Source organism: Melanerpes formicivorus, unplaced genomic scaffold, assembly GCF_026170545.1.
Source record: "Melanerpes formicivorus ecotype bairdi unplaced genomic scaffold, bMelFor1.0.p_v2 SCAF_182, whole genome shotgun sequence".
Taxonomy (NCBI): Eukaryota; Metazoa; Chordata; class Aves; order Piciformes; family Picidae; genus Melanerpes; species Melanerpes formicivorus.
This window is the reverse complement of record NW_027142534.1, coordinates 443,091-569,877: the sequence shown is the minus strand read 5'-3', so window position 1 is coordinate 569,877 and position 126,787 is coordinate 443,091. Positions and strand designations below refer to the sequence as shown.

General features: G+C 53.9%; 2 protein-coding genes and 2 gene segments (V, D, J or C); all 4 read left to right on the top strand.

Moving 5' to 3' along the window:
* The first annotated feature begins 5,437 nt into the window (after window positions 1-5,437).
* LOC137457527 (M1-specific T cell receptor alpha chain-like) lies at window positions 5,438-104,775 on the top strand. 2 transcript variants are annotated; one of them, XM_068169396.1, is made up of 8 exons: window positions 5,438-5,486; window positions 5,973-6,257; window positions 83,958-83,976; window positions 84,669-84,715; window positions 101,594-101,857; window positions 102,322-102,369; window positions 103,491-103,596; window positions 104,023-104,775. In XM_068169396.1, exons 1-8 carry the CDS (start codon window positions 5,438-5,440, stop codon window positions 104,051-104,053), a joined length of 849 nt encoding a protein of 282 aa, XP_068025497.1. In that variant the 3' UTR covers window positions 104,054-104,775. The 2 variants fall into 2 exon arrangements, with proteins under 2 accessions (XP_068025497.1, XP_068025496.1); XM_068169395.1 differs by lacking the exons at window positions 5,438-5,486; window positions 5,973-6,257; window positions 83,958-83,976; window positions 84,669-84,715 and adding an exon at window positions 41,291-41,796.
* LOC137457530 (Ig heavy chain V region 914-like) lies at window positions 20,669-21,485 on the top strand. The segment is given in 2 exon segments: window positions 20,669-20,815; window positions 21,090-21,485. Coding segments are annotated over 2 exon segments (389 nt in total).
* Window positions 27,377-63,658, top strand: LOC137457528 (T cell receptor delta constant-like). The segment is given in 6 exon segments: window positions 27,377-27,516; window positions 29,195-29,359; window positions 60,395-60,673; window positions 61,345-61,434; window positions 61,755-61,874; window positions 63,033-63,658. Coding segments are annotated over 5 exon segments (711 nt in total).
* Window positions 104,776-121,176: 16,401 nt separating the features above from the next.
* On the top strand, window positions 121,177-122,234 carry LOC137457551 (olfactory receptor 6E1-like). Its single transcript, XM_068169406.1, is given in 4 exon segments — window positions 121,177-121,343; window positions 121,465-121,838; window positions 121,841-122,095; window positions 122,098-122,234. Coding segments are annotated over 4 exon segments (933 nt in total).
* Window positions 122,235-126,787: the final 4,553 nt, after the last annotated feature.

Here is a 126,787-nt window from a genome sequence, read left to right as displayed (position 1 = left end):
TCAAGTCTCCTCCTGAACACCTCCAATGATGGTGACTCCACCAGCTCCCCAGGCAGCCCATTCCAGTGGGCAATCACTCTCTCTGTGTAGAATTTCATTCTAACCTCCAGCCTAAACCTCCCCTGGACAGCTTGAGACTGTGTCCTCTTGTTCTGGTGCTGGGTGCCTGGGAGAAGAGACCAACCCACACCTGGCCACAACCTCCCTTCAGGTAGTTGTAGAGATCAAGAAGGTCTCCCCTGAGCCTCCTCCAGGTGGTGCAACCCCAGCTCACTCAGTCTCTCCTCACAGGGCTGTGCTCCAGACCCCTCCCCAGCTTTGTTGCCCTTCTCTAACATCTTCAAATGTCTCAATGTCCTTTTTAAACTGAGGAGCCCAGAACTGGACACAGTACTCAAGGTGTGGCCTAACCAGTGCTGAGCACAGGGCACAATGACTTCCTTGCTCCCACTGGCCACACTGTTCCTGGTGCAGGCCAGGATGCCATTGGCCTTCTTGGCCACCTGGGCATGCTGCTGGCTCATGTTCAGATGCTGTCAACCAGTGCCCCCAGGTCCCTTTCTGCCTGGCTGCTCTCAGCCACTCTGAACCCAGCCTGTAGCACTGCCTGGGGTTGTTGTGGCCAAAGTGCAGCACCTGGCACTTGGACTTGTTGAATGCCATCCTGTTGGCCTCTGCCCATCTGTCCAGCCTGGCAATGTCCCACTGCAGAACTCTCCAACCCTCTAACAGATCAATTCCTGCCCCCAGCTTGCTGTCATCTGCTAATTTATTGATGATGGACTCAATGCCCTCCTCCAGATCATCTTTAAAGATATTGAACAGGATGGGGCCCAGCACTGATCCCTGGGGGACACCACTAGTGCCTGGCTGCCAGCTGGATGTAGCACCATTCACCACCACTCTCTGGGCTCAGCCTCCAGCCAGTTCCTAACCCAGCTCAGAGTGCTGCTGTCCAAGCAAGAGGCTGACAGCTTGGCCAGGAGTTTGCTGTGGGGGATGGTGTCAAAGGCCTTGCTGAAGTCCAGGCAGACTCCATCCACAGCCTGCCCCACATCCACCAGGCAGTCACCTGGGCATAGAAGGAGGTCATGTTGGTCAGGCAGGACCTGCCCTTCCTAAATCCATGCTGTCTGGGCCTGGTCCCTTGGCCATCCTGTAAGTGCTGTGTGATTGCCCTCAGGATGATCTGCTCCATAATTTTCCCTGGCACTGAGGTCAGGCTGACAGGCCTGGAGTTTGCAGGTTCCTCCATCCAGCCCTTCTCATGGATGGGCATCATGTTGGCAGCTTCCAGTCATCTGGGACCTGTACAGTGTGGCAGGACTGGTGGAAATTGATGGAGAAAGGCTTGACAGCTCTTCTGCCACAGCGTCACAGTGCCAATGTTGAAGTGCCACAGTGCCACAGCATCAAAGTTGCAGAGTGTCACAGTGCCAGAGAGTCACAGTGCCAGAGCATCACAGTGCCAGAATGTCACAATGCCAGAGAGCTACAGTGCCAAAACATCACAGTGCCAGAATGTCACAATGCCAGAGCATCCCAGTGCCAGAGAGTCACAGTGCCTGAGACTTATAGTACCAGAGACTCACAGGGCTAGAGAGCCACAGTGCCAGAGAATCAGTGCCAGAGAATCACCGTGCCACACCGTCACAGTGCCACACAGTGCCAGAGATTCACAGTGCCACAGAGTCCCAGTGCCACAGTGTCACAGTGCCAGAGCTTCACAGTGCCAGAGACCCACAGTGCCAGAGAGTCACAGTGCCAGAATGTCACGGTCCCAAAGTGTCAGAGTGCCATAGAGTTGACAGTGTCAGAGTGTCAGAGTGCCAGAGTTTTAGAGTGCCAGAGAATCACAGTGCCAATGTCACAATGCCACAGAGCCCCAGTGCCAGAGCAGCACAGTGCCAGATTTTCTCAGTGCCAGAGCATCACACAGTACCAGAATGTCACAGTGCCAATGTGAGTGTCACAGTGCCAGAGAGTCACAGTGCCAGCGTGTAATAGTGCCACAGAGTCTCAGCACGAGAGCATAGCAGACACAGAGTACAACAGTGCCAGAGCTTCACAGAGCCAGGGAGTCACAGTGGCAATGTCAGAGTGCTGGAGTGTCACAGTTTCAGAGTGTCACAGTGCCAATGTCACAGTGCCAGAGTGTCACAGTGCCAGTATGTCACAGTGCCAGAGCAGGTGGAGTATAATTTTCCTCTGAGCCTTTGTAGCCACAATTCCAGCAACTAAGTGGATGTCTGCGTGTCTCACCTGGTGCTCTCTGCCATAAGTACCAACTTGAACCATATATAGCCAGAAGCCGCCCTGTCCCCATCTAGTGGCCCAGCCGCGGAACTGCTCCCGTTGTTATGTAACTATAGTTCTAAATCTGTAGCTAGTTCAATCGAGTTCTAATTACCATACTAAGCCACTTATGGAATGTATTTCACCAACATGCACTAGAACATGTATATAAATTAGTGATTCATCGGTAATTCATAATTTTGATAAGAAAAATCATGTTTTAATAAATCCTATTTCATATTCCTAAATTTAATAGCCTCTTCTTCACAGTGCTGTCCCACAGCTGCAGATTCAGCTGAGAGGTCAGGTCTAGTTGACAGCTTTGATTTGCCTCTATCCATTTCTACAGTTGCTATTCCAGAAGCCCATTTGTATCCCTCAGGATCTTTGACCTGCCCTTCTCTCAGAAAGCCAGTTCCCAGAATGCAAGGTGCATCTGGACCCCTTGCAATGCTTTGTTTCTTCCACTCATTCCCAGTTACTCTTATTTCAGCTTGCAACAGAGGCAGCTCTTGAGGCCCACCAGTGATTTCTGAAAGGGTTCTGGGCTCTGCACCTTTACAATTTGATGGTATTAGGCTACACTGAGCACCTGGGTCAAACTAGGCCCCATACTTCTGGACCCCTCATGAACACTTTCCAATAGACTCTGTTATCTCCACTCCTCCTCCTGGCAGGAGGTAGGGTGCCTCTAATTCTGAGCATTGCATCTACAGTTGGCACAGGCTTTAGTGTTATTGTCAGAACCATGGCTGAGCAACCTGAACCATTGTGGGAAAGTGAGGCAGATTCCTTTGTGGTAGTGTTACCTCTGGGTTTGCCACTCTGCAGTTCCTGCACTCTCCTCAAAAGCTCAGAGGTGGGTTGCCCATCCCACTTGTTCATGATCTCACCAGATTGCTCACACAGGGTTATCCAGGGAGACCCACGTGATTGTTGAGGTCTGTTTTGAATTGGCCTAGTTCCAGCTGGCCTCCCAGGAGGATGTCATTTCCCATTGCCCAGACATGGACCCATTCAGAAGAGGAAGGGGTGGTCTCATCCCCCATCACCAATTTGGACATGGAGGTCTTAAGTTCTTCCTTCAGTTCTTTTATGCCATCCCTTATCTCCCCATCGAGAGACCAATGAATTGTGTGTTAAACTGTCCTCCAATTGCCTCATTTGATCAGTAAAAGAAGCAACAGCAGGAGGCCTTCCTCCATTCTTGATTGCCACAATTCTGCTTGCCAAACTACCAGCACAGGCAGGAGGAGCAAGCCCAAGGAGCTTCTGTGAAAGAGCTGTTCCCACATCAATATCATCAGGGTTGTGTGTGCCATAATTTCCATAAATCATTTATCTGACAGCAAACTCCTGCAAAGACTTGATGCCCTCTTCAGTAGTGGAGCATTTCTGAGGGCTCCATGGTAACTCATGCCTAGATGGATACTGCAGTAGCACAGCCAACAAAAGGCATGACCACAGGGCTGCCTTACCAATGGAATTCCATATGTACTTATCGATTCCACTGTCCCTAGCAAGATATCTCAACTGTTTGTGAGATTTCTTGCTGCCTTCTAAAGCAGCTGCACCTGTGTGACACCACCCTCCAAAGCAACTCATTACTGTTTCACTTTCTCCTCTGAGATCATCCTTTCTTATATGCCTAATGTCTTTCCTGGGCAGGTCAGCCATCTGCATATCATCATCAGCTGAATCATCATCACCGTTTAGCTGGCATTGTTTAATCAGAAATACTGCCTTATACAAATTCAGCTCTTCCCACCCCATGGGCAGCTGCATGGAGCTTGCCTGCTTCTCCCTCCCACCCCCTGCCATGCCTCCCATGACTTGTCCTTCTACCTCACTCACACAGTCAAAATAGGTCACAGGGAGAGAGGAAATGGAGGAGGCAGAAGCAATACATCAAGTTGATGAGAGTAACCTGTATATTGTTATAATTCTGTGTAGAATCTCATGGAAGAGGAGAGGAGAGGAGAGGAGAGGTTCGGAGAGGAGAGGTTCGGAGAGGAGAGGTTCGGAGAGGTTCGGAGAGGTTCGGAGGGGAGAGGAGAGGAGGGGAGGGGAGGGGAGGAGAGGAGAGGAGAGGAGAGGTTCGGAGAGGAGAGGTTCGGAGAGGAGAGGAGAGGAGAGGAGAGGAGAGGAGAGGAGAGGAGAGAGGAGAGGGGAGAGGAGAGGAGAGGAGAGGAGAGGAGAGGAGAGGAGAGGTTCGGAGAGGAGAGGAGAGGTTCGGAGAGGAGAGGTTCGGAGAGGAGAGGTTCGGAGAGGAGAGGTTCGGAGAGGAGAGGTTCGGAGAGGAGAGGAGAGGAGAGGAGAGGAGAGGAGAGGAGAGGAGAGGTTCGGAGAGGAGAGGAGAGGAAAGGAGAGGGGAGGGGAGGGGAGGGGAGGGGAGGGGAGAGGGGAGAGGAGAGGAGAGGAGAGGAGAGGAGAGGAGAGGAGAGGTTCGGAGAGGAGAGGAGAGGTTCGGAGAGGAGAGGTTCGGAGAGGAGAGGAGAGGAGAGGGGAGGGGAGGGGAGGGGAGGGGAGGGGAGGGGAGGGGAGGGGAGGGGAGAGGAGAGGAGAGGAGAGGAGAGGAGAGGAGAGGAGAGGAGAGGAGAGGAGAGGAGAGGAGAGGAGAGGAGAGGAGAGGAGAGGAGAGGAGAGGAGAGGAGAGGAGAGGAGAGGAGAGCTGTGACAGACCTTGACTGAGATCAATTCTTCTGGATAGAGGGGGAAACCCTGCAGCGCCTGAGGGGACTGAGTGGCAAAGTGGGTGAGGAGTGCTGAGAGGAGCATAGGATTAGACACTCTGCAGGAGCTAGGAAAGGACAAACCAGACAAAGGCTTCTGACTACTGAGAGAGGAGGCAAAAGGCAGCCATGCAAGGACAATATGTCAGAGAGGTTGGTCACCTCTCTCCTCTTTATCCCTCCTCTGGGAGCAGCAGAAGCTGTTGGCTGCAGGAGCCACATGTGTCACTGCTGGAGGAGACCACAGCACAGGCAGTGCAGGTGTGCTGAGCAGCAGCTTTTTCTCCTGCCCATGGCAGTGGCTGTGCCCCTGGCAGAGTCATTTCCGGCAGCTCTGCTCTCGTGGGGCTCTGCCTGGGACCTGTGGCCTTTGGAGTCTCTCTCACACACGCAGCAGGATGGGTCTCAGCATGCGCCTCGCCTCTCTCCTCCTGGCTGCCTTCCTGAGGCAACCACAGGGTAAGCACTGCCTTGCACTGCAAGCATGGTTCCTCTCCTGCCCAGGGCAGCCTCATCCCCTCAGCAGAGCTCTGCAGGAGCTGCTCTGCACTTCTGGGCCAGGCTTGGGAAGCCTCAGCTCACACAGGTGGTTTTGCAGCTGCTTTCTCCAGGTGCTGCTCCTGATGGAACAGGAGAGCTCAGCTGCAGAAGCAGCAGCTCCTCTGCTGACCATCTCAGCCCTCTTGCCTTCCTGTCCTCTTGCCAAGTGTCCACCTCTCTCAGTCCCTCTCTGCTGCTCTGTCTGGGCCCAGTGTTTCACTCTGGGCAGAGAAGTGACAGGAGGGAAGAGCTGGGTGAAAGCTCAGCTCTCTCTGGGGTATCTCTGTGGGAGGGAATCGGCATTCTTGTGCTGTGGGAGCCTTCTCCTCTGTCACTTTCCATCTCCACTTGTTCTGCATATCAGAATCTTTCCCTCCACAGTTCCTGACCTTTGCTTTCTTCCAGGCACCATGGGGCAGGTCACTGTCACCCAGCAAGAAGGACAAGTCACAGTGAAGGAAAGAGAAACCTTCCACACCATCTGCACATACCAGTCACCTACCATTGATGCATTGCTCTGGTACCAGCAGAAGAAAGGCCAAGCTCCCCAGCTGCTCTCATACCACGCAGCAGCTGGCCCCAAGGCCAGCGGCCGTCTGACCACGCTGCTGAACACCACGGGGAAATACAGCCTGCTGCAGCTGGAGGAAGTGGAGGTCTCTGACAGTGCCTTGTACCTCTGTGCTGTGAGTGACACCGTGGTGCAGGAGCTTGCTTGGCTGTGCAAGAAGCTGTATGAGGGGCAGGAGAGCCCTGGTGTGTGGCCTGGCTAACTCCTCTCAACATCAACCTGTGAGAGACCTCACTGAGGGAGAGCAGTGGTTGGGCTCTTCATCCGCAGGATCTGCTTGGAGGCCAAGGGGCTGTATCTGAGCTGAGCTTTCAGAAGCAGGGCCTGATCCCCACTGCCTGTGCAGAAGCCAGGGATGTCTTCCTCAGCTGCAAGGGACAGTGCCTGAAAGGGCCTCACTGCTGTGTTCCCTACTCTCTCCTTCCTCTGGCAATGATGAATTGGCCACTTGTGTCCCCACCTCATCCCACAGCCCCCAAGCCAATGCCTTTCTTACACAGCAACCTGAGGCAATGACACCAAAAGAGGAGCCAGGTGGAGGCAGAGGCTGGGCTGTGAAAAACTTGCATGGCTCTGGAGTGGCCATTTGTGAAGGTGCTGCTGATGAAGAGGAAAGATCCCAGCTCAGGGCATGGGCTGGGTGCTTGTTACCCCAGTGCTGCCTTTTCATTTCCTGCCTCATGCCCAACCCATTCCTTCATGGAGGCTTCTTCTGAGTGCTGGGACTGAGACACCCCAGGATGGCCATGGCAGGAATGTGTCAGTGCCAGCAGAGGCCTCAGCTCAAGTACCAAGTGAATCCAATGCAGGAAAGCAGTTTTGTCCTGGTGGGGTTTCCTGTGGCCCTGTTGAAAGGAAGAGGCCCTGCAATCCTTGTCTGGTCCCCCAGGGGCTTCCCTGGCAGCACGTGTGCCAAGTCTTTCCCTTGCTTTTCCTTCTTCCCAACTTGCTCCTGTGCTCACTTGTGGTCAGCTTCCCAAGCAGGTGGCTCTGCTGCCTTTTGAATAACTTCAGTCCCCAGTCTCTCTGGGCAACTTGTGCCAGGGCTCCCTGCACTCCTCTCCACCCATCAGCCTTTCATTATCTTTTCTCTCCTCACTCCAGCTGAGGAGGGTTCTGACCTCCAGCTTGGTGGGCACCTGGCATGCAGCCAGGTTCAATCTACCACACACTTCCTTCAGATGTTTATTCTGCTAATAAGATCCACCCCAGCCCTCCCTTCTCTGTGCTGAACAGTCCCAGCTCTCCCAGCCTTTCCTCATAGGAGAGATGCTCCAGCTCATCCATCCTCTTTCTGGCCCTTTGGTGGATTCTCTCCAACCCAGAGCAGTTCTGTGTTGAAAGCAGATGGCATCAAGGGGTGTAAGGGACTGAAAAATATTTGTACATTTGTATCAACATTGCTGGGAGAACAATTTGAGCCACAGAGGTCTCGTGCCTCTGGCTGCCATGCAGGAAGAGGTACATCTGAAGCTGGCCCCATCTAGGGAGGCTGGCCCTAGCATCACAGTATCACAGTGTAACTAAGGTTGGAAATGACCTCAAGGATCATCGAGTCCCACCTGTCACCACAGACCTCATGACCAGACCATGGCACCAAGTGCCACCTCCAATCTCCTCTTGAACACTTCCAGGGACGGTGACTCCACCACCTCCTTGGGCAGCACATTCCAATGACGAACGACTCACTCGGTGAAGAACTTCCTCCTCACCTCGAGTCTAAACCTTCCCTGGTGCAGCTTGAGACTGTGTCCTCTTGTTCTGGTGCTGGTTGCCTGGGAGAAGAGGCCAACCCCTTCCTGGCTACAACCACCTTTCAGGTAGTTGTAGAGGGCAATGAGGTCACCCCTGAGCCTCCTCTTCTCCAGGCTAAACAATCCCAGCTCCCTCAGCCTCTCCTCATAGGGCTTGTGTTCAAGGCCTCTCCCCAGCCTTGTTGCCCTTCTCTGGACACCTTCAAGTCTCTCAATGTCCTTCTTAAACTGAGGGTCCCAGAACTGGACACAGGACTCAAGGTGTGGCCTAACCAAAGCAGAGCACAGGGGCACAATGACTTCCCTGCTCCTGCTGGCCACACTATTCCTAATGCAGGCCAGGATGCCATTGGCCCTCTTGGCCACCTGGGCACACTGCTGGCTCATGTTCAGGCGGCTGTCAATCAGCACCCCCAGGTCCCTCTCTGTTTGGGAGCTCTCCAGCCACTCTGACCCCAGCCTGTAGCTCTGCATGGGATTGCCGTAGCCAAAGTGCAGCACTTGGCACTTGGACTTGTTGAATGCCAACCCATTGGCCTCTGCCCATCTGTCCAGTCAGTCGAGGTCCCTCTGCAGAGCCTTTCTACCCTCTAACCTACCAACATCTGCCCCTAACTTGGTGTCATCTGCAAACTTGCTGATGACTGACTCGACCCCCTCATCCAGATCATCAATGAAGATGTTGAAGAGGACGGGGCCCAGCACTGATCCCTGGGGGACACCACTGGTGACTGGCTTCCAGCTGTATGTGGCACTGTTCACTACCACTCTCTGGGTTTGGCCCTCCAGCCAGTTCCTAACCCAGCACAGAGTGTAGTGGTCCAAGCCACGAGCTGACAGCTTAGACAGCAGTTTGCTGTGGGGGGACGGTGTCAAAGGCCTTGCTGAAGTCCAGGTAGACCACATCCACAGGCCTCCCCATGTCCACCAGACGGGTCACCTGATCATAGAAGGAGATCAGGTTGGAGAGGCAGGACCTGCCCTTCCTAAATCCATGTTGGCTGGACCTGAGCCCTTGGCCATCCTTCAGGTGCGCAGTTATTGCCGCCAGGATAATCTGCTCCATCACTTTCCCTGGCACTGAGGTCAGGCTGCCAGGCCTGGAGTTTCCAGGTTCCTCCATCCGACCCTTCTTGTAGATGGGGACCACATTGGCCAGTTTCCAGTCATCTGGGACCTCACCTGTGAGCCAGGACTGGAGGAAAATGATGGAGAGAGGCTAAGCAAGTTCCAAAGTAATTCCTTATGGATTTCTGGGGCAATACACTGCTCCCTGACCCCATCTACCAGTTCAGGAGGCCACTTGATCTAAAATCCTCCTGCCTTGCTGTTGAAAATGGAGGCAAAGAAGGATATTTACACCCTCAGTCTCTAGTTACTGTGTTCCACTCCAGGTGCAATAAGGAGAGCAGGTTCTTCTTGCCCTCTTTTAGCATTAATGCATTTATAAAAATGCTTTTAGTTATCTTTCACAGCAGTGTTCAGCTTGAGTTCCAACTGGGCTTTTGCCTCTCTAATTTTTCTCCTGCATGTTCTAACAACATCCTTAAACGTATCTGGAGTTGCCTCCCCCCTTTCCCAAGTGATGCAGCCTCTTTTTTTCCCTTAATCCCTTCAAGAGCTGCTTGCTCATCCAGGCTCAGAGCCTTCCCCTCGGCTCATGCTCCCCTGTTCCTGTGCCTTCCAGAGCTCCTGTTTGAAGTAGGTCCAACCATCCTGGACCCCTTGGTTCTTAAGGGCTGCTGCCCAGGGAACTTTCTGCACAAGCTGCTTGAACAAGTGGAAGTTTGCCCTCCGGCAGTCTAAGGTCAGGGTTCTGTTAGTGCTCCTCCCTATCTCCCTGCAGCTCATGGTGGCTGCACCCTAGGCAGCCTCCCACCGTCACATCTCCCACCAGCCCTTCTCTATTGGAGATCAGCAGGTCAAGCAGAGCCTGACCCCTCGCAGGCTCGCTTAACAGCTGCATCAGGACGCTGTCCTCCATGCACTCCAGGAATCTTCTGGACTGCCTCCTCTCTGCTGAGTTAAGTTCCCAGCAGATGTCTGGCAGGATCTGCTGGAGGGTAGAGAGGCTCTGCAGAGGGACCTCGACAGGCTGGACAGATGGGCAGAATCCAATGGCATGAGATTTAACACATCCAAGTGCCGGGTTCTGCACATTGGCCACAGCAACCCCAGGCAGTGCTACAGGCTGGGGTCAGAGTGGCTGGAGAGCAGCCAGGCAGAGAGGGACCTGGGGGTACTGGTCGATGGTAGGCTGAACATGAGCCTGCAGTGTGCCCAGGCAGCCAAGAGGGCCAATGGCATCCTGGCCTGCATCAGGAACAGTGTGGCCAGCAGGAGCAGGGAGGTCATTCTGCCCCTGTACGCTGCACTGGTTAGGCCACACCTCGAGTATTGTGTCCAGTTCTGGGCCCCTCAGTTTAGGAAGGAGGTTGACTTGCTGGAACGAGTCCGGAGAAGAGCAACAAAGTTGGTGAGGGGTTTGGAACACAAGCCCTATGAGGAGAGGCTGAGGGAGCTGGGGTTGCTCAGCCTGGAGAAGAGGAGGCTCAGGGGTGACCTTATTGCTCTCTACAACTACCTGAAGGGAGGCTGTAGACAGGCGGATGATGGTCTCTTCTCCCAGGCACCCAGTACCAGAACAAGAGGACACAGTCTCAGGCTGTGCCAGGGGAGGTTCAGGTTGGATGTTAGGAAGAAGTTCTATACTGAAAGAGTGATTGCACTTTGGAATGGGCTGCCCGGGAAGGTGGTGGAGTCACCATCATTGAAGGTGTTCAGGAGGAGACTTGATGGGGTGCTTGGTGCCATGGGTTAGCTGTTTGGGTGGGTTGGATTGGTTGATGGGTTGGACACGATGATCTTGAAGGTCTCTTCCAACCTGGTTTGGTTTATTCTAATTTATTCTAATCTTGAGACAGCCTCCAGCTGCCTGTAGAATATTTCATCTGCCTCCTCATCCTGGCATCCTCTTCAGCCATAGGCATCTCCTTAGATGGTTCCTCTTCAGCCCTCTCATCCACATTGCTGGCGGCCTGCAGGGCCTCATACTGATTATGCAAGGGCAAGGGGGGAGGGGGAGAGGGCCAGGATGGATTCCCCTTGCTTCCCCTAACAGGGACCTGTATCCATCCCTCCCTATTTCCAGGTATGCCTCCCTCAACAGGGGAGATCTGCAGAGCCTGCTCCCACATATCTAACTCCTTTTCACATTCCCATGTAGTCCTGAGCCTAGATACTTCATCCTTAAGCTCAACCACCAGGTTGAGGAGAAAATTCACCTGGTTCATTTGGTTCCTCTTTGAGGGCTGTGACCCTGGTTTGTAGCTGTATGCTCGTAGTGGGGCATGAACCTTCTGTTTGCTGCCAGAAGTCGCCAGCCTCCATCCCTCAACTTCTCCAGAGTTTGCACTTACTTTAATACCAGTGTAGGTAGTTAGGACCCAGCAGCCAGAAGATCTCGCATTGTACGGGAAGATAGGGTCCCTCTCCTGATAGCCAATAGTGGTTAGTTTATGGTGCAAGCAGAAGGAAGTGACGTAAATTTTAGTTATATAGTGTTGTGTCGTTCACTAATAAATGCCATTTGCCGTCCACCACATTGGTGTCTGCGAGCTGATGGACCGAGCGGTCTGGCGTTGGCCGCCGTGCCGTTCCTGAACCAGGTTGCCGCACCTACAACAGGCAACAAGTGGTGCCAAAACCCGGGAATTCGCCTGGAATCGGGTGAATGGCGGCTGGAGTGGCTGGACCAGCCCGGCGGGGAGGACGCTCCCGGACCAACAAGGAGGATGGAAGCCCTTGTGAAGGTCGTGTCGCAGTTACATAAGCAGTGGGGTATTGATTGTGAACCCGAAGATTTTATTCTTGCAGTCGCGAGGCTGTTACAGCTTGGGGCCATAAACTGGCCGGTGGACATTCTCCACCCAGAAGTGTGGAATAAATGTACTGAAGCGTTAGCTCTGGAGATGATGTCCTCAGGCTGTGGGAAGGATCTTAGGTTGTGGGGGAAAGTTGTGTGGGCTCTGCAGAGGGCCAGGCAGGAGAAGGGGATCTGGAGGGCGATAAAGGACTGTTTGTCGGCCATCCTGAGGTGGGGAGTTGGGGCAGCCATGCAGACTTTGAGCCCCCCAGACAATGGCAATTTTGTCGAGCTTGAGGAATTGCGGGAGGGTGATGCGCCCCCCGAATCCCTGAGCCCCGACCCGCTCGCGGAGGGACAGAGTCAAGCCAAATCCTTCTGGGGTGGGTTAGCTGAGGAGGCCAGGGGTGCCGCGGGGAAATTGGAGTTTGAGGATGTCTGGGCCAGATCACCACCGTATGCAACCCAAGATGGCGCCAAACGAAAAGGAGAAGGGTGGGGCGAGTATGCCCCTGGCGGGAAGCTAGGAAGGGAGGAGCGGCCCGCCCGCGAGGGAAGTGGGTGGGGCCAGAGCGTGAGCGAGGGGTGGAAAGCCAATCAGAGTGACCATTTGGAAGAACACCCTCACAGAGCAAACTCCCCGCCGATCAGAAGGTGGAGAGAGCCAAGAGGGAGGAAATGGCCTGCCCGCAAGGGAGGTAGGCGGGGCCAGAGCCCAACAAAAAAGTACTGGAATCCAAAAGCAGCCGGTCAGTTGAGTTCCGACTCTGGGTCAGACACTAGCCAGGCCGAGTGGCTCGCAACTCATTCAAACTCAGAGGAGGAGGAGGTGGGGGTAGACAGAGTCAAAAGACAAAGTAATCCCATCCACTATAAAGAGGGACCGCGAGGGGGAAAAATTCCTCTCACGGATTGGAGGAAAATAAAGATTGCATGTGCCGATTGGGCCCCAGCAGCCACGCCAGCGTTCCCGGTCCAGGTGACGGACCATTAATGTCCCTTTCTTGATTGACACTGGAGCAGATGTTACAGTTATTCCTGAGACAAATTGGCCTCCACACTGGAAACTGGAAGATGCCCCCATGGTGGGTGGAGTTGGGGGATTGACTCGAGCTCGGAAGAGCACTCAATTGGTAGCAATTACAATCCACAGTGAAACGGGACCGGAGGAAACCATCTCCCTTTTTCCATATGTCATGTCAGGAGTCCCACCCCTGTTGGGAAGGGACGCTCTAGCCCTATTAAAAGCCAGGGTGACAAATTTATTCTAAGGGCCATTGCCACACACCCACTTCCACCAATTAAACTGAGGTGGAAATCGTCCAACCACCTTCAGAATAAAACTAATGAAAGCTGTGAGTTACTCTTCACAGGACCAGATCATCGGACACCCCTGTGATCCATATACCCCGGTGGCAAGAGAAGATGACAAGCTGGCAAGTGTCCTGTCCAAGCCTGGGAGTTCCACACTGGCAGAATCCAGAGAAGGGCAAAATAGTTTCTGCAGAGGGGGGCTGTGATGCCTTGAGCCGGCTAGAGGTTTACATTATGTTGGTAGAACACCAGCAACTGTTTTAAGAATGTATTTACCCAGTGTTATCCCCAGTTATCTTTAGTTATCTTAAGTTATACCCTGTTGTTATCAGTTATCTTCCTAATTTCTATTTGCTCATTGTGCCTTATGTTTTTTATTCAAGTTTATGATGTATACTTTTAAGATTGTTATTTTGTTATATTTCAGCTAATTTGGTTATGCATAGGGAGGGGGAATTGTAGGTAGTTAGGACCCAGCGGCCGGAAGATCTCACATTGTACGGGAAGATAGTGCCCCTCTCCTGATAGCCAATAGTGGTTAGTTTATGGTGCAAGCAGATGGAAGTGACATAAATCTTAGTTATATAGTGCTGTGTAGTTCACTAATAAACGCCATTTGCCGTCCACCACATTGGTGTCTGCGAGCTGATGGACCGAGCGGCCTGGGGTTGGCCGCTGTGCTGTTCCTGAACCAGGTTGCCACGCCTACGACAGGCAACATACCAGCAGGGGTCCCTTGTCTGCTTCTCCACTGCCGTTGGGGTCTGGAGCCTTTCAAGCTGTTGCATCTCAGAGAAACTCCTGTCTCCCTTTCACCTTCTCTGGTGCCAGTCTGCTGGCTCACTCCCAACCACTGCCTGACTGAAGGATGCTGAGCACTCATTGTCTGTAATGCCTGAGGATACTCTGTGGTGTTAGCTGATGCCAGCTGCCATAGCAGGAAGTGTTCTGGGAGTATCCTTTAATCAGATTTGGGGAGGGCTTGCCTGGGTGGCTTTGTGATAACCATTTGTCCCCACCTAACAAAATCAACGTGGTTGTGATGAATGATTTGAGGATCTGCTTGTGAGAGAAATGAAATTGAGAAAGCTTCTGCTAAGTTTGTTATCAGCTGAATCCTGGAGTCCTGGATGCCAAGGATGGTTTGGGGTTTTTTTGCTAGAATAAACCCAGCTGCAGCATCACTCAACACACACAGTACCGGGGTATTTAAGAGCTCCCACTCTAAACCCAGATTGTGTGCAGCCCACAAAGGCATTCTGGGAGATGGGGCTGAGGATGGGGCCGTGCAGGGTCACCACCACGAGAGGGCGATCGAGCACAGCGGTGGAGCGCATGGCAACTTCTGGCCAGTGGGACTGAGCTGCAGGGATGACAGGGTTGAACCTGTGCTGAGTGAAGATGCCCCTGGGGGAGAGGGACGTGGGGATGTGTGAGGAGTAGCCTGTAACCAATACCAAGGCACATGCAGGGCTGAGAGCCGAAGGCTGTGCAGAGATGTATGGAGAGCTTCTTGGTCTCATCCTGCCAGGGTCCAAAAAGTGCTACCAGCCCCTATGCAACTACTGCTTAGCCCCTGTGGGCAGAAGCCATCTCAGTACAGTTCCAGCCTCCCTCCATATCTAACCTTCTCCCTCTCCCACAAGTAGCCCCCAAGATCTGGCACAGGACAAAGCTGATACCAGCTAAGGGCCAGCAGGAGCAGGGAAGTCATTGTGCCCCTGTACTCTGCACTGGTTAGGCCACACCTTGAGTCCTGTGTCCAGTTCTGGGACCCTCAGTTTAAGAAGGACATCGAGACACTTGAAGGTGTCCAGAGACGGGCAACAAGGCTGGGGAGGGGCTGGAGCACAGCCCTGTGAGGAGAGGCTGAGGGAGCTGGGGTTGTTTAGCCTGGAGAAGAGGAGACTCAGGGGAAACCTTATTGCTCTCTACAACTACCTGAAGGGTGGTTGTGGCCAGGAGGGTGTTGGTATCTTATCTCAAGCAACCAGCACCAGAACAAGAGCACACAGTCTCAAGCTGTGCCAGGGGAAGTTTAGGCTAGAGGTGAGGAGAAAGTTCTTCACTGAGAGAGTCGTTCGCCACTGGAATGTGCTGCCCAGGGAGATGGTGGAGTCACTGTCCCTGGAGGTGTTCAAGAGGAGATTGGATGTGGTGCTTGGTGCCATGGTCTAGTCATGAGGTCTGTGGTGACAGCTTGGACTCAATGATCTTTGAGGTCTCTTCCAACCTTGGTGATTCTGTGATACTCTAAGAGGTTCATTGAGATGACAACTCCTTTTGAGACAGAAGAGAAGGAGAAGGAGCCTCAGCCTCACGTGGTTCTCAAGGAGAAGGAAGCAAGAGAAATGGATGAGAGAGTGAGGAGCTGGGCTGGATTTTGTCCTGGGCCCTTCTTGCCCCAGGCTGCCAGATACATCCCTTCTACAGGTGATTGTTTTCTGACAAGCTCATCTTGCTCCCAGCTAATGCTGAGGGCTGTGTTCTGGCTTACTGAGTTGATGTCTTTTTGTTCACTGTTTCATGCCAGGCATGTTCTCAGTGAGGGCATCTTTTTGTGACAGGATGAGAGGCCCAAGCATTTCAGGAGCAAAGCACCCCAGAGTGGGCAGAGGACTCAGCTCACATGCTGGAGGAATCAAGGAAATTACACCAGTCTGGGTTGCACCTTTGAGTCTTTCTGTGGTCCTGTTGGCAGGAGTGGCCATCTTCTGGGTCTGACCCTAGCCTGCCTAACACTGCTCCAGGAAGACACTGCTAGCCTGGTTTGGCTCCTGCTGTTCTGCACCAGGGAGGGGGGAATGGGGAGAGAGATGGTGCAGAGTCCTTTCCAGATCTCAGAGTGGAATCAAATTGGTTTAGTAAGACAGAATAAAAATAGGAATATAGCCAATGAGTAAAGCTTACAGCCCTCCAGGTGCTGGGAACCCTGGACTCATGCAACACTGTGCAGACCCAGCTGGATTCTCCTATCCTGAAAGAGCTTTTGGTTTGCTCCCATGCTGTGGTGCCTTTTAGTTTGTGTGATACCAAAAACTAATCATACATCATCTCCTTACATGCTGGAAGGTTATTTCTGCCATAGCACCCAGCAGTGTGCAGCACAGGCTGGCACAGGGCACTCCAGCAGGTTCCCCTGCAGCAGCTACTTGTGCCAGCACCCAAGTCTCTGGGCAAGGCTCCTTTACCAGCTTCCTCCTCCTGGCTCAGAGTCCTCATGTGTGGAGAAATACTGAACAGCTGCTTCCAAATAACAGAGGCTGAACTAAGAGACACGTGAAAACCTTTTGAAAAGAACATGACAGCTGTTTGCCAGAGCCCCAACGCTGTGAGGAGCTGCTGTGCTTCCAAAAGCCCTCCCCCCTCTGAGGAGCACACAAAGGCAGTTACACTCTTCAGCATGAGAGAGAGGCTGTCTTGCAGAGCAAACTTTGCAAAGGGAGAGGGAAAGCCAGGGGACAGTGCAGGAAGGCACTGATGCTGTCTGCTCTCTGATGTGAAGACAATCAAAGGCAAACCGTGAGTGGGCCTTCCCACCCCAGAGGCATGACTGTGTCACATGTGCTGGCACAGTCTGCAGGGTGCAGCCATTGCACTGAGCTGCTGGGAGTGTCTGGTTCTGTTGTGTGCTGAGAGTCTCCTGAGGGACGGATTCTGGAGGTGGGGAAAATGATCTTGACCGTGGCTGTGCCAGCTTGTGTCCTGCTAATCCAATCAGGTGGGTGTATCCCATGCACTTCCTTCCACAGATTTTGGTAGGCTATGGAGAGGACTAGGCTGTGCTGATGAGGTCAGGGAGAAATGCAGAGGGGTAGAAGTAGATACTTGGATTTTCCTTTTCTTTGGAAAGGCAGAAGGGTTTGGGGCAGTGACAGCTTTAAACAGAGCAAGGGAGAGGAGGAACCAAGCTGCTCCAAAGACATTTCTGCCTGTGTTGCAGGTTTTGTTGGAAGTGACCCCCAGAAGCAATTCCTCTCCGAGGTGTCTGCCACAGTTGGACAGAGAGTGGTTCTGCCCTGCCAGTACAGCTCTGAGGACAGTATCAGCACTTTGAGTTTCTTCTGGTACCGACAGCTGCCAGGGAAAGCCTTGAAATTTCTCCTGCATGCTTATAGTACTTCAGACAATGCAAAGTTCCGTGATGGCAACTTCACTGTGGTGGTCTACAGAAATAAATCAGCCCCCTTAGAAATAGCAGCTGTCTCCCTCCAGGACACTGCCACTTACCACTGTGCTCTAAGACTCCACGTCACGCTAAGCCCCGCTTCCGCTCGTGCAAAATCTGTGTCGCCAAGAACAGCACAGGAGGGCTGAGGCTCTTCAGCTTTCAACCTTCCTTTCAAACCTGAAATGATCCTCTCCTTCTTACATCAACCTTTCCGGTACCTGCCAGTCCAACTGCTCCCTATTTCCTCAAAGATCCCATCTATGCAGAAGTATTCAGAGCAGGGATGTAGAAATGCAGGGCTCTGAGTCTGTCTGCAGATGAGCTGAGACATTCAGCTTTCCTCATTTCCTCACACAGAAACCAGCACCACTCAAGAAAAGGATCAACATGCTTGGACAGAACCTCCAGGTGCAGCAACAATCCCTACCTGGTCTTGGTTTCTCCAGAAAGTAAGGTTGCAGAACCAAGCACTGCTGGGGGGGACACTGCTGGCTGAACTCTTGACCCAGCTGTGGAAGGAGCTAGGACAGACATGTCTCTGCTTTGCTCCTGGCCAGCCCTAGCCCTTGACTCAACTGCCCTATGGATCACAGATCCTCATCTGCATCTGGGTCCTGCATCTGGGTTGAGGCAATCCCAGGCACAAATCCAGGCTGGGCAGTGACTGGCTGGATTGTAGCCCTGAGGAGAGAGACTTGGGGGTGCTGGTGGAGGAGAAGCTCAACATGAGCTCTCAATGTGCACTTGCAGCCCGCAAAGCCAATCAGATCCTGGGCTGCATCAGGAGAAGTGTGGCCAGCAGGGCAAGGGAGGTGATCCTCCCCCTCTGCTCAGCCCTGGTGAGACCCCACCTGGAGTACTGTGTCCAGTTCTGGAGCCCCTATTACAAGAGGGATGTGGAGGTGCTGGAATGTGTCCAGAGAAGGGCCACAAGGATGATCAGAGGGCTGGAGCACCTCTCCCATGAGGACAGACTGAAGGAGTTGGGGCTGTTCAGTCTGCAGAAGAGAAGGCTCTGAGGTGACCTCATTGTGGCCTTCCAGTATCTGCAGGGGGCCTACAGGAAGGCTGGGGAAGGACTTCTCAGGATCTCAGGTACTGATAGGACTAGGGGGAATGGAATGAATCTGGAGGTGGGGAGATTCAGACTGGATGTGAGGAGGAAGTTCTTCCCCATGAGAGTGGTGAAGCCCTGGAATGTGTTGTCCAGGGAGGTGGTCGAGGCCCCGTCCCTGGAGGTGTTTAAGCCCAGGCTGGATGAGACTCTGTCCAGCCTGATCTAGTGTGGGGTGTCCCTGCCCATGGCAGGGGGGTTGGAACTGGATGATCCTTGTGGTCCCTTCCAACCCTGAATGATACTATGATACTATGATGATACTATGATCTTGTTCTTTGCAGAGCAACCAAGGAGCAGAAAAGCATCTTTTACCTTGATGCCTCAGCACTGGGCAGGGTATCCTTCTTAACCAGATGGTTAAATGAGATCCTTCCATACTGTGAGAAACAAACTCACTGTTGAAATTTATAACCACTTTATTATAAAATAAAGGCAACAGAGCGCTGGGCACATAGCGAGCTTGCTAGAGGCGTGCCCCAACAACACGAGGTGAACTGATATAGACGGCAAACATACATATTCATATATTCAAACGTACATATTCATATATTCCCCAGCACGCTCCCCACCCCTCTCCATCAGGACAGACAAAACCTGCACTTTTGACCTGGCCAGTCTTTAGACCTGTTGGCACCTCCCCTTTCTCTCCCAATACCCCACACAATACAGACCATCAGCCCAACGATCCAGCCCAACGATCCAGGCCAAGGATCGAGCCCCACGGTCCCCAGTAATTCCCCTTACCAAAGCCAAATATTATAACCAGTTTCTCACACATACCCTCCTTAGCATAAAGTCATCTCCTTTGGGAAATGCTAACACAGAGAAATGCTGAAGAAAGTGTAGTAAAACTAAGGCATATCGAAGAGATCAACAGACCATGAGGCAAGAGGGGGTACCTTTTACAGGTATACACTGCCATGGGATGATCAAATAATGATGATTGATAAAGCTGAGTAAGTACTGGAGTACTGTGTCCAGCTATGGGATGCCCAGCACGAGAGTGACATAGAACTGCTGGAGCAGGTCCAGGGGAGGGCCACCAAGATGATCAGAGGGCTGGAGAAATCTCCTAAGAAGACACTCTGGCTGAAAGAATTGTCCAGCCTGGAGAAGGCTCCAGGGAGGCCTTATAGATGCATTTCAATATCTGAAGGGGGCCTAGAGGAAGGCTGGAGAGGGACTGTTCAGATGGCCCTGTGATGACAGGATGAAGGGCAATGGTTTGAAACTGCAGCAGGGCAGATTTAGGTTGGACATCAGGAGAAAGTACTTTACAATAAGAGTGGTAAAATACTGAAACAGGTTGCCCAGGGATGTGGTTGAGGCCCTGTCCCTGGAGACATTCAAGAATAGACTTGATGTGTCTGTCCCTGGGCAGCCTGCTCTAGCTGGAGTTGTCCCTGCTGACTGCAGAGGGGTTGGACAAGATGACCTTTGAGGGTCTCTTCCAACCCAGTGCAAGCTGTGAATCTGTGAAGTTGATGAATACTAAGACAAAAGATAATGATGATGGTGATGATGATGATGATGACGATGATGACTGATGGAGTTCCCTGGAGGTGTGCTCACAGTTTGGTAGCACTGGGCACCAAAGGGCAATTTGGCTCAGCCAACCAAAGTTCAGGCAGGGCTCAGCTTCACCTGTTCTCTCCATGGAACAGACCCAGAAGCTTCCCACAGCCACAAAGGTCCTGTCTCCAACAGGAGTTTTTCCCACCAGGACTGTAACTGTAGCATGCTGGGCATCACCACATGGGATCTGAAGGACCCTTTCTTGTATCCTAGCAGGAATGACAGGAACAGATACACAAAGGTGCCCTGGCAATTCCAACAATTTTCTCATTACAACCTCTGTGCCCAGGGTGTGAGCTCTGCAGTGCTGAGGGGAAGGAGCACCTCCCTGAACTGCTGCCCATTCTTTGTCAAGAGCACCCAAGATGCCATGAAGGCTCTTTGCAACAGGAGCATGTTCCTGGTTGCCCACCAGAACGCTCAGGTTCCTTTCCGAGCTGATGTTTCCAGCTGAGCAGCCCCGGCCTGATCAGGTGCGTGGGGCTGCTCCTCCCCAGGTGCAGACCTTTGCTCTCCCCGTTGTGCCTTGCAGGAGGTTCCTGCCAGAGGGACAGGCTGGAGTGCCTGTCGCGGTCCCTCTGGATGGCAGCAGAGACCTCCGTCAGCCTGTGTCAGTGCAGCGCTCGGCAGGGCACAAGGCAGGACAGCGCTCGGAGCGCGCTGACAGCCCAGGGCTACCTTTGTGCGCCGGGGCCGGGCGCGCTGCCGACCCCTCCCCACGTTCCCTCCGTCTCGTCCCCTTCCCACCCTCGCACTTCTGCCTCGAACGGGCTGGGGCAGGATTGTCTGGCGCGGTCAGGGGCGGGCCTGTGTGCGGCTGCCGATGTCGTCCGTGCTGGGTCCGTGGCTCCTGGCCTTGTCCGTGGCCGCGGGGCCGGCAGGTGAGAGCTGGACGGGGCGGGCAGCGAGGCCAGCACTGGGGCAGGAGGCAGAGGGCCAGGGTGGGTTTGGGCGCTTGGTCCGAGGGCCAGGGCCAGGCACGGCTCCATCGCGGGCAGGGCAGGCAGAGCACTGCCCCGGGCACAGGGCTTGGCCGGCACAGAGGCAGGTGTTGGCTGTGGCTGTGCCGGGCCGGGGGCTCTTGGCCGGGGCGGCAGGGGAACGGCCTCGGGCCCTGGTCGCACCCAGCCGGCTGCCAGCGCTCTCCATCCGCAGCGGTGTGTGCGCAGCTGAGGCTGGTCCAGGCCGGCGGAGGGCTGCGAGCGTCCGGGGACTCGGTCACCCTGCACTGCTGCGGGCACGGCTTCGCCTTTGGTGGTCATGGAGTTCGGTGGTACCGTCAGACAGCCGGTGGCTGGCTCCGGTGGCTGGCTCCAGTGGCTGTCCTACATCAATTTATACGGCAGCAGTGGCGGGTCGAGCCACGGTGTCCCGGGACAATTCCCAGTCTGAGTCCTCGCTGTCCCTGTGGGCCCTGCACCACTGGGACTCTGCAAACTACTTCTGCACCGTTTCACCTGGGCACAGAGGCGGGAAACCCATCTGAGCTTTAACACAAGCCCGATGAGGCTCACCTTTATTAGAATAAACCTTTATTAGAATAAACCAAACCAGGTTGGAAGAGACCTTCAAGATCATCGTGTCCAACCCATCCACCAATCCAACCCACCCAAACAGCTAACCCATGGCACCAAGCACCCCATCAAGTCTCCTTCTGAACACCTTCAATGACGGCGACTCCACCACCTCCCCGGGCAGCCCATTCCGTAGCGCAATCACTCTTTCTGTATAGAACTTCTTCCTAACATCCAACCTAAACCTCCCCTGGCGCAGCCTGAGACTGTGTCCTCTTGTTCTGGTACTGGGTGCCTGGGAGAAGAGACCATCATCCGCCTGTCTACAACCTCCCTTCAGGTAGTTGTAGAGAGTGATAAGGTCACCCCTGAGTCTCCTCTTCTCCAGGCTAAGCAGCCCCAGCTCCCTCAGCCCCTCCTCATAGGGCTTGTGTTCCAAACCCCTCACCAACTTTGTTGCTCTTCTCTGGACTCGTTCCAGCAAGTCAACCTCCTTCCTAAACTGAGGGGCCCAGAACTGGACACAGTACTCGAGGTGTGGCCTAACCAGTGCAGTATACAGGGGCATCAGGGTGTTCAAGCAGCAGGGCAGCATCTCGGTGGTGCTAAGGGGCCTCAGGGCTGTTCTTGTTCAGCGTGGTGCTGTCAGCCCTGCACCACAGCTCTTCCCTGCGTTTTCTCCCTACTGCACATAGTGTCATTTATTGCCAATTAAAACTGAGTTTAATGGTAGGAATTAAAACACAACCCTCAGTGTGTCCTTCTGGAGGAGAAGTCCAGCACACAGCTGGGTAAGTCCACCTTGATTTGGGTGCGCAGTTGGCTAATGGGTTGATCTCAGAGAGCTACAGGAAGTGGAGCACATCCTCCCTTCACGACATTGTTTCCTTCCAAGGCGCAGCAGGGGCCCAGCTTACTCTCTTCTCTGGGCTGGCCCCATGTGCAAGAGAGACAAGCAAAGCTTCACCATTGATGCAGCCTCCACGGACTACTTAACATCCCCAGGGAGTGATGGTCCCAGAGTGCTGGCAAACAGGCTGTGGCACATCAGGAAGGGCGTGGCATGGCAGTTTCTGTGGCAGATTGCACAGGCAGGGTGAGTGGGCAGGGGAAGGCTCTCACTGAGGAGATTGGCCCCCGTGCAGAAGCAGTGAACGTGTCCAGAGAAGGGCAACAAGGCTGGGGAGAGGCCTTGAACACAAGCCCTATGAGGAGAGGCTGAGGGAGCTGGGATTGTTTAGCCTGGAGAAGAGGAGGCTCAGGGGGGACCTCATTGCCCTCTACAACTACCTGAAGGGAGGTTGTAGCCAGGAAAGGGTTGGCCTCTTCTCCCAGGCAACCAGCACCAGAACAAGGGGACACAGTCTCAAGCTGCACCAGGGGAGGTTTAGACTTGAGGTGAGGAGGAAGTTCTTCACCGAGCGAGTCATTCGTCATTGGAACGGGTTGCCCAGGGAGGTGGTTGAGTCATGGACCCTGGAGGCGTTCATGAGGGGATTGGACGTGGCACTTGGTGCCATGGTCTAGTCATGGGGTCTGTGTTGTTAGGTTGGACTCGATGATCCTCGAGGTCCTTTCCAACCTAAGTGATACTGTGATACAGTGGTCTCTACCTGACAGAAGGCCATGGCCACCTCACATGCTGCCCCCACCACCACTTATGCAGCTGCCCAGTCTGAGCTTAAGGGAAGGCCTGCAACCATGCAGGCATCAGGTTGCAGAGTGTGCTCAGCTATGACAGTGGTGCAGGAGGGCATCCCAGAGCTCCCCTGTAGGACACGTGCCCAGGGAGAGGTGCTCCTCCACTTGGCAACAGAACTTGGTGAGCAGGCTGAGAAGCATCAGGGAGTGGAGGCACGGCCTGCTTTCCCCAGAGCAGACTCAACCATCAGAGCTCACAATGAGGGGGAATGGAAAGAGGTCTCTGCTCAATGCAGCAAGCAACTTCCTCCACAGCTTCCCACACATTCCCCGTTGCCCCCACATAACAGGTAAAGGGCTCTGGGCTCTGAGGGACAGTCAGACAATGACAAAGATGGAACTGCTCCCAAGGAGCTACCAAATGTAAGGCACCATATATCAAGACTGCCTGCAGCAAGAAAAAGAGAAGGGTTATTGTTGTTGGTGATGCCCTTCTGAGAGGAACGGGGGTCCTTAATTGTCAACCTGACTCATCCCACAGGGAAGTCTGCTGCCTCCCTGGGGCCCAGGTTAGGAATGCGATAAGAAAGCTCCCCACTCTGGTGCAGCCCCCAGAGTATTAGCTACTATTGACCTTCCAGATAGGCAATGATGAACCAGAAAACAAAAACTGGAGGGAAGTCAGGAGGGACTTGAGGGACTGAGCAAAGCCTTCGACACTGTCCCACACCACATCCTGGTCTCCAAACTGGTGACACATGGGTTTGATGGGTGGACCACTAGATGGATAAGGAACTGGCTTGATGGCCGCACCCAAAGAGTGGCTGTCAATGGGTCCATGTCCCAGTGGAGGCCAGTGACAAGTGGAGTCCCTCAGGGATCAGTCCTGGGACCTGTCTTATTCAACATCTTTGTGGGGGACATGGACAGTGGCATTGAGTGCACCCTCAGCAAGTTTGCTGATGACACCAAGCTGTGTGGTGCAGCAGACACGCTGGAGGGAAGGGAGGCCATCCAGAGGGACCTTGACAGGCTGGAGAGGTGGGCACAGGCCAACCTCATGAAGTTCAATAAGAGCAAGTGCAGGGTCCTGCATCTGGGTCGAGGCAATCCCAGGCACAAATCCAGGCTGGGCAGTGACTGGCTGGAGGGTAGCCCTGAGGAGAGAGACTTGGGGGTGCTGGTGGACAAAAAGCTCAACATGAGCTCTCAGTGTGCACTTGCAGCCCGCAAAGCCAATCAGATCCTGGGCTGCATCAGGAGAAGTGTGGCTAGCAGGTCGAGGGAGGTGATCCTCCCCCTCTACTCAGCCCTGGTGAGACCCCACCTGGAGTACTGTGTCCAGTTCTGGAGCCCCTATTACAAGAGGGATGTGGAGGTGCTGGAACGTGTCCAGAGAAGGGCCACGAGGATGATCAGAGGGCTGGAGCACCTCTCCTATGAGGACAGACTGAAGGAGTTGGGGCTGTACAGTCTGCAGAAGAGAAGGCTCCGAGGAGACCTAATTGTCGCCTTCCAGTATCTGAAGGGGGCCTACAGGAAGGCTGGGGAAGGACTTCTCAGGATCTCAGGTAGTGATAGGACTAGGGGGAATGGAATGAAGCTGGAGGTGGGGAGATTCAGGCTGGATGTGAGGAGGAGGTTCTTCACCATGAGAGTGGTGAAACCCTGGAATGGGTTGTCCAGGGAGGTGGTCGAGGCCCCATCCCTGGGGGTGTTTAAGAGCAGGCTGGATGAGGCTCTGTCCAGGCTGATCTAGTGTGGGGTGTCCCTGCCCATGGCAGGGGGGTTGGAACTAGATGATCCTTGTGGTCCCTTCCAACCCTGAATGAAACTATGAAACTATGAAACTATGACTTGGGTTGACTGGTTAGGGGAGTGGGAGCATAGGTAGTGTTCTCCTCCATTCCTCCAGTAGCAGGGACTGACACAAATACCTTGAGGAAGACCCATGAGATTGACTCTTGGCTTCGAGCCTGCTGCCACCAGCAGGACTTTGGGTTTTTTGATCACATGATGCCAGGCCTGCTCCCAAAAGGGGAGAAGGGTTTTATCATGGGAGTTGGTTGGGCTCACTGACAGGGCTTTAAACTAGATTGGAAGGAGGAAAGGGAAAGGACCAGGCTTGCTGGAGACAACCCTGGAACATCTGTGGGACAGTGTGATGGCTCCAGTGCTATCTCAGGGGAGGCAGGGGACAGTGGGCCATGTGATATGGAAGATGCAAGGGTCACTGATGAGCTAGGGCTCGCCATAGTGCCTGGGAGAGGTCAAGCAGGGAGAAGACCCCTACCCTGCACAAAGACCCCCAGCTGAAAGGTACCTCTGCCAATCATGGAGCATGGTCAGCAAGCAAGAAGAGCTCAAAGCTGTTGTCCAGCAGGAAAACTATGATATTATTGCCCTGATGGAAACACGGTGGGATGAATCCCATAGCTGGAGAGCTGTGTTGGATAGCTGTAGGCTCTTCAAAAGGGATAGGCCCTGAAGGAGAGGCGGTGGAGTGGCTCTGTACGTCGGGGAAGGCCTCAACTGCCTGGAGCATGATGGTGATGGTGATGACAGGGGTGAATGCTTGTGGGTTAGTTCCTAACACAGCTGGTGAATGAGCCCATGAGGGATGGCTCTCTACTAGACCTGCTGCTTGTAAACATGGAAGGAGGTGCAAAGGTTGGTGGCCATCTTGGACAAAGTGGCCATGAAGTGGTGGAGTTTACCATTCTTAGTGAAGTTAGAAGGGGAGTCAATAGAATGACATCCTTGGGCTTGTGGAGGGCAGACTTTGACTGGTTTAGGAGACTGGTGTGGTGCATCCAGGCAGGTTGGACGTTCCCCAACCCAAATCTTCAAAGGCTGTCCCTCTGCATGGGAAAATGAGCTGCTGGGGCAGAAGAGCAGCCTGGCTAAGTAGGGACCTTTGGGTAGAACTTAGGAAGAAAAGGAAAGTCTCCTGGCTGTGGAAGGGGCAGGCATCTGGAAAAGTACAAGGCTCTGTAGGGAGAAAATTAGGAAGGCCAAATTTGAACTAGAACTCAATCTGGCCAGTGCCATTCAGGAGAATAAAAAGAGCTTTAATAAGGTTGTGAGGAGGGAAAGAAGAGCTGGGGAGAATCTCCACCCACTACTGGGTGTCAGAGAGAGAACCTGGTGACCAGACAAGGAAAAGGCTGAGCTGCTGAATGCCTGCTTTGCCTCAGTATTTGTCAGTGACACCAGTTGCTCCATGAAGGTTCAGCCCCTGGAACTGGAAGACAGGGATGGAGAGCAGAAAGCAACCCCCACAATCCAGGAGAAGGTGATCAATGGCCAGTTGTGCTGCTTAGATGTGCACAAGTCTATGGGACCGGATGGGATCCACCCAAGGGTACTTCAGGAGCTGGCAGCTGTGCTCACCAAGCCACTCACCATTAATTGTCATCAGTCCTGGCTGAGGAGGTCCCAGCTGACTGGAGGCCAGCAAATGTGACACTCATTTATAAGAAAGACCAAAAGGGTGATCCAGGGAAGTACAGGCCTTTGTCTGACCTTGGTGCCAGGAAAGGGTATGGAGCAGGTCAGCCTGAGTGCCAGCACACAGCACATGCAAGATAGGCAGGCAGGCAGGCCTAGTAAGCAGGGTTTGGTGAAAGCCAGCTCCTGCCTGACTAATCTGAGGCTGGTGAAGGGCCTGGAGCACCTGGCCTATGAGGAGCATCTGAGGGAGCTAGGGGTGTTCAGGCTGGAGAAGAGGAGGCTGAGAGGAGACCTCACTGCTTTCTACAGCCCCCTGAAAGGAGGTTGGAGTGGGGAGGGGGCAGCCTCTGCTCCTTGGTGGCAAGCAACGGGAGCAGAGGCAAAGGTTCCAAGCTGCACTAGGGGAGGCTCAGGTCTCAGGAAATATTTCTTCCCAGAGAGGGCTCTCAAATATTGGAATGGGCTGCCCAGGGCAGTGCTGCAGTCACCATCCCTGGAGGCATTCAAGTGTCATGTGGACATGGCACTTAGAGACATGGTTCAGTTTTGACCTTTCAGTGCTGGGTTGAGAGTTGGACTGGATGAGCTTGGAGGTCTCTTCCAAATGGATGTATTCTCTGATTCTGTGCTCTGTTGCTCCATCACCTGCCAGCTCATGTCTCCAGCCTGTCGAGGTCCCTCTGGATGGCAGCAGAGGCCTCTGTGAGGCTGAATCCACGCCGAGCTCATGCCCTGACCCCCCACGGCAGGGCCGGGCAGGACAGCAGCGGGGCTGCCCCGGGCCCGGCACTCCGCCGGGGCTGTGCCCCACATCCCACCCCGCCCCTCGAAGGGGCCGGGCAGGGTCTGTCGGAGGCGGTCAGGAGCGGCCCCGTGCGCGGTTCCGCTCGGCTACCCTGAGGCTGCCGCCGGGACGATGTCGCCCGGGCTGGGTCCGTGGCTCCTGGCCTTGTCCGTGGCCGCGGGGCCGGCAGGTGAGGGCTGGACGGGGCGGGCAGGAAGGCCGGCAGAGGGCCAGGAGGCAGAGGGCCAGGGCGGCTTTGGGCGCTTGGTCCGAGGGCGAGGACCAGGCAGGGCTCCGTGGCGGGCAGGGCAGGCAGAGCACTGCCCCGGGCACAGGGCTTGGCCGGCACAGAGGCAGGTGTTGGCTGTGGCTGTGCCGGGCCGGGGGCTCTTGGCCGGGGCGGCAGGGGAACAGCCTCGGGCCCTGGTCGCACCCAGCCGGCTGCCAGCGCTCTCCATCCGCAGCGGTGTGTGCGCAGCTGAGGCTGGTCCAGGCCGGCGGAGGGCTGCGAGCGTCCGGGGACTCGGTCACCCTGCACTGCCGCGGGCACGGCTTCGAGAGGTTCGGTGCTGTTTGGTGGTACCGTCAGACCGCCGGTGGCCGGCTCCAGTGGGTGTCCTATATCAGCTCTGATTCCTCAGTAGTACAATTCGAGAACTCCGTGGAGAGCCGAGCCATGGCGTCCCGGGACAACTCCCAGACTGTGACATCTCTGTCCCTGCGGGCCCTGCTCCCCCAGGACTCTGCCCACTACTTCTGTGCTGCTGCACGGAGGCAGGAAACCCAGCTGAGCTTGAATACAAAGCTGCTGGGGCTCGACCCAGGCTGTGCGAGGATTGGAGTTGGGGAAGAAGGTGACGAAGGGCTCTAGAACATTTCAGCCTTTACTCACCAGAGGTTTTGCTGCCAAGGAAAGGCTCTGTTATTGCAGCCTGCAGCGTGAGAGGTACCTGGGAGGGCACCCACAGCTTCAAGCTCTGCTTCTCCAGCCCCGCCTCTCACCTTCGGTGGTGTCATCAACTGAGGGAGGGACTAGGAGCTGACCGCAGTGGCAGAGGCAGAGGCAGGGTAGATGTGGGCAGAGCTGCTCTGCAGGCAGAGAAGCCGAAGAGAGGGGAGACAGAGCAGGCCTGGCCATGTGGACTGCCATACACGTGGGGTTATTTCCCATCCTGGGTAAGGCAAAGGGAGGGCTGATGGCCCCCACAAGCAAGCATGCCCCAGTGCTCTGCATGGCTCTGTGGAGCTGTGCTGACAGCCTGCAGCCTGAGCTGCCCTGGCTCAGCCTCCTCAGCCTTCCCTGCAGAGCACAGTGGGAAGGGGAATCCTCCTCTTTAGCTGTGAGTCAGGCACCTGCATCCAGCCTGCCCCCTCTGCAGGGGGACAAGAGAGGCTGCTCCTCCCTGAGCTGGGCTCCTCTGCCCGTGGGGTACTGCAACCCATCTTGTAAAGGTCACTTCCAGGATTGCAGCCTAGAGCCCAAGCCCTGCTTGCCTGTGGGAGGTCTTTGTCTCTCCTGTGCTCATTCAGAGCAGTTTCAGGAGCAGGAGTGTGGGTTCCTCAGCTAGCCAGCTTGGCAGAGAAAAAGTGATTTATACCCTGGGTACAAAATCTTTGTTCCTGAAAAGGGAGAGTCCAAAAAAGCTCCTTCTGTGGCATGGAAAAAGAGAGAGGGCACTGTGGTGTCTCCTTCTTTGTGATCCCTGCCTCCTATGCCAGCTCTATCCCACTGCCCATCTTTGTCAGATGGGTTCAAAGAGAGCTGTTGAGTGCTCCAGCAGCTCCAGTGCCATTGCAGTGCTCTCACCAGTGTTGCCCTGACCTTTCTGAACCTGGGAGTGATCATGGCTGCTTCTTCCTCACTGCAGCAGTCACTGGCCAGGTGGCCTTGGAGCAAGCCGGGGAACTGAACCTGAAAGAGGATGCTGGAGGCACCTTCCTGTGCAGCATGAGAGGAGGCAGAATGGAGAGCTACTACATGATGTGGTACCGGCAGGGTCCTCGTGGCACTCTGGAATGGATTTATAGCGAAGGTGATTCCTATGGAGAAGGTTTCCAGAATCACTTTAAAGGATCACTGGAGGCCTCTCAGAACAGATTCACTCTGCAGATCCAGGCAGCAAAGCCAGGGGATGAAGCAGTGTATTACTGTACTGCTGATAGTCGCACCCTGGAGCAGCTCTGCAGCAGAGTGGCCCAAAAAGCAGTGGCAGAGAACACAGAGGTGTCAGCATTGCTGACTGGCAGCTGCTAACCAGGTCAAAGTTAGTGTCATGTGGTGGCAGGTGCAGGAAACAGACCTCTGGTGTGCTGGCAGCAAGCAGCAGGCACAGGTGGTTGAAGGGCTGAGAGTATCTCTGGTGCAGGAGGATCTCTGGGAGGCTTCAGAGGCTGTGTGGTGATGTGGAGGTTTGTGCTCATTGCCTGGGCTCCGGCCCAGCGCTGTCCATTTTCTCCTCTGTGGCTTGGCTGTGGAGCTGTGGGTTCCTGGGGATGCAGTGTGGCAGCGTCCAGGAGTACTGTGGTGGCTGCAGCCAGGCTCTTTAGGAAGGACAGGTCAGTGTGGGTGGTGCTGTGGTGGGAGGCTCCTACAGATCACCTGAACAAGAAAGAGAAGTAGGCAAGGTGAGGTAGTCTGAGCTTGCCTGGTCAGCAGATGCACAGCTGGCTTCACTTTATCAGTCCCCACCCTCAACTGGACAGTGGGGGAAAGTAGAGTGCAAGGGTCACGAGTCAAGATGAAGACAGGGAGATGACCCAGCAATTGCTGTCACAGCTTGGGAAAGGAATTTAATTTCATGCAAGGAATCACAGTAGGATGATGAGAAAGAAGAACAAATCTGAGTACCCATTGCCACCACCCTTCCTTTCTTCCCAGACTCAACATCACTCCTGACTTCTCTACCTCCCCCCAACAAGCAGGGCACGGGGATGGGGAATGGAGCTTGCTGCCAGTTCCTGACCCTTTTCTCTGATGATTCTTCCTTCTCATGCTCTCCCCCTGCACCAGCAGAGAGCCCCCCCCACGGGGACAGTTCTGCATGAACTTCTCCAACCAGAGTATTTCCCATGGGCTGCAGTTCTTCCCAAAGCCCTCCAGCACAGCTCCTGTGCATGGGGTGTAGTCCTTCAGGAATGGACTGCTCCAGCATGGATTTCTGCTGGGCATGGGCACCTACAAGGAAATCTGCTCCTGCCTGGGCTCTGGCCTACAGGACCACTGTTCCTGGCAGGAACCTGCCCCAGCATGAGCTCTCCAGTGATCTCCAAGCTTCCTTCAGGGCATATCCACTGACTGGTGCACGGCATCCTCCACAGATTGCACGGTGGTGTCTTCTCCACCATGCACCTTCGTGTGCTGCAGGGAGTCAGCCTGCATTGCCACAGGCTGCAGGAAAATCTCTGCCCAGGTGCCTGAAGCTCCTCCCCCACCTCCTTCCTGACTGACCATCAGCATGGCTTTGTGAAGAGGTGCTCCAGTCCTATTATCACCTTGGCCTTCATTTGCCTCTTTCCTGGAGGCTGTTTCTCCTGTGCTAGGGAGTCAACAAGTAGACCCTGTGCCCAAGGTGTGAGCTCTGCAGTGCTGAGGGGAAGGAGCACTTCCCTGACCTGCTGCCAATTCTTTGTCAAGAGCACCCAAGATGGCATGAAGGCTCTTTGCAACAGGAGCATGATCCTGGGTGCTCACCAGAGTGCTCAGGTTCCTTTCCAAGCTGATGCTTTCCAGCTGAGCAGCCCTGGCCTGGTCAGGTGCGTGGGGCTGCTCCTCCCCAGGTGCAGACCTTTGCTCTCCTCATTGTGCCTTGCAGGAGGTTCCTGCCAGAGCATTTCATAGTATCATAGTATCATAGTTTCAGTCAGGGTTGGAAGGGACCACAAGGATCATTCAGTTCCAACCCCCCTGCCATGGGCAGGGACACCCCACACTAGATCAGGCTGGCCAGAGCCTCGTCCAGCCTGGTCTTAAACACCTTCAGGGGCGGGGCCTCGACCACCTCCCTGCACGACCCATTCCAGGGTTTCACCACTCTCATGGTGAAGAACCTCCTCCTCACATCTAGCCTGAATCTCCCCACCTCCAGATTCATTCCATTCCCCCTAGTCCTATCAGTACCTGAGATCCTGAGAAGTCCCACCCCAGCCTTCCTGTAGGCCCCCTTCAGATACTGGAAGGCCACAATGAGGTCACCTTGGAGCCTTCTCTTCTGCAGACTGAACAGCCCCAACTCCTTCAGTCTGTCCTCATGGGAGAGGTGCTCCAGCCCTCTGATCATGCTTGTGGCCCTTCTCTGGACACATTCCAGCACCTCCACATCCCTCTTGTAATAGGGGCTCCAGAGCTGGACACAGTACTCCAGGTGGGGTCTCACCAGGGCTGAGTAGCGGGGGAGGATCACCTCCCTTGACCTGCTGGCCACACTTCTGATGCAGTCCAGCCTGTTGAGGTCACTCTGGCTAGCACGCCCTGACCCCCTTCAGCGAGGCACAAATCGGGACAGCGCAGAGCCAGCAGCCTTTGTGTGCCAGGGCCGCGCTCTGTGATAGCCACCGGCCCTGCCCCACATGTGTCCCTCGCGCTGCTCTTCTCCTGCCTGGGAGCAACTCAGGCTGGCGCAGGGCTGTCAGGGGTGGTCAGGAGCAGCTCCAAGTGTGGCTCGGCTCAGCTCAGCTGCTCTGTGGCTGCCGCCGGGACCAATGTGGCCTGGGCTGGGTCCGTGGCTCCTGGCCTTGTCCGTGGCCGCAGGGCCAGCAGGTGAGAGCCGGACGGGGCGGGCAGCCAGACCAGCACTGGGCCAGGAGGCAGAGGGCCAGAGTGGCTTTAGGTGCTTGGGCCAAGGGCCAGGGCCAGGCGTGGCTCCGTCGCGGGCAGGGCAGGCAGAGCACTGCCCCGGTTGCAGGGCTTGGCCAGCACAGAGGCAGGCGGTGGCTGTGGCGGTGGCTGTGGCTGTGGCTGTGGCTGTGGCTGTGGCTGTGGCTGTGCCGGGCTGGGGGCTCTTGGCCGGGGCGGCAGGGGAACGGCCCCGGGCCCTGGTCACACCCAGCCGGCTGCCAGCGCTCTGTCTGCAGTGGTGTGTGCACAGCTGTGGCTGGTGGAGACCGGCGGAGGGCTGTGAGCGTCACCCTGCACTGCCATGGGCACGGCTTCGACAGGTTTGAGATTGGTGCCATTCAGTGGCAGCAGCAGACAGCTGAGGCCAGCTCCAGTGGGTGTTTTAAATCCACTTCTCTGGTGCCACAAAGTACGTGGCAGTGGTGCAGGGTCCACGGTGTCCCAGCACAGTTCCCTCTCCAAGTCATCTCTCTTCCTCTGGGCTCTGCACCCCCAGGACTCTGTCAACTACTTCTGTGCTGGTACACAGAGACAGGAAACACAGATGAGATTTAACAAAACTCTTGCCATAGTCCCAGCTCTTGGCTTTTTTGTTGAGATGGAGCTGCATCCCAGACTCCCTGCAGACTGCTCCCAAGAGTCCTGTAGTTACAGCACACGGTTTTGAAATGTTTCATTCTCACACAGAGTTTTTTACTTGGTCCTGTCCTGTTCTTCAGCAATCCTCCTTGCCACCTTCCCATGCCTCATAACAGTCCTTGCTACTCTCATGCTCCAGAGCTGCTCCAGCTCTGAAAACAAGTTCCCTGTCAGTTCCCTGTAGTGCAGACACTCGGTCATGGCCTATCCAGTGAGGTGTGTTGATGGCCCTGCTCTGGCCTTGGGCATGTCTTATGTGCACTTGGTCCTGCACACCAGTTTTGCCCCTGGAGGGAGGTGCAGAGGAAATGAAGAAAGTGCAGAAAGTGTTACAGGAGCTCACTGGAAGAAAGAGGAAGTCTCCTCTCGCTGTTCTGATGCTATAAAGGGAGCAAGAGCTTGTGAGCCATGTGTGTTTGCAGCTGCTGCATCCTGGCAATCACAAGCAGAAGTTCAGGGAACTGGTGGAGTAGACAAAGCAACTGCCTGAGCTGTTCCTGCCTGTTCACCCTTGTCTCCTGGGTCACAGGTGCCCTTTCTCAGGTGCAGACAGAGGCCTCTGGTCCCACAGTAGGGAAGATCTCCGAGTCTCTCATGCTCACCTGCCACATCTCTGGGGTACTTATCAACGATAGCAGCTACGCTTGGGACTGGGTCCGTCAGACTCCTGGCAGAGACCTGCAGCATATTGCATTGCAGTATCCTTTCACAGGACTCCAGCACATTGCTTCATCCTTCCAGACCCAAGTCACCATCTCTGCAGACCTCTCCAGGAACCAGCTGTTGCTGCAAGTGCTCTCACCTTCAGCTGCAGACACGGGCACCTATTTCTGCAGCACCAGAGAGCTAGAAAAGGGCACAATGCTTGAAACAGAGGCAAGGCCAGGGCAGAAATGAGAGGAGGGGATTTAAATCCAGCCAGGTGTTTTGTAGTTGTCTGTAAGAAGACTTCTCAGGAATAGCCTGGGCTGGCTTTCCTGGAAAGGGGCACAGCAGTGCTACAGCAGCAGCAGAGTCTCTTAGAAGCACACACAAACCCCATGAACACGTCACTAATCTTTAGTTATTCTCTCTCTGTCCCACAGGCAGAAAGCAGAGAAAGGTTTATTTAAGAAGCACAACAAGCACTGGAGGAGTAAAATTTGAACATGGAAACCCAGAGTGGCATAGAGTTGTGAAACATCGTGTTCAGAGAGGCCCAGAGCAGTAAGAGCTGACCTGCAGAGCCTCTTTTCCTGCCACGTGCACTCCTGCCCTTCAGCGGTGCTGGCTGAGACAACCAAAACACTTGGGGTCTCACACTGAGAGCCAGCCTGGAATTCAGTGGCACAAACTCAACAGTAAGGATATGGAGGGTGTCCTTCACCAGAACAAAATTCCAGCTCTCCATGGACTTAGAATCATAGAATTGTTAGGGTCAGAAGGGACCTCAGGGATCATCTAGTTCCAACCCCCCTGCCTGTAGCCCTGTAGGGCCTCTTCTACTTGGGTGGTCTGGAAGATCCTTGTAAAGGAAAAGGCAGGTGGAGAAGAGTCAGCAGGACAGAGCAAGTAGAGGAATAAGGTGCTGGGCCAGAGTGGGGAGCATGTCTGCATAGGGGTGCTCAGAGGCTCCCATCTGTGGGGAGCACACCCAGCACCAAGAGATGTGGACCTCCAGAAGGTCTGACCTCCAGAAGGCTCTGTTATTGCAGCCTGCAGCATGAGAGGCACCTGGGAGGGCACCCACAGCTTCAAGCTCTGCTTCTCCAGCCCCGCCTCTCAGCTTCGGTGGTGTCATCGACTGAGGGAGGGACTAGGAGCTGACCGCAGTGGCAGAGGCAGAGGCAGGGCAGATGTGGGCAGAGCTGCTCTGCAGGCAGAGAAGCCGAAGAGAGGGGAGACAGAGCAGGCCTGGCCATGCGGACTGCCATACACGTGGGGTTATTTCCCATCCTGGGTAAGGCAAAGGAAGGGCTGATGGCCCCCACAAGCAAGCATGCCCCAGTGCTCTGCATGGCTCTGTGGAGCTGTGCTGACAGCCTGCAGCCTGAGCTGCCCTGGCTCAGCCTCCTCAGTCTTCCCTGCAGAGCACAGTGGGAAGGGGAATCCTCCTCTTTAGCTGTGAGTCAGGCCCCTGCGTCCAGCCTGCCCCCTCTGCAGGGGGACAAGAGAGGCTGCTCCTCCCTGAGCTGGGCTCCTCTGCCCATGGGGTACTGCAACCCATCTTGTAAAGGTCACTTCCAGGATTGCAGCCTAGAGCCCAAGCCCTGCTTGCCTGTGGGAGGTCTTTGTCTCTCCTGTGCTCATTCAGAGCAGTTTCAGGAGCAGGAGTGTGGGTTCCTCAGCTAGCCAGCTTGGCAGAGAAAAAGTGATTTATACCCTGGGTACAAAATCTTTGTTCCTGAAAAGGGAGAGTCCAAAAAAGCTCCTTCTGTGGCATGGAAAAAGAGAGAGGGCACTGTGGTGTCTCCTTCTTTGTGATCCCTGCCTCCTATGCCAGCTCTATCCCACTGCCCATCTTTGTCAGATGGGTTCAAAGAGAGCTGTTGAGTGCTTCAGCAGCTCCAGTGCCATTGCAGTGCTCTCACCAGTGTTGTCCTGACCTTTCTGAACCTGGGAGTGATCATGGCTGCTTCTTCCTCACTGCAGCAGTCACTGGCCAGGTGGCCTTGGAGCAAGCCGGGGAACTGAACCTGAAAGAGGATGCTGGAGGCACCTTCCTGTGCAGCATGAGAGGAGGCAGAATGGAGAGCTACTACATGATGTGGTACCGGCAGGGTCCTCGTGGCACTCTGGAATGGATTTATAGCAGAGGTGATTCCTATGGAGAAGGTTTCCAGAATCACTTTAAAGGATCACTGGAGGCCTCTCAGAACAGATTCACTCTGCAGATCCAGGCAGCAAAGCCAGGGGATGAAGCAGTGTATTACTGTGCTGCTCCTGATCGTCGCACCCTGGAGCAGCTCTGCAGCAGAGTGGCCCAAAAAGCAGTGGCAGAGAACACAGAGGTGTCAGCATTGCTGACTGGCAGCTGCTAACCAGGTCAAAGTTAGTGTCATGTGGTGGCAGGTGCAGGAAACAGACCTCTGGTGTGCTGGCAGCAAACAGCAGGCACAGGTGGTTGAAGGGCTGAGAGTATCTCTGGTGCAGGAGGATCTCTGGGAGGCTTCAGAGGCTGTGTGGTGATGTGGAGGTTTGTGCTCATTGCCTGGGCTCCGGCCCAGCGCTGTCCATTTTCTCCTCTGTGGCTTGGCTGTGGAGCTGTGGGTTCCTGGGGATGCAGTGTGGCAGCGTCCAGGAGTACTGTGGTGGCTGCAGCCAGGCTCTTTAGGAAGGACAGGTCAGTGTGGGTGGTGCTGTGGTGGGAGGCTCCTACAGATCACCTGAACAAGAAAGAGAAGTAGGCAAGGTGAGGTAGTCTGAGCTTGCCTGGTCAGCAGATGCACAGCTGGCTTCACTTTATCAGTCCCCACCCTCAACTGGACAGTGGGGGAAAGTAGAGTGCAAGGGTCACGAGTCAAGATGAAGACAGGGAGATGACCCAGCAATTGCTGTCACAGCTTGGGAAAGGAATTTAATTTCATGCAAGGAATCACAGTAGGATGATGAGAAAGAAGAACAAATCTGAGTACCCATTGCCACCACCCTTCCTTTCTTCCCAGACTCAACATCACTCCTGACTTCTCTACCTCCCCCCAACAAGCAGGGCACGGGGATGGGGAATGGAGCTTGCTGCCAGTTCCTGACCCTTTTCTCTGATGATTCTTCCTTCTCATGCTCTCCCCCTGCACCAGCAGAGAGCCCCCCCCACGGGGACAGTTCTGCATGAACTTCTCCAACCAGAGTATTTCCCATGGGCTGCAGTTCTTCCCAAAGCCCTCCAGCACAGCTCCTGTGCATGGGGTGTAGTCCTTCAGGAATGGACTGCTCCAGCATGGATTTCTGCTGGGCATGGGCACCTACAAGGAAATCTGCTCCTGCCTGGGCTCTGGCCTACAGGACCACTGTTCCTGGCAGGAACCTGCCCCAGCATGAGCTCTCCAGTGATCTCCAAGCTTCCTTCAGGGCATATCCACTGACTGGTGCACGGCATCCTCCACAGATTGCACGGTGGTGTCTTCTCCACCATGCACCTTCGTGTGCTGCAGGGAGTCAGCCTGCATTGCCACAGGCTGCAGGAAAATCTCTGCCCAGGTGCCTGAAGCTCCTCCCCCACCTCCTTCCTGACTGACCATCAGCATGGCTTTGTGAAGAGGTGCTCCAGTCCTATTATCACCTTGGCCTTCATTTGCCTCTTTCCTGGAGGCTGTTTCTCCTGTGCTAGGGAGTCAACAAGTAGACCCTGTGCCCAAGGTGTGAGCTCTGCAGTGCTGAGGGGAAGGAGCACTTCCCTGACCTGCTGCCAATTCTTTGTCAAGAGCACCCAAGATGGCATGAAGGCTCTTTGCAACAGGAGCATGATCCTGGGTGCTCACCAGAGTGCTCAGGTTCCTTTCCAAGCTGATGCTTTCCAGCTGAGCAGCCCTGGCCTGGTCAGGTGCGTGGGGCTGCTCCTCCCCAGGTGCAGACCTTTGCTCTCCTCATTGTGCCTTGCAGGAGGTTCCTGCCAGAGCATTTCATAGTATCATAGTTTCAGTCAGGGTTGGAAGGGACTACAAGGATCATTCAGTTCCAACCCCCCTGCCATGGGCAGGGACACCCCACACTAGATCAGGCTGGCCAGAGCCTTGTCCAGCCTGGGCTTAAAAAACACCTTCAGGGGCGGGGCCTCGACCACCTCCCTGCACAACCCATCCCAGGGCTTCACCACTCTCATGGGGAAGAACTTCCTCCTCACATCTAGCCTGAATCTCCCCACCTCCAGCTTCATTCCATTCCCCCTAGTCCTATCACTACCTGAGATCCTGAGAAGTCCTTCCCCAGCCTTCCTGGAGCCCCCTTCAGATACTGGAAGGCCACAATTAGGTCACCTCGGAGCCTTCTCTTCTGCAGACTGAACAGTCCCAACTCCTTCAGTCTGTCCTCATGGGAGAGGTGCTCCAGCCCTCTGATCATCCTTGTGGCCCTTCTCTGGACACATTCCAGCACCTCCAGATCCCTCTTGTAATAGGGGCTCCAGAACTGGACACAGTACTCCAGGTGGGGTCTCACCAGGGCTGAGTAGAGGGGGAGGATCACCTCCCTTGACCTGCTGGCCACACTTCTGATGCAGTCCAGCCTGTTGAGGTCACTCTGGCTAGCACGCCCTGACCCCCTTCAGCGAGGCACAAATCGGGACAGCGCAGAGCCAGCAGCCTTCGTGTGCCAGGGCCACGCTCTGTGATAGCCACCGGCCCTGCCCCACGTGCGTCCCTCACGCTGCTCTTCTCCTGCCTGGGAGCACCTCAGGCTGGGGCAGGGCTGTCAGGGGCGGTCAGGAGCAGCTCCAAGTGCAGCTCGGCTCAGCTCAGCTCAGCTGCTCTGCGGCTGCCGCCGGGACCAATGCGGCCTGGGCTGGGTCCGTGGCTCCTGGCCTTGTCCGTGGCCGCGGGGCCAGCAGGTGAGAGCTGGACGGGGTGGGCAGCCAGACCAGCACTGGGCTAGGAGGCAGAGGGCCAGAGCAGCTTTAGGTGGGCCAAGGGCCAGGGCCAGGCACAGCTCCGTCGCGGGCAGGGCAGGCAGAGCACTGCCCCGGTTGCAGGGCTTGGCCGGCACAGAGGCAGGCTGTGGCTGTGGCTGTGGCTGTGCCGGGCTGGGGGCTCTTGGCCGGGGTGGCAGGGGAACGGCCTCGGTCCCTGGTCGCACCCAGCCGGCTGCCAGTGCTCTCTGTCTGCAGTGGTGTGTGCACAGCTGTGGCTGGTGGAGACCGGCGGAGGGCTGTGAGCATCACCCTGCACTGCCATGGGCACGGCTTCGACAGGTTTGAGATTGGTGCCGTTCAGTGGCAGCATCAGACAGCTGAGGCCAGCTCCAGTGGGTGTTTTACATCCACTTCTCTGGTGCCACAAAGTATGTGGCAGTGGTGCAGGGTCCATGGTGTCCCAGCACAGTTCCCTCTCCAAGTCATCTCTCTTCCTCTGGGCTCTGCACCCCCAGGACTCTGTCAACTACTTCTGTGCTGGTACACAGAGACAGGAAACACAGATGAGATTTAACAAAACTCTTGCCATAGTCCCAGCTCTTGGCTTTTTTGTTGAGATGGAGCTGCATCCCAGACTCCCTGCAGACTGCTCCCAAGAGTCCTGTAGTTACAGCACATGGTTTTGAAATGTTTCATTCTCACACAGAGTTTTTCACTTGGTCCTGTCCTGTTCTTCAGTAATCCTCCTTGCCACCTTCCCATGCCTCATAACAGTCCTTGCTACTCTCATGCTCCAGAGCTGCTCCAGCTCTGAAAACAAGTTCCCTGTCAGTTCCCTGTAGTGCAGACACTCGGTCATGGCCCATCCAGTGGGGTGTGTTGATGGCCCTGCTCTGGCCTTGGGCATGTCTTATGTGCACTTGGTCCAGCTCACCAGTTTTGCCACTGGAGGGAGGTGCAGAGGAAATGAAGAAAGTGCAGAAAGTGTTACAGGAGCTCACTGGAAGAAAGAGGAAGTCTCCTCTCGCTGGTCTGATACTATAAAGAGAGCAAGAGCTTGTGAGCCATGTGTGTTTGCAGCTGCTGCATCCTGGCAATCACAAGCAGAAGTTCAGGGAACTGGTGGAGTAGACAAAGCAACTGCCTGAGCTGTTCCTGCCTGTTCACCCTTGTCTCCTGGGTCACAGGTGCCCTTTCTCAGGTGCAGACAGAGGCCTCTGGTCCCACAGTAGGGAAGATCTCCGAGTCTCTCATGCTCACCTGCCACATCTCTGGGGTACTTATCAACGATAGCAGCTACGCTTGGGACTGGGTCCGTCAGACTCCTGGCAGAGACCTGCAGCATATTGCATCGCAGTATCCTTTCACAGGACTCCAGCACATTGCTTCATCCTTCCAGACCCAAGTCACCATCTCTGCAGACCTCTCCAGGAACCAGCTGTTGCTGCAAGTGCTCTCACCTTCAGCTGCAGACACGGGCACCTATTTCTGCAGCACCAGAGAGCTAGAAAAGGGCACAATGCTTGAAACAGAGGCAAGGCCAGGGCAGAAATGAGAGGAGGGGATTTAAATCCAGCCAGGTGTTTTGTAGTTGTCTGTAAGAAGACTTCTCAGGAATAGCCTGGGCTGGCTTTCCTGGAAAGGGGCACAGCAGTGCTACAGCAGCAGCAGAGTCTCTTAGAAGCACACACAAACCCCATGAACACGTCACTAATCTTTAGTTATTCTCTCTCTGTCCCACAGGCAGAAAGCAGAGAAAGGTTTATTTAAGAAGCACAACAAGCACTGGAGGAGTAAAATTTGAACATGGAAACCCAGAGTGGCATAGAGTTGTGAAACATCGTGTTCAGAGAGGCCCAGAGCAGTAAGAGCTGACCTGCAGAGCCTCTTTTCCTGCCACGTGCACTCCTGCCCTTCAGCGGTGCTGGCTTAGACAACCAAAACACTTGGGGTCTCACACTGAGAGCCAGCCTGGAATTCAGTGGCACAAACTCAACAGTAAGGATATGGAGGGTGTCCTTCACCAGAACAAAATTCCAGCTCTCCATGGACTAAGAATCATAGAATTGTTAGGGTCAGAAGGGACCTCAGGGATCATCTAGTTCCAACCCCCCTGCCTGTAGCCCTGTAGGGCCTCTTCTACTTGGGTGGTCTGGAAGATCCTTGTAAAAGAAAAGGCAGGTGGAGAAGAGTCAGCAGGACAGAGCAAGTAGAGGAATAAGGTGCTGGGCCAGAGTGGGGAGCATGTCTGCATAGGGGTGCTCAGAGGCTCCCATCTGTGGGGAGCACACCCAGCACCAAGAGATGTGGACCTCCAGAAGGTCTGACCTCCAGAAGGGCTCTGTTATTGCAGCCTGCAGCATGAGAGGCACCTGGGAGGGCACCCACAGCTTCAAGTTCTGCTTCTCCAGCCCCGCCTCTCACCTTCGGTGGTGTCATCGACTGAGGGAGGGACTAGGAGCTGCCCGCAGTGGCAGAGGCAGAGGCAGGGCAGATGTGGGCAGAGCTGCTGTGCAGGCAGAGAAGCCGAAGAGAGGGGAGACAGAGCAGGCCTGGCCATGTGGACTGCCATACACGTGGGCTTATTTCCCATCCTGGGTAAGGCAAAGGAAGGGCTGATGGCCCCCACAAGCAAGCATGCCCCAGTGCTCTGCATGGCTCTGTGGAGCTGTGTTGACAGCCTGCAGCCTGAGCTGCCCTGGCTCAGCCTCCTCAGTCTTCCCTGCAGAGCACAGTGGGAAGGGGAATCCTCCTCTTTAGCTGTGAGTCAGGCACCTGCATCCAGCCTGCCCCCTCTGCAGGGGGACAAGAGAGGCTGCTCCTCCCTAAGTTGGGTTCCTCTGCCCGTGGGGTACTGCAACCCATCTTGTAAAGGTCACTTCCAGGATTGCAGCCTAGAGCCCAAGCCCTACTTGCCTGTGGGAGGTCTTTGTCTCTCCTGTGCTCATTCAGAGCAGTTTCAGGAGCAGGAGTGTGGGTTTCTCAGCTAGCCAGCTTGGCAGAGAAAAAGTGATTTATACCCTGGGTACAAAATCTTTGTTCCTGAAAAGGGAGAGTCCAAAAAAGCTCCTTCTGTGGCATGGAAAAAGAGAGAGGGCACTGTGGTGTCTCCTTCTTTGTGATCCCTGCCTCCTATGCCAGCTCTATCCCACTGCCCATCTTTGTCAGATGGGTTCAAAGAGAGCTGTTGAGTGCTCCAGCAGCTCCAGTGCCATTGCAGTGCTCTCACCAGTGTTGTCCTGACCTTTCTGAACCTGGGAGTGATCATGGCTGCTTCTTCCTCACTGCAGCAGTCACTGGCCAGGTGGCCTTGGAGCAAGCCGGGGAACTGAACCTGAAAGAGGATGCTGGAGGCACCTTCCTGTGCAGCATGAGAGGAGGCAGAATGGAGAGCTACTACATGATGTGGTACCGGCAGGGTCCTCGTGGCACTCTGGAGTGGATTTATAGCAAAGGTGATTTCTATGGAGAAGGTTTCCAGAATCACTTTAAAGGATCACTGGAGGCCTCTCAGAACAGATTCACTCTGCAGATCCAGGCAGCAAAGCCAGGGGATGAAGCAGTGTATTACTGTACTGCTGATAGTCGCACCCTGGAGCAGCTCTGCAGCAGAGTGGCCCAAAAAGCAGTGGCAGAGAACACAGAGGTGTCAGCATTGCTGACTGGCAGCTGCTAACCAGGTCAAAGTTAGTGTCATGTGCTGGCAGGTGCAGGAAACAGACCTCTGGTGTGCTGGCAGCAAGCAGCAGGCACAGGTGGTTGAAGGGCTGAGAGTATCTCTGGTGCAGGAGGATCTCTGGGAGGCTTCAGAGGCTGTGTGGTGATGTGGAGGTTTGTGCTCATTGCCTGGGCTCCGGCCCAGCACTGTCCATTTTCTCCTCTGTGGCTTGGCTGTGGAGCTGTGGGTTCCTGGGGATGCAGTGTGGCAGCGTCCAGGAGTACTGTGGTGGCTGCAGCCAGGCTCTTTAGGAAGGACAGGTCAGTGTGGGTGGTGCTGTGGTGGGAGGCTCCTACAGATCACCTGAACAGGAAAGAGAAGTAGGCAAGGTGAGGTAGTCTGAGCTTGCCTGGTCAGCAGATGCACAGCTGGCTTCACTTTATCAGTCCCCACCCTCAACTGGACAGTGGGAGAAAGTAGAGAGCAAGGGTCACGAGTCAAGATGAAGACAGGGAGATGACCCAGCAATTGCTGTCACAGCTTGGGAAAGGAATTTAATTTCATGCAAGGAATCACAGTAGGATGATGAGAAAGAAGAACAAATCTGAGTACACATTGCCACCACCCTTCCTTTCTTCCCAGACTCAACATCACTCCTGACTTCTCTACCTCCCCCCAACAAGCAGGGCACGGGGATGGGGAATGGAGCTTGCTGCCAGTTCCTGACCCTTTTCTCTGATGATTCTTCCTTCTCATGCTCTCCCCCTGCACCAGCAGAGAGCCCCCCCCACGGGGACAGTTCTGCATGAACTTCTCCAACCAGAGTATTTCCCATGGGCTGCAGTTCTTCCCAAAGCCCTCCAGCACAGCTCCTGTGCATGGGGTGTAGTCCTTCAGGAATGGACTGCTCCAGCATGGACTTCTGCTGGGCATGGGCACCTACACGGAAATCTGCTCCTGCCTGGGCTCTGGCCTACAGGACCACTGTTCCTGGCAGGAACCTGCCCCAGCATGAGCTCTCCAGTGATCTCCAAGCTTCCTTCAGGGCACATCCACTGACTGGTGCACGGCATCCTCCACAGATTGCACGGTGGTGTCTTCTCCACCATGCACCTTCGTGTGCTGCAGGGAGTCAGCCTGCATTGCCACAGGCTGCAGGAAAATCTCTGCCCAGGTGCCTGAAGCTCCTCCCCCACCTCCTTCCTGACTGACCATCAGCATGGCTTTGTGAAGAGGTGCTCCAGTCCTATTATCACCTTGGCCTCCATTTGCCTCTTTCCTGGAGGCTGTTTCTCCTGTGCTTGGGAGTCAACAAGTAGACCCTGTGCCCAAGGTGTGAGCTCTGCAGTGCTGAGGGGAAGGAGCACCTCCCTGACCTGCTGCCAATTCTTTGTCAAGAGTACCCAAGATGCCATGAAGGCTCTTTGCAACAGGAGCATGATCCTGGGTGCTCACCAGAATGCTCAGGTTCCTTTCCAAGCTGATGCTTTCCAGCTGAGCAGCCCTGGCCTGGTCAGGTGGGTGGGGCTGCTCCTCCCCAGGTGCAGACCTTTGCTCTCCTCATTGTGCCTTGCAGGAGGTTCCTGCCAGAGCATTTCATAGTATCATAGTATCATAGTTTCAGTCAGGGTTGGAAGGGACCACAAGGATCATTCAGTTCCAATCCCCCTGCCATGGGCAGGGACATCCCACACTAGATCAGGCTGGCCAGAGCCTCGTCCAGCCTGGGCTTAAACACCTTCAGGGACGGGGCCTCGACCACCTCCCTGGACAACCCGTTCCAGGGCTTCACCACTCTCATGGGGAAGAACTTCCTCCTCACATCTAGCCTGAATCTCCCCACCTCCAGATTCATTCCATTCCCCCTAGTCCTATCACTACCTGAGATCCTGAGAAGTCCCTCCCCAGCCTTCCTGTAGGCCCCCTTCAGATACTGGAAGGCCACAATGAGGTCACCTCAGAGCCTTCTCTTCTGCAGACTGAACAGCCCCAACTCCTTCAGTCTGTCCTCACAGGAGAGGTGCTCCAGCCCTCTGATCATCCTTGTGGCCCTTCTCTGGACACGTTCCAGCACCTCCACATCCCTCTTGTAATAGGGGCTCCAGAACTAGACACAGTACTCCAGGTGGGGTCTCCCCAGGGCTGAGTAGAGGGGGAGAATCACCTCCCTTGACCTGCTGGCCACACTTCTCCTGATGCAGCCCAGCCTGTTGAGGTCACTTTGGATAGCACGCCCTGACCCGCTTCAGCGAGGCACAAATCGGGACAGCGCAGAGGCAGCAGCCTTCGTGTGCCAGGGCCACGCTCCGCGATGGCCACCGGCCCTGCCCCACGTGTGTCCCTCGCGCTGCTCTTCTCCTGCCTGGGCGCACCTCGGGCTGGCGCAGGGCTGTTGGGGGTGGTCAGGAGCAGCTCCAAGTGCGGCTCGGCTCGGCTCAGCTCAGCTGCTCTGCGGCTTCTGCCGGGACCGATGTCGCCTGGGCTGGGTCCGTGGCTCCTGGCCTTGTCCGTGGCCGCGGGGCCAGCAGGTGAGAGCTGGACGGGGTGGGCAGCCAGACCAGCACTGGGCCAGGAGGCAGAGGGCCAGAGTGGCTTTAGGTGCTTGGGCCAAGGACCAGGGCTAGGCACGGCTCTGTGGTGGGCTGGGCAGGCAGAGCACTGCCCCGGTTGCAGGGCTTGGCCGGCACAGAGGCAGGCGATGGCTGTGGCTGTGGCTGTGGCTGTGCCGGGCCGGGGGCTCTTGGCCAGGGCGGCAGGGGAATGGCCTCGGGCCCTGGTCACACCCAGCCGGCTGTCAGTGCTCTCTGTCTGCAGTGGTGTGTGCGCAGCTGTGGCTGGTGGAGACTGGCGGAGGGCTGTGAGCGTCACCCTGCACTGCCATGGGCATGGCTTCGACAGGTTTGAGATGGGTGCCGTTCAGTGGCAGCATCAGACAGCTGAGGCCAGCTCCAGTGGGTGTTTTACATCCACTTCTCTGGTGCCACAAAGTACGTGGCAGTGGTGCAGGGTCCACGGTGTCCCAGCACAGTTCCCTCTCCAAGTCATCTCTCTTCCTCTGGGCTCTGCACCCCCAGGACTCTGTCAACTACTTCTGTGCTGGTACACAGAGACAGGAAACACAGATGAGATTTAACAAAACTCTTGCCATAGTCCCAGCTCTTGGCTTTTTTGTTGAGATGGAGCTGCATCCCAGACTCCCTGCAGACTGCTCCCAAGAGTCCTGTAGTTACAGCACACGGTTTTGAAATGTTTCATTCTCACACAGAGTTTTTCACTTGGTCCTGTCCTGTTCTTCAGTAATCCTCCTTGCCACCTTCCCATGCCTCATAACAGTCCTTGCTACTCTCATGCTCCAGAGCTGCTCCAGCTCTGAAAACAAGTTCCCTGTCAGTTCCCTGTAGTGCAGACACTCAGCCATGGCCCATCCAGTGAGGTGTGTTGATGGCCCTGCTCTGGCCTTGGGCATGTCTTATGTGCACTTGGTCCAGCTCACCAGTTTTGCCACTGGAGGGAGGTGCAGAGGAAATGAAGAAAGTGCAGAGTGTTACAGGAGCTTACTGGAAGAAAGAGGAAGTCTCCACTCACTGTTCTGATACTATAAAGGGAGCAAGAGCTTGTGAGCCATGTGTGTTTGCAGCTGCTGCATCCTGGCAATCACAAGCAGAAGCAGTTCAGGGAACTGGTGGAGTAGACAAAGCAACTGCCTGAGCTGTTCCTGCCTGTTCACCCTTGTCTCCTGGGTCACAGGTGCCCTTTCTCAGGTGCAGACAGAGGCCTCTGGTCCCACAGTAGGGAAGATCTCCGAGTCTCTCATGCTCACCTGCCACATCTCTGGTGTACTTATCAACGATAGCAGCTACGCTTGGGACTGGGTCCGTCAGACTCCTGGCAGAGACCTGCAGCATATTGCATTGCAGTATCCTTTCACAGGACTCCAGCACATTGCTTCATCCTTCCAGACCCAAGTCACCATCTCTGCAGACCTCTCCAGGAACCAGCTGTTGCTGCAAGTGCTCTCACCTTCAGCTGCAGACACGGGCACCTATTTCTGCAGCACCAGAGAGCTAGAAAAGGGCACAATGCTTGAAACAGAGGCAAGGCCAGGGCAGAAATGAGAGGAGGGGATTTAAATCCAGCCAGGTGTTTTGTAGTTGTCTGTGAGAAGACTTCTCAGGAATAGCCTGGGCTGGCTTTCCTGGAAAGGGGCACAGCAGTGCTACAGCAGCAGCAGAGTCTCTTAGAAACACACACAAACCCCATGAACACGTTACTAATCTTAGTTATTCTCTCTCTCCCACAGGCAGAAGGCAGAGAAAGGTTTATTTAAGAAGCACAACAAGCACTGGAGGAGTAAAATTTGAACATGGAAACCCAGAGTGGCATAGAGTTGTGAAACATCGTGTTCAGAGAGGCCCAGAGCAGTAAGAGCTGACCTGCAGAGCCTCTTTTCCTGCCACGTGCACTCCTGCCCTTCAGCGGTGCTGGCTGAGACAACCAAAACACTTGGGGTCTCACACTGAGAGCCAGCCTGGAATTCAGTGGCACAAACTCAACAGTAAGGATATGGAGGGTGTCCTTCACCAGAACAAAATTCCAGCTTTCCATGGACTTAGAATCATAGAATTGTTAGGGTCAGAAGGGACCTCAGGGATCATCTAGTTCCAACCCCCCTGCCTGTAGCCCTGTAGGGCCTCTTCTGCTTGGGTGGTCTGGAAGATCCTTGTAAAGGAAAAGGCAGGTGGAGAAGAGTCAGCAGGACAGAGCAAGTAGAGGAATAAGGTGCTGGGCCAGAGTGGGGAGCATGTCTGCATAGGGGTGCTCAGAGGCTCCCATCTGTGGGGAGCACACCCAGCACCAAGAGATGTGGACCTCCAGAAGGTCTGACCTCCAGAAGGCTCTGTTATTGCAGCCTGCAGCGTGAGAGGCACCTGGGAGGGCACCCACAGCTTCAAGTTCTGCTTCTCCAGCCCCGCCTCTCACCTTCGGTGGTGTCATCGACTGAGGGAGGGACTAGGAGCTGACCGCAGTGGCAGAGGCAGAGGCAGGGCAGATGTGGGCAGAGCTGCTCTGCAGGCAGAGAAGCTGAAGAGAGGGGAGACAGAGTAGGCCTAGCCATGTGGACTGCCATACACGTGGGGTTATTTCCCATCCTGGGTAAGGCAAAGGAAGGGCTGATGGCCCCCACAAGCAAGCATGCCCCAGTGCTCTGCATGGCTCTGTGGAGCTGTGCTGACAGCCTGCAGCCTGAGCTGCCCTGGCTCAGCCTCCTCAGCCTTCCCTGCAGAGCACAGTGGGAAGGGGAATCCTCCTCTTTAGCTGTGAGTCAGGCACCCGCATCCAGCCTGCCCCCTCTGCAGTGGGGACGAGGAGGTGGTGTAGTTTAAGCTTCATCCAGAATCCCAAAGCCCCAAAGGAACAGATTTTTGCCTCCCCTTCCCCCTTTTCCTGGCAAGGTAAGAGCAAATTAGGCAAGAGCAAGGAGAGGCAGAATCATGCAAGAAATGGCCTGGAATTGGTTTGGAAGTAAAAAGGTAATTTTTTAATATATATAGCATTTGAGTAGCAGGGAGGGTTACAAACCTATGTAAGGAATAGGGTAAATAGGAAAAATAGACAAAACCAGGCCCAGCTGGCATTGGATGCCCTGGATGCAAGTGGATTCTGTTCTTTAGAAGTACAGATGCAGCATGGAGGGACGCCACGTGGTAGCTCAGGAAGCAGGAGCAGCAGAGAGCTGTCAAGCAGGTGAGGCCAGGGGAAAGGAGTGATCCAAGAAAAGAGCTCCCCTGAAATAGGCTTTGCTGGACCTTTGACCCAGGGGACCCCTCCTCCTGGGAGGGGGAAAACCAAGTCTCTCTCTACCCACCTGGATCAGGTTGCTTTTGTCCACCTGGGGTCTGGTTTCTTTTCAGCCCCCCTCCAAGGATGGGTGTAACCTTGCACAGGAGGGCACTGTGAGAGACTAAATCTTGTCTCTCCCGATGTGACTCAACATAGATAAAATCACATTTTCTGCTTGCCCAGACAACAGCTGATGTGTATTGGGCAGAGGCACTGGAAGGACTCTTGGAAAGGTGCATAGGTAAGGATTGCTCAGGAGACTGCAGCTGTCCTGGAACTGGGCAGAGGCCAATCTATACTCTCTGGAATATACACACCTAAAAACTGTATCAAAGATCTGAGCAACTACTGGCTCAGGAGAAGGGAAACAGAAGGAAAAGACTGGGGCAATGCTGCTGTGAAGACAACTGGAGAGAATACCAGGACAGAGACATCACCATGGAGCCTGGAAGAAGCAGACCAAGAGGAACCCTCTCTCTGTGTCCTATGTTCCGCCTGCTGCAACTCGTGGAGCTGAAGAGGCTGCTCAGAGGACAGCACAGCCAACAAGGACAGCATCTCCTACAAAGCCAAAGCTGCAGCAGACTTCCTCTGCAGACTCAAACTGTCTTGGGGGGTGAGAGGTGTGGTAATATAATTCCTTTCTTCTTCTCTCTCTCCCTCTCTGTTCTCTCTCTCTCCCCTTCTGATCCATCCACTTTATTTGTGTCATGAATAGCCTCAAGGGCTGTTGATATTTTGGCCTCGGTCGTGCCTCTAATTTCATGACACGGGAATATTCAAAAGGACTGAGGCTCTTTCTGTCTCTGCACTGAGACAGGCACCTACCTGTTCCTCCCACAGCTTGGCTCCTAATGCCTTCCACTTGGACTAGACCCTCTGCTCATAGGTCTTATAAAGACCACATCCAGGATGGAAGCCTAGAGGCCAAGCCCCACGTGCTTGTGAGAGGTCCTTGTCCCTCCTGCAGTCATTTAGTGCCAGGGAAAGTGATGGAGCAGATTATCCTGGCGGCAATAACTGCACACCTGAAGGATGGCCAAGGGCTCAGGTCCAGCCAGCATGGATTTAGGAAGGGCAGATCCTGCCTCTCCAACCCGATCTCCTTCTATGATCAGGTGACCCGTCTGGTGGACGTGGGGAGGCCTGTGGATGTGGTCTACCTGGACTTCAGCAAGGCCTTTGACACCATCCCCCACAGCAAACTGCTGGCTAAGCTGTCAGCCCGTGGATTGGACCATTACACTCTGTGCTGGGTTAGGAACTGGCTGGAGGGCCGGGCCTAGAGAGTGGTAGTGAACAGTGCCACATCCAGCTGGGGGCCAGTCACCAGTTGTGTGCCCCAGGGATCAGTGCTGGGCCCTGTCCTCTTCACCATCTTCATCGATGATCTGGATGAGGGGGTCGAGTCAGTCATCAGCAAGTTTGCAGATGACACCAAGTTAGGGGCAGATGTTAGTCAGTTAGAGGGTGGAAAGGCTCTGCAGAGGGACCTCGACCGACTGGACAGATGGGCAGAGGCCAATGGGATGGCATTCAACAAGTCCAAGTGCCGAGTGCTGCACTTTGGCTACGGCAATCCCATGCAGAGCTACAGGCTGGGGTCAGAGTGGCTGGAGAGCTCCCAAACAGAGAGGGACCTGGGGGTGCTGATCGACAGCCACCTGAATATGAGCCAGCAGTGTGCCCAGGTGGCCAAGAGGGCCAATAGCATCCTGGCCTGCATTAGGAATAGTGTGGCCAGCAGGAGCAGGGAGGTCATAGTGCCCCTGTACTCTGCTTTGGTTAGGCCGCACCTTGAGTCCTGTGTCCAGTTCTGGGCTCCTCAGTTTAAGAAAGACATTGAGAGACTTGAAGGTGTCCAGAGAAGGGCAACAAGGCTGGGGAGAGGCCTTGAGCACAGCCGATGAGGAGAGTCTGAGGGAGCTGGGGTTTCTTAGCCTGGAGAAGAGGACACTCAGGGGAGACCTTCTTGCTGTCTACAACTACCTGAAGGGAGGTTGTAGCCAGGAGGGGTTGGTCTCTTCTCCCAGGCAGCCAGCACCAGAACAAGAGGACATAGTCTCAAGCTGCACCAGGGGAGGTTTAGGCTGGAGGTGAGGAGAAAGTTCTTCACAGAGAGAGTTGTTGGCTGTTGGAATGGCTTGCCCAGGGAGGTGGTGGAGTCGCCATCCTTGGAGGTGTTCAAGAGGGGATTGGATGTGGCACTTGGAGCCATGGTTTAGTTGTCATGAGGTGTTGGGTGACAGGTTGGACTTGATGATCTTTGAGGTCTTTTCCAACCTTGTTGATTCTATGATTCTATTCTATGCTTATGTCTTTACTCCCTTTTGAAAGTCCAACCAGCAATAGATCCATGGCAGAGGCCCACACCAATTAACCAGCTTTACACGAAGAAATGGAACCAGCAGAGTACACTAAAAGCTCCCAATGGAAGCAGTCAGTGCTGGTAGTGTGCTGGTGAGAGGCACTGAGGCATCCATCTGCTGGCCTGACAGTCAAGGGAAGTTTACTACTTGTCTGGAGACTCACCCAGGATGTCTCAGAGAGTCTGCACCTCTGGTCAAAAGCACAGACTCCGAGTCTCTACTTCTTTTCCACGTGGCACCAATGGCACAGTAGTACAAACCCTGGGCAATGTCAACTAGGACTTCAGAGTCCATGAGGTGACAGTGAAAGGCATCGGTGCCAAGGTGATCTTTTCCTTCTGAGATCACTGCCAGGGCTTTGGTTTCTGCAGTCATGTTCTTTGATGAATACATCCTCTTCAGGAGAGATGGGATCCACCTCTGTAGAAGAGGAAGGAGAATCTTCAATAGCACATTGGCTGACAGTGAACTGTGCTTTAAACTAATAAACCTGGTGAGTAGTGTCCAGAGCTGTGGCTCCTGCACCTTCACAAGCAACAGAGTGAATGAGAGCAGTGAGCAATGCTCTCCAGGCCTTTCTGAGTTCAGGCACCCTGAGTGTAGCCACCTCAAGTGCAGACATGTCAGTGCACATCGTCTGGGCAACAAACTGGAGCTCCATGCCCAGTCTCAGAGTTATGACATAAGAATCACAGAGACTTGGAAGAAGTCTCATTGTGCTTGGAAGGGCACAATGGATGGCTACAAACCCACTCAGAGGTAGAAAAGGAAGAAGAGGAGACAGACTTGCACTTTATATAAGAGACCTTTGAGTACATGGAGGTGAGCTGTGGGCCCACAGAAGTTCTATCAAATACTAAACCTGACAAGGGAAGCCAAGAGCTTCTACAGGTATGTCAACCAGAAAAGGAAAGTCAGAGCAAGTGTGACTCCTGAGGAGGAAGACTGCAAGCTGACAACAGATGAGAAGACTGAAGTACTCAACAAGGGTTTTGCTTCAGTCTTCACTTGTGACCTCTCTTTTCATTCCTCCTGAGTAGGTGAACTTCAAGGCAGGGACTGAGGGTGCAAAGTTCCTCCACCTGTAAAAGAAGATCAGATTTGAGACCACCTGAGGACTGTCGTAGTTTGGGCTGGGTGTCCTCTGCTACAGGGGTGTTTCCTGTGTCCAGAAGTCCAGCCCAGTGGGTGAACACAGGAAATTAGGTTATTTCCTACCATGATCTCTTGCACCACTATAAGTTTCACGGCGGGGTCTGGCACTTCCTCTTTCCTTCCTCCTCGCCACCCGGTAACTGGGGGAGAGATCTCCCAGCCATGGGCCTGGTTAGGCCCAAGGCCACAAGGGGGATGGGCAGTCTCAGATCTGGCCAGCTGAGACTAGCCTAGCAGTGGGAGGGGGAAGGAGGAGCCCTGGGTGTTTGGGTGCACCCTCAGGTGGGAATGGGATCTCTCTGGGTCTGTTTTGGGTCTCTCTCTTGTCACTGTGTTTCTAGCTCTCTGCACGCACTCACTGTTCTATTTAAACTTTCCATCACTTTTTCAATCCGTTTGTCTGAGTCGTTATTTCTGCACGTGGTGGGGAGGGGGGGGCTGCCCCAACCCATTACAAGGACCCTGAACATACCAAAGTCCATGGGACCTGACATGATGCATCCTAGAGTCCTGAGGGAATTGGCTGATGTAGTTGCCAGGCCACTTTCCATGACCTTTGAAAAGTCCTGGCAGTCAGGTGAAGGTTCTGGGGACTGGGGAAAGGGAAGCACTGCACCCATTGTTAAAAAAGGGTAGAGGAGAATCCTGGGATCTACCCACGTGTGAGCCTCACCTCTGTGCCATGTAACAGATTCTCCTAGGAGCTCTGACATGGCACATGGAGGCCAGGGAGGTGACCAAGGCCAGCCAACATGGCTTCACTAAGTGCAAATCCTACCTGACAAACCTAGCGGCTTTCTATGATGGAGTGACCACATCAGCAGACAAGGGATGACCTGTGGATGTCATCTGTCTGGACTTCTGCAAGGCTTTTGACACAGTTCCCCCCAACATCTTTCTCTCAGCTGAAGAGAGATGGTTTTCATGAGTGGACTGTTTGGGGGATAAGGACTTTTCTGGATGTCCACATCCAGAGGTTAGTGGTCAATGGCTCTATGTCTGGACAGAGAACAGTGGTGAGTGGTGTCCCTCAGGGGGTGTTAATATCCTCATAAATGCCATGGTGGGAGTGAGCACATCCTCAGTAAATTTGCAGGTGACACCAAGCTGAGTGGTGCAGGTGACACAGCTGAGGGATGGGATCTATCCAGAGGGAGCTGGACAAGCTTGAGAAGCAGGCCATTGTGAACCTCACGAGGTTCAACAAGGCCAAGTGCAAGGTTGTGCACCTGGGTTGGCACAACCCCTGCTATCAGTCAAGGCTGGGGGATGATGGCATTGAGAGCAGTGCTGTGGAGAAGGACAGGTGGGGTACTAGTGGGTACTGTGGGGGTACTGGTGGATAAAAAGCTGGACATGAGCTGACAATATGAGCTTGAGGCACAGAAGGCCAACTGTATGCTGGGCTGCATCAAAAGTAACACAGGCAGCAGACTGATTCTTCCTCTCTGCTCTGCTCTCTCCCAGCTGGAGTGCTGGCTCTTTCCTGCAAAAGGCAGGATCAGATGATCTTCCAACATCTGTCCCTGCAAGGGCTGTTCTATGTTTCTGTTCTGTGGACTTCAGAGAGTATGTGTGTGGCAATGCCAGCGACCAGCAGTGTGAGCAATCTGGCAGTGCAGGCCTAGAGCCTGACGTGGTGGTGGGCCATGCTCAGCATAAGTGCAGAGCCAGCTAGCAGTGTAGCAAAACAGTGCTGTGCCTGCATCATGTAACTAGAGGAGGGCACTGGTAGCTATAAACATAGAAAGTTATCTTGGAGCAACAGGACATGCACCTGCATCAACAACCTCGCGTGTCGTTAGTAGTTGGACCAATGATCTATAACAGTGCCATGTGTGGTCACTCATAGGGCACCAATGAAGCCATGCCAACAAGGCTCTCTGAGTTTATGTAAGTTGTAGAAGTTCCCTTGATAGGCACTTCTTCTTCTTTGCTTTACTTTACCTTCTTTACTGTGCTATACTCACTATGCTCACACCATAGGCCTTCAATACTGGAACAATAAAGGAACAATACTCAACCATATTGGTCAGCTGTATTGACTCCAGTCTCTGTTGCCGACATATGTGAGCTTCAGTGTGTGGGGAAATGCAGGGTAGTGCACATGGCTCCCTTTTCCCTCCATGGCCTGGCTGCAGAGCTGTGGGATCATGGACACATGGTGAGGTAGCTTATAGAAGTACTGCAATGGATGGAGCCATTGCAGAAGAGAGGCTGGGAAGGTGAGGAGAAGGAATTGCCCAGTCTGTGAGAGCAGCTGGAATGCCTGGAGCTCTGTTTTGGGATGTAAAAGGAGCCAGCCTGTGGGTCAGGATTAGGCAGCAGATCAGCCTGGGTGACACTGCTGGGTGACTACTCCTGGTCATCTCATGAGGAACAAAAATTGAGGAGGACTTCTTCAGAGAGCTGGAAGAAGCCTCACTTCCAGTGGCCCAGGTCCTTGTGGGGTGCTTGAACCACAGCAAGTGTCTGTTGGGGAGACAGCACAGCAGGGCACAGGCAATCAAGCAGGTTTCTGCAGTGTACTGACAAACATTTCCTGGCACAGGTGGCTGATGAGCTGGACCTTCTGCTTGCAAATGAGGGGCACTTGGTGGTGGACATGAAGATGAGGGCAGCCTTGTCTGCAGTGACCATTCAGTGTTTGAGCTCAGGATCCAAAGAACAGGGAGCAATGCAAGAAGTGGGACTGAAGCCCTGAACGTCAGGAGATCAGAATTTGGGCTCTTGAGTGATGTGCTTGGAGGAATCCTATAGATGATGGTGCTGGGCAGAGGAAGGCTCCAGAACTTTGCATTGGAAAGCAAAGCTACCTTCCATCCAGCCTGTTTTCCTTTTCCCCATGGTCAGGTTCTGAGTTGTTTGTTTTTTTCCATACCCTTCTCTGCCAGATTCCAGGCAAGGAATCACAAGAAAACACAGGCAGGATCAGGGCAGAAATGGAAGGAGGTGGATTAAATCCTGCCAGGCCTCTGTGGTTGGCTTTGAGAAGACTTCTCAGGAATGAGCTGGGCTGGGCTTTCTGGGAAAGGGGCATAGGGTGGCTGCAGCAGGAGAGACTTTCTCGAGCACACACAAACCCCCCAAATGCTGTTACCTTCTCCTTCCCTTGCCCTTCTCTCCCACAGACAGAAAAAGACAGGGAAAGAATTTTTGGGTTTGGGTGTTTAAAATTATTTTGGAAGAAGGCCAGGGAGCATTGAAGGGATTGAAATTTGCATGTGGAAGGGCAGAACTCAGTTGCTTTTGCATAGCTCATGTTGTTCAGGGAGTCTCCGTAGTGTTACAGCACCTAACAGTAGCCAGCTGGATCCGAGGGTGGCACTGCACCAGAAACTGCACTGCCCAGGTGAGTTTTCCCAGGATATGATGAAAAATGTCTGCTATGCACTTCTGGCTTTGGCTCCCTGTGAACACACACACACACATGTCCTGAGCACTGCCCATCCATGTCTGGAAGATAGGAATGGAGAGCAGAAAGCAACCCCCACAATCCAGGAGGTGATGATCAAGGGCCAGTTGTGCCAGTAAAAGCCATGGGCACAGCCTCCTACAAATGTGTGATGAAATCAGATGGATGTGCCAGGAGCTGTTCCCCCCAAAAAGAAAATTGTCTTAAAATACAAATTGAGATTTTTTGGGGGTCAATGAAGAGGATCAGAGAACTGGAGGACCTCCACTATGGGGACAGGCTGCAGGACTGTTCAGCCTGGAGAAGAGAATACTCCAGGGAGTCCTTATAGCAGCCTTCCAGTACCTGATGGGGGCCTACAAGAAAGCTGGGGATGGACATTTTCCAAGGGCATGTAGTGATAGGACAAGGGGTGATGGCTTTAAGCTGAAGAGGGGAGGGGTTAGATTGGATATTAGCTAGGAATTATTTACTTGTAGTGGTGAGACACAGGAACAGGTTGCCCAGGGAAGCTGTGGATGTCCCTTTTCTGAAAGTGTTTGAGGCCAGGTTGGATGAGACCTTAAGCAACATGGGCTGGTGGGAGGTGTCCCTTCCGACCCAATGTATTCTATGATTCTAAAGCCAGTAATTGTGTCCTTTCAGTGAGAACAGCTCTAACAACTCTAAAGGAGCATTTTTCCCCCCTTTTTGCTAAGTATAGACAATATTTTAGTGAGAACTCAGGGCAGCTCTATCTGCACTTCAAAGGACATGAAAGAGGAGACATCACCTGGCCCTGAAAAAAGCAAATGTTTTTGTAGGACTCTCTACCACTGGGTGGACAACCACAGTGACTGCCAGAGACTCAACCACCACACACAAACTGGCTCACTTCCTGACTTCTCTAATCTTGATCTTGACTGGAAACACCGAGGTAAGATATCCTTAGCTCGGTGGGCTCATGATCCGTCAGGACATCAAGGCAGAGATGCAACATACCAGTGGGCTCGTGACAGATCCATAGACATTTCCATGGATGCTATCACACAAGTCATCCATGACTGTGACATTTGTGCTGCTATTAAGCAGGCAAAACGACTTAAGCCCTTGTGGTATGGTGACAGATGGTCCAAGTACAAGTATGGTGAAGCTTGGCAGATTGACTACATCACTCTACCACGTTCTCGTTCTGGCAAGCAATACGTGCTTACTATGGTAGAGGCAAACACTGGATGGTTGGAGACTTATCCAGTTCCACATGCAACTGCACGCAACACCATTCTCGGTCTGGAGAGGCAAATCCTGTGGAGACACGGAACTCCAGAGAGGATTGAGTCAGACAACGGAACTCATTTCAAGAACAACCTTGTAAAGAACTGGGCAAAAGAGCACGGTATTGAGTGGATATTCCACATTCCCTACTATGCACCAGCTTCAGGGAAGATTGAACGCTATAACGGTTTGTTGAAGACCACTCTCAAAGCCATGGGGGGTGGATCTTTGAAAAGCTGGGAAAAACATTTAGCACAAGCAACCTGGCTGGTAAATAGTAGAGGTTCAGTGAACCGAGCTGGACCTGCACAGTTAGATCTGCTACAGAAAGTAGAAGGTGATAGAGTTCCTGTTGTTAGAGAAAAGAATCTGTTAGGTAAAACTGTTTGGGTATTTTCACCCTCAGGAGAGGCTAAACCTGTCCGAGGGGTGGTTTCAGCTGAAGGTCCGGGTCACACTTATTGGGTAATGCAAGAGAATGGTGAAATTCAGTGTATTCCACAAAGAAATTTAACTTTAGCTGAAAGAGGTTAATTTCAAACTGTTGTACAGCTACATCACGTCCAAAGGAAGAATCAACGAGGAATCTACGGTGCACGAACCCTGAGAACCCTGAGAGCCCTGAGTCAACTAAGAGACCCTGAGAATCCCTGTTTCCCTTTTCTTCGCTTTGTCGGCGAAGAAATGAACTGTCTTCCATTTTTCTCATTTTCTGATTTTCTTGGACTTTTGATCATCTACATCTGAGCATAGCCGGAATGGACTATGAACTTTACTTACAAACTGTGAATGTCGTCTTGGATTGGATGGACAGTGTGAACAGCCAATGAAATTGTTTAGAAGGGGTGGACTGTGACCGTTTGAGGCTGTCCCCTTAAGAAAGGGAATATGGTGGTAGGATGTTTGTAAATGAAAAGAAGGATCTAAACTAATTTCATTGGTAGATTGTGTGGAAGCACCTTCTGAACTGGGAGTGCAGCAGGGTGTCCTGGGCATTCCTACACTTTTCTGGTCAGTTTTTTCTTCTGCTCCTTCGGTGGCAGCAGCTCACTGTTTCTGGGCTTTCGGCCAAGGCTTGACCTTGAAACTGATAAACTGCAAGGCCTGTATTAACTGCTTTCCAATTAACACATAACTGCTTCTAATTTTTTTTCTAGTTCTTCTCTTTCTAACCCTCTCTGGGGAAAGGGGGAAAGGGGGAGAGAAGGGGGAGCAGAGGTGGGGAACCCCCTCAGCAGAGGGGGGGGAACTCTCATTTCTGTGCTACTTTATTGTGTATTTTTGTATATATTGTAAATATTGTAAATCTTGTATATTCTCCTGCATATCCTATGTTGCTTTGTAAATATACAGCACCCACTGCTTTGCTAATTCAGCTGTGAGTTTTTTTTCCTTTCCCTTCAATTTTCTTTCCCTTTACTTTACAGGGGGGAGGGAGGAGGCTTTTTGGCCTTACCCTCCCAACCCTACGACAGTGCTGGAGCCCTGGAGCAGGCTGCCCAGAGTGGCTGTGGAGTCTCCTTCTCTAGAGCCTTTCAAAACCCACTTGGATGTGTTCCTGTGTGATTCACTCCAGATGACTCTGCTCTAGCAGGGTTATTGGACTGGATGCTCTTCAGAGGTCTCTTCCAAGCCCTACCACTCTGTGACAGGCACATCTTGTTTCTGCATGTAGTATTTTGGGTCAGAAGCCACTAGAGAAGTCATGTGACAGAATCCTGTGCAGGGACAGAGAAGGCAGAGGCAGTTTTTGTACTGCAATGTAGCACGGTGTTTGGGGTTGGAGTTCCACAATGATACAAACAACGTGGGGCCCTGTACAAAAACCCAAGGAAGGTGAAAAGGCAGTGTGTTTTGAGAAAGGAAGGAAAGGAGTGACTTAAATCACTAAGGAGGAAAATGCAACATTACTTTCATGTTTGTATTGGTCATGGCAACTCTGAGCTCACTGGGTTTCTGAAAGACAGAAGAGAAGGAGACCTTGGGAGTGCTGTACTCACTCAAGACAATGAAGATCAATCAACTATTCTATTTTTCCCCCTCTTTCCAGTTGTGGAAGAAAATATGGCTCTGGACACCTTCATGGAGCTGCATGCATGGCTAGCTGCTTTTCACCTGCTGGGTTTGAACAACACTTTTGAACAGTGTGGGGAGAGTTCTTTACTGGAATAAGGATTAGCAGTGTGCAGTCTGACAAGCTCATATTTGGAAGTGGCACCACTCTCACGGTTGAACCAAGTAAGTGCTATTACTGTGGGTCTAAAAATCATGCTAAAATTAATGTGGGGGAGGGCAAAAGAATCCAATGGGCTTGGGTCACTGCAGGAATTTCCTGCTGCAGTATTCCCTAAAGGGCACTCTCCTTGGCCAGGGTTTCAAGCTGAGTCCTCTGCTTGTATCTGTTTAGGAAGGCTTCACGGGAACTATTGAGCTACCTCTCTGTATATCACAGTTACTGCATGATCCCCAGACACCTGGTGTGCACTACTTAAGTTTAAGATCTTAGAATTTATTCCCAGTCTGTATTCCCAGTGTTCTCTGCCCCAAATTCACTGGGAAGTGTCCCATCCTCCTGTGGCTTTTCACTGCCTTACTTGGAGCAGCAATGCACAGCTCAGTGAAAACCTGACAGTGGACAGAAGTGTTAAGACCAACCTTCCACTCTCCTGTGTGAGAACTTGGTTCTGGACACTGGTACCACACTCCTACCGTCACCAGATCTGTAATTCCACAGGCATGGGTAGACAGAGGAGGAAGGAGGTTACATCAGGGCTTAAACTTGTGCAACTGCCTCATGTCCAGGACCACTAAGAGTGAATGGCAGCTGGCTAGCAAGATGCCTAGGCTTTGAAATGGCAAATGTGGTGAGAAGGGATTACAGCAAGCTTTAGTTCTCTCTGTCTTTGTATGAACTGAAGAGAAAAAAGCTCAATAGAAAAAGACTAAAGAAATAGAATAGAAAAAGAAATACAACTTCCTGTGCTAAGAAATGCCACTGCCAGAATGTGACACAAATATCCCCCCCAAAGGCAAGCAGTGGCAGGGATACATGGCTGTGTTTTCAGAAGAGTGGCACTCAGCTGAGGCTTCTGAGGTCTGATAAAGAAATCATTCTGATTCATTAATTGCAATTGCATTGAGCACATTTGCTCTTGCTGAAGATCCTACCCAGGGAGCTATGCCACAGAAGCAGCTTGCTGGCGAAACTTGCAAGCAGGCTGTTCAGAAAGCAGGAAACATGGGAAGCCTTTAAAGATCTTCTCGGGTAAGAAGGAAAGCAGAGGCCTAAGAGGCTCTGGCATGTTACAACACCTGCAAAGGAAATGTGAGTAGGGAGCCTGAGCACAGAGAGCCTTTGTTGACTGCTTGGTTTCACGGTGTGTCACTGCTGCTCTTGTCTTTGGGAAGGGCACTCGGCTGACCGTGGAGCCAAGTAAGTGTTCCTTACGCATCAGCCTTTGCTGAGTTGTTATTCTTTGGATTTTCACTTCCCTTCCCACCCCCCCACTCCCTCCCCCCCCCACTCTCCCCCCTTTTTTTTTCCTCCTAAAATTCAGGCAGCCATTCTGTCATGCTTTAAAGTCCCTAGTTAAAATGTAAGCTTTCTGTCCATAGCCCACCTGGATGTGTTCCTGTGTGACCTGCCCCAGCTGACCCTGCAGGGGGTTGGACTGGATGATCTCTGGAGGTCCCTTCCAACACCTAGCATTTTGTGATTCTGTGATACTGTGCAGATAAGCAATTCACAGACTTCTGTTTGCTTCCCTCCTACTGTCCCATCTTAGAGAGAAAAATCCTTCTTGCATCTGAGCATTTGTTACTGAAATGTGAACCTTGAACCCCCGCTCTAGCAGCAGTGTTTCATTCCTGCAAGCAAAGGAAAGGACTTCTCTTTGCTCTGCCGCTCTTGCTTTGGTTAGACCTTTTAGCCACAACAGAAGATCTGGGGGAGGTGAAGGAGAGTAAAGGAAAAAATGTTACTCCTTCACATCTCATGAATACACAGGAAAGAACTTGCTAGAGCTTTGTTTTAGGAAAGCAGAATAGTTAGGGTTTTGGAGCAGTGCCATAAGGTCTCATTTGCAGGCCCCTTACTGACAGAGGACCCACATACAGGCACAAGCTTCTGGCAGAAGGGAGCTTAGGATCCTATAGAATTGAAGCTCCTCTGAAAAGCCTTCTCCCAGGCACTTTCTGTCTTTGATTTGGTCTTTCGAAAGCAGCAGCAAGAAACAATGACAAAAAAAGGCAGGTAGTCATTAACTGTGCTGGGAACTAGTCCCAGCTATACGTAGGTGACACAGCACCCAGGTGAGCTTGTGATCAAATCAAATCAAATCAAACCATGCCCTTTTTTACAGACAGTCGAAGAAATTCTACCCCAGAAGTCATTGTGATGAAATCAAAGCATCTGGGAGAGGGTGGCAGCTCTGGGAAAGCAGCTTGTTTGGCAAGGAATTCCAACACAAAGAGCATCAGCCTGGAGGTGTCCCCTCATGAAGTGGTGTATGAACAGAGTCCACCCATTCTGACCTCAGAGGGCTTGTACAATGCGATCAAAGTGGTCAACATGACAGAAGACACTGAGGTGACCTGCACAGCTAGATTTGATGGCATCCTTTACACAGGGAGCACAACAGGTACGATGCCATGGTACAGCTGCAGCTTGCCCCTGGGGGCTGTGTCGTCTAGCACCTGCTGGTTCTCCTGCCAGTGAGCACTGCCCTGGGTGACCAGCAGAGACAGGAAGGGCAGCGCTGGGAGGGTTGGTAGGGCTCAGAGATACTGAAGGCCTGTCCCAAGCTAAAGGTTTCTTTGATTCTGAGACCTCTGAAACTTAAGCAAGTAGAGCTGAAAGATTCTTGAAACCCCCAAAATCAACAGCCTTAAGTACTCAACAACCCAGAGTTACTCTCTGGGGGGGTGAGAGGTGTGGGGAGGAGACACAATCTCTTTTCAAATGCACATTGACTTGTGAGTGAAACTTCAGCCCATGGCAGCAAATCTCTAGAGCACAGCCTGAAAAGGCACCGAGTCGAAGGGGTGATGTGGCTTCGGTCTCTTCCTAAAGCACTTTTCCTGCTTCGGGGAATTGGTTTTGTCATCGTGAATATTCAAACACTAAAACCAAATCAGCTCAGGAATTCTTTCCTGCAAAATTTTCTCCTCAATTTAGTGCTCAAGGTGACTGAGCATGGGAGCCCCGGCCTGCACTGCCCACGTGCTCCTGTGGGAAGGGTCACAGGAGGCTGTGTTTAATCCTTTGCAATGTGGATACACTTCATAAGGCTTTTGGTTTACCAACCTACAGCACCTACAGACAAGGAGGAGGAAAACCCAGGAGAGGTTGAAGAGCCAGCGACAGGGAAGGTTTGCAACACCACAGACACCTCCACAGAAGGTTAGTTACCTAAACAGGTTGTGGTTACATTACTGTGCTGGGGATAGATGCCTGGAAATGTATTTTCTGAGGGGCAGAGGAACTGGAATACAACTTGTTCAGCAGCCACCACCTGCTTTTTCGAGTCTTAGTAACAGACAAGCAGCAGGAAGCAAAATCCACTCCAGACATCCTGCTCCCCTGCCATGTTTCTGCATCATCTCTTCTCTTGCTGCTGTTTCTTTCCTTGAAACTGTTAGCTGTGGGGTTGCCATTTCCTGCCAACATCACAACATCCCAAGCTAGGACATGATCTCTGCCATCTTTCCTCCAACACCAAGCAGATACCCAGGTGGAGAAAGTGAACATGCTGTCCATGGCTGTGTTGGGCCTGAGAGTCCTGCTGGCAAAAGCCATCGCCTTCAATACGCTGATGAGCATCAAGCTGTTTCTGTTCTGAGGTAAGGAGGCACGTGGCTTGATCTGTAGGGATTCTGGTGGCACACCCCAGGACTGGCTGCCTGTCTTTGTGCACTTCCCTAACTCCACCACCAATCACACCTCTTCATCTGCTCCTTTCTCTGTTTTTGTTTGCTTAAATAACTTGAAGGTTTCTGGGGACAAAACAAAGAGAACAAAACTAATAAACAACCCCCCAAAAACTGCAGCCCCTCCCACTCTGCCTCCTAAACTGAAAGAAACCCTTTCTGTGTCTGCAGCTCAGCAATTTGTGACTGCTCCCCAGCTGGGGCTTTTATCTGCAGCAAACTTGTTCTGCCAGAGCCAACTCAGGTGCTGGCAGAAATGCCTGAGGGACACCGCATTGACCTTCCAAGTGGCAGAGCACAAAGCCTGGAGGAAAATCAAGACAAATGAGGAGTCAAAAGCAAAGTCTCCAAAACACAAACATGTAAAGAAGTGAGAGGAAAGAGAGGGGGAGGGAGGGTTTTAAAGTTAAGCTCTACAAGGAGGCACAGAAGATAGTCCAGCCTAAGATTTGTGAGTCTGGACAGCCATCAGACAAAGGCATGTAGGACCAACTGCAAAAAATGCAGCTTAAAAGACTGCCTCAGTTTAAAGGGCAGACAGAAAGGATTTTCTTCCCAAAGGAAGTGAAATAGAAGAGGCTCTCATTGAACTGGAGAGAAATACAGAAATTGTGTTCAAAAATACACAGGAAAATACAGAATTCATGACCCTTAACACCTAATACATATGCAGCACACATGAGCCCCCCAAACCTTCCCGCAGCCAGGCTAAACCACAGGTCCCCAGAGCACCTTTTCTCCCCCCCTCCCACCTCCCCTCCCATTGTCTCCCCATCCTAAGCAGGCCATAACTGCACAGGAAAAAATTATCCAGGCCCCTCAAGGCCAGCAGCAGGCCTCCTCCCCCATGTCAGCAGCTGAGGGCTCCCTCCAAAGAGCCAAAGGGAGAGAGGAGAGGATGGAGTTGGCCTTGCTGCCAGCTTACAAAGAGACAGCAGAACTGTGGATTGAATGACAAAATTACAGCTTTCTGGGGTCCCTCTCCTGGACCTTTCTGGTCCTCCTGGAGGACTCAACTCCATGGGGTTTTAAAAAGGTACCTGCCTCAAACAAGACATTTTGCTCTTCCAGACAGGGGAGAAGCGAGACAGCAGCAGTCTGAAGGGCAGCAGGAGAGAGCCTGTGCCAGCAGCACCACAGGTGGAACAGCCAGTGCCAGGTCTGCTGAGAGCAAGCATCCAGAGCACAGCCCAGCCCCTTCTCACCCTTGCATCCTACCTAGCTGCTTCATGTAGGTTAAGATTGTAACTGCTTTTGCTGTTTCTCTGTGAGCTGGGGACAGTGTATTCTTCCTCACCCTCATGCCAAGGAGAATTTGTCTCCCTACTCTTCCAGCCTTTGCACAGAAGCATCCAACCTGCTCAAACAGTGTTGAAAAACCCATCCCTCTGTAGCTCTGTGACCTCTGCAACCCCTCTCACAGGCACAGTGCATTGCTGCTGCAGCACTGCTGAGGGAATTCAGACACAGGAGCTGCCATTTATAGCTTGGATGGGTTTTAAACAGCTTTAATAGCAACAGTTTCCCAGGGCAGGTGAGAGGACCTCTGTTGGCTCTGAAGTGATCCCATTCAACCCAGCTCAATAATGTTCACCCCTAGAAGCATTTCTTTCTTTATTAACCCTGTACTTCCTCTGCAAAGTGCCTGCAGGTGCATTTCAGATTGCTGTGGCAAAGGCCAAAATAAAGTTCTACTAAGCCAAAATGCTGTGGTTTGTCCTATGGCTTTCCTTCCCAATTTGGGATGAAGATTGCTGGTATCCAACAGAGGTAGTGAGCAGTGATGTTAGGAACGTGGCTTTGATAACCTGCTGGCTGAACTTCATAGTATCATAGTTTCATTCAGGGTTGGAAGGGACCACAAGGATCATCTAGTTCCAACCCCCCTGCCATGGGCAGGGACATCCCACACTAGATCAGGCTGGCCAGAGCCTCATCCAGCCTGCTCTTAAACACCCCCAGGGACGGGGCCTCGACCACCTCCCTGGACAACATATTCCAGGGTCCCTCTAGGCTTTGTACAGGGAAGTGGAGATTCTCCCTGGCACATTAAAAAGCTTCAACAGGACCATGAAATGCAGGCTTGACTCAAGGGCTCTGAATGAGGGATGGTCTTTCGAGTCACTGTGCAGAGACCTCAGGAAGAGAGTTTGCATCACAGCAAACAGAGGCTCACCTCTGAGGACAGACCAGGGAAGGGACAGCTTGATGCCAGCACGAGGAAAGACAGACATGCCAGAGAGAAGGCCATGAGAAATACTGTCTGGTGGTTTGGTGAGTGATAGTTTCCACAGCAGCTTGGCCATGAGCCAGAAAGACCCCAACAGACACAGGCCCCAAGGCATCCCTCAGAAGCGGCAGGCAGGATGCTGCGGTCGGCACTTCTGGCTAAGCTCCACCCTGCAGCATAACTCCCCCTTGTTTTGAAAAGCAACCTGACCACATCCTGAAGAGGCAATCAGGTTTTCACACACTGACTGAGCTGCTGTTGGCTTCAAGGCAGCCTCTGCATTGCATGGAGTTGTTTCCTCAGGCTTTGTCAGGTTAGCCCCTCGGCCCCTGCAGATGCCTAGAGGAAGACCCTCACCCTGTGCAGAAGGTAACTGAGGTTTGCCTGGCAAACCCAAACCAGCAAAATGCTTATTCAGTGCATTCCACCACCAGAATGTAAAGGGGTGTGTGTGGGGGGAGCTGTTCACTACTGTTTTCACCCTGATTTTCTGACAACACCCTGAACCTTTTTATCTTGCACTTCATGCTTTATCCCAGTCTCTCACACAAGACTCAAACGGGGAGCACCCAAACCAGGAGCACCATTTCTGTGCCTCTGTGCAAATCAAGGAATGGCATTTTCCTGAGTAGGCCTTGGCTGTGCCTGAGAGCTTTGGCAGGATTAAAATCCTGCCACGCTGCACAAGCAAAGTGAGAGCTCTGCAGAGGGGCAGCCACTGAGGGGCAGCATTGGCTGATACAGAAATCTACCAGCCAGTTAAAGGCATTGGTCTCTGTTGTTTCAAACACTCATCCACACTGGTGTAGAACACCAGAGTCCATCATGAAGAGATTCATCAGCTGAGTGATACCTCCATGCTCAGGTTTTTCAGACCTCTCTGTGCACCGCCAAGAAACTGGTCAGTGTGGCAACAACTCTGCCCTCACTAACTCCTAAGAGGTCACTCACTGAAGCCTCTGTTGTCTAAGTCTCAATCAACGCAAGAGCAACAAATGTCTTGGAGACTCCATGGCTAGAAGCAGGGAACACCCAACCACCAGTCTGCTGTCACTCACCCACAATGAGCAGAATTAGCCCACTGCAGTCAGCTGTCCTGGTGGCCAGGCCTGAGGCTCCCATCAGATTTCATTTCCAGTCAGTGTGTGCAGTAAGAGCTGTGCCACTGCTGGCCAACACAATGTTTCTGAGCCACGGTGGCAAGAGTGGCTCCTGCAAGCTCCTGTTCAGCCTGGAGAAGAGAAAGCTCTGGGGAGACTTTTGAGCTGTGTTTGAATACCTGAAGGGGAGCTCCAGGCAGGCTGGGGAGGAACTGTTCAGAAGGGGCTGTGGGGACAGGACGAGTGGCAATGGTTTGGAACTGGAGCAGGGCAGAGTTAGGCTGGGCATCAGGAGGAAGTTCTGCACAGTGAGGCTGGTGAGACACTGGAACAGGCTGCCCAGGGATGTGGTTGAGGCCCTGAGCCCAGAGACATTCAACAGCAGCCTTGGTGTGGCCCTGGGCAGCCAGCTCTAGCTGGAGGTGTGCCTGCTGCCTGCAGAGGGGATGGACAAGGTGACCTTTGAGGGGCCCTTCCAACCCAAGGCTGTGAAAGTGCTTGCAGGCAAACACTCACCTGCAGTACATCAAAGCTGTGGCTCTCAGAGTGCCAGCACCTGCGTGTGCTGCATGCTGAGCAGTCCCAGCGGTGACAACGCTCTCCAGTGGCAGAGAGTGTTAAAAACAGCCTGAGGAACAAACATACAAATGTGTGCAGCTACCTTTCCTTTCTCATTCCTTTAGCTCTTGGCTTTCTCAGAGCCAATAACAGTGTCACTGACAGGGGGTTGCTATCCACATCTCTGGATGGAGGCTGCCAGAGAAAAGTGCTGAACCAGCCCCCAGTGCCACACAGAGGTCTGCATTCCCTGGCAGACTGCTACAACACAAACACTTCCTCCAACTACCTTCCAGCTCAGCCCTGTGGATGTGCAGACACCAAAGCATTTTACACTGAGGGTGGCAAAACACTGGAGCAGGCTGTGCAGAGAGGCAGTGCATGACCCATAGCTGTCCAGCATTCGAGGTCATGTTGGTTGGGCTCTGAGCAACCTGACATAGTTGAAGATGAACCTGCTGACTGCAGGAGGGGTTGGCCTAGATGACCTTTAAAGGTCCTTTCCAACCCAAACTATTCTCTATGGAGGCTCAGTCTCACCCTTGCTGAAGACCTTGTTTCTGACCCCTTGTTCCTGTGATGCTCCATGTCCCCTAGGGCTGGAACACCCTCAAGTCTTTAGGCTGTTTGTGTGTACAGCACAACATAGATTCATTCACACAGTGGGTTGGGTTGGAAGACATTTTAAAGAACATCCAGTTCCAACCCACTCCCATGGGCAGGGACCAGCCCAGGCTGCTCAAGGCCTCATCCAGCCTGGCCTTGAACACCTCCAGGGAGGAGACAGCCACAGCCTCCCTGGGCAACCGGTTCCAGTGCCTTCCCACCCTCACTCTCAACAACTTCTTCCTCATCTCCAGTCTCAATCTCCCCTCCTCAGGTTTCAATCTCCCCTCCTCAGGTTTCAATCTGTTCCCTCTCATCCTGTAAAAAGTCCCTTCCTGGCTTTCTTGCAGGCCCCCTCCAGGTACTGGGAGGCTTCTCGAAGGCCTCCCCAGAGCCTTCTCTTCTGCAGGCTGAACAGCCCCAGCTCTCCCAGCCTGTCCCCATAGGGGAGGCTCTTCAACCCTCTGATTATCTTTGTGAGCTCCTCCAGAGCCTCTCCAGCAGCTCCAGGTCCTTCTTGTGCTGGGGGCCCCAGAACTGGAGGCAGTGCTGCAGGTGGGGTCTCACAGCAGCCTGTCTTAGGGCTTGCTTAACACTTTTGTGCCGAAGGAGGAGAGGGAGGTTTGCTGTTAGCTGCTTTGCAAATGAGTCAGGATGTAAGGTGGCTCTGTGCTACCACTGCAAGCCCCAGCTGGGGCTGAGAGCAGTGCCTCTGGCCACTCCTGCTTGTGCTGGTGTCCTGTGCAGGGGCTGCATTTGCCATGACGATCACCAATGGACTCGAAAGGGACTGAGAGCAGCCCCCACACTTGCTGGAACTTTTAACTTTGTAACATCAAATTCCATCAGTATATTCTCTTCAGTTCAGCCTTGTAACCGAGATGGCAAAGCAGGTTCTGGTCACACAACCTCTGGTAGGGTTTGGCAAAGAAGGCAAACTGGCCATGTGCTGACACTGCTTTGAGCAGCACCACAGCGTTGAGAACAGCCAGTGCTACATAGCTGAATCCTTCTGCTGTCTGGAGCAGCATTAAAAATGCAATAAAATAAAGCCATTCCTGCCTTCTGCAGGGCATGGTCTGAGCTCTCTGTTCTGCTGCCTCAGAAACACTAGAACGTTCCTGATAGCATAGGGGAGGTGAATGGAAAAGTGAGTTTCTTCCCTTGATCTCTCCTGCTACCTGCCGGTGAAAGTGTTGATTGTGCTCAGCACATCTGAGTGAGGGAAGCTGGGAACTAGGTCAGCCCAACCCCCGCAGCAGGAGCTGTCTCCGCCCAGCTCATGGCTCTTCGTTTGCCTTCTTGCCTTGCCAGCAGGGGCAGGTGGGAACCCTCGGTCTGGGAACCAGGAGCTTTAGAAAGTCCAGCGTCAGGAACATGCAGGTCAGAGAAGATGAATAGTTGAAGTGAGAACCAGAGAATCACAGAATGGTAGGGGTTGAACCCCCTGCCAGAGCAGGATCACCCAGGGCAGGGCACACAGAGCACATCCAGGAGGATTTGGAATCTCCAGAGCAGGAGACTCCACAACCTCTCTGGGCAGCCTGCTCCAGGGCTCTGCACCCTCACTGGGACAAAGTTTTCCCTTCTGTTCCCCTGGCACCTCCTCTGCTCCAGCTTGCTCCCAGTGCCCCTTGTGCTGTCCTTGGACATCCCTGAGCAGAGCCTGGCTCCAGCCCTGTACAGATTTATCCCCAGCACTGAGGGCAGCCCTCAGGCTGCTCTGCTCCCAGCTCCCAGCCCCAGCTCCCTCAGCCTGGCCTCACAGGAGATGTTCCACTGCCTGCAGCAGCTCTGTGCCTCTGAGCTGGACTCTCTCAAGCAGTTGTGGAGTTGTGACTTGGAACAGAAGAAATGGAGCAGAGTACAGGAAACATTTGCAGCTCTGCCCTTGACATTCATTAGGAAGCTTTAAAGTGAAAGGTACTCAAGGAGGTCAGAGTCTCCTAAGCTGTAGGAAAGATGTCTTGTGAGGGTGAAGAGGCACATCTGAGCCCCAACAAACTGGTGTGTCTAAAGCAGACAAGAGCCTTCCAGAGGTGCGGATGTCTTGCTAAACAAGGAGGAAGTCTGGAGCACTGAGGAATGCAGGGCAGACTCTCTGGCCTCAGGCACTGAAGCAGCTGATAAGAAGATGGATCAAGTGCCAAGGTGATACAGAAAGTGTAGGGCAAGTTGTTGCATGCAGGAAGGCTACAGATGAGATGCACTCAGCAGCTGTGCTCTTCTGGTGAAGTTCTGCTGCTTGAATTGTGAAGTGTTCTGCAGAGTGGTTTCTTCACTATGAGAGGACCAAGGCCCAGCACAGAGCCACAGATTGCACTGGCACGTCAGGTCTGATCTTCAATGTCTCCAGGGACAGAGCCTCAGCCACATCCCTGGCAACCTGTTCAGTATTTCACCACCCTCATTGTGCAGAACTTCCTCCTAATGCCCAACCTAAATCTGCCCTGCTGCAGTTTCAAACCATTGCCTCTCATCCTATCCTCACAGCCTTTCTGAGCAGTCCCTCCCAAGCCTGCCTGTAGCTCCCCTGCAGATACTGAAATGCAGCTCTAAGGTCTCCCTTCAGCCTTCTCTCCTCCAGGCTCAACAGCCCCAACTCTCCCAGTCTGTCCCCACAAGAGAGGTTCTCCAGCCCTCTGAGCATCTCTGTGGCCTCCTCTGGACTCCAGCAGGAGTGTCTCCATGGGACAGCAATGCGCCATCATGGCTAAGAAGGCCAATAGTATCCTGGGTTGCATCAAGCAAAGTATGGCCAGCAGGTCTAGGGAGGTTCTCCTCCCGCTCTGCTCTGCCCCAGTGAGACCACACCTGCAATCCTGTGTCCAGTTTGGGGCTTCCCAGTTCAAGAGAGACACAGACCTGCTGCAGAGAGTCCAATGGAGAGCTACAAGGGTGATGAAGGGACTGGAACATCTCTGCCATGAAGAAAGACTGAGAGCCCTGGGGCTGTTTAGTGTGGAGAAGAGAAGGCTGAAAGGGATCTGATCAATGTCTATCAGTATGTGAGGGCTGGGGGTCAGGATGAAGGTGCTGAGCTCTTAGTACTGGTGCCCAGGGATAGGACAAGGAACAGCAGGTAGAAGCTGGAACCCAGGAGGTTCCAACTCAACATGAGGAGACACTTCTGTATGGTGAGGGTGCTGGAACCCTGGAGCAGGCTGCCCAGAGAGGTTGTAGAGTCTTCTCTGGAGACTTTCCAAACCCACCTGGATGTGTTCCTGTGTGACCTGCTCTGGGGACCTCTGCTCTGGCAGGGGGCTTGGACTATATTTACTCCTCTCAATCTTTAATTTGCAGCCTGGAAACACAAAGAGTTCTTCTGTACTTCAGGGTTTCCTATCCTTCTTTATGATATCTGACATTTTCATTTGCTTAGAGACTTGGGGGTGCTGGTGGACGAGAAGCTCAACATGAGCTCTCAGTGTGCACTTGCAGCCTGCAAAGCCAATCAGATCCTGGGCTGCAGCAGGAGAAGTGTGGCCAGCAGGTCGAGGGAGGTGATCCTCCCCCTCTACTCAGCCCTGGTGAGACCCCACCTGGAGTACTGTGTCCAGTTCTGGAGCCCCTATTACAAGAGGGATGTGGAGGTGCTGGAGCATGTCCAGAGCAGGGCCACAAGGATGATCAGAGGGCTGGAGCACCTCTCCTGTGAGGACAGACTGAAGGAGATGGGGCTGTTCAGTCTGCAGAAGAGAAGGCTCCCAGGTGACCTAATTGTGGCCTTCCAGTATCTGAAGGGAGCCTACAGGAAGGCTGGGGAGGGACTGCTCAGGATCTCAGTTAGTGATAGGACTAGGGGGAATGGAATGAAGCTGGAGGTGGGGAGATTCAGGCTGGATGTGAGGAGGAGGTTCTTCCCCATGAGAGTGGTGAAGCCCTGGAATGGGTTGTCCAGGGAGGTGGTTGAGGCCCCGTCCCTGGAGGTGTTTAAGCCCAGGCTGGATGAGGCTCTGGCCAGGCTGATCTAGTGTGGGGTGTCCCTGCCCATGGCAGGGGGGTTGGAACTAGATGATCCTTGTGGTCCCTTCCAACCCTGACTGATACTATGATACTATGATACCTCACAAAATTAGTTCCTGAAAACTCTTACTTCAAACCATGATTTTCATTTGTTGATCAGAGTCCTAATTTCCAGGCCATTGACAGCACTGTTTGTTCAACACCTGGGGTGCTGACAATGCCAGTGTTCTTTAGAAGGAAACGGAACTGGAACTGCTCAGGCTCCAACAACGCTACACTGATGCTGTAGCACCCCCAGAGGTCTCTGCCAAGCACAGCCATTGTGCTGTGTGTCTGCATGTGACCTTCTCTCCTTTCTGGAAGAGATGCTCCATTGGGTGAGGCGTTTAGAGAGCTCTGATGTGAGGTCCCTCAGTGTCCAGGCTGCTGTAAGCTGGGTTAAGCACTGAGCTGGATGGAGGCAGTGCTGTAGAAAATTCCCACCCCTGTCTTGCTTTTTCTTACCCAGCTCCATGGTTACAGTGACTCAATTGACTTCTACACTTGCTGTTATGACAGAAGGATGCAATCCCAACCTGCCCTGTGGGGGTATGAGCTGGGTGAGGTGGGATCCCACAGCAGTGGGATGCCTGGGAGCTAACTGTCATGAGAACTTTTAGCAGGCTTTTGATCTAGGGAGCTTGAGAAGAAACAGCCCTGGAGCTCTGTGTCTGCACTTCAAAGTTAACCCTTTCCTTTGAGGCAAAAGGTGCTGCCAGCACTTTTGGTAAAGCTCTTTGCCACTGTGTTTCTACGAGGGGCTCTACGAGAAGCTGACTTTTGGGAGGCTGGCAAGGCTGAGAGTTCGTTCAAGTAAGTGCTACAATTATCATCTCAAGAGCTGAGCTTGATGCTGCTGGGAGGAGCTTTGGCATTCAGGAACTGAAGGATAATTTCCTCTCTTGATGTTCAGTACCAGAACAAGAGGACACAGTCTCAGGCTGCACCAGGGGAGGTTCAGGTTGGATGTTAGGAAGAAGTTCTATACAGAAAGAGAGATTGCGCTATGGAATGGGCTGCCCGGGGAGGTGGTGGAGTCGCCGTCATTGAAGGTGTTCAGAAGGAGACTTGATGGGGTGCTTGGTGCCATGGGTTAGCTGTTTGGGTGGGCTGGATTGGTTGATGGGTTGGACACGATGATCTTGAAGGTCTCTTCCAACCTGGTTTGGTTTATTCTATTCTAATAAAGAGATGTTTATTCTAACTTCCTAATTATCTGTGCTCCCACAGTCAGCATTCACCTTGCAACTGCCAGACTCGTCAGCACAGGTTTGCCCTCAAGCCATTCAAGGTCCAATCCGTAGGCCAAGCTGAATTTGCTTCTGTCTTCATCACGAGGGTTTGAGGTCTATTTCTTTTAGAGTTCATGTCTTCAGGCTGAGAACTGTGGTTGGGAAATGCCTGTGCTTTCCTCCTGATCACTGAGGGACACTAGGACATCTCTGCCGAGTTTGGATCACTCACACGTGCAGGATCCATTTCTGGTCTGTCTCAAGACATGGAGTTTCCTTGAACAAGTGAGAAGTGCAGAGTGGCAGTTTCTTAAGTGAAGGTTTCTGTTGTGAAGGTTTCTGTTGCTCACAATCAATCAGAAGCTGAAATACCATTTAATAAGCAGGGAGAACATCGGCCAGGGATCAAAGCCTTCCCTGGCCAGCGTTTTGCAAAGCTCTGCTCTGGTGTAGCTTTGGTGCTGGCAATCAGGAGCTTACTCCTGGCGGAGCAGTGCACTTAGAAGCAACCCATGGAAGCCTGGAGGAAGTGTGAAAGGCTTTGGGAAGCAAGTGCCTGGGTTTCTGAGGACAGCATGCATGCAGGTGTGGGCCACAAAGGTCCAACCCCATTTCCTCACAGCCACTGATGATTTGCATGTTTGCTTTATTCTCAGTTTCCAGACTGGAGATGATGAATGACAAATGAGGACTTAGCTTGGGATATTTCAGCACTTTGCCTTTCCATTTACCTGTAACTGAGGTTGTATAAGCAGAACACCGAAGGCTGTGAAGAATCCATCAATGTCCTTGCCTGAGGCTCCTGACCTCTGAACAAGATTTCTGAGGGCCTTTAGCCTCCAGCAATGATTTATCTTAGTGATTTGGTGGCCTTGTCCAGTGTTCAGCCAGCATCAGGATTTTCAGCACAGGTGTTTGTTCCCAGGCAGGCAATCAGCTCTTTGATAGGAGCAGTTAAGAACTTAACCTCCTTTATTTGCTTACAAAAAGTGAGGCAAAAAGCAGATTTCATCTCACCTGCGGTAGCTCAGTACTGCTGCTGCTTCTGTGCTCGGCTCTGCCCCAGGAGCAGCAGCAGTGTGCTGCAGCATCTTCTGGCAAGGTTCAGTGGAGCAGCTACAGCTGGATTTTGAGCCAGAGCTGATGTTTGTGTGCCAGCACATGAGGTACCACTACAAACGAAGTTGATTAAAGCCTGAGTTACTGAGTTACTGCATTATGGAATGAAGCTGGAGGTGGGGAGATTCAGGCTGGATGTGAGGAGGAAGTTCTTCCCCATGAGAGTGGTGAGACCCTGGAATGGGTTGTTCAGGGAGGTGGTTGAGGCCCTGTCCCTGGAGGTGTTTAAGCCCAGGCTGGATGAGGCTCTGTCCAGGCTGATCTAGTGTGGGGTGTCCCTGCCCATGGCAGGGGAGTTGGAACTAGATGATCCTTATGGTCCCTTCCAACCCTGACTGAAACTATGATACTATGATACTATGTACCCTGGGTGTGAGCTCTGCCTGCAGCTGGTAATTCACCTTCGGGAGCAGACACAAACTGATGGTAAGAGCAGCTGGTTTCTTCCTAGTGAAGAATGCTCTGATAAAGGTTTTCATGGTGGAAAGTAGAGGTTTAGATCAGATGGACTGATAATTACTCCCTGGGGAAAGGAACCAGCTCCCAGTTGACAGTGGGAAGAAAGGAGAGGGATGCAGAGAGTTCAGTACCACAGGCTGAGCGCAGTGTCTTTGGTTAAGCCCTGAGCCTGCTTCAGAAACGGACTGAACACTGCTGATGCAGTTGGCTTCCCTTGCAGGACAGGAGGAGTTAAGAAGGCAGCTGAGTGTCCCTGGGTGGTTTTTGTAAAGCACTTGCTGGCTGTGTCAGTACAGGAACCCTTGAGAAGCTATCCTTTGGGCAAGGAACAAGAGTTGCTGTAACTCCAAGTAAGTGAGAAGTGAAGAATCTCATCTCCAAAGGCTGACAACCTAACTCCTGTCTCCAAGACTGACCCCCCCATCTCAAACCAGTTTTACTGGTTACACTCCATCTCCTGCTGAGGTGGAATGTCCTGTGATTGAGTTTCCATCCAGTGGCCTTTATCCTGCCACTGGGTAACACTGAAAAGAGCCTGGCTGCGTCCTCCTGACAGCCACCCTTCAGGTATAGCTTTGCTCATAGCTAAGTTCTCCCAGAGCCTCTGCACACTTCAGCTGGAAGCCAGCAGCAGTGTGAATCAGATTGGGTTTGAGACTGTCAGATTCTGCTCTGCCCTTCCAGTCCCAGTGAGGTGCTTTGGAAATGGAGTTTGTGCTCCAGGCCTTCAGCCTTAGGCTTTCATTGCCAGGACAATACCTTGCCAGGGGCTGAGTCAAGCAGCTGCTCCCTTCCTACCTATTGTGAGACCGCAGCAGTGCCTGTTCAAAGCTGCTGCCAAACTGAGCAATGAAGAAGTAATTGGAAGTTTGGAAGTAGACTTCCCTTTCAGACATAACCCTTCCAGTGCTCATTCCAGCTAATTCCAATGCTATCCTGTTCTGCCAGGCTGTTTGACTTCACTGTCTGTAGCATACCCCAGAGCAAATGGTCATTTGTGCTGCTGTGGAGAGGCAGAGAGCCCTGGGGGAGACATCAGGACAGGGAAATCCATTTTCTTTTCACTTAAAAGAAAGAAATCAGAACAGGAGAATAGGAAACAAATTTCCAGTTTGCAGTTTTGGCTTAAAGAAAATATCTGAGGAGGAAAGGAGGGAAACCAGCCCAGGCAGCACCCCCCATGAAATATCTCTAGGCAGGCTTTGGGTTTGGGTTTGGTTTGGTTTGGTTTGGGGTTGGTTTGGGTTTGGGGTTTTTCCCCCCAGGTTCTACCATGAAAGGCACTTTTCCCTAGGGAGACTCACTAAGATTCACTCTTCACTAGGATTCTTTTAGTCAAGAAATCCTTATGTTCAGGCTGCAGAGATGATTGCTGTAGAAGACTCTCAGGCAGGACAGTTGTGGGACCTCCAGAGCTCATCCAGTCCAGCCCCCTGCCAGAGCAGGGGCACCCAGGGCAGGCCACCCAGGAACACAGCCGGGAGGGTTTGGACTCTCTCCGGAGGAGACTCCACAACCTCTCTGGGCAGCCTGCTCCAGGGCACAGAGTCCTGACACCAAGGAGGTGTTGTCTGGATAACAACACTCAGCTTTTTTAACCTGTTTCTGCTCATCCTCTTCAAGGTGTGGAGATCTGTCTGGCTTTGAAGAAAAGAAAACTCCCGTGGGAGAGAAACTGAGAGCTGAGTGTAAGCCACAGGACACAGAGCCAGGGGCAGGAAGCAGTTTGCTCTAAGGAGTTTGTTTTCTCCAAGAAAGAAAAGTTCCTAAAGTGTTCTTCTGAAGCTGGTTGAAGGGCAGAGGTCCTGGGGTAGGCTAAGGTGGTGAAACTTCATAGTTTCATAGTTTCATTCAGGGTTGGAAGGGACCACAAGGATCATCCAGTTCCAACCCCCCTGCCATGGGCAGGGACACCCCACACTAGATCAGCCTGGCCAGAGCCTCAGCCAGCCTGGGCTTAAACACCTCCAGGGAAGGGGCCCCGACCACCTCCCTGGACAACCCATTCCAGGGCTTCACCACTCTCATGGGGAAGAACTTCCTCCTCACCTCCAGCCTGAATCTCCCCACCTCCAGCTTCATTCCATTCCCCCTAGTCCTATCACTACCTGATATCCTGAGAAGTCCCTCCCCAGCCTTCCTGTAGGCCCCCTTCAGATACTGGAAGGCCACAATGAGGTCACCTGGGAGCCTTCTCTTCTGCAGACTGAACAGCCCCAACTCCTTCAGTCTGTCCTCATAGGAGAGGTGCTCCAAGCCCTCTGATCATCCTTGTGGCCCTTCTCTGGACACCTTCCAGCACCTCCACATCCCTCTTGTAATAGGGGCTCCAGAACTGGACACAGTGCTCCAGGTGGGGTCTCACCAGGGCTGAGCAGAGGGGGAGGATCACCTCCCTTGCCCTGCTGGCCACACTTCTCCTGATGCAGCCCAGGATCTGATTGGCTTTGCGGGCTGCAAGTGCACACTGAGAGCTCATGTTGAGCTTCTTGTCCACCAGCACCCCCAAGTCTCTCTCCTCAGGGCTACTCTCCAGCCAGTCACTGCCCAGCCTGTATTTGTGCCTGGGATTGCCTCGACCTGGAAAGCAGAGTCTGAGGGGAGAGTTCCTCTTGCTCTGAATTAAAGAAAATAAAAAGATCTGGAGTCTTCCAAAGCTACTCTGGAAGTGCAGCCAGCTGAAGGGATTGGTCCCTGATGGCAGCCTGCAGAGTGCCTTTGTTCTGTGCTGCACTCTCAAATTCTGCAGGAATCTGGCACTTGGCTTTCCTGTCTGTTATATAAAAGTTCAGTAAAGGTTGTGCCCAGCTCTGGACCACCCAGTTAAAGAAGGACCTCAGGGAACTGCTTGAGAGAGTCCAGTCCCGAGGCACAGAGCTGCTGCAGGCAGTGGAACATCTCCTGTGAGCACAGCTGAGGGAGCTGGGGCTGGGAGCTGGGAGCAGAGCAGCCTGAGGGCTGCCCTCAGTGCTGGGGATAAATCTGTGCAGGGCTGGAGCCAGGCTCTGCTCAGGGATGTCCAAGGACAGCACAAGGGGCACTGGGAGCAAGCTGGAGCAGAGGAGGTGCCAGGGGACTAGAAGGGGAAACTTTGTCCCTGTGAGGGTACAGAGCCCTGGAGCAGGCTGCCCAGAGAGGTTGTGGAGTCTCCTGCTCTGGAGATTCCAAATCCTCCTGGATGTGTTCTGTGTGCCCTGCCCTGGGTGACCCTGCTCAGGCAGGGGGTTGGGCTGGATGAGCTCTGGAGGTCCCTTCCAACCCCTAACGTTCTGTGATGCTGTGAATGCCTGAGCTGTGCTTTGGAGCAGAAGGATGCTTCTGCAGCTTTCCCCTTGGATCCATAGGTGAAGCTGCTCCTGCTGCATTTGCTCTTTCCAAGGGTTTGGTCCTGATGCTGTTCAAAATGCAGGGTGTGACTCCTGCAGCAGGGAGGACTGCACAGGGCTGTGCTCATGACATCCTCATCGTTGCAGCTCTGAAATCCTCACATGAGGAGGGGTGGTGGCATCCCCCACCGGCATGGGTGTAGAACTGCTGTGAATGGCTGAGATGTGCACAACCATCACAGGAATTCATTAGGAGTACAGTTAATTATCTGGCTGCAAGGGCAAAGTTCTCTCTCTCCATTCTATTTTAGTCTGAATGTAAGATCTGAGCTCTTGGTGAGGAGCAAAGACCAAAGGCTTGCAGTTAGCCTGCAGGACTTTTCTCTCTCCAGGTAGCTCACACAATGGAAATGCTCAGATGAGATTTCAGCTGTGCCTGGATTTCCTTGGCTGTGCTGAGCAACTCTGGGACAGGATCAGCTTGGGTCGTTCCTTTCCAGAAATCATCAGAGCTGGTTGTGTGTTCTGTGCATGGCTGAGGGGCAGGAAGGGTTTTTGCAAAGGAATGTGGTGCTGTGTGAGCTCAGGAGCTGCTGCTGAGCTGCACTTTGGCCAAGGAACAAGGCTCAGCATTAAAGCAGGTAAGTGCCTGATCTGAACAAGCCTTGAGAAGTACCTGGAGAGTCAGTGCTTGGAGCTGACAGCAGCCTTTGCAGGGAAGCTTGTAAGCTTTACAGGGGCTTGCAGGGATAGGATGAGAGGGAATGGATTGAAGCTTGGGGCAGGGGGAGATTGAGACTGGAGATTAGGAAGAAATCCTCGACAGTGAGGGTGGGGAGACCCTGGCACAGGCTGCCCGGGGAGGCTGGGGCTGCCTCCTCCCTGGGGGTTCAGGCTGGAGGAGGCCTTGAGCAGCCTGGGCTGGTGGGAGGTGTCCCTGCCCATGGCAGGGGCTTGGAACTGGATGGTCTTTAAGGTCTCTTCCAACCCAAACTGTTCTATGAATCCATGAATCCTGATGCTGGGTACCTGCTGCCCCTGGGGCTGAAATGGAAGTGTGGCTGGAACAGGGAGTGTCGAGGCAGCAGCAGCAGCCTGTGGAGAGAGGCTGCTCGGGCAGAGGAGCCCTCCCTCCAGTGATTCCAGTGCAAGTTCCTACTCACATAAAGGAAGCAAGGGCTTGACTCCCTGCAAAACTGCAGCATGGAGTGCCAGAAGAGCTGTGGCAAACCTTCCCCAAGCTACAGGATGCTCTCATTCCTCAAGCTCCAGCTCCATGGCTTTCCTTGGTAGAAAGAGCCATTGCACAGCATAGAAGAATGGATTTTCCTTGTGCTTATCCCTCCTGGAGAGCATCTTAAGGGCTACCCATGTGTGGGATTACAAGTGAAGAACAGAGAAAGCAGAAGATGACTCTCCAGAGACTTGGGAAGCCTCTGTCCTGTAACAAAAGGTACTTTGCTGGGCCCCTCAGGTTAGGAAGGAAGTTGACTTGCTGGAAGGTGTCCAGAGAAGGGCAACAAAGTTGGTGAGGGGTTTGGAGCACAGCCCTGAGAGGAGAGGCTGAGGGAGCTGGGGTTGATTAGCCTGGAGGAGGCTCAGGGGAGACCTTATTGCTCTCTACAACTCCCTGAAGGGAGGTTGTAGACAGGCAGAGGTTGGTCTCTCCTCCCAGGCAGCCAGCACCAGAACAAGAGGACACAGTCTCAGGATCTGCCAGGGGAGGATTAGGCTGGAGGTTAGGAGGAAGTTCTACACAGAGAGAGTGATTGCCCATTGGAATGGGCTGCCTGGGGAGGTGGTGGAGTCACCATCACTGGAGGTGTTCAGGAGGAGACTTGATGGGGTGCTTGGTGCCATGGGTTAGTTGATTAGGTGGTGTTGGATGATAGGTTGGACACATCCTGGTCTCCAAACTGGTGACACATGGGTTTGATGGGTAGACCACTAGATGGATAAGGAACTGGCTTGATGGCCGCACCCAAAGAGTGGCTGTCAATGGCTCCATGTCCCAGTGGAGGCCAGGGACAAGCGGAGTCCCTCAGGGATCAGTCCTGGGACCTGTCTTATTCAACATCTTTGTGGGGGACATGGACAGTGGCATTGAGTGCACCCTCAGCAAGTTTGCTGATGACACCAAGCTGTGTGGTGCAGCAGACACGCTGGAGGGAAGGGAGGCCATCCAGAGGGACCTTGACAGGCTGGAGAGGTGGGCACAGGCCAACCTCATGAAGTTCAATAAGAGCAAGTGCAGGGTCCTGCATCTGGGTCGAGGCAATCCCAGGCACAAATACAGGCTGGACAGTGACTGGCTGGAAAGTAGCCCTGAAGAGAGAGACTTGGGGGTGCTGGTGGACAAAAAGCTCAACATGAGCTCTCAGTGTGCACTTGCAGCCCACAAAGCCAATCAGATCCTGGGCTGCATCAGGAGAAGTGTGGCCAGCAGGTCGAGGGAGGTGATCCTCCCCCTCTACTCAGCCCTGGGGAGACCCCACCTGGAGTACTGTGTCCAGTTCTGGAGCCCCTATTACAAGAGGGATGTGGAGGTGCTGGAACGTGTCCAGAGAAGGGCCACAAGGATGATCAGAGGGCTGGAGCACCTCTCCTATGAGGACAGACTGAAGGAGTTGGGACTGTTCAGTCTGCAGAAGAGAAGGCTCCCAGGTGACCTAATTGTGGCCTTCCAGTATCTGAAAGGGGCCTACAGGAAGGCTGGGGAAGGACTTCTCAGGATCTCAGGTAGTGATAGGACTAGGGGGAATGGAATGAAGCTGGAGGTGGGGAGATTCAGGCTAGATGTGAGGAGGAGGTTCTTCCCCATGAGAGTGGTGAAACCCTGGAATGGGTTGTCCAGGGAGGTGGTTGAGGCCCTGTCACTGGGGGTGTTTAAGAGCAGGCTGGATGAGACTCTGTCCAGCCTGATCTAGTGTGGGGTGTCCCTGCCCATGGCAGGGGGGTTGGAACTGGATGATCCTTGTGGTCCCTTCCAACCCTGAATGAAACTATGAAACAATGGTCGTGAAGGTCTCTTCCAACCTGGTCCTGTTCTATTCTATTCTATTCTATTCTATTCTATTCTATTCTATTCTATTCTATTCTATTCTATTCTATTCTATTCTATTCTATTCTATTCTATTCCATTCCATTCCATTCCATTCCATTCCATTCCATCAATTAACAGAGAGAGAAGAGCCTGTGGAAGCTCTGCTCCTGTGAGCCCTGCACCAAGTGCCCTAGCCAGGCACCCTGACTGCTCTGTTACCTCTTCCCCTGCAAGACCATTCAGGGCAGAGCAGTGCAGTGCTTCTGGTGCTGTTTCCCTTTCCAACCACAGCTTGGAAAGGAAGTGTTCCCTGGATGTGTCCTGCAGAGCAGGTTTTAACTTACCCCTGGCTGTGCCAAAGCATCTCATGCTCAGGGCACTTCATCTTTCTTGACCTGTCAGAAGTATTGACCTGAAACCTGCCAGGAGAATGGGAGAGGATAACCCAGAAGGCAGCCCCAGCTTTGTGGGGATATCTAACAAGCATTCTGCACACTGAGTTTTGTCAGTGAGTGGAGTCCCCTGCCGTGGAAGCTGAAGTGAGCAGAGCTGCAGGGGGGTTGTAAGGCAGCTTTTGCTGTGTGGATGCTGCAGGTTTGTCTCTGGAGGAGGAACCAGGCTGCTGCTGAAGCCCAGCAGGTACCTCCCCAGAGCACCTCTGTGCTTTTGTCCCTGAAAACGCAGAGGGAAGAGCTGCTTTCAGTGAGGAAGGAGGGAGGGCATGGGGAAGAACAGCAGAGCTTGGCTGTCACTCCTCTGCCAGGCTGATGCGAGTGACCAGCTCAGGGCCTGCTGCTGTTCTGCTGTGAGCTCTGTCCCCTGGAAGCTCCATGTCAGGCAGGATTAGGCCTACAGGGGAAGAGATCTGAGATGAGTTTTCTGCTTGCCCAAAAGATAAGGTGAAACTGGTGTCTAGGGTTGAGGTCTGGGTCCCCTGCTTGGTTCATTTCCAGCTGAAACCACAGGAAAATCAGGACCCTAAACTGGTTTTCTCTGCATTTCCTTTGCTTATTTTTTCTTGGCTGCTTCTCTCACAAGTCTGCTCATTTCCCTGGCTCCTGGCTGCTCTGGCTAAAGGCCTTTAGGCCATGAGATACTTTGGAAGCAGCTCTATCAGTTGTTACAAAACCTGGCTGAGAGACCAGACTGCCCATGCAGCTCAGGGCTGGGCTCTTTGCTTCTCTCCTTTGCCAGAAGTCCTGCAGTGTGCACTGCAGAGCCTCAGAGATGCCCTCAGGTGCCTGGAGGAAGCGAGAGAGGGGCAGGCAGCAGAGGAGCACTGGTGTTTGAGGGCTGATGGAGAGGGCTCTGTGGGATGCTGGACTTAAGGACATCCCCTGGTGTGGCTCAGCAGCTGCAGCAGTGCTCACAAACTGGAGATTAGGAAGAAATTCGTGACAGTGAGGCTGGGGAGACTCTGGCACAGGGTGCCCACAGAGGCTGTGGCTGTCCCCTCCCTGGAGGTGTTGGGGCCAGGCTGGATGGGACCTTGAGCCACCTGGGCTGGTGGAGGAGTCCCTGCCCATGGCAGGGGGTTGGAGCTGGAGGAGCTTGAAAGTCCCTTCCTAGCCAAACCATTTTAGGATTCTGTGGTTTGCCCAAGAGGGCAAATGGTGCTCTGGATCCCACAGGCAGGCTGGAGTGGGCTTCACTTGGGGATGTGGCTGACCCTCAGTGGCAGTCAGCACTGCCCAGTGGAGCTCAGCCTGAGAAGGGAGTGGGGTGGTTTTTGCTGGGAGAGGAAGCACTGTGGCACTGCAGCAGCTGCCTTTGGCTCTGGAACCAGGCTCACTGCCAGGCCATGTAAGTGCAGCCCTGACCCTCTGCTTTTGGTTTCCCCAGAGGTGTTTGTTGGGCTGGCTCAGAGCAACCTGCCTGGGGGTCAGGTCGCCTGTGTGACCATATCTAATATGGACTTGGCTTCAGGGAAGGTGGAAACTTGGTCCAAAGTGACTCTTCTGTGTCTCAGGTAGTCCAAGGGGTGTCCTGCTCATTGCCAGGTGTCCCCAGCTGCCCTGCCCTACACCACTGCATCTCACTGAGCTTTCATAAACAGTGGAAGCACTCTTGGCCCTTTGGCTGCCCCTCCAAGCCTTGGCATGGCTGGAGAAAGGCTTGGGGAGAAGTGGAGCTTCTGACCTGCCTGGTTGGGCTTTTTGTCATGGAAGGAAATGCTGTGTGACACTGGCAGCAGGCAGCTGAGCTTTGGCTCAGGGAGCAGAGTGTCTGTGCAGCCCGGTGAGTGTGCAGCTCTCCTCTCTCAACACTCTCTGTGTGTTGCTGGAGCTCCCTCTGACATATTTGTTTGGCTCTGGCAATCCATAGGTGGGAAGCTGAGCTTCACTGCTTACTCTGACCCTGCTCTGGGTCACCTCCCACCTCTGACACCTGAGGTGACTTAGATCCACTTATTGCCATGCAGCTGACCAAGAGCAATGGCATTGGTCAAGGGGAGGCTGGAGGAGATCTCATGGAGGTCTAGAGAGGTACTGAGAGCTTCCCTCAGAGGCAGGGCCAGGACTGAATGGAGCCAAGGCCTCCAACACCTCCTGAGGAGGAGGCTGGAGGAAGAGGCTCTCAGGAGGGTAGAGAGGGGAAGAGGGGAGGCTGAGCCTTGGGTTCTTGCTGGGCTGTGGAGCACTGTGTGAGCAGCAACACAGGGAGGCTGCACCTGGGGCCAGGCAGGAAGCTGCAAGTCCTGCCAGGTACGTTGGGGTCTGCTGCTTCTGCACTCCAAGCTCTCTCCTCCTGCCTCCTTCCTGCCTGTAGCCAGCTGGAGGCCACAGAGAGAAGTCAGAGCAGGAGACAGAGACAGACAGGGGCTGTTCTTGCCTGGGTGCAGGGAGAAGGCTTGGGAAGAGCTGCTGCCTGAGAAGGGGCTCGCAGGGTTTTTGTGAGGGCAGGGAGCACGGTGGGGCTCTGGCTTTGGCTCCCAGCAGAGCTTTGGCTCAGGCACCAGACTGTCTGTGCAGCCCTGTGAGTGAATCCCCAGCTTGCCCTTCCTCCCCCATGCAGCTCTCTGGCAGTGGTGCTGGTGGTGCTGGGCTTTATGTTCCCCCTTTGCTTTACCCCCTGCACCCCTGAAATGCCTTCCCTGCCTCAGAGGCTCTGAGAGTGCCTGCAGTGCAGCCTTCCATGGCATCGTGGTTGGAGGGAGCAGCTGAGCTTGTGCTGCTGGGCTGTTGGAGAAGAGTCCTCTCACCTGGCTGGCAAGGCCCTGGCCAGGCAGACCAAGGCTGCCCTGCTCCGTGGCGATGAGAGGGGTGGGGTGGGGGGTGGTGTGTGTGCCGTGAGTGCCTGTGCCTGCAGGTGCCCCTCTGGAGCCGGGACAGAGCTCCCTGTGCCTCCTCCTGGGTCCTGCCAAGGCTGTTTCTGCCCTGTGCAGGGCAGCCCAGAAAGGTCCAAGGCCACAGTGTCAGGGTGAAACTGTGAGAGGCCTTCCTGTGTCCGCTCCCTGGGAGCGGGGAAGCCGCCAGCCGCTGTGGGAGGAGGGCTCTGGGCAGGAGGTTTGTCTGGGAGAAAGCTCTTTGCAAGGGCACAGAGGAGCCCAGGACTGAGAGAAATGCCCAGGTCTGAGCACCTGCCACAGCTCAGCAGCTGCTGAGTTCCCTTCTCCTCCTCTGCTCATCCCATGCTCTGCTGGCTCCTGCCTGCAGCTGGCTCCTCCCCACCAGCTGTGGGCTGCCTGTGCAGCTGGCCCTGGCCGTGGCAGGCTGGACAGCCAGGCCTTGGCAGGGGACCTTTGGGCAGGGCAGCAATGGTCTGGGACACCCAGTGGGAGGCTGTGCCAGCTGCCTCCTCCCCGTGTGCCCCCCTGCTCTCTGGCAACCCCTGTCCTGTGCCCTGGGGCAGAGCTGAGCGTGGGGTCTGTAAGGGATGGGCCACGGTGTGGTCCCAGCAGCCACCTGGAAAGCTGCTTCCAGGAGAGGGACACAGCTGGTGGGGAGAAAGCCAGCCTGAAGGAGTGGGGAGAGGAGAGTCACAGCCCTCCCTGGGAGCAAGGGCAGCTGAGCTGTGCTGGGAGCTGCTCTGCAGAGGCTCAGAGCTTTGCTGTGTCTGTGCAGAGTGTGTGGCACAGAGCAGCCAGGGCCCAGGAGGCCTTCTGAAGGTGTGCAGAGGGTGCAGGAGAGCCCAGGGCAGAGCTCTGCTTGCAGGGAGGATGGAGAGCTGGCAGTGGGGTGGTGAGCACAGTCCCACACCTTTCCTCTAGGCGGGACAAGGCTCCCCTGGGCCATCTCTGCCAGAGCTGGAAGGGATGCCCCGCGGTGGCTGCTGGAAGGGAAGTGCCCAGCCAGCAGCCTGCAGCCTGTGGGGGAAGGAAGCAGAGCAGGGCAGCTGTGGGTACAGAGTTTTTGTTGTGGGGTCCAACACTGTGTGAACAATGCTGGCAGCCCAGCTGTCTTTGGAGGTGGCACCCAGCTGAGGGTAGATGCCAGTAAGTGCCAGAGCCTTTCCCTGCTGCCTTTGGAGCAGTTGTGTGTCCGTGCAGCAGTGTGAGTGAGGTGGATGGAGATGGCTCCCATCTGGGGGGCTTTGTGCTTTGCCTTCTCTGGCAGCAGCAGAGAGCTTGACTGATCCAGGCTGCTGAATGTGCTCCTTCAGCTTCCTCCTGCCCACTGCTGCTCTGCCTTCCACAGAAGCAGACCAGGCTCCTGAAGCCTCTTGGCTGGGAGGTGCAAAGCTTGGGCAGTGAAGAGTGAACCTCAGTGGTCCTGCTCCCCTGCCAGAGACCTCCCTGGCAAGGCTCCAGTCAGTCCTCTCTTGAAAGGGTTGCTGGGGTGGCACTGAGGTGGGCACTGCAGGGTGGTCTCACAGAGCCTTTGAGGCCCACAGGCACCCAAGCTGTGACAATCCATGGCTTCCCTGGACGTCCACAAGCAGACTGTGAACCTCTGCTCCTGGCCCAGGTGGCTCTGACCTTGTTGCACCCTTCTGCTGCCCATCCCACCCCTGGCAGAGCTGAGCAAGGGTTCTGAAGGGTCTGGAGGAACTTTTTGTCATGGAAGGAAATGCTGTGTGGCTCTGGCAGCAATCAGCTGAGCTTTGGCTCAGGGAGCAGAGTGTCTGTGCAGCCCGGTGAGTGTGCAGCTCTCCTCTCTCAACACTCTCTGTGTGTTGCTGGAGCTCCCTCTGACATATTTGTTTGGCTCTGGCAATCCATAGGTGGGAAGCTGAGCTTCACTGCTTACTCTGACCCTGCTCTGGGTCACCTCCCACCTCTGACACCTGAGGTGACTTAGATCCACTTATTGCCATGCAGCTGACCAAGGGCAATGGCATTGGTCAAGGGGAGGCTGGAGGAGATCTCATGGAGGTCTGGAGAGGTACTGAGAGCTTCCCTCAGAGGCAGAGCCAGGACTGAATGGAGCCAAGGCCTCCAACACCTGCTGAGGAGGAGGCTGGAGGAAGAGGCTCATTTTGTAAGGCTCTGGCACACAGTGCTGGAGGAAGCTGGGAGCCACTCAGCTGGGGAAGTGGAACCAAGGTTGTGGTTGCCCCAGGTGAGCTCTCCCTGCACCTGAGCTGTGGTGAGGTGAGGAAGAGGAGGAAGCAATGGGCATGGAGGTGAGAGGTGAAGCCCTGGGAGCCTGTGTGTGAGGGATTTGCCTGGGCAGTGCTCTTGGGGTGGCTGGGAGAGTGCCAAGGTTTCTGCTATGGCAAACACCACAGTGTGGATGGCTACCAAGTTACCTTTGGCCCTGGGACCAGGCTGGTGGTAAAGCCAGGTAAGAACTCTGAGCTTTGGGAGTCTGAGCTGCTGAGAGAGAGCATTCAGTGCAGGAAATACTTCAGCTGTGGCTTAGCTGTGAGCTCTGCCTCCTCAGGCACCAGATCCTGGTTCCCTGAGGAGCTCAGGGGCTGGGAATGCCTGCTCTGGGTTCAGGTTCTGCTGTTCCACAGCTGTTGTGCTCATTCCTTGTGCCCAGCCAGCCAGGGCCAGTCCTTTGTGTCCCTCTGTCTGGACAGTCTGGGTACCAGCAAATGGCTTCTGGTGTCAGAGCAGCCTGAGAGAGTCCTCCCTGAGCTTGCTCCTTCCCCTCCTCTCTGTGCTGCATTTCCCCAGGCAAAGGCTCTCTCTGTCCCAGGGGCTCCTGTTGCTGCTCTCAGAAGCAGGTCAGGCTCCTGAGGCCTCTTGCCCAGGGCTGGGCATGTTGTGCCAAGGCCAAGTGTAGCTGTGAGGGTTGGGGTAGGTTGCTGCTGGCTGTGCCCCTTGGTAGTTGTCCTTTGCTGTGCTGAAGTGAGGCTGAGCTGCTCCTGCTCCTGCTTGCAGCAGAATCTCATCTGTGGTCCCTGCTGCAGCTGAGAGCCCCAGAAGATGTCTGGCACTGACACTGCAGCTGCATTTCTGCCCTGGAGCAGCAAAGTGCAGCAGTGGAGGCTGCTCTGCTGCAGCCTCAGCAGTGCTGGGTGCCTGGGGAAAGTTGTCTGCTCAGGAGGGGCTGGGGCTGGGGCTGGGGCTGGGGCTCTGCTTGACTCCAGGGCTCCTAAGTGACCCCAGAGCTGACCTCCAGCCATGTCCCAGCTGCCCTGTGTGGAGGCTTCCTACAGCACTGTGTCCTGTTTTGTGCAGTGGCAATCACCTTCTGCTGCCCCTCCAAGCCAGACATGGCTGGAGAAAGGCCTGGGGAGAGGAGCAGCTTCTGGCCTGGCTGGTTGGGCTTTTTGTCATGGCAGGAAATGCTGTGTGGGTCTGGAGCTGGCCTTGGCAAGCTGACCTTCGGCTCAGGGAGCAGAGTGTGTGTCCAGCCCAGTGAGTGTGCAGCCTTCCTCTCTCTCCTCTCTCTAAGGTCCTGCAGTGTCCACCACAGTGCTCAGTAAACTCCATGCCAGTGGCTGGGTCCTGTTGCAGATGGGGATGAGGACACAGCAGCCCTGCCACGAGCTGCAGAGAATGAAAAGCCAGCAGGGGTGTCTGGGGCAGGGGACAGCACAAGTGCCACTGGGATGAGAGGGGTGCAGGTCTGTGGCAGTTGGCTCTCCCTGCACTGTGCTTTTAAGGGCTGAGGCTTCTCTCTCTTGTAGCTGCTGTCTGGAGGCTGCTTCCTGAGGCACAGCTGGAAACTGAGCTCTGGGAAAGGCACAAAGCTGAGGATGAGCTGAGGTACCTCTGCAGCACTTACTCTGGTTCCAAATGCAAGTCTGGGACCCTCCTGCTCTCCTAACCAGGGCAAAGAATTGCTGCCCTTCAAACTGCCCAGGGAGCCTCCAGAGTGCTGTGCAAAGAGAGCTCAGCTCCTGCTGCAGACGTTTCAGAATGGTTTCTGTCTGCCAGAGATGGAGATAGAGAGAGGCTTGGGGCAGGGAGACATCCCAGTCTGGAGTGGCAGGGTGAGAGCTGTGCCCCTTTGCAACCCTGCACAGCCTTGTCTGGGCCAAAAGCTCTCTGTGGTTTGTGTTAGGGGCTCTGCCACTGTGTGAATGCAGCATCCAGCTGGGAAGTCACCTTTGGAGGTGGGACACAGCTGAAGGTGAAAGCAGGTAGGGGGAAGCCCTGGGGGAGCAGTGCTGGGCAGTCTGCCCTGCCTGTGGGACAGTCACTGCAGTCTCATTGTCCTTCCCTGCTGCTGGCAGCCAGAGGTGCAGAAGGTGAGGGCTGATGTGCCAGGGCTAAACAGCCAGCTCCAGCCCCAGAGCTGGTTGAGGCCTGCACTCTGCTGTCTCACTGGGAGCTGGATGCTGCCTTTCCTGGAGGAGTTCAGTGCAGCTTCTGGAGCAGTTCTGATCATCAACAGTTCCTGGGCCTCCTCTCTTGGTGTTAATTGCCCTTGGGAGAGGAGAGAGAAAGAGCATCCAGGAGAGGGGAGTGGGTGCTGGGTGGTTGTTCTCCTCCAAATCAGCAAATGCCTCAGTGATGGCTTCCTGCACCTCAGGGAGGAGTCCTACCCAAACTCTTCCTCACTGCTGCATGTTCCCAGAAGCCTCCCAGGCCTGCAGGGACACTGCCTTGTCCTCATCAATTCTCAACAGATGCAGCTCTTGTCTCTGCTGGGGAAACTCTCCTGCCTTTTGCTCTGCTAGTCCTGCTTCTGGTTACAGAGGAGCAGCTTCTGGCCTGGCTGGTTGGGCTTTTTGTCATGGCAGGAAATGCTGTGTGGGTCTGGAGGTGCCTTTGGCCAGCTGAGCTTTGGCTCAGGGAGCAGAGTGTCTGTGCAGCCCGGTGAGTGTGCAGCTCTCCTCTCTCAACACTCTCTGTGTGTTGCTGGAGCTCCCTCTGACATATCTGTTTGGCTCTGGCAATCCATAGGTGGGAAGCTGAGCTTCACTGCTTACTCTGACCCTGCTCTGGGTCCCCTTCCCACCTCTGACACCTGAGGTGACTTAGATCCACTTATTGCCGTGCAGCTGACCAAGGGCAATGGCATTGGTCAAGGGGAGGCTGGAGGAGATCTCATGGAGGTCTGGAGAGGTACTGAGAGCTTCCCTCAGAGGCAGAGCCAGGACTGAATGGAGCCAAGGCCTCCAACACCTCCTGAGGAGGAGGCTGAAGGGAGAGGCTCATTTTGTAAGGCTCTGGCACACAGTGCTGGAGGAACCTGGGAGCCACTCAGCTGGGGAAGTGGAACCAAGGTTGTGGTTGCCCCAGGTGAGCTCTCCCTGGTCAGAGCCAAGGGCACTCAGCAGAGCTGGGGACTGTCCTCTGGCTTCCAGAGGCACAGAGCAGAGGCTCTGAGCAGCACTTTGGGATGGCCTTGTGGCTCTTCTCTGCCGTTGGAGTGAGCTGCAGTGAGGTGAGGAAGAGGAGGACATCACCCTTTGGTTCCCCCTCCAGGGGCAGAGGTGTTTGGGGAAAGGCCTGGGGAGAGGTTTTGAGCTGTTTGTCATGGCAGGAAATGCTCTGTGGGTGTGGAGGTGGCTTTGGCAAGCTGGCCTTGGGCTCAGGGAGCAGAGTGTGTGTCCAGCCCGGTGAGTGTGCAGCTCTCCTCTCTCTGCTTTGTGCAGAGTCCTGCAGTGTGCACTGCAGAGCCTCAGAGATGCCCTCAGGTGCCTGGAGGAAGCGAGAGAGGGGCAGGCAGCAGAGGGGCACTGGTGTTTGAGGGCTGATGGAGAGGGCTCTGTGGGATGCTGGCCTTAAGGACATCCCCTGGTGTGGCTCAGCAGCTGCAGCAGTGCTCCCCAAGAGGCATTTGCCCAGAGGGTCAGTGGTGCTCTGGATGCTGCAGGCAGGCTGGGGAGGGCTGCAGCTGGGGATGTGGCTGACTCCCAGAGCCAGTCAGCAGTGCCCAGGGGAGCTGATGGTGCCCAGCTCTGGCTGAGAAGGCTTTTGCTGAGGGAGGCAGCACGGTGCCACCACAGCCTCTGGCACCTACAGCCCTGTCTCTGCCTCTGCCACCAGGCTCACTCTCAGGCCACCCAAGTGCAGCCCTGCCCTCTGCCCTCTGCTTTCTCTGAGGCCTTTCTGGGGCAGGCTCAGAGCAGCCTGGCTGGGGGTTAGGTCACCTGTGTGTGACCAGTCAGTGATGGGCTTGGCTTTAAGGGAAGGGGGATTGCTCCCTAAGCCCCTTGTCTTGCTCTGGGATGGACAAAGTGGCCCTGGGCCTGTTCCCAAGAGTCCCAAACGCCCTGAGGGGAGGAGGGGAGGCAGCACCACTGTGTGACTGCCCCTGCAAGCCCAGACAGGCTGGAGAAAGGCTTGGGGAGAGGAGCAGCTTCTGGCCTGGCTGGTTGGGCTTTTTGTCATGGCAGGAAATGCTGTGTGGGTCTGGAGCTGGCCTTGGCAAGCTGACCTTGGGCTCAGGGAGCAGAGTGTGTGTCCAGCCCAGTGAGTGTGCAGCTCTCCTCTCTCAACACTCTTTGTCCTTCACAGGAGCTCCCTGTGCACAGAGCTGTTTGTGTCTGGGTCACCTTTCCTAGGGCAAAGACAACATCAGAAGTCTTTCACTCATCTTGTAAGGCTCTGGCACACAGTGCTGGTGCTGCAGGATGGGGAAAGCCCAGCTGGGGAAGTGGAACCAAGGCTGTGGTTGCCCCAGGTGAGCTCTCCCTGCACCTGAGCTGTGGTGAGGTGAGGAAGCAATGGGCATGGAGGTGAGAGGTGAAGCCCTGGGAGCCTGTGTGTGAGGGATTTGCCTGGGCAGTGCTCTTGGGGTGGCTGGGAGAGTGCCAAGGTTTCTGCTATGGCAAACACCACAGTGTGGGTGGCTACCAAGTTGCCTTTGGCCCTGGGACCAGGCTGGTGGTAAAGCCAGGTAAGAACTCTGAGCTTTGGGAGTCTGAGCTGCTGAGAGAGAGCATTCAGTGGAGCCAAGGCCAAGGGCAGAGTTTGCTTGGAGCAGGGAAATGGCTTCCTTCAGAAGCAGCTGCTGCCAAAGCAGGAGTGACAGAGACATCCTGGGTGCTGCAGGTGGTTCCCAACCCCAGGTTAGGGTCACTCTGGTTTGAGTCACAGCTACAGAAAGTCTGCTGCCTTTGCTCCTCTGGAGGCAAAGCAGGAAGAGGAGAATTGGATCTTCCCTGGGAAGTATCAGTGATGAGCTGTGAGGGGCTTGGCTCTGGGAGGCTGAGCAGCAGCTGTGTGTATGCAGACACAGACTGAGAGATGCTGCTGCAGTGTGCAGGCAGAGGCAGGGTCAGGAGAGGAATGGCCAGGTGGTGGACAGCAGCCACCCCAGTGAGTGCCAGGAAGGCCAAGGAGCTTGAGGCATGTGGCTGAAGGAAGTGCTTGCTGGGGAGGTGGCCAGCACCACTGCTTGGGATGCTCCAGGAGGAATCTTGCATTGCCCTGTGCTCAAGGCTCCATCCTGCAGCCCTGCACCCCAGGGCACCATTGTGCAAAGCCTTGGGTCACGGTGTAGTGCTCATGAACCACTGACACTTGGAGCTGGAACCAAGCTCAGGGTTCAGCCAGGTATGTCTGAAACCTTGGATGTGATTCCTCCTGGGGCTGCTTCTTTCCCTTCCCTTCTGCCTGCTCCATCCCTCCACAATGTATTAGGAATAGAACCACAAATGTTCAGCTGGTGGAAGAGGAAGGGATCTCCGTGGCTGAGTGTGGATTGCCCCTCCCTGCTCCTCCTGGGGAAGCTTTGCACAGGCAAGAGGGAGGTGAACAGGAATCCTACACCAAAAATCCTCTTGTAGAAGAGAAGCCAAGGGAAATGGTGAAAGCTACTGTGGGCCAGGAACATGCAGTGGGGAAGGGGAATGGTTTGAAGCTGAGAGCAGGGTTAGACTGGAGCTGAGGAAGAAGCTCTCCAGCACAAGGGTAGTGAGACTCTGGAACAGGTTTCCCAGTGGGGCTGTGGCTGCCTCCTCCCTGGAGGTGTTGAAGGCCAGGCTGGATGAGACCTGGAGCCACCTGGGCTGGGGGGAGGTGTCCCTGCCCATGGCAGGGGGTTGGAGTAGATGATCTCTGAGCTCCCTTCCAACCCAACCCATTCTGTGATTCCATGTGGAGCTCTCAGCAGGCTGGAGGAGCTATGCATCAAGGATTTGCCTGAGGGCATTGACATGTTCCCAAGTTACCCTTATGGCCAGGGCTGCATGCAGCTGCCCCAGCCCTTGCTCTGTGCAAGCTCAGAGCTTCCCCAGTGCGTGGTGAACCCTCAGTGCTTGATGGCAGAACAGGCAATGGTTTCCCTGCCCCAGGGATTCTCCACCCACACTTCTGCTTGCTTGGGAGAAGCCAATTGCAAGTTTGCTCTGGAGCCACTCTTGACTAAGTCAGAAGGCAAAGCCTTGGGGGATGGACGTTGTGAGAAGTCATTGGTCACTGGGTGAGCTCTGCAGGGTCAGGAAGGAAACCTCATCTTGAGAGAGAAATCTGAGTGGCAGGCTAAAAACTGCAGAAGGAGATGAAGGTAGAACTTATGCTGCAGGAAGCTGAAGGATGGAGGTGGTGGAGGGGAATGGTGAGGAACAAGTGTCTGAGAGCTTGAAAGATGCAAAGCACCACATGAGAAGAAAGTCAGGAGCAAGGTCCTAGATAGATGGAGCTGTCTAATGATGGAGAGGAGGAGAGGTTCTTCTGGTGCAGTGTGGAAGGTCCCATCCAAGACCACTCTGGATCTTGTAGAGGGCTGTGCTACTGTGTGCCAGCAGTTACCAACTCACCTTTGGATCTGGGGCAAGACTCCTGGTTTTGCCAGGTACACTCCTCCTGATGTCTTGCTTCAGCTGCAGGATTGTTGTGGATAAGCTCCAAGAACTGGGCAATGGCAGCTGCCAGAGGCTGAGGCCTCACCCTAACCTGTGGGATTCATTCCACAGCAGCTGTCCAAGCAGTCTTCCTTGGGGCAGCTGCAGGCAGGCAGCTTTCAGTGCTTTCATCAGCTGCACTCTGGGGATCAGCTGGGCCAGGCCTGGCTTTGCTCTCCTGTGGATTTGTTTGCTCCTAAAGGCAAATCCAGGCCACTGCCATAGGCCTCAAGCAGTCCTGGATGCTGTGAGATGAAGATGCACTGAATGGCTGTGCCACTGCTGGACACAGGCTGGCAAAGTGAGCTCAGAGGGCAGACAGCCAAATGTGCCCTGGGCTGATAGAAGAGTGGGCAGCAGGGCGAGGAAGGGGATTCTGTCCCTCTGCTCTGCTAAGATCCTACCTTGTGTACTGCACCCAGCTCTGGAGTGCTCAGCACAGCCAGGGACCTGCTGGGGCAGGGCCAGAGGAGGCCACAGCAGTGCAGGCAGGGCTGGAAGCCCTCTGCTGTGAGGCCAGGCTGAAAGAGCTGGGGGTGCTCAGGCTGGAGGAGACACTGTGGTGAGACCATTGTGGCCTTTCAGTACACAAAGGGGGCTGATAAGAAAGGTGGGGACAGACTTCTGGGGCTTGCAGCAATAGGACAAGAGGTGATGGTTCTAAACCAAGAGAGGAGATTCAGTCTGGAGTTAAGGAAGATGTTTTTTACACTGAGGGTGGTGAAATACAGAGCCACAGAATACATCTGGTTGGAAGAGACCTTCAAGATCATCCAGTCTGACCAGGGCCACATGTTACTTAAACACCTCCAGGGATGGTGGCTCCAGCACTGCCCTGGGCAGCCTGTTCCAAGGTTTAAGAACCCTTCCAGTGAAGAACTATTTCCCAACATCCAGTGTGGACCTCCCCTGACACAGCTTGAAACCATTTCCTCTGGTCCTGTTCTTTGCCACCAGGGAGAAGAGGCTGCCCCCTCCTCGCTCCAGCCTCCTTTCAGCTAGAGAGCAATGAGGTCTCCCTCAGCCTCCTCTTCTCCAGCCTGAGCACCCCCAGCTCCCTCAGATGCTCCTCGTAGGCCCCGAGCTCCAGGCCCTTCAGGAGCCTCACTGCCTTTCCACACAGGAGCAGGTTGCCCAGGGGGGTGGTAGGAGCCCAGCTCCTGGAGGCATTCAAGGTTAGTTTGTTTGGGGCTCTGGGGTCGGAGTGGCTGAGAGCTCCCAAACAGAGAGGGACCTGGGGGTGCTGATCGACAGCCACCTGAATATGAGCCAGCAGTGTGCCCAGGTGGCCAGGAGGGCCAATGGCATCCTGGCCTGCATTAGGAACAGTGTGGCCAGCAGGAGCAGGGAGGTCATAGTGCCCCTGTACTCTGCTTTGGTTAGGCCACACCTTGAGTCCTGTGTCCAGTTCTGGGCCCCTCAGTTTAAGAAGGACATTGAGAGACTTGAAGGTGTCCAGAGAAGGGCAACAAGGCTGGGGAGAGGCCTTGAGCACAGCCCTGTGAGGAGAGGCTGAGGGAGCTGGGATTGTGTAGCCTGGAGAAGAGGAGGCTCAGGGGTGACCTCATTGCCCTCTACAACTACCTGAAAGGTGGTTGTGGCCAGGAAGGGGTTGGCCTCTTCTCCCAGGCAACCAGCACCAGAACAAGAGGACACAGTCTCAAGCTGCACCAGGGGAGGTTCAGACTCGAGGTGAGGAGGAAGTTCTTCACCGAGCGAGTCATTCGTCATTGGAACGGGTTGCCCAGGGAGGTGGTTGAGTCATCGACCCTGGAGGCGTTCAAGGGGAGATTGGACGTGGCACTTGGTGCCATGGTCTAGTCATGGGGTCTGTGTTGATAGGTTGGACTCGATGATCCTCGAGGTCCTTTCCAACCTAAGTGATACTGTGAAGCTGACCACAGAGGGGTTGGAGCAGATGAGCTTTAAACATCCCTTCCAAGCCACAGCTGTCTGTGAGGCTGTGGTTCTGGGCACATCCCCTGGTGCTGGTGAGCACAGCTGAGCTGTTTGCTTGTAGCAGAGTCCCACCAAGGAGCAGTGAATGCTGACCATGTTTAGTACAGCTCTGGGCACCCTTCAGCTGCTTTGCCTGCAGCTGGTCCTGTATTGCCCACAGGCACTGAGGTGGATTCTGCTTGTTGCTCAGAGTCGAATCCAGATGTGCAGAGCTGGTAGCAGCTGCACAGACAACTGCTGCACACTGCTGCTGCACATAGCTAAGCAGGTGAGAGTGGATGAATCAGCAGTGAGAGGGCTCTGGCTGCCTTTGCAACTGCCTGGGAAGCTCTCAGATCTAGCCAGGGTCACGATGTGCCACTGAAACCTCTAAGGAGAGAGCTGCAGCCGAGGTTGAAGAGGTTCTTGCAAAGCTTCCTTGGGTCCTGTGCATTATGGGGTGGAATAGGCTGCAAGCTGACAGCAGGGAGAGGAACCTTGCTGCTGGTGGGGCAGGAGGGTAGCAAATGGTGAAACATTCAGGGGGAAAGGGCTGAAAGAGAGTGGCCCTGGCTGCATGGCTCAGTGAGCAGGAGCTTGTAGGTGGTGTGATAGATGGAAAGGCAAAAAGCAGAGCTGGGAACAGCCTGCTGCCCTGAGGGCTGCAGCACAGCTGGCTGAAGGATTTCCCTCTCTGTTTCTGCTCCTGGTAGTTTCCTAGGAGATTTCTTTAGTGCTTTGATGGTGACTTGAATCAGCATCTTTGGTCACTGCTCTCAAGCTCTCCCTGCTCTGCAGTGCCTGCTGGGCTGCCTGCCAGCACATGCTGGCCAGGCGGCCAGGAGGGCCAACGGCATCCTGGCCTGCATCAGGAACAGTGTGGCCAGCAGGAGCAGGGAGGTCATTGTGCCCCTGCACACTGCACTGGTTAGGCCACACCTCGAGTCCTGTGTCCAGTTCTGGGCCCCTCAGTTTAGGAAGGAGGTTGACTTGCTGGAACGAGTCCAGAGAAGGGCAACGAAGTTGGTGAGGGGCTTGGAGCACAGCCCTGTGAGGAGAGGCTGAGGGAGCTGGGGCTGCTTAGCCTGGAGAAGAGGAGACTCAGGGGTGACCTTATTGCTGTCTGCAACTACCTGAAGGGAGGTTGTAAACAGGCAGAGGTTGGTCTGTTCTCCCAGGCAGCCAGCACCAGAACAAGAGGACACAGTCTCAGGCTGCGCCAGGGGAGGTTCAGGCTGGAGGTCAGGAGGAAGTTTTACACAGAGAGAGTGATTGCCCATTGGAATGTGCTGCCTGGGGAGGTGGTGGAGTCACCATCACTGGAGGTGTTCAGGAGGAGACTTGGCAGGGTGCTTGGTTACATGGGTTAGTTGATTGGGTGGTGTTGGGTGATAGGTTGGACACGATGATCTTGAAGGTCTCTTCCAACCTGGTTATTCTATTCTATTCTATTCTATTCTATTCTATTCTATTCTATTCTATTCTATTCTATTCTATTCTATTCTATTCTATTCTATTCTATTCTACTGGGAAGCCCTGGAGGTTTGTGTAGGGGCTGGCAGCAGTGTGCCACTCAGGGCTATGGCAAACTCACCCTTGGAGCTGGGACTCCACTTCTCGTTACCCCAAGTAAGTTTGAGCTTTCAGCTCCACATTCACCCCAGGAGCAGCAAATCATTTGCTCATGCACAGGTGGCCTGGGGGCGTTCTTGGCAGCAGGTTTCAGCTTCTTTTTGGCTTCCCTTGGCAAAAAACATCTGGAGTGGAGATGCTGTCCTAGAACCCAGGTGCTTGGCTCTGGTATGGCAGTGACCCAGTGCAGGATGGACTGCTGGGGAAGGTGCTGCAGCAGGTTTGGCAGTGATGGCTTGGGGCATTGCATCTTTGAAATGATCTCTCTGAGCTGTGCTGACGAGAATGGCTCAGAGGATGGATTTTCTCACTCAGCCTAAGGCAGGGTCATGGTTTTTGGGGTTTCAAATCTAAAAGCAAAGTGTCACAACTGATGGCAGAGTGTGAGCAGTCAGGAGTGAGAAAAGCTGATTGGGAAGGGGAACCAACTCATGGTGATGCCTGGTGACTCCCTTTGGAGCACAGCCCTGTGAGGAGAGGCTGAGGGAGCTGGGGTTGCTCAGCCTGGGGAAGAGGAGGCTCAGGGGAGACCTTCTGGCTCTCTACAACTCCCTGAAGGGAGGTTGTAGCCAGGTGGGGGTTGGTCTCTTCTCCCAGGCAGCCAGCACCAGAACAAGAGGACACAGTCTCCAGCTGTGCCAGGGGAGGTTTAGGCTGGAGGTTAGGAAGAAATTCTCCATAGAGAGAGAGATTGGCCCTTGGAATGTGCTGCCCAGGGAGGTGCCACCATTGGAGGTGTTTAGGAGGAGACTTCATGGGGTGCTTGGTGCCATGGTTTAGTTGATTAGATGGTGCTGGGTGATAGGATGTACGTGAAGATCTTGAAAGTCTCTTCCAACCTCGTCTGGTCTGGTCTGGCCTGGTCTATTCTATTCTATTCTATTCTATTCTATTCTATTCTGCTCTAGAAACATGGAAAGAAGGAATGGAACTTGAATTGTCTTTGTGCCATCCTGTGGTAGGCAGCTCCTTGGGGAGTGTGGATGAGGAGCATGGACTTTGCAGCTGGGAGGCAGGAGTGCAGTGTGAAGGCTTCTCACTGAGAAACTGAAAGAGGTGATTTGTGCTTGGGGGAGGAACAAGATCTAAAGTCAAGCCAGGTGTGTGAGGCTTGGAGAAGAAGAGTGGAGGGAGGAGGGAAGGCTGAAAGAAAATGAAACCAGGAGTAATTCTCAGCAGGGTGCTGTGAAGATGGATCAGGGGGACTGGGGATGGTGGGAATGAGGCATTCCCACGGGTGTGTTAGGTTCATGCTGTTGGCATATCTTTGCCTTTGGCTTCTGAGGCCTGCCAGGCACTAACAGTGCTCTGCCTTCCCCTGAGTGGAAAGGAACAGCAGAGGAACCTCTGGGTTCATGACCAAGCCTTGATTTTGCACTGCCTTGGGCAGGAATTTCCCAGGTGACTACAGAAGTGATTCAAACTGGAGCTGGAGCTATGAGAGTAGTGTTTGGAAATGACACAGAGCTGTGACCTCCCAGAGGTTACTAACATGAAGGTAGCTATCCCAGAATGAAACAAAATCTCATTGCTAGGTACTGAGGCTGGTGAGCAAAGGAGGTCACTTTGGTGTGAAACAGCCATCCACACCTGGGGCACTGCCACAGTGGCCCCAGCAGAAGAAGCTAACATCTCCCTGTGCCCAGCTGTTAGAGCAGGAGTGATAACCCCTCCCAACCAAACCTGTTCTGATCCTAGGATTGCTTTATAGGAGTCAGGTCTCTGGCAGATAAAATTGAACACTTGCCCTGGCCACTAAAATCCTCTCTGGTTTTGGGAGAAAAGGATGCACAAATGTTTTGTGCAAAGGCAGAGGCTGGCCAGAGGCTCCTGAGCAGGCTCAGGTCCTTTTGTTCCCAGACAATTGCTACAGGGATGGCTCAGGACCTCTCATTCACCTCTGACTTAGAGAGGGCCAGAGAAGCAGAATGGCTGCTTCTGACCCCCCAGATCCTTTCCTTAACGTTGCTGAAAGCTGAGGAGATCATAGACAGTCAGTGCCTCAGTGCAGCTGATGCATGAATGAATCTCTACATGAGCACAAGCAGAGCATTGCAAAAGGGAAAGGGAGGAAACTTCAGCCCAGCTCTGGGCCCCTCAGCTCAAGAAGGCCAACAGGGAACTGCTTGAAAGAGTCCAGTGAAGAGCCACAAAGTTGCTGAAGGCAGTGGAACATCTCCCTGTGAGGACAGGCTGAGGGAAAAGGGACAGCTTCTTGAACTTGGAGGAGCCTTGGAGGTGACTTTGACGCTGTGAGGGTGCTGGAGCCCTGGAGCAGGCTGCCCAGAGAATTGTGGAGTTCCCTGCTCTGGAGAGATTCCAAACCCACCTGGATGTGTCCCTGGGTGACCTGCCCTGGGTGACCCTGCTCTGGCAGGGGGATGGGACTGGATGATCTCTGGGAGTCCCTTCCAACCCCTAACACTCTGTGGTTCTGTAACCTTTCCTTCATGTGGGCAGAGGGTACCCAGGATTCATCCTGCTGCAGCACCCAGGCAGCTGTTTTGCCAGTCCAACACCTGAGCTCTCCTCACACTCTGGCTATCTTCCTCCATTAATCAGCCTCAGGGTCAGTGCAGGAAGGAATCTTCCCCTCTCAGAGTTTGTGAGAAAGGTCTTGGATGGTTTTGGTACCTTGGCTTCCCCAAGCCCAGTCACAGAGGCAATGGCAAACACATTTTTGGGCTGGAGAGCAGAGCTGTGCCTGAACCCTGCACGGGAAGCAGCATCCTCCCATTGGCACACACTGCACAGACTCTGCTGCCTTTGGGTGACTTGGTGAAGGAGGACTGGGCCCTGACTTCTTTCATCTGAGTGCCTCCAGACCTGAGCACTGGAAGTCTAGAGAAGGCTTCAGGTATTAAATGTGGACATCCACCCTTGCTGTGGGCACCCCTGCAGGGCTGGCAGAGGTTGCACAAGAGCTCTGGCAGATCTTTGGGAACCTCCATTGCAGAGCAGTCAGCAAACATCACTGAAGTGCATGTTGAGGCTCCTCTGGGCCGAGAAAAGCCTGGGAGAGGGTGTCAGGGTGTCAGGAGTTGTGTGCTCCCTCTGAGCTGGGCAACAGCTTTGCAATATCATGTCTCAGGCTGAGGGGTGGTAAGGGGATCTAAGAGCTCTGCCCCTCCAGCTCCAGCTGGCCTGGGATTCAGAGTTTGCTTTGGAAGGAGCAGGGGATGAGGTCAGTCTCTGGATGATGATCTGCTGCAGCTTGTGTGGGAAAAAGGCCACAGGGCTCAGTCTGAGCTTGGGACAGGCTTCTACTGCTCTCTCCCTGAAAGCAGCCTCTGGAGTTGGCTTTCTCTGTAGGAACAGCATCCCAACAGCTCCTGCTCTTCCTCATGGAAGTTATCCCTCAGTAAAGATGAAATCAGGCAGGGTGGACAGCTCAGATCACTATGGTTTACTGCTCAGGTGCTGCTGCACTGGCAGGTCACAGATCTCTACACCACCTCCAGCACACCCACTCACCCAGGCAGAAAACAGGAAAGGTTCAGCCACAGAGCTGTGGTTTACCAAGAGAGCTGACATTTACCAAGGCTAGCTTCAGACTTGCAGAGCTGTGCAAATGTGCAGAGGAAGTGGTGGGAAGCTCTGGCAGCAGAACAAAGCCAGCAGCCCTGCTGAGCAAGAAGGAGAAATGAGAGCTTGGCAAGGTGCTGCTGAAGCTGCCTGCCAAAGCCACACCTCGTGTCCCTGCCTGGGAAGAGCACTGCACAAACTGCAAGGGTTTAGCACCCTCACTGAGGACTCATGATGGGAGAGAAGCAGAACAGCTCCACCAATTCCTCCCCCTCCACATCCCTCTGCTCCAGGACTGTGATGTACCCTGGCTGGTCTGTGCCACCAGGCTGTTACCTGCTCCTGTCTTCCTCTCCCTAACCAACCCCCGCTGGAATCTGGGAGCATGGGGGTGGGGAGAGGGCTTGCAGGGCTCAGGACATGCATTAGCCACCGTCCCACAGAGCTGGCAGAGACTCTCAGGAGGGTGTTCAAAGGCAGGCAAAGCTGGGACAGATGAAGTGCAGCTGAGCAGGGCCAGAGGACAACTCCTTCAGCTCTGTGCATCAGTTTTCTCCCAGGACCGTCCCAGGCTGCTGCTCTAAGGTGCTGCCAGCTGGCAGGTGAAGAGGTGAACATTCATCCCAGTGGGGAGGCTGAGGTCTGCTCTGGAGCCAGGCTCTGAGACAGTTTCTAAAAGGCAAGGCTGAGGCCAAACCTCCCCCATGGGAAGAAGTGAGAACTGCTTCCCCTGGCAGCTACCTTCAGTAGCTCTGCAATGTTTGCTGGTCTGAGGACAAAGCAAGTGTCAATCACAGCTCTCAGCCCTACACAGGAGCAGTTCATTAGCTTAGAAATGTGACCTGAAGCTCTGGTTCAACCCTGAGAGCCTGAGCTCCATGGAAGCTGCGGCCAGAGGGTGGCTGGCAGCCCCAGATCTGCTCCTTGGCTGCAGGATCTTTGCTGCTATTTTGTCTCTTCACCTTCCCAGCACTGCAGGGCCCATAACACTTTACACAAGGACAAGGCTCTGGGAAGCACTTTCTCAAGGCATCAGGGCTCAAGAGCTGCAGAAGGTGAAATGTGTGCTCAGAGCACGAGCTTACAAAGTTAGATGTGCAAACAATAGTTTCACCACAGGCAGTGTTTTGGTCTGGGGGCAAAATCCAAGTCTGACTTGGACCTCCTGGCAGAGTTTGAAGCAAAAGAAGAGAAATAAACCCCAGGTGTCTTATATCTGCAGCCTGAGCTCCCCAAAAGCCTCTTCTGCAGGTCAAAAAGTCTTGCAGTGCTCTGTCAGGAGGAGGAACCTAAGGACACCCTGCAGGAAGGTCTTGACAGGCTGCTCATGTGGGCAAGCAGGAGCTGTGTGAAGGTGAATGAGGCCAAGTGCAAGGTCTTGCACCTGGGAACACACAACCCAGGAATGCAGCTCGGGCTGGAAGCCACCTGGCTGGAGAGCAGCACTGTGGAGAGGGACCTGGGGGTCTTGGTGGACAAAAGGCTCAAGAGGAGTGAGCAGTGAGCTGCTGGGGCAAAGCAAGCCAGCAGGGTGCTGGGCTGCAGGGTTGATCAGGGTGTCACAGGCAGGGATAAAGAGGTCATTGTCCCACTCTGCTCAGCGCTGGGCAGGCTGCACCTGGAGCACTGTGCACAGCTTTGGTCCCTGCTGTACAAGAAGGCTGGGGACAGGCTGCAGAGGGTCCAGAGAAGGGCCACAGGAGTGATCAGAGGCCTGGCAGCCCTGTCATAGGAAGGCAGGCTGAGAGAGCTGGGGGTGCTGAGCCTGGGGAAGAGAAGGCTTGGGGCAGACCTCCCAACCATGTACAAGCACATAAAAGGTGGCTGCCATGAGGAGGGAGACTCCCTTTGTGTGCAGCCCCATGGTAAAGCCCAGGGCTGAATGGGACAAGCTGCTACTGGGGAGATTCCAACTGGCTGCCAGGAAAAAACCCTTCAAGCTATTGGACATTGGAATAAACTCCCCAGGGAGGAGGGGACATTAGGCAGTGCCAAGGCCCAGCTTGCCAGGCTGCTGGGCCAGCTCATTGCAACTCCATTCTTAGCCTGAAAGGTAAGGCTGGATGATCCTTGAGGTCCCTTCCAACCTGGCATGCCCTGAATCTGTGACACATCCACTTGCTCATGGTCTCCCCCTCACTGTAGCCATGCCCTCCCACTCTGCAGTGGCCTTCTCCTAGGGGAACACAATCAGGCTGATGGTGAATGTGGACAGCCTCAAGGCCTGGCAGCTTATCCTTGGGACAGGGGGAGGAAGAGGGATTTTGAATGCCAGTGGTGGATGTGACTCCACATCTCCAGGGAAGGCAGAGTGCCCCATGGCTGCTCAGTTCCCTCCAGACACAGGACATCCCCCAGCAGTGATGCAAGAAGAGTATCCAGGCCAGGGGCCAAAAGCATCTGGCTGCAGAGTGGAGCTGCAGGAGGTGTGGCAGTGATGAGGGTAGAGAGGCACATCTGGGCTGTGGATGCCCAAAGCACCACTTGAGATGCTGTAGGGATCCTGCCTGGCCACACAAGACAACAAAACCTTCATGCAGCTCCTGCATCACCTGCTGTGGCTGCCTTGGTGCTCTGAAGGTGCCCCAGGGCAAGGTCCCTGTGGTCAGGAGCTGCTCCCCGGAGCCACAGACAAACCTCCAGAGCTCAGTGTCTGCGTGGTGAGGCTGCAGGAGCTGGGGCTGTGTGCTCTCCCCTAATGACTCTTCTCTTGTCCATTTCCAGATGTCACTCCCTCCCCCTCAGTCTACAGGCTGACCTCTCCCGACGATGAGGATCTGGCAATGTGCCTTGTCACAGACTACTGCCCTGAGGAGCTCACTCTGAACTTCACTGCCAGGCAGACAGAGGCTGTTGTGGAGGTGGCCACAGCCGAGCACGGGCGGGAAGCAAGCTACCTGTCCACCTACTGGGCCAGGAAGGATGAAATGCAGTGTGGTGCAAGCCATGAGGGCTTTGGGCAGCTGGAGGGAGAGGATCCTGACAGGGGTAAGGGCACCGCTGATGCTGCAGGGCTGGGGCTCGCTGCTCTGGGTGCTAGCAGGGTGAGCAGGATGTGCTCCCATCTCCTACCCTGCCAGCACTGCTGCTGTGTGCTCCCACACTCCAGAGGCAGTGGTGCCTGCTTGCCTCTGCTCTCTTTTGTCCTCCTTCTTGGTGGAAAGAGGAGTGAGGGTCAGCAGACTGGTGCAGTCACAGCAGAGAGATCTGAGAATCACACTGGGCTGGACACAAAGCTTGGAACTCTCTGCCCAGTGGGACACTGGAGTCTCTTTGCATCACATGTTATGACCAGGAAACTGTTCATATCTTATGACCTGGAGACATGAGTGTTTCTGGCAGGCCTTGCAGGCCAGAAGCTCTCACCCAGCCCTCCTGAGCAGAGGGATCTTCATCAGCTCCTGAAGCAGAACATTTCTGTTACTGATTGGATGTCTCGTTGCTGTCTGCAGGTGCCAGCTCTGTCTGTGTCACAGAGATGTCTCCACACTTCAGGACAGGTATGCACATTGCCTTTGAGGAGTAAAGCTTGGCCTGACCAAGGAGACCTCTCCCCAAGCTTTCTGCTGATGTCCTGTTTGCAGTATTGCTGATGGAGCACAAAAGCTCAGGCTGGAACTTTCCCAAAGGGCCCCACAGGCTCCAAAGAGCCAGGCTGGAAGCCACTGGGTTAATGAAGTCTCCCAGCTCCAAGCTGACAATTTTCTGTGGCCAGGGTAGCCAGTGCCTAGGTGCTGGTGCTAAGCCAAAGAAGGACTCCCCATGACAGGATGATTTAAGGCACTGATATGAGTCAGCCTTACTGGCTGCCTGCCCACAGTTCAGCTTCAAAGAGCTGCTTTTATTTTGTGTGCACAAGCAGCTCATGAGGCAGGAGATAAGCAGCTGGTTCCTGCAGCATGTGCTCTGAGCAGCACTGCACTAAAGATAGCTGCACCTGAGCAAGCTTTGCTGCAGCCCATGGCTGTGGAGCACATGAATCACTGCTGGCCCCCAAGCAGTTGCTGCTCCTGCTAGCTCAGAGTGCTGAGCCTGCCTCTGCACTTGTCCTGCTTGCAGATAGCTGAGCTGCAAACAGGCATTTGCTGGCAAGGAACCAGAGAGCCAAATGGTTCCAAAACACTACCTGACAAATGCTCATCACTGGCCTGGGCTGCTTTGCTCAGGCATTGCAGAGAGGCTTCCAACAGCAGAGAGAAAATGGCCTCCTGAGGGCAGCTCCCTGCTTCCCAGCACAGATCAATCTGTCTCCAGAGGAAAATGGCTTTCCAGCTTCAGAGTAATGGGAAACTCAAACAGGCTTTGTCTTCCTCCCATGAAATTTGACTTGTTTACACCCCACTCATCTTAAAAACATAGAGGAAGAGGCAGGAGGAACAACCTCCAGCATCCTGGGCTCATGACATGCTGTGTGTAAAGCCAGCTGGGTGGTTGGCAGAGCTGCATACTGGGCAGCAAAGTGGCTGTTGAGTGAGAGCTCAGCCCCTGAGCAGCTGAGTGGGAGTGGAGCTGCAGTCCTGGCTGGCTCAGCACCCAGGGTGGAAGAGCCTCACTGGAAGTGTTTCTAAGTCAGCCTGCAAGGGAGGACATCTCAGTGACTGCATTCTCTGTTCCTGTACAGATGAAAACCTGAACTTGCTGTCTTTGACACAGCTGGGCCTGAAGATCACTCTGCTGAAAGGAGTCCTGTTCAATGTGCTGATGACAATGCTCATGTGGAAAACCAAGTGAGTGTGCTGGGGTAAGGCCTCTGACAGCACTCAGCGGGGTCAGTCCCTTAGCTCTGAGAGTTCCTTCCCTTTGTTCATGCAGTCTGCCCAGCAGCAAAACCCTTTGCCCATCTGATTGTTTTCACCCATCCCTCAAGTCTACCAATGTTTTCTTTCCCCCATGCAAATGCAACTTTCCTTCTTTCTGGCCATCTCCCTACCCCTGCTCCCAGCCCTTCCCTTGTCTGCACTTGTCCACCACATGCATCCCCTGACCAGCCTCCAGCTGGGAAACTTTGATGCTTATTTAAGACCTCAGACCTAATGTATCTGGTTTGGCCCAGTGCCTCTTCCTCCTCTTTCTCTTGCCTGGCACTTCAGGCCTAGAGCTATGCAGCTCTGGATCCCAAATCAGGATTGAGCAGCCCTGGGTTTCTGTTTCAGGAGCGACAGCGACCAGATGGTGCAGTTCTGAATGCCACAAAACCCTGCTGAGGAGTTTTCCTGCTGCAAGGGAGGTCACTGCTGGCTCTCTGCCCCTGCCCAGCCACTCACCTCAGCTGCTTTCTTTGTGTTGCTCTAAAGCCTCTCGACACGTTCAGCTTGCCTGGGCTCCTGCAGCCTGACTCTGCATGGAGCACAGTTGGCTGTGCTGCAAATGCCAAACATCACAATTCCTCGTGGGAGACTGAGCCACAGTTTCTGCGTGGGGCAGTGCTGGTTGCTGAAAGCTGCAAGCCCTGGAGTGTGAATGTTCACAGTCTGGTGTCCATCAGGAGTGCAGCTCTGGGAGTGCATCCCCAGGCACCACTGCAGCTGCACACAAAGGCCTCTGGAGAGCAAAGGGAGACTGGCCCAGGGTGCTGTGCACCACCTCCTGCTGCCCACCACCTCCTGCTGCCCACCACCTCCTGCTGCCCTTAGCTAGACCACAGCAAGGCATCCTGTTTCCCCCCAGAAGGTGTGCTGCTGGGTGCTCCTCTGCCTCGGGCTGAGTGGGCAGAAAGCTACTGCACCCCTCCAAAGGAGTGCAATAGAAACACTGCACAGGACTGGAGACTGAGGTGGAAATGCTGTTCACAGACACATAACAAAATACCAATTCCTATTCAGCATCAGCCCAGTTCTGCACCTGGGCTTTCCAAAACCTTCTAAACCCTTCCCCCCAAAAACCAGGACTCAATGCCCACCCCCCCCCCTCCCCCTGCCTCCCTGCTTCCCCCCCAGCCTAGGCCCAAATTCTGTAGCACTGAGTTCATTGCTCAGCAAAGGCTGCAGAAAGGCCTCCCCTGAAACACCAACCAAGAGGTAAGGGCTGGGAGCAGGGAGTGGGAGAAAAGGGGAAGAACAAACTGAAGCCCCTTCCTGTGGGGAAGATTCAGCATGATGGGAATGGAGTGACAAAGATTACACTTCCCTGTGTCCACCTGCCAGACTGGCCAGCCCCTTGGGGGACTTCTGTCTCTAGGGTTAGGACATCCCAGCCTTAAAGCCTGGACACCCAGGAGTCCTGAACTCAGTGAAATTCTCCCCTCCTGAGCACACAACACAGGCCTGGTTTGCAGGGGGTTTTGAAGTCTCTCTGACCTTAACACTGCCTGAGTTCAAACCAGCTGCAGCCATGGCTTGTGCTTAGTAGCATCCAAGCTCCTGCTCCTCCTGCTCAGCTCTACCAACCTTGCATTGCTCAGTTTCTCTTTGTCATCCCTGCATAAGCCTGGAGCTGCTGCCCTGCCCATGGCTGCTGGCCTTGGTGCCCAGAGGTGAGACCTGCAGGCCCCAGCTCTTGGCCAGTGCTGGGGCAGCTCTGGTGTCTCAGCAGCTCTGGGGCCTTTGGCTGCCATTAAACAACTCTTATCCAAAAGCAGAATCTTGTCTGTCTTCTGTATCTGTAGTCTGAGGAACTTGTTCCACCCTTCAGATGAGCCCAAAGGGGTGAGGGAGGGGAGCAGGGACTCTCCTCACCAGGCTCTGTTTGCTGTCACTGTGGGTGCACCACAGTGGGTGGGGAATGGCTGCAAGTCCCTTCCCAGTTCCCGTCCTTGCTGTGTCTGGGAGAGCCCAGCCTGGCTGGCTGGGAGGGAGTGGAACAGAGAACACCTCTCACAGAGCCATGGAATTGCCTGGTTGGAAAAGACCTTAAGCTCACTGAGTCCAACCATAACCCAGCATCTCCCCAACAGCTGCTAGACCACGTCCCTGAGCTCCTCATCCAGATGGCTCTTAAACATCTCCAGGGATGCTGACACCGCCACTCCCCTGGGCAGCCTGGGTCAGTGCCTGATGAGCCTTTCCCTCACTCCCCTCCAAGAGCAGACTCTGCTGTCACAGAATCACAGACTCACAGGATGTTAGAGATTGGAAGGGACCTCCAGAGGTCATAAAGTCCAACCCCCTGCCAGAGCAGGGTCACCCAGGGCAGGTGACACAGGAACACATTTGGGTGGGGCTGGAAAGTCTCCAGAGGAGACTACACAACCTCTCTGGGCAGCCTGCTCCAGGGCTCCAGCTCTCTCAGAGCAAAGAAGTTTCTCCTTATGCTGAGGTGAAACCTCCTGGGTTCCAGTTTGTACCTGTTGTTCCTTGGTCTATCACTGGGCACCAGCAAAAAGAGCCTGGCCCCTTCATCCTGACCCCCACCCCTCAGGTAGTTAGAGACTTGATCAGACCATAGCACCATAGAATGGTTTGGGTGTGAAGGGACTCTGAAGCTCATCCAGTCCAACCCCCCTGCAGGCAGCAGTATCACAGCATCACAGAATCACCAAGGTTGGAAGAGACCTCAAAGATCATCAAGTCCAACCTGTCACCACAGACCCCATGACTAGACCATGGCACCAAGTGCCACATCCAATCCCCTCTTGAACACCTCCAGGGATGGGGACTTCACCACCTCCCTGGGCAGCACATCCCAATGACAAATGACTCGCTGGGTGAAGAACTTCCTCCTCACCTCCAGCCTAAACTTCCCCTGGCACAGCTTGAGACTGTGTCCTCTTGTTCTGGTGCTGGTTGCCTGGGAGAAGAGACCAACCCCTTCCTGGCTACAACCACCTCCCAGGTAGTTGTAGAGGGCAATGAGGTCACCCCTGAGCCTCCTCTTCTCCAGGCTAAGCAACCCCAGCTCCCTCAGCCTCTCCTCACAGGGCTGTGCTCCAGACCCCTCCCCAGCCTTGTTGCCCTTCTCTGGACACGTTCAAGTGTTTTGATGTCCTTCTTAAACTGAGGGGCCCAGAACTGGACACAGTACTCAAGGTGTGGCCTAACCAAAGCAGAGTACAGGGGCACAATGACCTCCCTGCTCCTGCTGGCCACACTATTCCTAATGCAGGCCAGGATGCCATTGGCCCTCCTGGCCACCTGGGCACACTGCTGCCTCATGTTTAGGTGGCTGTCAATCAGCATCCCCAGGTCCCTTTCTGTTTGGGAGCTCTCAGCCACTCTGGCCCCAGCCTGTAGCTCTGCATGGGGTTGATGCAGCCAAAGTGCAGCACCTGGCACTGGGACTTGTTGAATGCCATCCCATTGGCCTCTGCTCATCTGTCCAGTAGGTCGAGGTCCCTCTGCAGAGCCTTTCCACCCTCTAACTGACCAACATCTGCCCCTAACTTGGTGTCATCTGCAAACTTGCTGATGACTGACTCGACCCCCTCATCCAGATCATCAATGAAGATGTTAAAGAGCACAGGGCCCAGCACTGATCCCTGGGGGACGCCACTGGTGCCTGGCTGCCAGCTGGATGTGGCACCATTCACCACCACTCTCTGGACTCAGCCTCCAGCCAGTTCCTAACCCAACACATAGTTTTGCTGTCCAAGCCACAAGCTGACAGCTTGGCCAGCAGGGACATCCTCCACCAGATCAGGTTGCCCAGAGCTCTGTCCAGCCTCACCTTGAGTATCTCCAGAGATGGAGCCTCAACCACCTCCCTGGGCAACCTGCTGCAGTGTTCCAGCAGCCTCCTGGTGCAGAACTTGTTCCTCACACCCAATCTCAATCTGCTCTGCTCTAGTTTGAAGCCATTGCCCCTGGTCCTGTCACTGCAGGCCTTTGGAAACAGTCTCTCCCCATCCTTGTAGCCCCTTCAGGTACTGGAAGGTCATTATTAGGTCTCCCTGGAGCCTTCTCTTCTCCAGGCTGAACACCCCCAGCTCCCTCAGCCTGTCCCACAGCAGAGGTGTTCTGAGCCCCTGATCATTTGTGTGGCCCTCTTCTGGACCTGCTCCATCAGATCCCCTCTTAGCCTTCTCTTTTCCAGACTAATCAGCCCCAGGTCTCTGCCTTTCCTCACAGGAGAGTTCTGAAGGCCAAGGTAAAACACAGCTTGCCCACAGTGAGGACTAGGAAGCAGCTCAGGTTCCTGTGGGCAGATTTCTGCTGCTCTGGGGAACACATCAGCCCAAAGTGCCCTGGCTCTAAGTGTCCCCAGCCCCAAGCATCACTGCAGAGCACGGTGCCTGCTTTGTGTTGCTGGCACCAAGGGACCAGCCTTGTGCCTGTCAGGTTCTGTTTGTCACTGGCAGGGCTGGAAAGACATTTTACTCTTTGTGAAATTGATGTCTCCATCTTCTGAAGCACCAGAGTCCTCTGGAGGGAGAAATGAGAGGGGTCTGAGAGAAACACACCTGCAGAGCTTGAACCTTGCTTGTACCTCACACCACTGCCCAGGCTGGGTGGCAGGAGAAGCATTGCCAGCCTGCTGGAGCTGATTGCCCCTCTGGGATCTTTCTCACCCAGCCAGACCAAGGACCTCAGGCTTTCAGCCCCAAGCCCTGGTGCTTCACCTGGGAGAAGGTCCCCATGTGAAGACCAGGCCTGTATCCCTGCCATGGGATCTGACTCCACAGTGCTGAGCAGCAGCACAACAAAGTCTCCTTGGCCTCCTGCCATGGTGCTGCCCCCTGACCATTCAGCAGTGGCCTTTCACAGGGTGACAGAGAAAGAGTGACCCCTTTCAAGGGACAATCTCAGCCTCCTGGGTCTGTTACCCTGATCATCTTAGAGCACAGGTGTCCAGGGACTCATTTTCTTGTCTCTCCCCTAACACAACAGCCCCTCCCACCTCTCCCCATCTGGGGGAAGCCCACCCCTCATTAACAGCCAAATTCACAGTATCACAGTATCACTCAGGTCGGAAAGGACCTCGAGGATCATCGAGTCCAACCAATCAACACAGACTCCATGCCTAGACTATGGCACCAAGTGCCACGTCCAATCTCCCCTTGAACGCCTCCAGGGTCGATGACTCAACCACCTTCCTGGGCAACCCGTTCCAATGCCGAATGACTCGCTCGGTGAAGAACTTCCTCCTCACCTCGAGTCTAAACCTCCCCTGGCACAGCTTGAGACTGTGTCCTCTTGTTCTGGTGCTGGTTGCCTGGGAGAAGAGACCAACCCCTTCCTGGCTACCTCCCTTCAGGTAGTTGTAGAGGGCAATGAGGTCACCCCTGAGCCTCCTCTTCTCCAGGCTAAACAATCCCAGCTCCCTCAGCCTCTCCTCACAGGGCTGTGTTCAAGGCCTCTCCCCAGCCTTGTTGCCCTTCTCTGGACACTCTCAAGTGTTTCGATGTCCTTCTTAAACTGAGGGGCCCAGAACTGGACACAGGACTCAAGGTGTGGCCTAACCAAAGCAGAGTACAGGGGCACTATGACCTCCCTGCTCCTGCTGGCCACACTATTCCTAATGCAGGCCAGGATGCTATTGGCCCTCCTGGCCACCTGGGCACACTGCTGGCTCATATTCAGGTGGCTGTCAATCAGCACACCCAGGTCCCTCTCTGGGAGCTCTCAGCCACTCTGACCCCAGCCTGTAGCTCTGCATGGGGTTGATGCAGCCAAAGTGCAGCACCTGGCACTGGGACTTGTTGAATGCCATCCCATTGGACTCTGCCCATCTGTCCAGTCGGTCGAGGTCCCTCTGCAGAGCCTTTCCACCTTCTAACTGCCTAACATCTGCCCCTAACTTGGTGTCATCTGCAAACTTGCTGGTGACTGACTCTACCCCTTCATCCAGATCATCAATGAAGATGTTGAAGAGGACAGGGCCCAGCACTGATCCCTGGGGGACACCACACAGCTCTTGAAGCTTGCCTTTCACTCATGATGAGGTCCACCACAGAACAGGGACACAGCTTGAGGGACCTAGCTGCTTGGATGGCAAAGCAAGCCTTTGGACTTCACAGATTCCCAGAAACCTTCAGGGACACAGAAGAAAAGTTTCCATGCTCCTTAACCTTTAGCAGCCATCTCTCCTCACCCCCACTCCTTGCTGTGTGGTCAAGGAGGAAGGGCAGTGTGCTGCCTCCCCCCACATCTCCAGGTTACAGACCCCAGTGACAAGATGTGCCGAGTGCACAGAGAACCTTAGGTGTATTGACTCGTGGTGCAAAGCTGAATGCATAGGTCCAGTTCAAAGGTCTAGCTCAGTTACTAGGCCTGCAACCCAGCACCACCACAGCCTGCAACCTCCAGCACCATCACAGCCTGCAGCCTCCAGCACCACTTGGCACTTTCTTGTTTATTTTGAGAAAGAAAAACCTGAGTGCAAAGCCAAGGCAGGAAATAACAGAGCGGGACAGGATGTGGAAGGGGTCTCATGGCCCAGGTGGGGCAGGAAGAGGACACACCACCAGTTCCATGACGCCACAGTCGAGATCTGGGTCACCTTTTGGTGCTCCTCCACCACAGAAACCACTTCCTCTGGAAAGTGGAGCACAAAACAAGGTGTGGGGAGCAGGGCTGTGTGGCACACGGCAGGGAGGAGAAGCATGTGGAAAGGAGCAGCAGCCGTTAGCCCACAAGCCAAAGTGAGGTGAGGACACCCTCCCTTCCTGCCCCTCACCACAGCCTGCCCTGGGGCCTGTGGGCCTTGTTCTGGGGACAGCAGGCAGGGCTGAGCTACATTTAGCAGGGGCAGGGGAAAGGAGAGGACAGCACACAGCAGAAAGCGTGGTGGGTGTGCAAGAATTCGCTGGCACCCTGCTGTGCAGGCAGTGAAAATCCCTTCTGCTCAAGAGTGGGGAGGGAGATGAGGCAGCCCAGAGCATCCTCACACACTGGCAGGGAGGGAGATGTTGCCATGGTCCATCTCTAGCTCACTCTCTCCTGTGCCACCTATGGTTAGGAAACCAATCTGGATCTTTTCGAGGGGTTTTGCTGGAGGAAAGGCCCTGCCCAGCATCTGTCACCTCCTTAGACAGCCCTGCACAAAAAGCTGCCTCTCCTGCTCTCTGCTGCAGCGTGAGCAGGGGCCTGAGCATGGCCTTCATAAGGTGCAGAGCTTGAAGGTAGCTACAGACTTGGGGAAGCTTCTTCCGATGTGGGAGTAGCTGTGACAGGAGCCGGATTCTGGCGCTGAGTGTCCGGCAGGCGAAGGCGCTGCGAGCTGCTGAAGAGCAGGGCAGAAGCCCAGGGCAACGCCTCGCTCCTCCCCGGCCAGGGGCTCCGGCGCAGTTCTCAGGAGTGGCCACAGGAGGGCCCCAGCCCGGAGCGCTCCGGAGCCCCAGGGAGCCGCAGGGAGGCGCTGGTGGCCTGCCAAAAGCCAAGGGCAGCCCGAGCGGTTCCTGCCCTCGGGAGGGGCTGCCTCTGCCTGCCAGGCTCGGCTCCGACCCCTGTGCCCTGCCTGCTCCCAGCACAAGGCTGGCTCCATTTGAAAACCCCAGCAGCCTGGGGCCGGAGGGGAGCTGTTGGCACAGTTGGCAGCAACTCAGAGTCATAGAAACACTGATGGGATGCTGGGGCTGGAAGGGATCACTGAGCATCCTCCAGTCCACCCCCCTCCTACAGCAGGGGCACCCACAGCAGGTTGGGTTTGGAATCTCTCCACAGAAGGAGACTCCACAGCTACCTGGGACAGCTTGCTCCAGGGCTCCAGCACCCTCACACCAGAGAAGCTTCTCCTGAAGTGAAACCTCCTGGGCTCTAGGTTGTACTCACTGCCCCTTGTCCTATCCCTGGCCACCACCAAGAAGTGTCCAGCTCCATCCTCACAACCTTCACCCCAGGCTAAACAGCCCCAGAGCTCTCAGCCTCTCCTCATCAGGCAGGTTCTCCAGACCCCTCAGCACTACTGGATCCTCTCCAGTAGTTCCCTGCCCCTCCCGAGGTGGGGAGCCCAGAGCTGGACACAGTTCTCCAGGTGTGGCCTCACCAGGGCATAGTGAAGGTGGAGAACCTGCCTCACTCTTCTGCATGCACCTCCGGAGCCCATTGGCCTTCTTGAGTCCAAGGGCATCTTGCTGGCTGATGGGGAACTTCCTGTCCACCAGGAGTTCCAGGTCCTTCTCTGCAGAGCTGCCTCCCAGCAGGTCACCCCTCTCCTGTCCTGGTAACTGTTGTTATTCCTCCCCAGGTGCAGGACTCTACACTTGCCCTGGATGAACTCCAGGAGGCTCCTGTGCCCAGCTCTCAGGCTGTCCAGGTCACACTGGATGGCAGCACAGCCTGAGGGGGTGTCAGCCACCCCTCCAGTTCTGTGTCATCAGCAGTGTGTGAGGGTCCACTCTGTGCCTTCATCCAGGTCATTGATGAAGATCCTGAGCAAGACTGGGGCCAGCACTAACCCCTTGGGAACACCATTGGCCACAGGCCTGCAATTGGACCCTGCACTGTTGGTCACAACCCTCTGTGCTCTGTCCTTCAGCCAGGTCTCAACCCCCCTCACTGTCCACTCATCTGACCCACACTTCCAGAGCCTGCCTGTGAGGATGTGATGGGAGAGTGTCAAGAGCCTTGCTGAAGTCACTGCTCTCTCATGTGCCCTGCTGAGCCCACCAGTTCCAACCACAGGCCTTGGCAGCATCCTTTGAGACAGTGAAGATCCTGCTCCTCACACCTCACTCTTGGGAGGCTCTGTTGGGCGAGATTTCACACTTGAATGGGTTCAGGGCTGCAACACAACTGGAACTGCTGAAAAGCAACAGGAAACCATGATTCAGCTCTGAGACTGAAGGTACCAGACCCCCTGTTTGGTCTCCCAAGTGCCAGAGGAGGAGGATTTGTCTCATAGCCTCAAGGCACACTTTCCCCACCCAGGGTTTCACCTGCAGGACAAACCATGAACAAGAAGCACGAAGCAGGATCAGCACCAGGATGAGACCTCATGCCTGGAGGTAACCCAGGTAAACTATGCAGGCAGAGATGTGGGGGAGCCAGCTGGAGTTGGGATCTTGTCCTGTGCCCAGAGCAGATCACCACAGGGCTCTGACTTTCCATCAGGACAAAGGAGCCCTTGGCCTCAGGGCAGGAGCCAGCCTGGGCTTCAGGAGGCAACGGCCATGGGCCAAAGCTATTGAATTTAAACCAGGCAGTGTTTTAGAGGGGGAATGAAGTTCAGTCTGAGGGGTGAGCTCCTCCATGGGCTCAAAACAACTCATGTGCAGCTCTAAGGCACTGGCACAGCCTGGCAGCCCCTGCCAACACCCTTGGGTCGACCAGCACGTCAGACTGAGGCCAACGCTGTGGCTGGGCAGCTGGATCAGAACCAGGCCTTAGGGAGTCTGTGCATGCAGCTGGAGCATCCAGCTGTGCTTTGAGGGATATGGGAGTGTGGCAATGCCAGCGACAAGCAGTGTGAGCAATCTGGCAGTGCAGGCCTAGAGCCTGACATGGTGGTAGGCCATGCTCAGCATAAATGCAGAGTTAGCTAGCAGTGGAGCAAAACAGTGCTGTGCCTGCAGCATGTAACTAAAACAAGACACTGGTAGCTATAAACATGGACAGTTATCTTGGGACAACAGGACATGCACCTGCATCAACAACCTCGTTGTGTCATTAGTAGTTGGACCAATAATCTGTAACAGGGCCATGTGTGGTCACTCAGAGGGAACCAATGGAGCTGTGCCAACGAGGCTCTCCGAGTCTATATAAGTTGTAGCAGTTGCCTTGCTACACACTTCTGCCTTTCCTGTCTCCTGTTTCTTCTACACTTTACAGTGCTATACTTGCACTGCAGGCCTGCTCCATAGGCCTGCACCTCAGCCTGCACCATAGGCCTGCAACACTGGAACAATAAAGGAACAATACTCAATCATATTGGTCAGCCATGTTGACTCCAATCTCCGTCGTCTGCATGGGAGGGCCTGTGTGAAGGTGGGCCTGGAGATGTGCTGGAGGACATCCTCTGCTTCCTCCCCACACCACTAACCACAGCCTAACCCAACTCTCCCAGAGCTCTGAAGCCTGAGGGCATGTTGGCAATGGACCTGCCATGAGATGAAGGGGCAGAAAGGGAGATGAAAAGGGTGGATGACAACTGAGTTTCCATGGCAGCTTCTTTCCTGCTTCCTTCTGAAACTGGGGCACAGAAGAAACAACCTGCTGGGCACAAACTGCAAGTGTAAAGCCAGGGAGCCATGCATGAGGGAACTTGGGTGTCAGAAGAACCTCTGTATTTGTCACCAGCAGGAAGACTGCAGTGTGTGACTGTCTTAGGCTGTGCCTTCAAGAAAAGGGACAGCTGCTGGAACACTCTGGCTGAAGGCTTTTGGTGACATGATGAAGACAAGATATTCTAAACGAATTTCATTGGTAGCTTGGTAGAATGCAACTTTAAGTTTCAGTTCAGTTGGAATCTCAGTCAGCTCAGTCTGTCTTTTTCAGCCTGCTTCTGTCTCTCTCTGAGCAACAGCTGTGTGGGACAGAGCTGACCTTGAACTAACACATAAGAAACTAATTCTTGCCAACCCCCTCCTGGCTACAGCCTCCCTTCAGGTAGTTGTAGAGAGCAATGAGGTCACCCCTGAGCCTCCTCTTCTCCAGGCTAAGCAACCCCAGCTCCCTCAGCCTCTCCTCACAGGGCTGTGCTCAAGGCGTCTCCCCAGCCTTGTTGCCCTTCTCTGGACACCTTCAAGTGTCTCAATGTCCTTCCTAAACTGAGGGCCCCAGAACTGGACACAGGACTCAAGGTGTGGCCTAACCAGTGCAGTGTCCAGGGGCAGAATGACCTCCCTGCTCCTGCTGGCCACATTGTTCCTGATGCAGGCCAGGATGCCATTGGCCCTCTTGGCTGCCTGGGCACACTGCATGTTCAGCCTACCATCAATCAATACCTCCAGGTCCCTCTCTGCCTGGCCACTCTCCAGCCACTCTGATCCCAGCCTGTAGCACTGCATGGGGTTGCTGTGGCCAAAGTGCAGAACCTGGCACTTGGATGTGCTCAATCTCATGCTATTAGATTTTGCCCATCTGTCCAGCCTGTCAAGGTCTCTCTGCAGAGCCTCTCTACCCTCCAGCAGATCAACTCCTGCCCCCAGCTTGGTGTCGTCCACAAATTTACTGATGATGGACTAAATGCCCTCATCCAGATCATCAATAAAGATGTTAAAGAGCACAGGGCCCAGCACTGCTCCCTGGGGCACACCACTGGTGCCTGGCTGCCAGCTGGATGTGGCACCATTCACCACCACTCTCTGGGCTCAGCCTCCAGCCAGTTCCTAACCCAGCTCAGAGTGCTGCTGTCCAAGCCAGGGGCTGACAGCTTGGCCAGGAGTTTGCTGTGGGGGACAGTGTCCAAGGCCTTGCTGAAGTCCAGGCAGACTACATCCACAGCCTGTCCCACATCTACCAGGCAGTCACCTGATCATAGAAGGTGATCAGGTTGGTCAGGCAGGACCTACCCTTCCTAAATCCATGCTGGCTGGGCCTGATCCCTTGGCCATCCTGCAAGTGCTGTGTGATTGCACTCAGGATGACCTATTCCATGATCTTGCCTGGCACTGAGGTCAGGCTGACAGGCCTATAATTCCCTGGCTCATCCAACCAACCCTTCTTGTGGGTGGACACCACGTTGGCAGCTTCCAGTCTTCTGGGACCTCTCCAGTGAGCCAGGACTGCTGAAAAATGATGGAGAACGGCTTGGCCAGCTCATCTGCCAGCTCTCTCAGCACCCTGGGATGGATCCCATCTGGTCCCACGGACTTGTGGGGATCCAAGCGGCTGAGGAGATCTCGAACTACCTCCTCCTGGAACACAGAGGCACTATGCTGTTCCCTGGCTCCATCTGCCAGCTCTGCAGGCCAGCTGTCTGGAAGACATTCTGTCCCGCTAGTAAAAATTGAGGCAAAGACGGTGTTAAGTACCTCTGCCTTTTCCTCATCTTTTGTTACTACGTTCCCCTCTGTGTCCACCAAGGAGTGGAGGTTGTCCTTGCCCCTAAAGGGGCAAAGGAGCACAGGCAGGAAGTCATCTCCTTTCATCACACAAGGGCTGCATTTGATGTTCTCGCCACGACCCTGAGGAACAATGTTTTGGGAGGGGATGGCAATTGCTACCCCAGAGTGAGGCTGCACATGAAATAAATCATGGTGAACTGTGCTGTGGAGAGGTGAATCATAAAGAGCTGGACCTCCAAGTCAAAAAGGTGATGATCAGTACTTCAGAGTTCAACTGACAGGTGGTGATTAGAAGAAGCCTTCAGGAATCAACAGTGTCTTTACTAACTGGGTGGTGGGACACTCTCAGTTGGTTTGTGGATGGTGACAGCACACTGGAGGCCAAGGATGCTGGTGAGACTCTGACATGCCAAGAAATGTATCAAAAGAAACACCACCACATTTAACAAAGCTGAGAGCCAAGTCCTGCTCCTGCTGTGGGATAACCTCATGGAACAGAAGTTTTGAGGCTGAGTGGCTGTAAAGGAACTTCACAGAAAGAGTCTTGGTGTTCCTGTGAACACCCAAACATGAGTCAGTAAAGCATCTTCTGGGTTGTCTTACAAAGAGCATAGGTAGCTGGTCAAGGCAGGTGATTCTTCCCCTCTCCTCAGCACTTGCAAACTCCTTCTGCAGTACTGGGTCTAGTTTGGGTCTCATCAGGACATGACAGACTTTAGTATATGGGAGCAAGTGTGGGAGAGTGGAGGCTGGAGCACAAGACATGGTCCTGAGACAACTAGTTCTGTGTTAAGACTTGGGTGGGATCTCGCTGTGACACGCAGCTCCCTTTTGGTGAGGTATAGAAAAAGCAGAGCACAGAGATGGGATGAGAACCATGGACACAGCATGAGAAATTTCAGTTAGAGGTTCAGAAAAGATGTTTCACAATGTAGCTGAACAGTGGAATAGGGACCTTGGAAGCTTCCTGTATACCTTGGGGATTTTTAGAATGGAACTGGAGAAGGCCTTGAGCAGCTGCTCCAACTGGGGACTGCTGTGAGCGGGAGTTGAACCAGAGATCTCCAGAGTTCTCTTCCAAACTGTATTCCTCTGTGATTTATGATTGTCTAATGATTCTACACATGGTGATACAAGGGCCCTCTGGTCAGACAGTTCCATTTTCTACTCTTCTAACACCTTTGTGTCTCCCACAGAGGTTCTCTGCCCACTTCCTTTTACTCCCCTTCAGCATCTCCTTGGTCTTTGCAAGGTCCTGTGTGGTTCTCCTCTGTCTAGGACCAACTTGAGATTTAGTATCTAACACACTTTAAATTCCTTCTGAGTCAACCAATTTAGCAGCTGAAAAAACTCCAAAACAAACCACAGAAGGGATTCAGTTGCTCACAAGGCCTTTGAGAGCAAAGCAAAGGCCATCACTGCACCTACAGTCCTGGAATGGATACTCCAGGGTTTTCTGCTGCATGAGACTTCTTTCTGGACTGACAGTGAAAGTGCTTTAGGCTCTTCTAACCAAGTGTTATCTCAAATCCATCCCTTCAGTTGTCCTGGATGTGGGATTGGATAACCTCATCCACAGGGCTAGGAAGATGCTGAGGGGACTGGAACATCTCTGATGAGGAAAGACAGAAACCTGTGCTGGTTAGCCTGGAGAAGGGCAGGCTGAGAGGGGATCTTCTTAATGCCTGACAACATGTGTAGGGCAGCTGCCAGACGGTCTTCAGTGGTGCCCAGTGACAGGACAAGGGGCAGTGGGCACAAACTGGAACCCAGAAAGTTGCACTTCAACATGAGAAACAGTTTCTGGATAGAGAAGGCTGAGGTTCTCAATGACTTCCTTACCTCAGTCTTCACTGTCAAGGGCTCCAGCTTCACTCTCAGAATAATGGAAGGTAATGGCAGGGACTGGAAGAAGGACTGGAAAAGAGGAAACATAACTCCCATTGTCAAGAAGGGAAAGAGGGATGACCCAGGGAAATATAGGCCTGGCAGCCTCACCTCTGTGCCTGGTAAGAAGAGGCAGAAGAATAACAAAGAGGTGATTGGGCACAATCAGCACAGCTGCACCAAGGGCAAATCCTGCCTGACAATCCTGGTGGCCTTCTGTGACAAGGTCACAACATCAATAGATGAAGGCTGAGCAACTGAGGTCATTGACCTGGACCTGAGCAAAGCCTTCGACACTGTCCCACACCACATCCTGGGCTCCAGGCTGGTGCAGGATGGGTTCCATGGATGGAGCATTCAGTGGGTACAGAACTGGCTTGATGGCTGCACCCAAAGGGTGGCTGGCAATGGGTCCATATCCAAGGGGAGGCCAGTGGCAAGTGAAGATCCTCAGGGATCAGTATTGGACTAGTCTTGTTCAACATCTTTGTTGGTGCCATGGGCAGTGGCACTGAGTGCACCCTCAGCAGGTTTGCTGATGACACCAATCTATGTGATGCTGCTGACACCTGAAGGGAAGGATCCATCCAGAGGGACCTGGACAGGCTGCAGAGCTGGGCCCATGACAACCTCATGAGGTTCATCAAGACCAAGGGCAAGGTCCTGCAGCTGGGTCAGGGCAATCCCAAGCACTGATACAGGCTGGGCAGGCACTGGCTTGAGAGCAGCCCTGAAGAAAAGGCCTTGGGGGTGCTGATGGAGGAGAAGCTCAACAGGAGCCAGCAGTGAGCACTTGCAGCCCAGAGAGCCAAGCAGAGCCTGGGCTGCATCAAGAGCAGCATAACCAGCAGGTTGAGGGAGGTGATTCTCCCCCCTCTACTCTGCTCTGCTGAGACCACACCTGAAGCACTGCATCCAGTTCTGGACCCCTATTACAGGAGGGTGCTGGAAGGTGTCCAGAGAAGGGCCACAAGGATGATCAGAGGGCTGGAGCTCCTCTGCTATGAGGACAGACTGAGGGAGTTGGAGATGACCTAGAGAAGTTCATGAGCAACTCTGTCTGGCTTTGAAGTTAGCTTTGCTTTTAGCAAGGGATTTGCCCTCCAGAGGTCTTTGCCAATCACATTGACTTTGTGGTTTGATTCTTTTCTTGCTGTTCTTCAAACTCCCACAGATGTTTTCCCAGAAGATGTTGGGCAGATGTCAGTACCTAATTGGTCCCTGAGGTTTGGCTTAGCACAGCAATGCCACATTCTACTGCTCCTATAAAAAGGAGCTGGAAAGAGATCTGTTTGGCCAAATTCAAATGACAAAGTTAACACAGGAGAAACACCAGACTCAGGATCCTTTTAGAAGCATCCTGGGTCGTTGTGGGTATGCTGGTGCCTATTTGGACCATTTCTTAGCGTTTGGATGTGATGCTTTGGAGCCAGGGAAAGATTAAAGGGTCTATGGCTCGGAAAACTGAACTTCCACTCTTCATACTAAAGGCTTTTAGTGGTTGCTAAAGGAGTTTCTTGTTTTAAGGGACCACTGCCAGCTTCCAGATAATATCTGTCCAGCTCTGGTATCCAACAATGTGTTCCCTAGTTTTACCTTTTCTTGAGAAGAGGTTTGTTTTGGTTTGGTGTTTTGTGAGCTGGTGCTAAGGAGCTCCTGTGTTCTGCTGAAGAAGGCTATTCAAGGGGAAGGATTTGAGAATGATGTGACACACAGGGCTGTATCCTACCATTTTGCTGAGCATTTTGTAAGAAGCTTGGGAGAAAGAAGATTGAGTGGCATGTTGGATGTGGGCTATGAGCTCTCTAAGATGTGCTTACTCTCCCTGGAAGCTCATTGTGTTGGTGTTTGCTTTGGTCATGCAGAAATAGCTGAAATGAGTCTGAAGATGCAAAGATCCACACACAGGAGAGGAAACCTGGGAGACCTGGTGCAAAATGAGACATTTGTTTCTTTGTTCAAGGAGGCCTGGTGTCTGGGAGGAAAGGAAGGACAATGCAGGTGGAAACCAGAGGTGAGGTCTTGCAATCCTGCAAGAAAAGAACGTGCTTGAAGTGCATCAGCCTGAGTTTTCAGGTTCCACTTCACTTCCACAGGGCAGTGGTGCCTGTTGCAGTGCAGGTAGCACAGTGCCCTGACCAATGCTCAGGTCTGAGTTTGGGGTACGATGCTGTAAGGTGAAAGGATCCTTGGAGACAGCTGCTCTGAAGAAGAAGGTGATCGACAGCCACCTGAATATGAGCCAGCAGTGTGCCCAGGTGGCCAATAGGGCCAATGGCATCCTGGCCTGCATTAGGAATAGTGTGGCCAGCAGGAGCAGGGAAGTCATTGTGCCCCTGTACTCTGCTTTGGTTAGGCCGCACCTTGAGTCCTGTGTCCAGTTCTGGGCCCCTCAGTTTAAGAAGGACATCAAAACACTTGAAGGTGTCCAGAGAAGTGCAACAAGGCTGGGGAGAGGCCTTGAGCACAGCCCTGTGAGGAGAGGCTGAGGGAGCTGGGATTGTTTAGCCTGGAGAAGAGGAGGCTCAGGGGTGACCTCATTGCCCTCTACAACTACCTGAGGGATGGTTGTGGCTGGGAGGGGGTTGGTCTCTTCTCCCAGGCAACCAGCACCAGAACAAGGGGACACAGTCTCAAGCTGCGCCAGGGGAGGTTTAGACTCGAGGTGAGGAGGAAGTTCTTCACTGAGCGAGTCATTCAGCATTGGAACGGGCTGCCCAGGGAGGTGGTTGAGTCACCGTCCCTGGAGGCGTTCAAGAGGAGATTGGACGTGGCACTTGGTGCCATGGTCTAGTCATGGGGTCTGTGTTGATAGGTTGGACTCGATGATCCTCGAGGTCCTTTCCAACCTAAGTTATACTGTGGTACTGTGAAAGAATGACCCTCAGCATCAGAGCTGATCCACTGGAGCTGCAGAGCTGAGAGTAAACGCAAGGGAAACAGAAGATTTTCCCCTGCTCTTCCCTTTCCCCCCTTTAGCCTCTTGCTTAGCGTGGTGTTTCTCCAGGTCCCCTGTACATTTGTCTGCTCGCAGGGGCAACCTGACACCCTTCTCACTGTAGCTCAGCTCTCTTTCTGCATGACCTTTTCCCTGTGGAGTCCCTCCCTCCTCTCTCTTTTGCTATCTCATTCTTGCTGCAGTAATTTCTCTTTTGCAATACCGCTGTGTCCAGCACCAGTCTGATCTGCTCCGGTGTCAGCCTGCATGTGCCTGCGGTCCCCTGCAGCACTGAGTTTGAATTCATTCCAGCTGGGCACTTACTCCAAATACTCAGCTGTGTGCCTTTGGGTTTTCTCTCTGATGGAGGCTGAATGTTGCCAGTGCATTCTGGGGCTGTAACAGTTTCTATGTGTGCACTTCCCTCAGCTCCACTGAGGGCAAACTGCACCAATCATATCAACTGGAGTGAGACCTGAATGCTACAGACGAGCTGGGGAGTCCAGCTATGTGGAGAGGGTTGTGACTGGTTCCTGGGGCTGCTCCTCTCCTTCACAAGGGATTGTCACTAGTACTGCCTTTTAATGACTCCTGCTCTGTTGTTTTCCAGTAGTTCTCAAGGAGGGCCATTTTCTATCTTTTTCTGTCAGCAGTGGAGCCTCAATGAACCACACAAGAGTGGTGGAATTTGTCCTCTTGGGGCTGACCAACAGCCGCCAACTGGAGATCATTCTCTTCCTGTTTCTTATGGCTGCCTACTTCTTGATCTTGCTTGGAAACATCACTGTCATCAGTGTCACTCTGGTGAGCCCTTGCCTTCAGACCCCAATGTCATCGACCCTGGAGGCGTTCAAGGAGAGATTGGACGTGGCACTTGGTGCCATGGTCTAGTCATGGGGTGTGTGTTGATAGGTTGGACTCGATGATCCTCGAGATCCTTTCCAACCTAAGCGATACTGTGTGATACTTCCTCAGAAATCTTTCCCTGCTGGAAATCACTTTCACCACCACATTCATTCCCAGCACCCTCTACAGCCTTCTGACAGAGAGGAAGAGGATCTCCCTGCCTGGCTGTTTCCTTCAGATGCTGCTTTGCTTTTTCTTGGGCACCTGCACTCTTTCCCACGTGGCGGCAATGTCCTTCGATCGCTTTGCTGCCCTTTGCCTCCCGCTGCATTACACAGCAATTATGAAGAAGAGGTTTTGTCTCCAGCTGATCCTGACTTGCTGGGCAGTGAGTTTTCTCTTGATGTCTCCCCCCACCATTATGATTGTCCAGTTGCCATTCTGTGGCCCCAATGTCATGAACCACTTTTACTGTGACACCAGCTGCAGCTGTCCTGCGCAGACACAGGGTTCATTGAAGGACTGACGCTTATCGTACTGACTATCCTCATAGTCGGTAACTTTATAGTGACTGCTGTTAGTTACAGCTGCATTGTTATCACCATCTTGCACATCCCACCTTCCACAGGCCACAAGAAGGCATCTTCCACTTGCTCAGCTCACCTGGTGGTGGTGCTGATGTTTTACAGCACCTGTACTTACAGGTACATCTGCCCAGCACAGCGAGGTGGGCAGGACTCAAAGTGCTTGCTTGCTTCTTTTCTGTGGTGACTCAGATGCTTAACCCCTACATCTATTCACTCAGGACCAATCAAGTCAAACAAGCCTTAAAGGAGAGCATGCTGAAGGCATTTTCTAGCTCCCTAAGGCAGTAGCCCATCCAAGTGACCAAATTGTTTCCAGATATGCCATTGGTGTTGTGTAACTGAATTGAAGATGCTGATTTCCAAAGGCTTGTGCCTTCTGCCTGTTCTGTAGCTCCTTCTGTTAGCAACCAAAATACTCTAACACAGAAAGGATCTTCTAGGCCTACAATATCCTGACTCAGCTTTGCCTGTGTACTTTTGCCCCTTGCTCTGGTGGGTTAACCTTAGCTAACAACCAAATTCCCCCCAGCTGCTCACTCACCCCTTTCACCCCATGATGGGACAGACCAGAGGCAGAAAACAGGAAAAAATGAAAACAAGAAATGTTGTAGGTTGACATAAAGACAAGGAGATCATTTAACAATTACCATCATGAGTAATGTCTGAACAGAGAACTTGTAGAGCTCAAGAGGAAAAAGAAATGGTATGAAAGGATACCAGGCTTGGCAGGAGGATTACAGAGCTATGATTTGTATGTGCAGGAAGAAGACACAAAAGGCCAAAGCTCAGAGTTGAAGGTGGGCAGTGCTATGTCTGACAACAAGAAGGGTTTGAAGCCCATCAACAGCAAAAGGAGGTGCAAAGAAAGCAGTGTACTGATACTTGTTGAAGATGGTCACCAGACTAATAGGGTTGAAGGTAAAGCACATGCATAACATCATAGAATCATGTGGGTTGGAATAGACCCTTAAGCTCATCGAGTCCCAGCACCAACCTAAGACTACCAAATCCACCACTAAACCATGTCTCTAAGTGCCATGTCTGTATGTCTTTTAAGCACCTCCAGGGATGGTGTCTCCACCTCTTCCCTGCACAGCTGTCCCAGGGCTTGACAGTCCTTTTGGGGAAGAAAGTGCTCCTGAAGACCAACACAAAGCTCCCCTGGTGCAACTCAAGGCCATTTCCTCTTGTTTTGTCACTTATTGTTAGGGGTGAAAGACCAAGCTGCACCTGGCTCCTTTCAGGGAGTTGTAGAGAGCAATGAGGTCTCTCCTTAGCCTTCTTTTCTCCAGACTAAACAATCTCAGGTCCTTGAGCTGCTCCTCACCAGCCCTGTTCTCCAGGCCCTTCACCAGCTTCCTTGCCCTTCTCTGGCCCCATCTCTCTAGTATTGAGGGCCCCAAAACTGAACCCAGTACTCAAGCTGTGGCCTTACCAGTGCTGAGCACTGGGGCACAATCCCTGCTCAGGGCCTGCTGGCCACACCGCTGCTGATCCAGGTGGATGCTTCTTGGCCAACAAGTATGAGACACTTGCACTCTTGGTGAGCACCTCAAGCAGGCATTTGTGTTGGTTTCTTTCCATTCATCTCTTTGTGGCAGCAACCTTTGAGGTACCCTCCTTAGTGGTCATTAGGCAAAACTGAAATATTGACCCTTGTATTTCTTAATGTCTTACTTGTCTTCTGATTTAGAGCAGAGAAGGAGCAGGATCCATTGAGATGTAGTCAGGAAAGGTGAAGCTCTATTTTATTATAGATGTCCTTTCAGTCTGGACCCACAAGGTGCAGAGTTTTGACTGGAACCAGGTCATCTCTTAGTTCTGTAAGTTCTGGTATCTGCCATACACTGAGTGACAAGAGCCATTCCTGGGACCTCGATGGCTTGGATTGTTTCTGTCTTCTTTGAATGCTTCTCTACACAGAGTTGTTGATCTTATTTCTTCTCCTTCACCTCTCTTGCTTCATTCTGTTTCCTGTAAGGACTCCTCTGTTCTCTTGGAGTTTTAAGCAGATGTGAACAGCCTTCCTGTACCCAGATTAATTAACTGTTAGATTCATGGATTCATAGAATCTATTACCACAGAATGTGTTCCACGCCTGGAATACTTTGTCCAGTTTTGGGTTCCACAGTTCGAGAGACAGAGATCTGTGGAGAGCTACAAGGGTGACTGGGGGACTTAAACATCTCTGCTATGAAGAGAGACAGAGCCCTGGGGCTGTTTAGTCTGGAGAAGGCTAAGAGGGGATCTGATCAATGTCTATACATATTTGAGGGCTGAGTGTCGAGATGAAGGTGCCAGGCTTTTTGTGGTGGTGCCCAGTGACAGGGCAAGGAACAATGGGCACAAGCTGGAACACAGGAGATTCCACCTCAACATGGTGAGAAACTTCCTTGTTGTGAGGGTGCTGCAGCCCTGGAGCTGGCTGCCCAGAGAGGTTGTGCAGTCCTCTCCTGTTACTGATATATATATATATATACATCTATATCACAGTATCACAGTATCACAGGATTGCTATGGGTGGAAGAGACCTCGAGGATCATCGAGTCCAAGCTGTCACCACAGACCTCATGACTAGACCATGGCACCAAGCGCCACATCCAATCCCCTCTTGAACACCTCCAGGGATGGGGACTCCACCACGTCCCCAGGCAGCCCATTCCAATGAAGGGGAGGGGAAGGGAGGGGAGGGGAGGGGAGGGGAGGGGAGGGGATGGCCCAGCAATGCAGGCCTGGCATGGATCCATGCCCTAGGTCTCTTGCCAGCTGTGTGGAGCAAAGCACTGCCAGGTCACACAGTGCCTTGCCTCTCTCATCTCTGGACCCTGAAGTGTGCACCTTCCTGTTGGTTTGATCTGGGGGCTTTGAAACACCAGGGGTGTGAACAAGCAGCTGGCAACTCCTAAGGCTCAGTGCAGCACATCAAGTGGTTGCTCTGTGCTTGGAAGCAAGGAGGTGGAGGCTGAGCTCCTTGGCTGCTAAGCCCTACAGATCCTCTCTGAGTAAGAAGAGCAAAGGGCAGCAAAGCAGCCAGAGAAACCTTGCAAGGCTGGAGACTTGTTGAGCAGAGCTTTGTCCCACCTGAGCTCTCCCAGTCTCTGTCTCCTGACTGGGTGCAGCCTGCAGCAGCTCCAACATCTTCCCCATTCCTTCCCTGGCTCTGTGGGTGTCCTGCAGGTGCAGAGGGCTGCCTGGACTTTGGAGTCCTGAAGGTCCTGGGTGGTGCCAAGCAAGTGCTGACCCTGAGGAACCAAGGGCAGGAGAAGAGTGCAGACAGGTTGGTCCAGCTGCCTGCTCTGGGAGTGCCTGGGGCCAGCACCTGCCCAGGCCTGCAGTCTGCTCCTGTGGCTAGAAGCTGTTCCCATGCTGGCTGCCTCATGGTGTGTGTGACCACTGGGACTGTCCTGAGCTCCAGGCTCCATTGCCATGGAGGATCCAGCCCCAGCCCAGCAGTTCTGCACAGCTCAGCAGGCACCATCAGGAGAGCCCCTGGGCTCTGGGGTGCAGTAAGCAGAGTGTGGCCAGCAGGGCAGAAGCCATATTCCTCTGCCTTTCCTCTGCCCTAGGGAGACCACATCTGGAGTGCTGGCTCCAGCTCTGGGCTCCTCAGTGCAAGAGGGAACCACTGGAGAGAGTCCAGCAGACACTAGAAAGGTGCTGAGGGGCCTGGAGCAGCTCTGTGAGGAGCAAAGGCTGAGAGCCCTGGGGCTGTTGAGCCTAGGGAAGAGCAGCCCCAGAGGGGAGCTGAGCAATGCTCAGCAAGAGCTGAAGGAGCTGTGTGGGGCAAGAGGTTGGAGCCATACTCCTGGCAGTGGTGTCCAGGGCCAGGCCAAGGGGCAGTGGGCACAAACTGGACCCCAGGAAGTTCCATCTGAGCAGGAGGAGAAACTTTGCTGTGAGGCTGCTGGAGGCCTGGAGCAGGCTGCCCAGAGAGGTTGTGGAGTCTCCTTCTCTGCAGAGCTTCCAACCCCCCCCTGGCCCTTGTGCTCCTGGGCAAGCTGCTGGGGGTGCCCTGCTTGAGCAGTGGGGCTGCACTAGATGAGTCCCAGAGGTCCTTTCCAAACCCTCCCATGCTGGGGGCTGGGATTTTGTGACCCTGAAGCTGAGGGCAGTCCCTGCTGAGCTCTGCTGCTGTCCTTCCAGGGCCAAGTCCTTTCTCTTCAGGAGACTCTTTAGAGGAGGAAGGAAAATGCTGGGGGTGGAGGGGAGCTGCCAGCACTCAGCACTGCCTGGCTCTGCCAGGGCCTGGGGCTCCTAAGCACAGCAGGATTCTTTTGTGGGTTTTTACTGCTCCCCTGCCAGGTCCTGGCTGTGCTGCTGGCCCCTGGGCTGCTGACTGCAGAGATCTTCTTCTCCTTCCCTCCCCAGGATCAGGCTGCGCCTCACAGAGCCCAGCACCCGTGACCTGGCCTCCCACCTCACTGTGCAGCCCCAGCAGGGCCTGCTGCCTGCCTCTGAGCATCCTGTCCCTGTCCAGCTGCTCCTCCACCCCCAGAGGGAGAGCAGCACTGAGGACAAAGCCATCCTGCTGTGCCAGGTGAGCTGCCTGGGGCAGGCAGGCTGAGCACAGCTGGGCTGAGGGTGGCAGGGGGACATGGCTCTGCTGGCAAGAAAGCTTTAGCTGGGGAACCTTCTGTTATTTGTGCACAGCAAAGGCTTTCAGAAACCAGCTGTGGCCCTTCCAGGGCTTGAAGGGGCCAGTAAGAAAGCTGGGGACAGACTTTTGATCAGGGCCTGCTGTGACAGGACCTGGGGTGATGTTTTGAAACTAAAAGAGGGAGACTCAGCCTGGATAGGAGGAAGAAATGTAATTGCCCCATCCCTGGAACCACTGCAGCTCA

Excerpts from the sequence above, each read along its gene's own strand:
- LOC137457527 (XM_068169396.1), top strand. The coding sequence starts at position 5,438 with ATGCGCCTCGCCTCTCTCCTCCTGGCTGCCTTCCTGAGGCAACCACAG. Across the intron at positions 5,487-5,972 it reads CTTCCTGAGGCAACCACAGG|GCACCATGGGGCAGGTCACT; the intron begins GTAAGCACTGCC and ends GCTTTCTTCCAG. Across the intron at positions 102,370-103,490 it reads GTCTCCACACTTCAGGACAG|ATGAAAACCTGAACTTGCTG; the intron begins GTATGCACATTG and ends GTTCCTGTACAG.